The following is a 144179-nucleotide window of genomic DNA, read 5'->3' on the forward strand; positions in this document are numbered from 1 at the left end:
TCCTTCTTCAAGTCTTCTCGACATCTTTGTTATCCACCCAAGAGGTAAATTTGTCTAGCCAACTGATCCATTTCACCAGCACTTTATTTCCGCTTCATTTCAAGACTTTTTGGATGTCACATAAGGCATCGTCGGGCACTTGCACTTTTTGTAAGTCTTGTCCGTAAAAGGTATCATTTCCTTGACTTTGTTCACGAGTTCCGGTACCATTCGCGAAATGATGAACAGTTCATCCGTCCTACCTGATAGGTACCCTTTTTGGAACGTCCTAGCCTTTTCATTCAAACCGACTTTGAAAGGCGGTCTTGTCGGATCCTTTTCCTTTCAACGGTGTCGTTTCGCATACGTGTCCCACACATATTCTCAGTATTGACTTGAGAGGGCTTCATTACAGTACTACGGTTATACGATTGATTGTACCCGTCTACCAAAGCTTGCAAGATGTTCAAATACTTCAAGGAATTAGATTTGGTGACATAACGATAAAGCCTATCTTTCAAGGTACGGTTGAATCTTTCTGCCATGCTGGCTTTGGTATTTCCTCTGGGTTGAAAGGTGTAGAATGCCTTTATCTTTCTCAAATTCTGAAAAGTGCCATTGGAAAATTCTTTGCTATCATCCGTCTGAGGTTTTGGGGGTTTCTGTCCTTTTGGCGCATTTTACAATAAAAGACACCAATGATGACTAATAGAACGCGATTTCTTCCATCGTATCGGGCTATAGATTGCGCTTCGACCAGATCAGTCACCCATTGTTTAACATTTATTTCAACTAGCTGTTTTGGATAGTTTTTTTAGCAAAAGTAAAAAACTATGACATGGTCAGGTAAATACACAAATTGAACAATTTTGCATCTGTTGGTTCCCGTAGTTGAAATGTTCAAACTACCTTAGAAAGTCCAACAGCGCAAAATACATAACAAGGTTTGTTAGTCCAAATGGTAAAATAGTCAAACCATTGCAAACACTATAACTGCACTGACTAAAGAATCTATGTCAACTGGTTAGACTAGTTCAATTGGTCAATCAAGCTTAAATGATTAGAGTGGAAAAAATTCAAAACTAGCTTAATGGGATCAACTGCACAAACCGCACAATCTGGCTTAATTGGTCGAAGTACATCACATGGTTTGAATGCTTCAAGTGAACAAAGTTCTCAACCAGCGTGATCAGTTCAACTGCACAATTTGAACAATCTAGCCCATACACTTCAACTGGATTTAAGAAAAATGGCACAACCTATCTTAACTGGTTAAAAAAATAATAGCTTAAATGCTTGAAAACTATTTTGATTGTTTCGACTGGCTAAACAGTGAAACCAGCCAAGACAGGTAAGCTGCACAGATTTCAATATCGTTGTTAATTGGTTGAAGTAGTTTAAATAGTCAAAGTAGCTGATATGGCTCAGATAGACAAAAAGCATCATTACCTTAATCGATTTAACCGCACAAACTGCACAATCTAGCTTCAGTGGTTCAACTGCCAAGTAGCTAAGATGGTTAAACTTAACTTAGGGTCAGAGTTTCATGGGACAAAAATCATAACCAGCTCAAATAGCTCAAGTGGTTAAATGGTCAAACTAGCAAGGAAACAGTTAATTTTAAAAAAAAATTACATACAGCAGAAAACAGTCAAACAGCACAAAATTCAGAAAGTAGCTGAGTTGGCTCAATTGCCTCGTATGGACAAAATCCACCAAAAAGCAGAGCAATGTTTTGAGTGAGATAAAGCTTAAAATAGTGTCATTAGCTCCAAACAGGAAGCAAACTTTCTGCACTTTTGTGCAACTACCTTAAAAACAGATTTATTCAGTGGCAAGCAAGTGCAAAAATGTTATGTGCGCGAGAAAGCTCAGAAGAGCCTAATTTCGTTGCAAACGAACGAAGATCTCTTTTCCTGTGCTATGAAGCTGAAAACAGGGCAAACTAGCGTGAAGGAAGCAAAAATGTTTTTGTGAGTAAGACATACCTACAAATTACTGCAAATAGGGAAAAATCCTCTTCTTAGTGCGATAAAGCCATAAATAGCGTGAACAAGCTGTTAACAGGCGGAACATCATTTTTCGGTGAGAAAGTACTAAAGACAGGTTTCCTGTCTTATTGCAGCTTATTTCACGGTCTTTTTCAGCTTTTTTGTTTGCTTGTTTGCTGTTGTTACGCTGTTTTTAGTGTTTTTTGCACTAAAGCTGGCTTTTTTAATTTTTTGCGGTTAACTGAGTGAATTTAGCTTTGTCTCACTCGAAACAACGTTTTTGGTGTTTTGTTGGTAAATGACGCTGTTTTCAGCTTTTTTTGGCGCTCGAAAAAGGTTTTTGCCTTATTGCAGCTGATCACACTGTTTTTAGCTTTATAGCAAGGTAAAAACGCTTTTTCGCTTGTTTGCTTTTTTTATGTTATTTTTAGCTTTCTTGGTCTGAAATTGGCTTTTTGGCCTGTTTGCAGCTAGCTGGGTCATCTTAGCTTTATCTCACTCGAAACAACGTTTTTGCTGTTTTGTTGCTAACTTTCTGTTTTCAGCTGTTTTTGCACTTAAGAAAAAGGTTTTAACCTTATTGCAGCTAATCACACTCTTCTCGCTAATTCTTCATCGTATCATGTGTATGAAACACTTTGAATAAATTGAAATCTGGTTTACCCTTGTTCATCTCATTCAGAAAACACCAACCGAAGTGTTCCCAAATTGTTGTATTGATATTATGAATCTCACTATGTTCTTGTTCTTTTTTTTTTTAGAGGGCACGGTAACGAATCCTGCAATCTGCAATTGGTTCTTTACCCGGCCAGTACTTTCCTATCTCTGCCCAAGGGCCACGGTGAGGCTTTCGTGAGTCGCCGAGTACATCTCAACTTTCGTTGCCTTTTTTCATAAATACATATCTCGTTTTTCCGGCCGGGTAGTATTTTTAAGCAAACACATCGGTCACTACCTCAAGCCGACTTATGAATCCTCTCTTTTCTCTCTCTCAAATCACCTTGGTTGACAAAATATATTGGTTTCAGAATGAATTTGTATAAGCAATAGTGTCATTACGTTGGTTGACTAGCGGCCTAAAAACCGTCTGCAATTGATTTTAATCATTCTCAAAAAGTACCTAGAAAGTTAAAACGTGAGGTATTTGGTTACAGGTAAACTGAACAATGGAACTTTCGTGCATCTAATATCGGAATTTTCTCAAACAAATTGTTCGTAGTGAAAGAGCGAGCGAAGTTTTAATTTCAGTTCGACAATAAATATACGCTCTCGGTGAGTCTTTCCAAGTCCGTTCAATTTGGACATTGGAACCATAAATTGCACAACAGAAACTGAAGGAATTTATTGAGAAAAGGCCGCATTTGATGCCCTTGTGTCTCGTACGAGTGTGCCGTTCAAATTAAGTTTTTGTGGAGGAAGGACCAGATCTACACACGCCGTTGCAGCAAACAAACGTGCAAACTCTCACAACTTCAAAATAAAAAATTTGAATTTACTCACGATTACTTTCCTGGCCGTTTACTTAATGATCAGAGGTAAATCTTCGTACATGAATGAATCGTCGATTAGAGTGAATAATACTTTCCGCTAGATCATTGACTGTTTTTTAAGAAAATTTTTGTCGTGACAGACCTTGCCAAACTAGTTCGGTTGTTTTTCAAATCTTCTTGCGCTTTTTTTTTCTTACGCGCTCTCTAATTGTTAGGTGTCAGATTGTGACAGATACTTGTAAAAATGATGTTCCAAACTTTGTTTGGAAGCCTTTTAAATCACCTTTATCATTACGCAAGTGAAATGTTTCAGTGAAGCATCTCTCTTTAATTTGTATCACTTCTACTTTAACCTACCATTTACTCGCTCAAAAATTGTTCAGTTTATGGAAGAGCTTGCCGTATTTAAAGCCCTAAATTATTCGGGTTCTTTCGGAATGTATTTCGTTAAGTTTAAAAAAAAAATAAATACGTTACTTACTGGCTAAGGGTCGATCCGTATGGTGAAAAACTGTGACCTCGGCCTTCAAAATGCTGTTTCAAGACCTCGGTCACAGTTTTTCACCATACGGACCTCCCAGCCGGCAAATAACATATATGTAATAATGTGGAATTGCCACCCAATGTACTCCCCTTATATATGAAAGTTCAAGATTTTAAATAAAGAGTGCTTGGTTGTGCTGATGAGGAATAGATCCATCTCTTCATAATGCATAATTTATCGGTACATTTTTTTACATCAATTCACAAGCTCATCTGCTCAATGGTTTGCTTTTATGAAGTTTTGGTTTTAAAGTATGGCTCTTAACAGTTGCATGCCATTGAGTGAGCTGTTTCTCCTTAGTAATAGCCTACTGCCCTTTTTCTGTTTTTTGTTTTGTTTTGTTTTGTTTTTTCCATGGCAATAGTGTGTTTTGGGCATGAAAACCGTGAAATGGTAGAAGTGCTCGATAAACACCTAATCTTGGGTGCCTCCTTCAGATTTTGTGCTTGTGCTGTTCATTATATGTTTTGTTGTGCTTCTCGGAATTCTTCTTGTGAATATACCAATGCTTCCAAATGCCCCCACTCTAGGTGAACCTCAACCAAACTTTTTTATTACATCAAGAGTAATTGGGATTCCAACACTTGCTCATAAGGATCCCGAAAATCCACCTAATTGTGTCTTAGATGGTTTCATCACTAAGGCCCCCCCTGTCTAAAGACTGTTCGGTATGTCTTACTTGTGTTTATTTGTCAATAAATGCTTATATGCTATCAACTGATTATTTTTGTTTGTTTTGAACGATAAACTCAACATTTTGTATTCCATTTTCAGAAATATTTTTAACTGTTTAAGAAGCACTTCCAGAAACCATTCTGGCTAAAGTAGAAAGGCCAGGTATTTTACCAGTAGTCGCAGCTCATGTTCTTCCAGTGATAGTAAACCACAAACTTGTTTTTCTGGCTTGTTTCTGCGAGTGGAATATTCATTCCTCTATTAATCTGGTTCTTTTTAAGTCTATTGACAATATTTTTTGACACATACAGCTTATCAATTGCAATGAATGCGCCGCTATTCAGTCTCAATACAATTGGTTTTTTTCTTCTGATATGTACTACCGAGATTCTGTTTTTGGTTTTCTGATCTTCACATTAATGTCACGTTTGCTAATAGTTTGTATCTGAAAATCAGGTGTTTTTGATCTCTTGTTATCTTATGTGCTTGGCAAGACAGATCAAAATGTGTCAAATACTTGTTTGGTAATTTGGTCAATAGGCTCAGAAATTTGGAAAAATTCTGAAGTTCACTTATCTGATATGCAACTACACTCTTCTCCCTCATATATGTCCAGTTTGACTTTAAAAAAAAAAAAAGGATAGAACTATCATACAGACTGTCTTTTGGAGTGATTCTTCGAGCCTATGAACCAAAAAAATTAAAAACTACTCTTCCAAAATCTCTACCTTGCGCCATATGACTCAATTCATAATCGTGTTGTAGTTTAACGTGGATTTGTAACTGCATTGGAGGTAGCATTTTGTTTTCAAGTTCTTCAAAGAAGCTGTAGCAGTTCAGTGGGATGATTCCTGAAACATCTTTGCTATCACCCGTGCCGTCATTATTCGCGGTCTGAATCAGGAGTGTTCGAGCTTCAAACCCTATGTTTGTGTTTCCAGTTGTTTTATTGGTGTCCAAATACCAAAGCCTGTTTTTTTGCTACACTTCTCCAACTGTCGTCACCATACTCAAGCAGGTTCTTGACGTTTGTAACTACGTCGAGGTTGTCCGTATCATAAGCAGTCTTACTAGCAGATTTGATTGTCATATGTCTTATTAAACTATGCAGACCGGACCAGCAGCAGCATATCTTAATCCATCTGCATGTTTATGTAATGAAACTGAACCTCCGAAAATGCATTATACCAAGCATAAAATGACGAATGGTTGATTATTGTGAACGATAATTATTTATCTGTTGATTTTGGTTGTCATCGGGCAATTTGATAACATCATTAAGTTGAAATCTCACAGCATTTTGTCTCATTGAACCATTCAAACAGTTTGATTGTTTGTATTACTTCAATCAGTTAAGACTGATTGTGCAAGTTTCGAGGTTAAAATGTCCTTGCCAGTTTGAGTATTTAACCATTAAGCCTGTGATTTTTGTGCAGTTCAAACGATGAAGCTGGTTATGCCTTTATGCAGTTGGGTCATTTAAGCTAATTTGACCATGTGAACTACTTCGACCAATTAAGATAGATTGCGCAATTTATGCAGTTTAGCTGTCCTTGCTGGGTTAACATCTGACTAGTTGAACTAATTAAGTTAGTTTGACCATTCTACTCTCTTAAAATAATTGAGCTAGATCATGCAGTTCGTGTAATTGGAAACATTTAATCAAGTGCGGCCGATTCAACTAGTTATACATTTTGTCATTTAAGCTAGCCTGATCTTGTGAACTTTTTCACATGGTCAAGAGAATGTGCAGTTTGTGCATTTCAACTCTTTTCGCGTATTTGAGAATTTTTGCCAGTGAACCAGATAAGCTGTTTAAAACTGCTTCAACCAATTTAACTAGATTTTGCAGTTTTTGCAGTTGAACTTATAAATCTGGTTATGCATTTTGTACAGTTGAACCATCTAAGCAAGTTTGACCATATGATTAACTTTGACCGACTAAGATAGATTTTGCGATTTTTGCAATTTTTACTGAATTGCTCCAAATGGTTTTAATCACTGGTTGTGAAGCCAATAATTCATAAGTATGGCAAACAAACAAAAAAAAGGTATTGAAAGTCACGCAAATCTCAACTAAAAATAGCGTTTGTTACACTCAAACTAGCTCAGTTTTATCAACCGGTGAAAATGGTCGTTACCTTAAAAAAGTATGTCAGTTGGGTGAAGTAGCTGACATGGTCAAAGTAGCTTAAATGATTGAACTCTAAAGAATGGAAAACTAGCATAGTAGGATCAATTGCACAATCTAGCGAAATTGGTTTAACTGGGTATAGTCCAACTAGGGAAGACAGTTAAACTGCACAAATTGCAAAATAAAAAAATTTGGTTGAAGTAGTTCAGTTGGTCAAACCACCTTCAATTGGCGAACTGAACAAACTGCACCATCTGGCTGAATTGGTTCAAGTCGTTAAAATATGTCAGAGTAGCCATATAGTTTAACCAGTTGAGTGCGCAAACGAGCAAAGACAGTTAAATGCGAAAATTGCACGAGCTACCTTAGTTCGTTGCCATAAATCAAATGGTCAATAAGCTAAAATGACTCAACTAAACAAAATGTATAACTAGCCTGGATGGTTCAACTATGCACAATTTAACTTAATGATTCAAGTAGACAAAATGGATAGTTAGCTTACATAGTTTTCATAGTTGACATTAAATTACATAGATCAATATTAACATTTAACACTTACTCGTGAAAACCTCGTCCTTTAACACGGTACATTATCTATCTGCAGATCTTTCAGTTAATAGCGTGATGCTTAAGTTAAAGGCGAAGGAACTTAGCTCCGATCCAGACTTCAAGGCATCTCTAAGGTAGTACAACAACAGGAAACGTTACTTGACCGTGTGAGAGCGAAAACCACTTTGGCCCAGTGTCTACCAATAGACATAGAGGAGAGGGTCGTCGAATTCCATTGGCTTGTGCTAATGGCCCGGAAACGTAATGACTACCGGTTAAGCCACATCATAAACATGAACGAGACTCCCATGTGATATGAGCTGCCAGCCACAAGAACCTTCCAACTCACGGGCAACCAACCAATTGGTGCTGATTTTGTCGTGCGTGGAAAGAAGTAGAGTTTCACAGTTTTAACAGTTTTTCTAACAGTTAAAGCCAACGGAGAAAAACTACCGCCGAAACTCATTTTCAAAGGTGCCAAGCAAAGAACTGGTGTTGACCTAGACCAATCGTGCCTGGATTGGAAACCCTCAAGATTTAATTATGAAGTCGTTCAAATACTGCGAAATCGCAAATGCATCGGACGGCTCAGAAGACAATTTCTCCTAAATTGACAATTTTAACGAATTGCACCAATTCTCGAATTTGTACATTTTGTCCCTTCGCACGATTTTCATCTAGTTTGACCATTTGGTGTAGTTGAACAGTATTAGCTTTCTTTGGTCATTTTGACGAAATGAACCAATTCCGCCGAGTCAATGCATTTTGTTGAGTTGAATCCTTTGAGATATGGTAACTATTTTGATCCTCTCGACCCATTCAGTTTATATGCTCATCTGAACAAATGAGACAATTCCGCTAGTTTTTTCATTTCTCCAGTCGAACAATTTTAGCGAGTTGGTTAGTTAAACCAATTTCGCTAGTTTGTGCATTTTCTCCAGTTCGACCGATCCAGGTGGGTTGACTATTTTAACTAGTCCAACAAATTTAGCTAGATGGTACAGTTTTGTGCAGGTTAACCGTTATGCTACTTTTACCATTTTTACCAGTCCAACAAATTTCGCTCGTTAGTACATTCTGTCCACTTGAATAGTTTCAGCTAGTTTTGAACCATTTGACCAATAGAACAATTCAGCTAGTTTTTGCATTTTGTCCAATTGAACGAATTTAGCCAATTTGAAAATTTTAACCTGTGCAACTCACTCGGCTTGTTTGAGCATCTTATCCCATTTGACCACTGTAGCTAGTTTGACCACTCTAACTAGTTCAAAAAAATCCATTTGACCAATAGAACCAATGTTAGTATACTAGATTGACCGTTTTTACCACTTAAACCAACTCCGCTTATTTGTGTATTCGGTCCTGTCGAACTATTTTAACCAGTTTGACCATTTCGTCCAGTTTAACACTTTCAGATAGTTTTCGTCATTTTTACTAAATGAACCAACTCATCTAGCTTGTGCATTTTTTCGAGTTGAACAAATTTTAGATATGGCGGAGATTTTAATCTTCTTGACCATTTCTGCTATTTCGCAGTTGAAAAATTCAGCCACTTTGTGCGTCTTGTCCAGTGTAAGGATTTCTGTCAGTTTGACTATTTCGCCCAGTTGAACCGATTCGGTTATACTGTGCAGCTTTGTGAAGCTGTGCCGTTTTTGCAAGTTTAACCATCTTAAGCAGGGGAACTAATTTAGCTACTTTTTGTATTTTTTTCTGTTGAACCACTTCTGGTTGTTTGACTATTTAAACCAGTTAAACCAATTCAGAACATTTTTTGAGCATTTTCTGTCCAGCTTATGCGTTTCTGCAAATTTTATCTCTTAGACCATTGAGACCAATCTTTTTTAACAGCTCAACTAACTCGGCTGATTTTTGTGCATTCTAACCAGTTGAGCCTTCTGAGCTAGTTTGCGCATTTTGTCCATTTAAACTGCCTTAGCTTACATTACCGTTTTAACCAGGTGAATCAGTTCAGCTAAATTGTGCAGCTTTTCCAGTGGAACCGTTTTACCCAGTTTGACGATTAATCAGGCAAGTTTCTGCAATTTGTCCTCTTGAATCGTTCCCTCTTTTTTGACCAGTTAAACTCGTCGAACCAATTTACTTAGTATGTGCAGTTTGTTCAATTTAACTGATTTTGCTCATTGGACCATTTTCACTATTTTAATTCAACTAGTTTGTGCATTTCTCATTTTATGCCTGCTAGCCTTTTTTGCCATTTTCACCACTTTTACCAATTCTTCTGGTTTATGTACTTTCTGGGGACAGATGTCCCCTTACGAAGGAAGGTGATGCACTTCTTAGAGCTTCTCCCTTGTAGGCGTAGGGGCATGTCCACGTGACCACTTACTACGCAGTAGATCATTGCATGAGGGGTCTCCTACATTGGTGTGGCCATAACTCCACTTTCTTGTGGTGTTTCTGTTTCCAGAGAGTCTGCTTAGTTGGCGTGACAAGGTGCTAAGCAGTACAGCTTGGAACCCACGAAGTGTCTCTGTTCTGCTGGAGAGTCCCAGCTTGGAAAGAACCTCCGTCCATGGACGTGGCTTGAGCATCCAGCGAGTGTGGCCCAGCTACGGGATAAATGCCCCACTGCCTTCTGGAAAAAAGGAGACGGAGGAGTGAACCCAAAAGTAAACCGGGGCAGAAGCCCCTGAGGCAGTTTCCTGCCAAACTCTTTCATTACTCTAATAGCTCTTGGGACGTTGTTGGTGCCAAGTAGTATCAGCTTTGCTCGTTCGCTTGGGTTCATCGGTTACCAAATATGACCTTTTCCATCTTCTTCTTCTTCTTCTTCTTTGACCTTACAGATGATGTCGTACAACACGGCCTGATTGGAATCGACCTCTAGCAAGTTTGTTTGGGACTTCTGTGGGGACATTCCATGCATCCGCTTGCCACCTTGTCTTTGGTAAAGGGGACAGTTTCCATCTTTGACAGTCGCACCTTCCAAATGTTGACTTCGTTCTGTGGGTTTGACCATGTCGGGCCCGCTTTTGGTCGAGCATCCCGCGGCTTGTAAGAACGTGTAATAGCCTATAAACTATTTTTTCCATTCAGCTCTATACAATTTGTTGAAATAAAATTTAGTGAGCAGCGCACAGAAACAAGTCTTTCAACTTATTCTATTATCCGACTGGCTTCGTCTGATCACACAGACTTCATCAGGGATTTAACAAGATGAACAAAATTAACCACTAATATACTGGACGTTTACGGTACAAATCACGTTCAAATTGGGGTATGAACAGCCAAAAACACACACGAACAGGAAATGTTACATAAATACAGGGCAACAAATTGAAAATGTTACAAATCCCGCGTAAAAATTAAGAAATGTTTATTTTTATTTTGGGGGCTCACGATTTAACGGTAAATCCGACGAAACCGGTCGGATAATAAGCTAAGTTGTAGACGGTTGAACTGGTACCATCCGGTAAGAAGAGGTGTTCATTTCTGTCGGCGGAGCTCTGAACCATTCCAATTTCCTATTCACCACAGAACCCGTGTAAGCTGGATTCACTTTTGTCATGTCGAATTATCTTTTTCTTTGACTTCGTTTTCATTCGGCAGTTTGTCAAGTCAAACACTTTATCAAGTCGGGTTGAAAGCCATGCGTGACTGGTGGCGATGAGAGGAGTCTTCCCCCCTTTTGTACTCTGCGTCGACTTTTCTTCTTCCTCTCCTTTAGGGCTGTGCCATCAAAGCACATCTGGCCACATTATTTATTATCTATTAATTAGCCACTTAAGATTTAATATTTATACAGGTTTAACAGTATGGTAAGGCGAGGAGATCTCCAACAAACCACCAGGCTTAGGGGGGAGGCCACCTCGGTTGTCAATATGTTTGTAATTAAGTTGTGAATGTGAATGTGCGGCTCGGCCTATTCGGACTCATTTCACTAAAAGATCAATTACCTTTCTTTTAAAAGAAAAAAAGCTAGTCAAACCCGTAATCGATTTTGGGAGAGAATTCCAAATTGTAGGACCTTGGTTAGGACCTTGAAGATTAGTACGACGGTTATGTGGTCAGTAGCAATTGGCTTTTCTTGTATCATAACTGTGTACTTGCCTATTTTCAGGGAACGAGCTGAGAAACATCGGGGGTGATAATTGATTATGATAATAAAACTTGTATTTAGCTATTTGTAATGCATCGACTTGGAGAATATCTAAAATGCCCAATTTAGCAAATATGGGGGCAGTATGCTCTCGATAGTCTGAGTTGGTAATAGGTCGCACAGCACGTTTTGAAACGTTTTGTGTTGAATCACGGTAAATGATACGTAGGTAAATAACGTATAATACAGAGTAAACTTAGTCTTAGATGATAAATAGTATTTGGCGCTAAATAATTTACGGACTGTCTCAGAGATCTGTTTAGCTACGAAGCTAACGTGAGGTTTCAAGGTTAAATGCTCATCAATTAAACACCCAAGAATTTTGTTTCATTTACTTTTCTCAATGTTTGATTTCCAAAGGTAAGGGAAAAAGATTTACCAAGTTTCGTCTGCCTCGATTAAAAATAATATAACTAGTTTTCTAAATATTATTTAGATATTTAAATATCAATTCAGATGCATCGGGAAAATTATTTATACATCATATAAATAACAAAAGACCTAAAATAGAGCCTTAGGGGGCACCACACCTACTAATTTGCTTGCATGAGCGTTTTGTCGAAATGAACAACATTTGGTGGTCAAGAGCATCAAAGGCTTTAGAAAGGTCCAAGAAGACAGCTTCGCTGATTTCGCAAACTGACAACTTTGTAACATATTAAACGAACTAGGAAACTCATTAAGTCTGTTGTACATAAAATTTTGAAAAAGCGGGTACTAAAGAAATTAACGAACGGACCGGTATCCTCTCGTCTGTATACAGGGGTCACTTTAGCAACTTTTAATTTATCCCGAAAAATACCTTTTTGTAAAGAAAGATTAATAGTGCTCCCTAGAGGAGTAGAGATAAGGTGAAAGGAAGTTTTGATAACATGTGCCGGGATGTTATCATAACCGGGGGCCTTTCTAAATGAGAACTCACTGCAAATATCTTCCAATTTGTCAATATCGGTAGGTCCTAGAGTTATAGGTGTATCACTGTTGTCAAAAAGGAATGAACGGAAAGAATAGTTTACCTTAGGTAAAGCTTTTGCCAGGTTGGGACCAAGATTGGAAAAGTATTTACAGAACCTGTCAGCGATCTCTTTGGGATCCGTAACAGTCCTGCCTTCCGTACGAAATGCCGAGGGTAAAGAGGGCTTTAGCGATCGTCTGGTAAGTTCGTGTATAAAGTCATAAGATTCATTGGGGTCTTCCTCATCAGGAAACGTAGACCAGTTCTTTCGGGAGAGAAGTTCAGTAGATTTATTGAAGTTGCGTTCGTTAAATGAACGCTTAAAAACTGTTTTTCCTCCGGCCGGAGGCATATGTTCATCGTGAAAATATGCAAAGACCGGAAAGTGATCTGATCGATAATTTAGAATAATACCGCTGTAGACATCTTTTGGAAGATGAGTAGTGAATATATTGTCTAGAAGTGTTGTTGAGTAAGAAGTCAGGCGTGTTGGATTAAAAAATTGGTGGAAGGAACGCGTGAGAGAACAAGCTAACAATGAATTCCTGCGTAGGCATGTGATGATTGTAGATCGAGGGTGGATCGAGATTAAAATCGCCCATCACGTAAAATTGCTTGTTGTCTTTAGAAATTTTGGAAAAGATGTCATTAAATTTCTTGAGGAACATAGAAAAGTTTCGATACGGGGGTCTATGGACAGTCCCTACCATGATGTTTTTCCCATGGGGAGTGTAATTTATGTCTTTCAATCACTTCAAGGTCTGAGAAATTAAAATCCGGTGGAAATTTATGTTCGAGATCATTATCAATCAAAGCGAAAGTTCTACCTGTTTGTCTACCCACTCCCAAACCTCTTCTCGAACATACCTAAGACACAAGTCTAGAATACACGGGCTCGATGCGACTCATTGTGCACCGAATATAATTTGAGTCATTTGGCCGATTGCTGTTTCAATTTGCTTATCAACCCTTTTTTTAATCCTCTCCTGAATCCCCTTTGGACACACAACTGATGACATTATATGGTTTCTTTCAAAAGGACGGCCCGGATCACTCATCCATTCTTGAAGGAGTTTGCACCTGCGGGAAACTTCGGAGTAAGGTGTCCCGTGGTCTCCCATCTTGCATGGATGGTTGAATGAATCAACCATTTCATTTCTACAGCCATTCTTCCGTGGAATTTGATGGTGGGACGTCCTCGCATGGCCCTTCCTGACGCATTCGTTTCCTCTTTGAAAGTCTCTTTGTTATCTGTAATCAAATCTTCTCCTTCCCATCGAAAAGTCACTTAACCATTTCCTTCTGTCAAGACTCTGGAATAATCTAACGATGGATCGTCTTTCTTGGTAAACTTGCGTGTATGTGTATTGAGTCCCTGGGTCGAAAAACCAATTCTTGTCAGTATTGTATTTGTTGACGATGAATTTCATGAGATCCACGCAACAAGACGTACGTTTTTTATATGTGCATCTCACTGTGCAGTGACCGATATTTCCTCTTGGCATCAGGACTATGCGATTTGAAAAAATATGTGGGAATAATATTTCGTCCTCGTCGTTCGTCTTAAGGTGATAAAATGGGTCCAGGTTTAGGAAAAGAGATCTGGGATAATCCCACTTTCCATCCGCGTTCTTAAGGACGTATCTGATAAGGTAATCGATTGCTGAACGATTGAGGTCTACTCCCGGCAAATTCATCCGTACTGGCGTAAGTTCTCGATTGCTCGTAAAATCCCCTAGCAACGGATCCAGACGAATTTGTCCTTCTTCAAGTCTTCTCGACATCTTTGTTATCCACCCAAGAGGTAAATTTGTCTAGCCAACTGATCCATTTCACCAGCACTTTATTTCCGCTTCATTTCAAGACTTTTTGGATGTCACATAAGGCATCGTCGGGCACTTGCACTTTTTGTAAGTCTTGTCCGTAAAAGGTATCATTTCCTTGACTTTGTTCACGAGTTCCGGTACCATTCGCGAAATGATGAACAGTTCATCCGTCCTACCTGATAGGTACCCTTTTTGGAACGTCCTAGCCTTTTCATTCAAACCGACTTTGAAAGGCGGTCTTGTAGGATCCTTTTCCTTTCAACGGTGTCGTTTCGCATACGTGTCCCACACATATTCTCAGTATTGACTTGAGAGGGCTTCATTACAGTACTACGGTTATACGATTGATTGTACCCGTCTACCAAAGCTTGCAAGATGTTCAAATACTTCAAGGAATTAGATTTGGTGACATAACGATAAAGCCTATCTTTCAAGGTACGGTTGAATCTTTCTGCCATGCTGGCTTTGGTATTTCCTCTGGGTTGAAAGGTGTAGAATGCCTTTATCTTTCTCAAATTCTGAAAAGTGCCATTGGAAAATTCTTTGCTATCATCCGTCTGAGGTTTTGGGGGTTTCTGTCCTTTTGGCGCATTTTACAATAAAAGACACCAATGATGACTAATAGAACGCGATTTCTTCCATCGTATCGGGCTATAGATTGCGCTTCGACCAGATCAGTCACCCATTGTTTAACATTTATTTCAACTAGCTGTTTTGGATAGTTTTTTTAGCAAAAGTAAAAAACTATGACATGGTCAGGTAAATACACAAAGTGCCATTGTAAAATTCTTCTCTATCATCCATCTGAGGTTTTTGGGGTTTCTGTCCTTTGGTGCATTTTAAAATTTTTTTAAGGGCTTCTGCAACGTTTTCACCTTCTTTTAGATTTGGTGGGTTGAATCTGTGTAAATTTCGAAAAGACATCAATGATGACTAATAGAAAACGATTTCTTCCATCGTATTGGGCTATAGGTTGCACTTCGACCAGATCAGTTACCCATTGTTTATCTATACCAAAGACCACGACTGGTAAAGTAGGAAATCTTCGTCGTCTTCCTCGACGATGGAAGGCGTAAGTCAAATATTTTTTTCCCAAAATTTCCAAAGCTTTGTCAGGTTTGAGACCGTATTGACGCGCGAACGCGAGACACCACCTAAGCTTCCGGGTTCCACGAGATTTACGTAAGCTTCCAATAATTTTCTTTCTTTCTTAATCTTTTTCTTTTTCTACTGGTTCGGTGCCATGACAATGACGACAGCAATGAAGACGCGTTACTAGTTGGTTCAAATGGAATATGGAAGTGTACCGATACGTATATATATTTTTGATTTCTTTGAAATAACTCCAGACCTCCTTTAGAAATTTGTGATTTAAACTTGAGACAATTATGATTAAACGAAAGGGAGTGGTCACGACTACGGAAAATAATCCCATGGGTGATAAGCCATCCTTATCATCTTCTATGAACATTTCTATGGTATCCTGGACATCATAAAAATAGTCGTGTCGAGAACTATGAGTCTTTTTGGGTGAAATCCTGAGACAGTTTAAAAAAAAACGATTTTCCATGTTAATCGATCAATTCCCTCGACCCAGAGAGTCGACAAACAAGCGAAGACACTCATGGTGACAATGTCTTCTACAAAATGATATTTCATTGTTTCATGCACTCTTTATTTCAGGTCTCATTAGTTCTCTCTATTCTTTCTTTTTAAGAATCAACTTTACAAAAGGTATTTTTACCCATCTCAATTTACTTATTGAACTATTCAAAGTAGTGTTGTTATTCATGCGACGTCGTGGTGGTCCTCTCAGAATCTTCTTCACAAAGTTTTCTTTAGCAAACGTTTTCTTTTTATTCTTCTTCAGTAGTCTTCTTTTGGAAGAAGACTTCTTGAACCGTGTCTCTAATTCGTTCACTTTGTTGGAAAAAGTTTGAACTCGTGGACTAGCTTCTGTGGCATCAAAACCAAACGCGGGTGAAGTTGAAGGTACATTGGACGTCAAAGTCATCGTTGTCAAAGGAACTCTTCTCGATACCATGGTGAAGAATACACTGAAAGTTTTTTGGCAGGAATGTCTCGTATACTTGTCAGATTGTTTCGCGTGCAAATGATGAATGGAATACACATTACTTAAAAGTTCATGTTTGTCCTCAGGTCTGTAGATAAGTCCATACGCATCTTGTTGATGCACGATTTGGTTGGTTCCATCATCAGCTCTGTGGAAATCTGTGGCTTTGACTTGTTTCCACAATGGGTAATCAAAAGATTTGCTGATAATGAAGGGGCGGTTATTTGCTTTTTCCCATCATCGTTGATCTCGATTGCCGGAATCTTCATCATTCCATTGAAAGATGACACACCGGTTTTTCTGACAGCGGAGGAAAATACGGTTGGGACTGCTGGTAGACTGACATTCAAAGTTGCATGGGTCTCTCGTATTTGTGTTTTAACCCCTTTTTTTGGAGGACAAGGTCATGACAGATAGGTGCTAAATCATTGGTATAATAACCACCATTCGATAATTGTAAGCACGATCGAACCCCAGTAACACAGGACATTCTTTTTGGGTACAGTAGAGATATTCCTAACCAGCTTTGGAGGTGGCCTTTTTCTGGGGTTGAAGTTTGTGAATGCAGCATGAGAATTCATCATTGTCCGGGGAACTCCTGAGTTCTTCTACTTCTTCTGGTTAACGATAAAGCGTATGTGTCATGAGGTAGACAGGCATTCCACCATCTTCGGGTATGCTATAGGGCAATTGAATCTTGCGGAGTCAGTTAAATCCCATTTCTTTCAAGAGAACATTCAGATCATTATCTTCTTTCTTCCACTTAGGCAGAGGTGGAATAGCGTCGACAGGCAAAGTTTTTACACTTCTCTTAGTTCTCTTTACCACAGTTTTAGGAATGGAAGTGGAAGTAGGAACTATTTCGGCCACGCTTTCTTCTTCTTCCTCCTCGACCACCACGACAAAATCTTTTCCAAATTTTTTTCCTGAGTTGGATAAAATCGATGCCAAACAATAATCTCCTCTCCCGTGTCAGGATCTCGTGACCAGTATATGAAACTTGTCCTTCCTATTTACCATGAAAATGACGTAAGCAGACAAACTAAAATAAAAAATTGTTTTTAAAGGAATTTTGCACTATTTCGTTTTAACCTTGTTTCAAACCAAAAATGGGCTGACGTCAGTATAAAACCGATTTTTTTGTCCATCTTCTCATATAAACCATTTCATTATTTATTATATCCACTTTCGTCACCATGCAAACTCAAATTGAAGTGATCACCTAGACACTGCGAGAATTATCCTTGAAGTATTCACAAAACGATATAAAAGTAGCGAAACTCGAAGATCTGACAGATGTAATCGGAGGATTACCTAAAGGAGGTAGACAGAGCTTTGGATTATTACGTGTCGTTGAAGAAAAGAATATCATGAAACCCATGGAAGGTTTTCAAATTCACTATGGAAGAAGAGGACCCATGACTCCACATATTCAACGACATTTTTTTATTCAACACAAATATTTTGAAAATTAAATGCGTTCTTTCCAAGAACAAGAATTTCACATCAGTCGAGAGAAAGCAACTACCAAACTTCTTCGTTCTACACCTCCATTAACTTTACAAAGACATGAGAAAATAGTAGACCCCTTTACTTCATGGTAAAAGATGCCAACCTACTCAAAGCTTTTGGACATTTAAAGTATGCTAAAGATCCAGTTCAAGGTGACGTAGGATGGACTGTTCAGTCTGCCACAGATCAAGGTTCCAAAGTCATTTAAGTATTCACCAATCGATGGTATTTACATCAAGGCACAAAATTTGTACCTTGTGACACTCCTCAACTTTTAGGTGACATTATATGTATCATAGGATGTTAAGAACCATCTCCATGCATCGTGCTTTAGATTCACTTTTCAATAAATTTTTCTTATACGCTCTCTAATCTCATATGTTGTAAATGAACTTCATCTTTTTTAGACTTAGCTATTTTTATTTAAGAACGACCATTTTTGCCAGTGCCGTACATTTTGCTACTTATCCAAGCATTCTAAATTCTATGTCTGTCGGTAGAACTCGAATGAATCGGAAACTTTTGTGTATAGATGCCAGATCATCATGGGTGCTCTCCACCAGGGAGAGTACACGTCCTGATTGTAACGAGAATTTTTTGTAATACAATAAAAATTTTGCTATCGTAGCAGTTTTATGACTGACCGTAATCTCTATAAAGAGATACGTGCGTGTGAACCCATTTAAACTTGACATTCCCTCTTGTGCTATCACGAAGAATCACGAAGAGAAAACGAACCCAAAGACAAAAAGGGGTGTCATTTCCTTCTAGAAGCTCTTATTCCTGCTCTCATAGCCAATGGAAAATCCACAGCAGTCGGAGCCCTGTCAGGAGCCGCCGGTTATGGTTCCGAAAAAGCCCTAGAAGCTACCAACCGTAGAAGACGAAGATAAAGAAAAAAAATCATCGTTAGTAATAAAAATCAAGTAATGGAAAAAGTTATTATACCGAAAAATCGTTAAAAATAATTGTGTAAATTATAAGTTCCGAGTGCGTGTGCGCCGAACCCCTCCAACCTCCCTTCCCCTTCCCAAAAAAAAAACAAAAAAATTTAAAAACCGTTTACACTTCCCTCTCATTTCTTTTATTGAAAGTAGTCATTTCATGACGCCATTTCCCCTGATTCGTGTGTGACGTCATTACCGCTGGATGGGGATAGGGGCCATGGCCACTCCGTATCGATGTTTGGCAAACACGGATCTTCGATCTCCTCTTGTCGTGTACCTTGCAACACCTTGCACCTTGCAACATTCAGGACATTTCTTGTACGTTTCGCAAACCGACTTCACGCGGGGACTGGGGCAAGTCGAATGGTACAGAAAACAATCTTCTCCATAAAAGAACGGAGAAAGAACGGATAAATTTGAACCTTTTCCAATTCGCGTACACCGTATGGACCTTCCTCCACACCCACCATTCGATGTAATTCGCGCGCTCGAGTTTCTTACACCGGCAGGTGTTTACGTAAATTCCCGTACATCCGTTTCCCATCCACATTTTCGTCTTTGTGTAATCTAGCTCGCATGGTCACGATGGCACGCGTGCAACAGAGTTGATCTTTATTCTCGATACGCACAATACTATTGGGATCACGTGTACTATAGGTGGCCTCGGTCGATATATCGGCCGACAGTCGACCGATATATCGGTCGACTATCGGTCGATAATCGACCGACTATCGACCGACAGTCGACCGACAGTCGACCGATCTATCGACCGACTGACGGCCGATGCATCGACCGATATGTAGCGATCAACTGCCGGTCAAGTATCGGTCAAGTATCGGTCAAGTATCGACCAAGTATCGGTCAAGTATCGGCTCACTTACTGACCATATCGCTCAGAAGGAAATTGGCTAACAAAGAGTGCGAGGCGTTTTCGATATTCCGATTTGGTAATGGAAAAATACATTGTAAAGTTGGTCGCTCTTGTGTAATTAATGTTGTACCTTAACGTATTTCCATTATTCCTGAAACTACCCGGCTTATGCTTTATCCCTGACGTCATGCTGCCCTTTATCCAACATACCTAAAATAGTTATTATTCCTTAGCTCTAATAGCTCTAACAGGGCCTCAACGTAATATTTTTGTACAACGTTACCGATATTGATTGTCCAGTTTATATCGGTAATGGGATCCACCTAAATTGTATCAGCAAAAATTGCAGTGTGTAAATGCCCAGCTTAACGAAAAGCAAATGATCTTTTAAAACTGAGCTAGGCGGTTAAACTCATGAGCAAAGCGATTTCATAAAGACCTTTTTTTCCAGTGTGAAGTCAGCCGTTATTTGTTTGTTTATTTTAATTATTATTATTTTACATAGAATAGGGCGTCTTTTTTGGGGGTTTGGGTCTTAACGACGGTATCAATTTTTGTTTGGCATTCTTAAATTAAGGGAACTCCACAGCACCCACTTATCCAAAATACAGTACTTACCCGCTTATAAGAACCTAGAATTTAAGAACCCATTTAGCCTAAATTTGAAACAGATTCTTTTTTTAGAAAATAAACCTTTAAGATATTCAGGCAAAGATAAAAGACATGACTCTCAAAAGTAGTGAACTTAAACATGTAAATCTCTAATATGGTATAAATAATGTATGAAAAACAGTAGTATTTACATGTTGGTTTTGAATTAGAATTCACATGAGTACACCCTACAAGTACATTTAGAACTGAGAATTATGAATGCAGTTTCAATTTGAATTCTTGATTTTACAGTAGGATTCATAGTAGGATACAGTTCTTGATTTTATGGAGGACAGACTGTACACGGGTGGAGGGTGGGGGGGGGGGGGTATTGGTATGGAATACCAATACTTCTCAGTTGGCATGGCGTAAACTCTTCAGCAAATTATGTAGAGTACAGTCTTAGGTAAAATTTCCGCACAGCCCCACACTATATTATACATTCAGTTCTTGGATAGAGAAAATAATGACAAAAACAATACATTGCCATTAAGAAAACAGATTTGTTTTACAATAGTATGGGGCTGTGCAGAAATTTTACCCAGTCCCATTGTGTTTGGGAGAAAAAAGGATAAAAGGTTTGGAATGTGAAGTGATACCCAAATCGTTAGTGATATGGGTATCCCTTGTCATTTAGGACTACGATGTTCATGGTGGATACAGGGGTATTTCCTTAACGCTATGATGAACTCTTCATGATCGGTGCCAAACTCAGCAACTACAGTAAATCGAAGTATGCTAACTGAACGCGGCAGCCCACCGCGTTTCAAAACAAAGCCAAGCGCTGATTGGTGTCGCTTAATTATTCAGAGACTTTTTCATACCTCAGAGATTTCGGTCACTTTCCCAACAAGAGAAACAATTCTCCTTCTTAGCGTGTCTCAAATCGATTGGCTGAACTGTTTACATGCGAAGCAACTAACTTGTGACAACTCCTGACTGATCGCTCTTCCGATTCCAAGATACTTCACAACAAATACACCCTTTTCGTCTCTAACTACAATGTCAAATGCGTGAATTATCTTTGATTCATTATTTTAACCTCGACAAATTTTCATGTTACCTGCCTCAGACCTTAATTTAATCAGCATGATCTCGAGACCGAAATAATGATTATCGTTACTTCTTAATTGGCATGGCCCTGAAATAACGAATAGCATTATTTCAGTGCATGTGTGAGACCTTCGGGTTCGAAGCTTGGGAACTAGTATTCAGGGAAAGATAAAATGGCGGCTTACGGCGGCGAAGGAAATCTCAGTAGTTTAATATTTTAGCGTGAAAAGGCTTGGGTGTTCTGATCTGGTTCTCAAGTAAAAAAAAATCACGGTCTGCAATGGCCCTACCACCTTTTGAACAACAAGAAAACATTGAAACGGTGGTAAAAAGCAGCAAGTTTCGAAGTCGAAACGAAAGATGGGTGAGCTGAGTTTCAGTCAAATATCATGACATTTGGGATGTAATTTCGATACCAAATAAATAGTTTAACATGGTTATACACGTATTCTGAAGTTTAGCCAAATATGCATACTTGTTTCGTATTGAAGCCCTGTGAAATCACAAATTTGATTTATTCTTCTTTGTTTTAGTTGGTCATTATCCATTATTTTTGGAAGTCGATGCTGATGAGAAAGAAAAAATGTTTACGATTATTTCTTCTCTCGAACATTTTACTATTTAGGTACCAAATAATCTTGATACTGAAGATCATTGCATCCTATTATGAGAAAATTACCCTTGATTGCTTTGTCAACTGGAATGTATAATGTATTATATACCTTGTGATTTGTGGGATTTTCACAAGTAAACTAGAAATACTTGAAGAGGGTAATGATGTACTTAATGCAGAGCATTTGGTACAAAGGCTGCTTTGCTGTAATCTACCTGAAGGTGCTTTTTATATGCTAGTAAGACTTGCACAGCCCAGTCAAAATGTTTTTGAGTAGTAGACAAGCTGGCTGTAGTAATTATAGGCAGCAGAGGCCAAACCTCTTCCTGAAAAGTAGTCTGAAAAGTGTGAAGTTAGCGGAAGGTACTTCATTGTAGGCGGCCAAATTCTAAGCTGCCAGCCCATTTTGAGTGAGCAGTAAAACTCAAGATTGGCTGTTTTAGCTAATTTTATTGAGAACCAAATTCCCAGCAACGGGCACATTTTTACTGGGCTATTTGTTATTTAACTACTTAGTAATATTCTTATTAAAATTTACTGCATTCCTTTCTAATAATTTGCTGCTGATTGTGTGCTGTATATAGCTTATGATTTGTGTGATTTTCACCAGTAAATTAGAAATACCTGAAGATGGTAATGATGTACTAGATAATGTACTTGATGCAAAGCTTTGGCTGTTTAGCTAATTTTATTGAGAACCAAATTCCCAGCAACTGGCACATTTTTACTGGGCTATTTGTTATTTAACTACTTAGTAATATTCTTATTAAAATTTACTGCATTCCTTTCTAATAATTTGCTGCTGATTGTGTGCTGTATATAGCTTATGATTTGTGTGATTTTCACCAGTAAATTAGAAATACCTGAAGATGGTAATGATGTACTAGATAATGTACTTGATGCAAAGCTATTTTGGTTTCAAAGTGTGTGCCTTGTCCATAGGTGATTTAACATGCTAGTAAGACTTGTAATTCAAATAATATACATCAGCTGGAGTGGGAATATTAAAAGAAAAATAATAATATTTAGCTATACCAAGTTCTGGTTTTATGTCCAAATTAAGCACTTACTCGAAGATCACTGCACTACTCAGGTCCAGAAGGCTTAAAGAGTTGTCTGTTGTCTGCTGGTAGTTTGATTTTTGTCATTTCTATTGATTTATTTTATTTATCGTTGCTTTGTATTATAATTCATTGATCTCTTTCAATAGTGCAGGTTCGCTCATGTAACCTAATCTCCCACATTAATGTATGTATGTATGTATGTATGAGCTCAGTCAAAATGTTTTTGAGTGGAAGGCAAGCTGGTGATAGTAATAGGCAGCAGAGGCTGAACCTTGTCTCGAATGGAAGTGTGACAAGTGTGAAGTTAGTGGCAGCTATATTGTGGCAGGCAGCCAAATTGTCGGCTGTGGCACATTTTGACTGGGCTGATGGTGTGTAGTATATATGTGCACTTCTTTTAGGGTGTTAAACAGGTTAAAGTACCAAGAAATCCTCTGTGATAACTTGATAATTCAAGATGTAAAAATTTTTAATAATAAGGTAAAGCTTGATCATTCTTAAGAGTTTCCATTTGTTCTGGAAATTTGGGGGAGAGTCAGGGGAGCATTATTTATACATAAATAATATACATAAAAAGTAAAAAAAAGGACCAAGGTAAAATCCCAATTTTTTTTAAGAGTTGATTTTATTAAGAGAAAACCCTGGATATAGCTTGGGATTTGTGTGATTTTCACAAATTGTTTGGTTATCATGTAAACTTAATTTACAGGAACCTTGTTAATTTTCAGCTTCAAGAACACAAGAACACAAGTACATAATCTTTCGTGCAGCCCTCTTTTCTCCCCGCCATTATTCTAATTTTTTTTATCAAGTTTCCTTTTTCTCGTGTTCAATTAATTTATTGTCTTCACAGGTGAAATCTAAATATCTGCTAGCACAATTATCTCTGCTAAGAGTGTCTACCATCACTCTTGCCGGTCTCAAGCCCAAAACGCTGCAAACTAGCTGAAACTACATGTATTTCGTAAAATTGCACACCAAACACCAAAATCCGGCAGAACGCACGAGTTTTTGCCAAATTTCACGCAAAAGTTGACAAAAGCGCTCAATTCGAACTGAAAAACACGGGTTTTTTTTTTTGCAAAAATCAGCCAATTTCACATTCAAAAACACGATGTCTTTAACAAAATAGGGATACAATCCATGTGAAAACACTTATTCCAGCTAAAACGCAGTGTTCTCAGTAAAATGTGGGGAAAAAAACGCGTAAAAACCGTCAGAAACACAACAAATTGGGCTGATTTTACCCACTTTTTGTGTAAATAGCTGCCAAAACCCTCAAAACTAGCTGGAACTACATGTTTTTCACTAGATCGCCATAAAATCTTGAAACGTTGCTTTAGAGGCCTTTATGCCTCCAAAACGAGTTTTTACTTTAAAAAAAATGGAATGAACAAAGATGTTAAAGGGGAAAAAGCTGTGAGAAAGGAGAAGTTTAGTGTTGCTGTTTGATATGCCGCCCAGATATATCAATTTATTAATTTAACGCCTTTAGCCATGGGGCAGAAGTTTTTCTCTAGACTAAAAGGACCCTCCCTATGTTGACGAACCTCGATAATTCGTTGATTTTACTGTTTTTACACAGATTTGATTTTAACCATATTCGCCGAAATAACTGCCAAAACACGGCAAACCAGTATCTCAGCCAAGAGCGATACTGGCCATTTCACACATCCTTATTAGATATGAATTTTATTGAAGATTGCCATTCTAGCATATGTTGGCTAGTTTCCACAGCTTTCTTGATTTTCATGGGAAAGTGGCATTGGTTGGTACCATGACCAATCTTGTCGACTTTCCCATTATTTTCATAGGATGTCAGCATCGACCCATACTTCGAACCTCAGTTGTTGTTGTTTTTTTTTACATTGGCGCGAGTTTCACAACTTTCTTGTGGTTTGGCATTGACTCAGAGTTGGATTTATTTTTATGGCTATCCATCGGCGACTTTCTCATGATTTTCTTGGGTTCTCAACAGTGACACGCACTTTGGAACCATAATTTTATAAATATGTCAACACTGGCAAATACTGCTAAAATCTACACTCTACTAAACTCCATATACCACAATATCCACACAACTGCGTGTGCCTACTTGAAAATCCTAACCCTAACCCTAAAACTATCCAGTTAGCCAAGTATTGTATTGCTGGTCTGAGTGACTAAACTGGCTCAAATTGATCCAGCTGCTTAAAAATCTAAGCACAGAGTAAGTTTAAAAGATTCAATTTTGTAAGGTTTCGAAACAGTTCCAAAATTAACATGCACATAGCTCAGTGTAAAACACCGAAGCTTCTAGGACTTCTTATGATTCCTACGAGCGTACACATCTAATGCACGTCAATTTGCCTTTGTTGTCCTCGAAAGATCACGTCTTCATGGTAACGTGGTGTAAGAACTATACAGCACTTTATATATATATGTTTTACTTGACGGTAAAAGTTTGAATCCGTACAAGGAAACGTAACGGAAACAGGCGACGATAATATTCCGTTGAGAGAAATGCAACGGAAACGTGTCGTCATATTTCCGTTCAGGAATCATAACGGAAACATAACAGGTCCAAGGAAGAAGTGAATGACGTGGAAACATAGAGTTTCATTTTTCCGAATTACGGGATCATGCTATTTCGTCCTGTGCTCGCTCTAACTCTATGCTATCCTAAACCTAACCCAAACCCCAAACCAATCCTATGCTATGGTAAAGGGTTTAAGTCAGGGTTGAGGATAGAGTTAGGGCAGGAGCCCATTACCTGGCTAGGGTTAGAGTTTGGGTTTCTTCGGGTCAGAGGGGTTTAGTGTTACAATCACGGTTAGGGCTAGGGTAAAATTATGCTTAGGGTTAGCGGGGTTTAGTGTTAGAATTAGAGTTAAGGCTAGGGTGAGGCTATGCTTAGGGTGGGCGTTAAAATTTTTCTACAAGCATTCAATTGCAGGTTTTTTGGTATTGTTTTTGTAAATTTCAGTAACTACTTGAAAGTTTACTGAAAAACAAACGATAGGCCGACCGGTACACTTACAGGATAGATAGAGAAGGTTAGGGTAAGGTTAGGGTTAGGGTTAGGGTTAGGGTTAGGGTTAGGGTTAGGGTTAGGGTTAGGATAGCTCGCAGCTAGAGTTAGAGTTGGGGCTTGGGTAGGGTGGGATTATGATTAGGCTGAGGGTTACAATTTTTTCTGAAAATATCCAATTTTTTTTTTGGTATTGTGTTGGGCTTTAAACTTTAATAAGTAATTCAAAGTTTGCTTGAAATCAAAACACCATTTTTTGCCAAAATAACTGCCAAAATGCGCAATTCAGACCTTTTTATCAATTTACACTGGGTTTAAGCTTGGTTTTTGTTTTTTCCCATGGACTCTTGCACTATTTCGCTGAGAACATTGTTTTAGCTTTTTTTGCAGTGTTTTTAAAACTGAAATAAGCTTATTATTAATTCAGAAAAATACCTTTTTATATTTTTTAAGGACTGCTGGATATAACCTGTACAACCAAGATGAATTTACATTCATTATTTGTCATAACTTATACTAAATTAGAAATTCAAGCATGAAATGAGGGTACTAGCCCTTTAATAGTGTTCAAAATTTCCATATGCAGGGGTACTTGTGGCTACTGGAGAAGAATCAGTCTTTAACCCTTCACCCCCCCGTAAGGGAGATAATAAGTACAGATATCCTCTTCCCTAGGGGCAACTAGCAGCCAACAATTTGGTCACCTACAATGAAATAGCTGCCAATTTCACACATGTCAGACTTCTATTCAGGACAAGATTTGGCCTCTGCTGCCTATTACTATTGCCAGCTTGCCTGCCACTCAAAATTTCAACTGAGATTGTACATACATACATGTGGGATTAGGTTACATGAGCGAAACTGCACTATTGAAAGAGATCAATGAATTATAACTCAAACAAACATTGATAAATGAAATAAATCAATAGAAATGACAAAAATCAAACTAACAGCAGACAGCACTTTTTTGGCCTTCGGGGCCTGATCAGTGCAGTGATCTTCAACTAAGTGCTTAATTTGGACATAAAACCAAAACTTGTTATGGTTAAATATTATTATTTTTCTTTCAATATTCCCATTCCAGCTGATGTATATTATTTGAATAACAAATCTTATTAGCATGTTAAATCACCTGAGGACATGGCATACACTTTGTGCCAAAATTGCTTTGCATCAAGTACATTATCTAGTACATCATTACCATCTTCAGGTATTTCTAATTTACTCTTGAAAATCACACAAATCATAAGCTATATACAGCATACAATTGGCAGCAAATTATTAAAAAAGAATGCAGTAATCTTTAATAATAAGATTACTTAGTAGCTAAATAACAAATAGCCTAGTCAAAATGTGCCGGTAACCAGGGATTTGGCTGTCCACACAGAACATTTGTTAGGCGTCTAGTCTGGACAAGGTTTGGCCTCTACCTCCTATTACTATAGCCAGCTTGCCTACTTCTTAAAAAACATTTTGACTAGGCTGAAAAAAATGTTTGAGAGAAAAATGGCCACAACAAGCCCACTTACTGCAAAATAAGAAATATAAAAGTAACACTTCAAATTAATACAGAATATACGCCTTGCAGGATTTGGCTCTCAATAAAATTAGTTAAAATAGCCGATCTTGAGTTTAACTACTCACTCAAAATGGGCTGACAGCCTGCAATTTGGCCGCCTACGATGAAGTATCTTTCACTGACTTCACACCTTTCAGACTGCTTTTCAGGATGAGGTTTGGCCTCTGCTGCCTATAATTACTACAGCCAGCTTGTCTACTACTAAAGAACATTTTGACTGGACTGTGCAATTGTTACTAGCATATAAAAAGCACCTCCAGGTAGATTACAGCAAAGCAGCCTTTGTACCAAATGCTCTGCATTAAGTACATTATTACCCTCTACAGGTATTTCTAGTTTACTTGAGAAAATCCCACAAATCACAAGGTATATTACATCATACATGTTGACAAAGCAATCAGGCGTACATTTTTCATAATAGGATGCAATGGTCTTCAGTATCAAGATTATTTGGTACCTAAATAGTAAAATGTTCGAGAGAAGAAATAATCGTAAACATTTTTTCTTTCTCATCAGCATCGACTTCCAAAAATAATGGATGATGACCACCTAAAACAAAGAAGAAATAAATCAAATTTGTGATTTCACAGGGCTTCAATACGAAACAAGTATGCATATTTTTTATTTCCTACCACTTACAAGTGGCAGGAATGGCTGAAATGGCCTTCACGTGAACACAACAGAATCCTATGCGTGTATAACCATGTAGAACTATTTATTCGGTATCGAAATTACATCCCAAATGTCATGGTATTTGACTGAAACTCAGCTTACCCATCTTTCGTTTAGACTTCGAAACTTGCTGCTTTTTACCACCGTTTCAATGTTTTCTTGTTGTTCAAAAGGTGGTAGGGCCATTGCTGACCGTAATTTTTTTTACTTGAGAACCAGATCACAACACCCAAGCCTTTTCACGCTAAAATATTAAACTACTGAGATTTCCTTCGCCACCGTAAGCCGCCATTTTATCTTTCCCTGAATACTAGTTCCCAAGCTTCGAGCCCGAAGGTCTCACACATGCACTGAAATGCTATTCGTTATTTCAGGGCCGATTAAGAAGTAACGATAATCATTATTTCGGTCTCGAGATCATGTTGAATTTAATTCACTTACAGTGTTTTGGTATCCCTAGAGGGGATATGTTTTAGGGATGTCTGGGCTGATTCAAAAGAACTGGGAACTAGTTTATACCTTACTTCAAAAGGAATTAGCCTTGATCAGTCCCGATCATATAATATGTGCTGACTGACGGCGGTTAGTGAACTACTATTGGGCAAGTTTATGATGCCTCTTTTTAAGAAAGGGGGAGCAAATATTTCCGACTCTCGCAAAACTGATGGAGATAAAAAACTATCGAATAATCGCTCCGGAAGCGCTGGAACAGAAAATACCTCACAAATGCATCCGTCTGTTCAAATCCCGGAACCTCCGCGTTCTTCCAAATCTAATGATATGGCTTCTAGAACACCTCATCCACCAAGAACAGACTCAGGACCATCACTGCCAATTCCTCCGCCAAAGTTTGTTTTCTATTGTCAGTTAGCTCATGGAAGCGCCACTGGAAAAGTGGAAGGATTTACAAACGTGAAAGAACTCTACCAAAAAATCGCAGAGGTCTTTAAAATGCAGTCAAAGGAGGTTAGTGGAAACTATTAGTAAAAGCCGATCTAATTAAGACTAAAGCTAATGGATTCGGTAGAAATGTGTACAACTGTATGCTTATTAATTTGTTGATACGACTTTGTATGAAATGGTTGTGGTATCAAGTAAGTGTCCTTGAAACATCACTAATTAAAGTTGAAGGCAACTTGTTGTGCACTTACGATTTACTAAATAATAAATATATACATGGTACATGTGCTTACTTTAGATTTAATTATTTTTCACCACTTTGGATCTGTGTATAGGTCTGTGAAAGCTTACTAGTTCATAATTCAATAAGTTTGGTCGAAGCTTAGCTTGAACTTGTGTAAATAGCTCAAGCAACTTGCATATTGGCAGGGCGTTCTCAATGCTGAAAATAAAACTAAAATCATAGGTAATGGTGAGATACCAAGAATGACCGTGAATGATCACAGCCATCTTGGGACTTTAAATTAAGATAAGTGAAATGTATTTCATTCATTAATTGATTCTGTTGTACTGCACTGTGCATCCTTACTATGCATAAATTTTATATGAGAACACCTGTGTGAAAATGTCTGGACAAGAGTGTGAATTTGGCCAGAAATTTTAACCTGACATTAGACAGTATAGCATCAACCACACAAGAGCCAAATGTGACAGAAAAGTAAAGATTACCTACGATTTTAGGTCCTGGCTCTCAAACTAAAAAGAGGGGTAATTAGCATGACAAGAGCTAAAGAAATCATACACAACAAGAAAAAAAATCTGACACAATAGTCAGACAATGGCCTGACAGCACAGAAATAATTAGTGACATAGTTGTCCAAATACCTTGTCCTTACTTAAATCTAACTTTGGCCATAGAGCTCAAATAAACACATATAAATAACAAGGAAATAGTTTATTGATAAACTTATCAAATTCAGTTAAACATCAAAATAGACCAAATGCACTGATGTTTACATGTTTAAAATATGAACCTTTCCTTTTTATATGTAGAAGATGTGCTAAAGCTACAAATATTTTTTCTCAAAATTTAACACATTTTCAGGGACCAGTTAGTTGTATCCTTCATTGAGATAAACTATTGTATTAAAAACTATCACTCATTACACCAATCAGGTTAAGTGTATGTAACGTTTTTTGATAAATGAAATATTCAAGTGAAACAAACCTAAAAGGAAAATTTATCTCTTAACAAGATGGCTATTTCTTATGTGAAAATAAGGCATATGGAGGCATATATGGCTGCATGTCCTCTGCAAGCCACAGAAGTTTCCTCAATCTTGCATTTGACTTAAGGTTATGATATTGGCTTTTTATGCTGAAGTTTGAAGCAAAGTAGTCATGTAGCCAGTAAAAAAAGGGAACAAAGTTTACATGATTGCAAATTGATTTAATGCTGCTCTATGTTATGGCATCTTGGTCTCACCTTGATCCATTCCAATAATGGAAAGCCAATTATTGCTCTCAAGGCATTGGGACCAAAAAAAGAGAACTGTTATGAAAAATTAGCTTACCTATCTGTTAATCGTAAGGATGGTTGGTAACTTAATGGGCTTCTCCTCTTTATAAGGGCCTTTGACCCTGTCTGGCCCGTTATGGCCCAGATGAGAGCTTATCATTTGTGTGGCTCTTTAGCTGGGAGCCAGACAATTTATTTGTCCAGCTTTGGTCACACCAATGTCTAGTTCATTTAATGGTATTCACGCCAAAGTCATACCACATTCTAGCTCTGTTAGGCTTGATATATTTATACAGTTACTGTTCACACAAGAGACCAAAGTGGCCACTTTTATTTTGTTCAGAGCCCATGGGTAAGGTAAATCACAAAATTGGTCATAAAAGTGCAGTTATCCCCCATTTTTATTGGAAAAAAATCAGATAGTGGAAAATAGAGTACATGTGTTTTATTGAAATGTAAATCTCTTTGTTCCTAATGATCATGAAGAACAGCTCCCTGAAAACACCTGTTGACTGACACATAACCAACAGGCCTCTAACAGGCTACCCCCCAGTTATCAATTGCTGAATGATATACTAGAGAATTAAGGTCCAAAACAAAACTTTTGGTAATGACTGGACAACATGCCCAGTAAGCCTAAGATTTTGTCCCACAATACATTGTAAGCTTTTTTTTTCACCAAAAGTATGGGAAACAACTTTCATGTTGTTGGGATTTTCAAGAAATGAAGAAAATTCAAATTACAGGCATAGGAATTAAATTAAATTAAACATGGCTCTCCAGGGAGGAATTGTTTTTCAAACCCTGCTGCTCAATCACTTCTTGACTTGAGGATTCCTAAGTGTTGACCTGAAAAATTTACATTTCTTTCCAGATCTTGTTTTGTACACTAAATACATATAGAATTGACATGGAAAGGTTACTTGGAGGGCAAATTGGACTTGATGACTTTATATTTGCACATGTCAAAGGACAATGCAAAACTGTGACAGTGTTAAAAACAAGCCCAGCCTTGGGTCTTACCATAACAGATAATGGAGCGGGTTGCGCATTTATCAAACGCATCAAAGAAGGAAGCATTGCAGATGGAGTGGCTCAGATTTGCATTGGAGATCATATAGAAGCTATAAACAACACAACTGTTGTTGGTACTAGGCACTATGATGTAGCTCGTATGTTAAGAGAGCTTCCAGTTGGAGAGGAAATCATTTTTCAGTTGATTGAGCCTGTGAGGAGCTTTGGTAAGTCAGCACTAAGGAAGAATGAGGAAGGAAATATTAAAATTTTTTCCCCAAACATGGTATTTATTGTCCTCAGACAGGGTTTTCTCTAAGGTTTTTAAGTAGCTGGAGCTTTTTTTTTTTTTTTAAGGTAAACAGTTGTAGGTCTCAAAATCCAATATGGTGGACAAAACATCATATTGTTCGTACTTTCCTGCCACCACAGCAAGATTTGTCAAAAAGATAGTCCCCATCAGAACATTTTTAAACAAACCTTGAGTCAGAAGTCTTTTTATGTTTTCAGAAAAGATAGGCAGTGCAATTTTATATTTTTATTGAGCCCAAGTTTAGACCTGATAAACATCATCTCTGTACAGGCTCTCAGGACCTCTCTGGCATAACCTTTTCTACAATAGAAAACATATGGTCTGTAAAGTTGGATCTGGTATAGAACCTCTATTTCCAGAGAGAAAGCTGAAAACACTCACATATTGTTACAACTAGTAATATCATCAACTTGGGACATGTTTTTGTTGGTGCAAACATTGGCTTGATTTTTGAAAAATTCCTAGTTGGAGATGCTAATTTGAATTACTTTGTATGCCTTTTATTTATTTACCAAGTTCAAGAGGTTCAGAAGTCTAGGGCTTTCCCTCCCATGGCCACCACCACAATTGCTATACTGTAATGACATTATTACTGCAAGGACACTTGACAAGTTGTTGCTTGATAAGCATCAAAATATCTGCATCACAATAATAGTAATAGGAGAGGGGCAATGGGTTCTATTAGAAACTGCAAAACAGTAGGAAAAAACCATACAAAGAAACAACTCAAAACTGCAAAAAAATCAACCAAAACCAAAAACTGTGCAAAACCATCAAAGCTGATTGACTGGAACAACTGCAAACCTTAATGAGCACCAAAATATGACTTAGAAAATCTTTGTAGCATATCACATGCTAGCCACCCAATGGGTGCAATAGGCAGGGCAAAGTTCTTGCAACAGAGAGGAATGTATGATGGTTGCAAATAAAGGATGGGGAAGGGGGGTGTAGAAGGGGAGCATGGCATAAAGGGGTCCCCTTTGTCTGAATCTTACATAGATTAAGTTTGCAAGTTTTGAGTAGCAATGGTGAGAATTGAAAACATCATTGCTTGTTCTTACCTGATGCAAAGGCCAACCTTGAATTGTAACTTGATGAAATTAAGTTCTTTTTCATTTTGCAGAGGGTATTGGTCCAAGGACAGGAAGTCGTGGAGCCAGTTCATCTTCAGCTGCTAATGCAGTAGGAAGTGGGAAGACAACTCTGCGATTACGATCCAAGGGTCCCCCTGTTGTGGAAACAGAAGAGGTGATAGTCACTATTAGGTCTATAAAAATGATGTATAGCACTGTAATATAAATATTTGCACATTGTAATTAAGTGAACTCTTTCCATGGTTAGCTGGTTAGATCATTGCTTTTTTCTGAAATCATAATTTGGTAAGAGAGTCAGATTGGACAGACTGACTCGTTGTGAAGCAGTGTATATACCCTAAGCTGTCTCCTGCAACAGAGTTGTGATAGTGGAGAAATTTTTCAAAGCTACACTCATAAGATATTTTAGGCATAGTTATCATGGTATGATATCATAACATCTGGAAATTTTATTTTAAACAAGTTACAATGGATATGAAGTGATATCACATGTTGGGGTACTTAGGGCTGGTGCCTTTGTTACTAAACTGAGCTCAACTCAACAATAGGTCAATTTAAATGTTGGCTTTTGAATTTCTGGTCCCATTTCACTAAAAAGTTTTGGAAAACTACCTTTCATCACCATCTGTTTAGCTTGCAAGTAGGCACTTGTGTTTGGCTTAGTTTCCTTTGAGTGTCCCTTTTCTGGGTAAAGCCACTTGTTATGCCATTTGCAGCAGCTTATGGAAAAAGTTATTGAAACCCACTAATATAGACCACAACATTTTACTTAATGCTTCGTTGCCAAATGTTAGGGTGCACATCAGGCCTGGTATGCATAAATGTATACTCTTCATCAAAGCATCCTTCGTTTTCCATTTTATGAGTCTTGCATAGAGTAATTTTTGCCTGTTCTTTTTTTTGCTACATACTTTCCGTTACAACTTTCTGATCCAAATTGTTCAGATAGCCTTCTGGTTAAAAACTCAGGGACTGGATGGCCATATTTATTTTGCACTTGATTCTATATTACAATCACTTAATTTTTATCAAATGCTGGTACCACTCATTATCATCTACCCATTAGTTTTACAGAATTCTTATCTTCTTTGCATCTTGTGATGCAAAGTCACCTGACAGTTATCATACAATAGGCCCTGTTTACATTGATAAGTTCTCCGATGATTTCTGTTGAAATGACACAAAGTCAGTAGAAAAAAGCTAGCTCAAGAGTTTCACTCTTTGTCTCTGAAGTCCAGTGATGGTGATATTAAAACCTGATCTCAAATGCTGGTCTGAAAAGTATGAAACAGTCAACAATATTTGCTGTTAATGCATGAAAAAAAATTAAAGGAAGAGTTATGGAATAAGTAAACCCCTTTCTTGCCTGCTGGTATGTTGGCTGATGATGTCCTTGACTGAGAAATTGTCCCCAAAATTTCCCATTTGTCTTTGAAGCCTCACTTCCCCACCAAATAAATTATTTATTTGTTGGAAAATATCTTAGCTGTGGACATTATTAGCTAACATGCCAGCCAACTGAAGGAGTTTATTTTATTACTAAATATTCTTTAAAGGAAATGAAACTCACATGGTACAAGTTCTCTAGAGACTATCAGCAAAAATCCGTAGACCCAAACTTTTTTCATGAATATATACTAATTAAGGATTTTGTGTCATTCAAAAAAGCTCTCTCTATTGAGGGTATCACTTGACGATGGTATTGTGAAACCCAATGCCCAAATTGAATCATTTTGACTGACAATTTAAATCAAATGTAACATATTAGGAAAAAACTATCTGGCCAGAGGCATGCCAGGTGGCTATTTACAGCAAGGCTAGATTTCTTGAACTAAGTACTACTGAGAAACTTTAGATTGTGATGCTTTCACTTCTTGTTTATGTTGCCCTAGTTTACTCAAAAGCAAATGAAGGAAAATGTGATTGGTACAATTTATTACTTTTTCCTCTAAAGGGACACAGAAAAACAACATGAAACAGTAACAGTCTGGCTTAAGCAGCCTTATAAGAGGGGTGGGGCTGTTCAGTGTATTTCAACCCAAAGCAATGGCCACAAGGGGAAACATATGTACTGTCTGGCACATGACTTAATTCCTAAATGTTATTCTATTAAATTGCAGGCACCTGCATGGGAACTGAAAGCTGCTCAGAGAATAGATGACCTGTTGGAAAGCTTTATTGGAATAAGGGATCCTGATCTGGGTGAGCTATTATGATAGAGTTACAATTTGCCATGCCATATATTCTAACTGCTAATAAGTAAAATGCTCTTACTGTAAATGGAACATTGACACAGCATCCAAAGAGACCTTTTTTGTGATAAATATAAGATCACGGTAACAGGTAAAAAACAATTTCCATTTTGGTTGCTGAATAAAGTAATGCCAATGCCACTCTGGCCTTATTTATGAGGTGGATTATGTTTGAAGCCTTTGCAGATGATTTAACTTTCTCACTGTAGTGAGAAGTAATATGGCTCTCTGATCCTTTTTTTCCCCTCAGCTGAGACACTGGTATTGAAGAGTAAGACAGTCTCCAATCCAAGTGATTTTGCTATGGCTGTAGATGAAGAATTTGCAGATTTCCAGTTCCCAGACGATTTTATATTTGACATTTGGGGTGCAGTGTCAGATGGTAGAAGTGGAAGGTTATAATTGTTGTCAAATTGAAAATATGTTACTCTTTGATAAAAATCCAAAGTGTTTCATTGACACAGGTTAAAGTTGTCTGAATGAGCATGAAAATGCAAATGCAATTAACCTTTTTTTTTTTCATTTGGCCACCTTGAAATTTCTAAATTCTTTACAAGTATAAATTGAAGAGGCTAGCTAGCTGCGTGGGCTGCTAACTAGATGTAGAAATCTGGGAAGGTTTTTCATTGGACAATTCTGAGACTTTAGAGCAAGAGATTTAAGACTTGTAAGAATGTCCTCAGAGTTTTGTGTTAGAACTTCTGATCATAGTTTAGGAGTCACACTTTATGTGTTGTTTTTTCTTCATTAGACAATGCAACACTCCCATGTCAGTTGATCTCACTTGACATGCAGCTTTTTTATTTAATGGTTATTATCTGTTTGTTAAATAGATTAATTGAATAAATGTATCATATAAATACCTTATAGATATTGTACTGATGTCTGTATTTATCTTTACACAACTTTTTTAAATTTGTGAGAAACAACTTTAATCTATTGATTAATTAAGCTGGTCAGTCGAAAATACACAAAGAGATCCAGGTCTTAAGATGGTTATTCATTTCCTAGGATATAAGAGAAGTACATTTCAGAGTAGAAACATTTCTCCTCTCACTTCACAGTTGAAGCACCAATTGGTCCAACATAAGTAAGGAACAGCTTTTAATAGTTTCATTTTGCCCCCAGTTCAGTAAACAAGCTTCAACCACAGAAGGCAATAATTACATTTTTCTTCATTCAGATTTGGCACGCAGTAATGTTTTTACTGGGATTAAAAACACTTAAAACTCTGAAGTTTAAAGCAAACATATGATCAGTTTGTTTCATACACCACTGTCAGTCATTGTAATTCAGAAGCAAGCAGAGTAGATTGAAATCCACCATTCAGAACATAGGAAGGCAACTTTCACACCTTTCCGTCAAGTTTGTTTTAGAGTCTAGTGTAGAGTAAAAAGGATTCTTACACTTAACGGTGTGCCTGATGATACAAAATGTATGGTGCTTTTTGCCTGGTGGAACACATGTCACTTAATCCAAAACGATGCAGAAAGTTGAAAATGAATTAATGTTAGCAATTCACTGATGTAGTAAGTAATTCTAGTTGCATCATTGACCACAACAAACTTTTCTTGTTGCATCGATGGTAGTACAGTATTTATTCAGTGTCTTTTGGTATTGTACTACCACCTGATAGACTGGACATATCGACCTCTCTCTTGGAAGGTACGATCTTTAAACTTAAATTAAGGAGACACTTACTGTACATGCCTGGGTCTAGTACTTTGCTTTAGATTTTTCTCTTGTGGCGCATTTTGGCCTTTAGACACATATAATTTAAAAGTATAAACATTATGGAACTAATATAAGCTCTGCCAGTTGGAAGGCCCGAACTCCTTGGTTGGCTTAAGTCAAATTTATGTCTTAAAGTAAATAGTAGGAATTCAGTTTGGTGAACTAGTGAAAGTGTCTGCTATCTATGTTGCATCTGGTTGAATCAATATGTAAAATAGATCTTTTCCCACATATCAAGTAAATAGGTACCAATTCTGTTTGAATGTTGTTTGTTTTTTCTATTTTCTGTAGCTGAATATGTAATCTGTTGAAACTTTGGACATGTAAGATGTTATTTATTTTATGGTCTCACCGCTGAACTTCCAAGTAGATGTTGTGGTTCAATTTCATCCTTGGTTCAGATTTTGTTTTCTTTTGTTTTTGGGTATTGTAATGTATCACAATGAGTTTGAAACAGAAGAAAATAAAATTTGAACCAAGGATAAAATTGAACCACAACAAAGACACCATAAATAAGTGTTTCCATATTATTTCAGGCCTATAGTTTGGTTTAGAGATCTTCAGTCAGTTTTTCTTACTCTCATATGCATGCAAATTGAAATTGTGGACTTGTGGAGTTGTATAATCAAATTTTAAATAAAACTCAGCAGGTTATGTAGTGAAAAGTAGATTATCAGTGGAAACCGATAGTGGGTATCATGTAGTCTGATCATCTGGGTGAAAGTAGTTCTGCTAAGGTATGATGGGCATAGCTCGTTGTTTAACCTTCTACACCCTTACATCAGTATTCATATTCTCCGTACTGTTCCCCATACACCACAAGGAGAATTTGTTTAAAAATCCCGAGCTACTTCAGTTGGTGATCATTTCCTTTATTCTTATGACCTTAATGTTTAGTTCAGGGATGATATTGTGATAAGAAATTAGATTCTAGTTGCTCTTCAGGGTTGAAGGGTTAGCGATCATTGTTGGATTGTTACCATTCTTATACTATTAAACTATTAACGTTGCAGTAGTATTTTGCCAACTGTTGGCAAATTTCATTCTCAAAGTCAACCTGAACATTAGTACTTCAACTAAGTTTTCCACACACCAAAAACAAATGTAATTTGCAAACACCCAGGCAAACACTGAAGTATACGAGGAAGCAGATTGAAGAATTCCTTGTTGCTTTGGCTCTTATTTCTTATTTCCTCTTTATGGATGGCAATGTCAGAAGGACTCCAGAGCCAACTACACCTGTTTTTACCATGGTATTGTGATGCATTACCTCTTTACATTTGTCAATGAATATCCTATCCTTCATCTCCCTACGACGCACTTGAAGGTTTTGTGGTATCCATTTGTGGCGGTTTGTAGAAATAACATGTAGTTAGAATAACTAGTAATTCTTTCGGGAGGATTTACACTGTGCCTTCAAATGTAGGTCATATATTATTTCTAAAGCATCCTTTGGTGTAAGTAACTCTGGATTAAGCTCAAGAAGCACTCTGGTGATTTCATTTTCAGCCTGCAAATCATTTGTTGTGATGAAAGGAGATGTATTTGAGCTTTCTTTGCCTTTCTGTGTTTTCCAAGATTCTGAAACCAGTTTGTCCTCTTCCAAAGTGACCTCCAAACTGTTTCCTTTGTCCTCTAAAACCTGGAGAATTTCCCTCGCACGAGCCTCAACTGTTATGGGGACCCCTGCAAGTTTTGCTACATCGATACCAAAGGATTTTTGATCACACCCGTGCTAAAGGAAACAAATTCATATGAAAATACAAGTAAATAAATAAATGAATGAAAAATAAACAATTAATAAAAGTCCAACAAAAATGATGAGAAACTAAACTGTTAACAGTGATGAATTCAACAAGGCTCAAGCCTGGTCCTCACAGATACTGTTTACAGCGTATGACCAGGTGAAGATAAAATACATAAACCACTAAATCACTGTTCAGTAAAATTAGCACTCTGAATCAGCATGGTAAACCTACCAATCAAAACTATAATAGCAACTGCAAGGTCAAGGCTAATGGGCCTCTGCCATCATCACATCATGCTGAGGAAGACCTTCATGTGCTATAAGTTTGTTTTGCATTCCCCTAGTTACAGTAATTTTATAAAGTAAATCAAACTGATTTGTGCTCTCTGTATCTACAACTGTTAAATAATGTTATTTTGGATTATAAAAATTGCTGATTGTGGAATGTAAATAGCATTATACAAATGATTTATTAATCAAAACATCATTGATGTTATCACGGCTACTTACATTAACTTTATATGTGAAACTTAACCTATCTTTGGAGTGCAAAGCAGTAACATGGTAACAGTCAACATGCGGCAGAATGTGGGCCAGTTTACCCAGTTGATGGTAATGGGTCGAGGCTAGTGTTCTGCACCTAATGGAGCTGTGAAGATGTTCAATTACAGCCCAGGCTATTGACACGCCATCTAGCACTGATGTACCACGACCTGAAGGTAACACAAAGACCCACAGCACAACTTTTTCAAGATATTCAAACTGTCTCTAGGGATTATTACCAAAACCACAGAAGTATTGTTGTTTGCTTCTTGTTTCCTTTTACTTCTAAAACAGGCCCACTTAAGTTAATCCTCTCACTTAAAGGAGAACTGCACTTGACTTGTTCATATAATAATAACAAACAGACAAAAAAAACAGTAATCATGTTTCTATGGAACAGTTCTGGAATACATAACAACACATGTATCACTTGGTAACTTGTCCCGGGTAATGGTCATTCTTACAAGAAATCAGGATATGGTGTTCACTCTAACAATTTTTGACTCTGTATCACAGCAAAGAACATTAAAAGAAGCAGAATTCCTACCAATTTCATCAACAACAACTAAGGACTTCTCAGTGGCTTGTGCGAGGATGAAAGCTGTTTCAAGCATCTCAGACATAAAGGTAGATTGATGTTGCACTAGATTATCAGTAGCCCCAATGCGTGCAAATAGTCGATCAATAACACCTTGAAAAATAAAATAAAAATTAAAAAAAAAACCAAACACTTTATATTCTGGTTGTAAATTAAGTGGAAAGGGTCACCATGCAGCTTGATGGCTGTTATCTTCTAACCTTAAGGACCCCCCAGCTAATCACTCTTGTTACAAAGTGGAAAATGTGCAAGACAGGACACAAACTCATAGAGTCACCCCTTAAAGAGGTTTCAACATTAAAAGCAAGAAGTTTAAAACTTGAAGTGGATGACTGGTCAGCTGTGGGTCTACGTAGTTTAGAGGTTTGGTCAGTAGCTCATTTGGGGGAAGCCTTTTACTGCTAGTGTTCCTCTAAGCAACCTTGCTTGATTTATCAGATGGACAACGTCCTGCTCTTTAAAATAGCTGTGTGTAGTGAAATTTACAATCAAATTGATTTAAAGGGTGAAGACCAAGAAAAACATCTTTGTTCTCCAACTTACCTATCTTTGCGGTCTGTGCTGGAACAAAGGAGCCTGCCTGTGCAAGAATGGCTATCAATGCATTTTGACGAAGAAATGTACTCTTACCTATAAGATCGTAAGATTATTTTTCACTCAAAATTATATATTTATATTTAATTATATATTAATATTCTATTAATAATTTCAAGAAGTACAATGGACCAAGGTAAGTGGTATTACAACCTCTGGTCGAGTAGACACAAGGTACGGAAGTTAGCCTTCCAAGCTTCACATAATAACAAAAATTATGTACCACACCTTAAAAAAGAGCAATCAATCATACACATAAATTTAACTTTCTTTCCACTAATGGATATACATTAGACACGATTTGATAAAAAGGCTAAGTGTAACTATGGGAAAATATCCATTATCTAAATATGAAGGATAAATTTCGCCCAACTAGTACAATTTTTTTTCGACAGTTCAGTGGCTAACTTAAAAAAGTGATTACTAATGAAGGGGCACTTACCACCCATATTTGGACCTGTGATAATCCAGAGGTTCTTTTTGCCCAGGTCACAATCATTACAAACAAAACTGTTAGGCTGAAGTATGTCTACAACCGGATGTCGACCCCCTTTCACAAGAAATTCGTTTTGATTTCCAATGATGGGTTTAACATAACCTCGTTTAACAGCGAGAACTGCCAGAGAAGAGGACACATCCAACTCCGCCAATGCAACAGCCAATTTCTTTAAACTTTCAGCATGTGAAGTTACCTTGAAAGTCCAAATACAACAGTTATCAACTGAGCTATCTTTTTTTTCACAGGTATGGAAAAAAAGGAGAATATTTAATATGCAGCTGCCAGCAAAACAGATATTAACCAAAGAATGCTGCAACTGCTTTCCAATGGGTTGCTCAAGTTTTCCATCAGATTATTTTTTGCAAAAATCTTTCTACCTGAAGAGATGTGCCACTACCTGCCTTTTCTGGGATGTCATCTTGTTTACTCAATTGGTTTATTCCAAAACCTATGAACAACCCATGTCTTCTGCTAACCTATGCTTTGTCAGTATGGGTCATAAATCAAGTTTAGCTCAGTGGCACTAAAGAGATACATTTTACGAATATAAGAGATCCTCAAAGCTATAAACACTACTGTACTAGTGATGAATAATGATTGTAGATATATGAAAATCATATGTGTATATCATATATGTGCACTGGACCCAACTTAATGACCAGCTTCCAGTTGGCTTGTTAGCTCAGTTGGTAGAGCACTGCACTGGTATTGCAGAGGTCATGGGTTCAAATCCCATATGGGCCTGAATTTTTTCCAGGTCTTATTTCAACTACTAGTTCAGTGGTGTTTATAGCTGCGAGGATCTCTTATACTCGTTTCTTCACCGCAGTGCACATATATGATTTTCATATATCTACAATCATTATTCATCACTTGGATGGTTTATTTGGACCCAAGTTAATGACCAGCTCCCAGTTGGCTTGTTAGTTCAGTTGGTCGAGCGCTGCACCTGTCTCCCAAAGGTCATGGGTTCAAAATCCCATACGGGCCTGAATTCTTTCCAGGTCTTATTTCAACTACTAGTTTAGTAGTGTTTATAGCTGCAAGGATCTCTTATATTTGTTTCTTCACCACAGTGCACATATATGATTTTCATATATCTACAATCATTACACTTATTTTACTTCCTTTATTGCTTTTTCTATTAACTGGACCTTTCTGTTCAGCCAGGAACAGTTTTTGTTTCTCAACAGTTGATAACAGCTTCAACCTACATTTGCTCAGTTCATAACAGAGTTATGTTAATAACATCAGTTGTAGAAGGTATTGTGAGTGTGTGACTGACAAATTTACATTTTTCAGAGCCTTCAAACTCGTTTCTATGCTTCACTACGATTTGTAACTTTCAGGATTATTCCCTTCTGTGAAATTGTGCTATGATGGTACAGAGGCAGAGGACCAAAACAAGCCTGTCAAAGAAAGACCGTTAATCAATTGTGAGGGGATTAGGGTAAATAAATGAACACTGAACATCTCTACATATGCTGGAAATAATAGTTCCTAAGATTATGTTATATACCTGATTGCAGAGGTCATCAGACAATGCCCGCTGAATAATCTCATTTTCTTCTTGTAAAGCTTTCCATTTTGCATTCAGCTCTTGGAGTTTTAAAGTAATATAGCGTGCTTTGTCTTTGGTACTTTCCAAAAAAACAAAATCTTGGTTCCACCCTAGAGAGTTTTTCTGACTTAAAGGTATTTCTACAACTCGTATGAAGGACTTGTGGTTGCTGATAGTCAGGCGAGGAATCTTTAGGCTCACTCTGTAATGAGGAATCAACCAAAAAAAGTGCTACTAAAGATTACTACAGAGGGTTCTCAAATTTTCTGTTGAATGGGAAAACAGGACATTGGAAACTTGTATGATAGGGTAAAAATCCTCATGATACATTTAATTCAAATTGTGGGAAAAGTACATGTATATGCATTAGTGGTTACCCTGAGGTAAAGATAGCTGGATAATGACAGTCTGTTTTTGTTTTTGTATTTTTTTTGGCACATTTAGTTAAGAGTTTAAGACCTTTTGTGGGCTAAAATAATTATTTCCAGGCAAATATGTTCATACATTAAATTCAGAAAAGTACCTGTAAACATCTCTTAACTTGTCAACTTGTTTCATATTTTTGCACAGTTTCTCCTTGATCTCATCTGCCTTGTTGGAGTAGCCTTTCATGACAGTATGATCTGATTCAACTTTACCAACTGCTGTATCCAACTCTCTGTACAAGTCATCAAGCAAACTGAAGTCCTTCATCAGCAACTCCTCAATAGCTTGTAGGTTAACATTAAAGTATGTATCGTGGAGCAGCAAGAGAATATACTTGTAGAGAGCTATTGCACTGTATATGGCATGAAGGTCACTCAGACTAGCAGCCCCTGTTGCAACCTTTTAAGCAAATATGAATAAGACTAACTTGTTGGGTAGGTAATAAAAAGTGTAGGTATTAAAGTGGTACCCACAACAGCTATGGTATGTTGGAGAGGGCAAAATATCAAGGGTATATTGAAAATCACTATATTCTGTGTATGGCTTCAACACAAGCTATACCCTGACAAATTGTGATAAATAATTTGTAAGGACCCCATTTTTGATCTAGGACAGATAATATATTTCAGTACATCCATTAAATTACCACTGACAGTATTGGATATCACTAAAATGCAAACTTCAGTGACATAAAACTGTTCATTCAACATTGCATGGGATGGAGAGGGGCAGTACTCAAGGAGAGCACAATTTTCCAAGCCTTACAAACAAGGTTACAATTACATATGTATCCAATCCCTTTCTGCAATTGTGCCAGTAAAAAAGGCATCCTCCAGCCTACTAAAATCAAGGAGCAGAAATTAATAATTTAAATTCATATTCATAATGTTCATTTTTAAGAAGGTGTTGCAATCATTGCTTTGCCTCATTTTGGGTGAATAAATGTATATTACAAGACTAACGACTTGCCTTTTGCATCTTACGCTCTACATCTGGACATGATTTCAAGGCCTTCTGAATGTCCTCAGCAAGATGCCTGTTCATACAAAAGAAGTCAACTACATTCAATCTCTTTTGTACCACATCAACATCATTTGAGGGTGCACAAAGGCGGGAATAAAGCAGTCTTTGCCCTGATGCAGTTGCAGTGTTATTCATGACTCCAAAAAGCGTAGCTTTTGAGTCTGTACCCACCAAGGATTTTGTCAGTTCCAGAGCTCGTCTTGTATTTGAATCTATTGCCATATGGGTTTGAAGTGAAAACTTGGATGGTTGATTGAGAAGGGGAGCAATGTCTCTCTGAGTATAAGATACAAATTTTAGAAGGGAATATCCAGCAGCCATCTCTAAGGATGAAAACTGTGAAAAGTTTACAGACTTCAACAATCTTGCCAATGCACCATCTTGATGTGATGAATCCACTGTGAACCAGTCTGAAGGGACAATGGTGAGGTGATAATCCCTCACATTCTCTAAGGAGGACTTTTTGATATTTATCCCTGTTTTATGATTGTGCTTTGTACCTAAACTTGTCAGGTGTTCTTCAGCCATTAAAATCTGTTCCAGTGAGGACATTGAAAAAGAAAAGATTAAGAATTCTGACTTTCTCATTACCAACATAATGTATGTCCCTGATAATGGATTTAAGTACATGGAACCCTTGAAAAATATTTTTTCAGTTCTGAGTAGATCATTGTCCAGGTTAAGGATAAGATTCCCCTTGAACTGATCTGAATTTTAGTTGTACTGGCAATGGTGGTGAAACCACACTTAAACACATTGAAATGTTATGTCACAGATGAGATACATTCATTAATTCTCTGGTCTTTTGGGTCTCTTAAAGGACAAGATAGAGGTGGACAACCCAATAAGAGTTCCATTGTGTACATGATTCTTTAAAGAGCCTTATTTAGGAGTGCTAATAGTATTATAGAACAGAACATAACCCATACCCAATCAGAATTTTAAGCTTATGCTAATTAGATAACATGCCTGAACATTATTGGTAATATCCTATAAGGATGTGGTAAGGATGAATGCTATAGTAATGATGTATTATCATTTGACCTGTGACATATTCACTTCTCATAAGGATCACAACCTTTATGTGCAAACTGCTGGTCATCTTAAGGTGTTGAGGTTCACTTGCTAAAGAGTTGCTTTGTGTTGAGCCTCTGACTGATTTAAATCCATTGCTGTTGTATCATAAAAATGTGTCCAAACAACTGTTCCACTACCTCAAATAGCTAGAAACAGTCACAACTATATTAAGTGGTCACCCACCGCAAACAGCTTTTGGTGGGAGCTTAATACAGGTTCTAAAGAATAGAGTATTATAAAGAAACAATATAAAATGTCATTTTATGCCATAATTGACCACAAAATGTGCTCACTAATACAATTAACACTGATTTTGGCAAATATATATGGATTACATGTAATATTACATGAAAGATTATTCTTAGTTTTATTTGAGTGGGTTTGCTTTCAGTGACCATTCAGTACAGGTGGAAAACAGTACAAAAAGGCTGTTGGGACTTGGTCAAAGGTTACCACAACTGCTTACTAGAGATGACTATACAATAGAGGTGAAAAATGACACTAGATAGGGGGTAAAAATTTCAGGACTTTGACAACTGAACTCCTTAGACAGGGTGACTGCTTGATACAGTGCCACTTGATACAGGTTCAACTGTATGTAACCTGTTATCAAATCAGAGACTACTTTACAATCACACTTAGGGCTAACCGTAACCCTAAAGCCAAAAGAATGTAGAACACTGCCTACTTTGATAAATTTCAAGTTAATTGATGTGATATCTATCAAATATTAATGCTAGAGCAACAGATCTTCCAAATGCTGAATCACAGAAGAGCATAATACTTCATATGTTGGCAAGCAACCAGTTGACCTCATCTCCTGAAGAAGACTAGCTGTATGTAGTTATGAAGAAAGGTTGTGATATATATTAGAATTGACTGTATTGCATGATACAATGCCCACCTCTGCTGGATTAATTCTTGACAAGTCTTCCTCCAAATTCTCTAGGAGCGAGAGACCATGGTGAAATTCACCAGTTGACAAATCAAGCCAGGCAAGGCCAAGTGAGCAGTCTGGTCCACAAGCAATGCTCATAAGGTAGTTTGCATCAGGTTTGAGAGGATCAAGCAGTGTTCCTGGTGTAACAAGTCTTACAACCTCACGATGAAGTAGTTTAGATGTAGACGGTGTCCTGTGAGAGACATATTTATGATAAAGCAATAATAATTTCCTTGACCTAGTAGTTGTTATGGCATGATTCTCCTCATAATCCTTATAAGTTGTACCTGACATACTGAGATATTTTACATTCAAGTCCAGATTATCATTTTACCCACTTTTCTGGAAACTGTGGACAGATTGCCAGTTGAAACCCCTGCTGAACAAGAGTTGAGAGCCAACTATCCAAAGACCTAACAGGAAAGCCAGCCATTAATTTGTTAACATTTGGATTTCTCGAAATTCGCAGAGAAGTTTTCTCTGCAACTTTCACAGCATCACCACTGTAGATTTCATAAAAATCCCCGACTTGGAAGAGTACAATGAATTCAGGATATTTGTTCTTTATTGAGAGATACTGCTTTGACAGACCAGTCATCCTAGCAGTTTTGTCTGATGTTGTACAAGAGCTGGTTGCTGTAGACTTAACAGCATCAAAGAAAATTCCCTTCCTAGAAATAAGGGAGAAAATTACTGCATTAATAAATCCACCTTGAACTATGTTTAAAGTGGGGAAAGGCAATGATTCTAATCCAACTTAAGCTGTAATTGACAATTGGCCAACATGTTTTTTGTCAGGCCTTTGAAATACTTAATAGTGTTCACAGGTGATGTGTTTGTAGAGTGTTGCTGATAATTTTTTCAGTTACAATTGGTTTTGAACTTGGTAAAGAAATAAAGAAAGATGTCTTTTAGTCTTGTCATGAGCATGGGACAAAGAAAAATTCTGAGTCCCACTAGGAATTGAACCTAGACTTTTTTGATTTGGTGCTGTGATGCTCTACCTCTGCATGACAGATATCACAAAGTTCATATATGACATGAGTCCCAAATGCTGCCAGGATCAGCAATGTATGCAGCAGTATCAGCAGTATATATAAATTTTGTAATGGACCTTGCTCATCATAGAGTCTCTGTGCTCAATGGTAGAGTACCACAGCATGGAATCCAAAGGTTTGAGGTTGGATTCTTCATGAAGATCCAGAATATTTTCTTTGTCCTACGCTTGTGAAAAGACCAAAAGACATCTTTTTATATTTTGTTACTGAGCTAAAAACTTGCCATCTTTTTCATTCTTTTAACAAAACATGACACTAACGACATTGCTGATCCGAGCAGTATGCACATTGTGTGTAAACTTGGTAATGGGCTTGTTTACCATAGAGCATTAGAGCATAGAATCCAAAGGTCTGAGGTTCTATTCCTTATATTCAGACCAAGATGTAATATAGATATGCATTTTTTAGAGCTTTATTCATAATCCTCATAGATTTTGTTTATCTCATATCAACAATCATTAACCACGGACACATAGTATGGTCTGCGTGTGCTCCTTGTATACAAATATCAATATCTGGCTGGAGACCATTATATAGTTTACGTCCACAAATTTTGTGAGAAGTTGACCTTGAATCCCCGTCAGTTTGGCTCTGATGAGGGGCTAACGCTCGAAACGTCAGCTTTGAAACTCTTAATGGTGGCCAATTCACGTTATCAACTCAGGAGATGAATTTTGTTCGTTTGTCTCATGATAGCGTCACTTATGATGTAGATCGCGACGTTTCGACTGCAATACTGTTAGTCTTCATCATCTGATGAAGACTAGCAGTATTGTAGTCGAAACGTCGCAGTCTACATTATAAGTGACTCTATCGTGAGACAAACGAACAAAGCTCGTCTCCTGTCTAACACCACAATGAACAATAAGCACATACTTTATTACGTTATCTACTCAGTTAATAACACCAAATCACCTTAAATGATACACAGAAAGTGTAATCAAGTTAAAAAGTCGGGGTTAAGCAAATTCTGACTTCGGGATGCTTTAACACTGTGCTATTACAGGTATTAGCTGTAAGCCTACCTGTAAAAGATATTAATACTTCTGCCGACAAACAGTTTGGCACACATTCCTGTCATTACTGTTGTAATTCCCGCCAACACTCCCGCCATGTTAAAATTTGAGAGCCAGCAATATAAATTCTTAGCGGATAATAATTCAACCTCTCTTGTCCATGTACTGTAATGTGAGGTGTCCAAACACGTGGATGAGCGTAAACACTGAGATGTTTGGGCCTAATGCGGTTCCTTTTCATTATTTGGAAGGTCTAAGACTAGCTTTGTATACACCTGATGAAAGCGAAAAAATCAGTGTTAAAAAGTTAACGAATCCTGAAACGTTTGATGCGTTGTTACATCCGAATTTTGGAGGTCTTTATGACCCAGCATTAGGTCCTACAGATAAAGATGACTTGTGTGGAACATGTGCACAGAACTACATTTACTGTCCTGGACATTTTGGTCATGTCGAGCTTCCATTACCAGTGTATCATCCATTATTTTTCAAAGAGTTATTAGCGATTTTGCGGTCGTCATGTTTCAGGTGCGGAGATCTTTTTTTTTCGAGAGCTGTCATGCACGTCTTCTTAAGGTAGGTCAGATGGAGTCTATACTCATTAGCTTTGTGGGTAAAAGTTTCCTTTAGGCATTGTTTTCATTTATGTTTCAACGTGATGCCATTTGATTTTTTTTTTCTGGCATCAAATTTAGGGCAAAGATGAGGTTTCCAGTACATGAATTACAACACAGTATTGACATTATTATGCAGTCAAGTCCTCTTTGCACAAATCATTAGGGTATGAAAACCCAATGGATTGCCCTGAAGACTCAAAAATGCCTCTTTCTTTTCAAGTTACCCAAAAACATATGCCATGTGTAAGATTTCCATTTTCTCTTGAATGTTTTCAGGCAATATGGCTTCCCAGTAACTGATCAGTTTGTTGTTTGTAGAGAAATTCAAAAGAGAAGTAACAGGAAAGCAATCAACATATGCAATGACTAAATGCCTGGCAGCCAGGCATGGTCTCAGATAGACTAAATGCCCAGCAGTAAAAAGTTTTCACACAATTTTCATGAAAAGGTTCTTTCAAACTTCTCAAGAGTATTAGATGTTTGATAAGAAATGTCAAGTGATTCCAAAAATTAATATGGTTTTTTAGTGGACAAATTCTCCTAGCTTGTACAATTACTACAATATCGCTCGGTTGTCAATGTTCCATGAAACCAGCCAGACCTTCCAAGCTTTATAACATGTTTATGTGGTTCAAGCTTGATTGCTGAAAAACCAATGCAATTTTTTACATTGCTTGACATTTCTAAGCAAATATCTGATACTCTTCAGAACTTTGAGGGAACCTTTCAGTGGCATTATGGTGAATATTTCTAACTGGTGGGCATTTAGTCCATTTGAGAACATGCCTGGCAGTCTGATCAGAAGTATAGAATTTCCAAGTTGTCAACAACCAAGTGATATTATAGTATGCACAAGCCTGGAGAATTTGTCCACTAAAAAACCAAATAAATTTTTGGAATCGCTTAACATTCCTTAATAAACGTTTGATATTCTTAAGAAATTTGAAAGATTCTTTTGGCGGAAATTGCATGAAAAATTTTGACTGCTGGGCATTTAGTCTATTTAAGACTGTGCCTGGCTGCTGGGTATTTAGTCAGCCATCAACATAAACATTACAAAATCCCTACATGATGAAGATTAACTCATTGTGAAAGTTGTACAGGGTGATTGTTAGTGCAGTCAAACTTGATGCTCAATTTTATTGTTTGAAGAGAAATCCACTGTTTCAGACTTTTGGGCACATAAATTTTATCTGGATAAGATAAAGCTAGCACATAAATTTTATCTGGATAAGATAAAGCTAGAGCCAAAAAATTTTGGTCCTTAAGATAATTTGTTTCTTAACCTTTCCAATGATTTTACTTATTCAAGTTGGTTCTTCTCAAAATAGCACCTCAAATTTTTGTTTTTACTAATTTAAAACACTGATAAAGGTCTACCCTAACCATAAGTTTGATGCTTTCTGCAAAGAAAAAGTCTCATAATGACATGTTCCCCTAATCTGATGAAGCAGTCTATCAACATTAGAAGTGAATTATTATGGCTTCCTATATCACTGGTGTCATTCCAAAAAGTTATAAGGGGGAGAAAAATTGTGGCAATATCACAACTTCACTTTATACCAACAAATGTTGATATTCACTTTAAGCACTTACTAAAATAAAAACTCTGATTGTGAATGATCTTTGATGATCAGCAAGCTAGAAACCCTTAATTTTGCAGGATCAGTTTAACTGTCACCATATTTTGTTGTGTCTTGCAGCCAGATGAAAGTGTTAGATTATGGGTTAATCACAGTTGCTGAAGAGCTTCAACAAATTGCCTTTGGTACTCTGAATTGTCCGGACCCCCTTGATAATGAGCAGCAAAGTCAGCCTGAATATATGTGCATAACAGCTGTGGATGAATATTTAAGAAAGGAGTTAAAAAATATAGACAGGAAAGAAGCCAGAAGAGAATCGACTGCTAAAAATGTCACAGATTGCAGACATCGAATTAGCAAAGAGTTTATGTATACTCACATGGTTAACAAAAGACGCTGTTGTCCAGGATGTCAAGCGCCATCTCGGGATGTTAGAAGTGAATACAACAGTCGTGTATTTTTAAAGGGTTTATCCTTGCGAGATGCAAATAAGTGGGTTAACACTCAATTGGCTAATGCACACTTGGCTAAACATGATTCACTTTCAGTGACTAATGACGCAAATGAAAATAGGGATGAGAGAGGTAATGGAGTTAAATTATTTTTTTGTTTTTTTTTAGTTGTTGATATTATTTCATGATCACACTTCCCAGAAATTTTGATTAAAGAGGCTTTTCTTTACCAGTATTTCAACTCTCAATTTTCCTTTCTTCTCTGTGATAGTTTGGTTTGAAAAGGGCAATGTACTTTTTTAATAACCATGTCTCTGTGTTTGCTTTTATGTAAACTTGTATTCAATGATTTAATAGTGTATTATACATTCATAGCATCCAGTGTTTTTTGAATTGTTAGACTGTATGATCAATGATGCTGATAGTGAACAAAGTGTTTTTCAGTCAGATGTTTTCCAGTGAAAGAAAATTACAATAACCTTAGTCTGCTCCTTATCGTCAGTCTACCAGCCATTATGTTTTTTTCCTGTTCTTTAGAGAACACAAACAATTCAGTTGAAGATGCAGCTAAAGGAAGTGATGCTGATATTAAGAAACTGTTGGCACAAACTTACCTAACTCCACTTGAAGTGCAAAAACAAATTTTTCAAATTTGGGAGAAACATGGTGGATTTCTTAGCATTCTTTATGGAGCATATCCATCTCCAACAGCAAAACGGAGGTGCTGTTCTGCAGATATGTTCTTTATAGAGATCCTTCCAGTCGCACCATCAAGGTTTAGACCTGTAAGTATGTTCTCCTAGTTTCTTATTCTAATTGATTATTAATCCTTCAAAGGACTGATCAATTGATGTCTAAGTGTATCCAAGAAGTGTCTGTTGAAGGTCAATTATGTGTTTTTACTAAGGGAAGTGCATTGTGAAACTTACCAACTACAGGGTAATGTATTCCCCTTTGCTTTCCAGTGTTACAATAAGCCATGTTCATTTGATTTATAGCATGGTATCTGCTGTTACACAAGAATTTTTTTTACTTTATGATATGTAGCTTTCAAAGGTTGGGGGAAAACAGTTTGAGAATCCACAAACAAGAAACTTAAAGAAAATCATGGAAGACTGTGTACTTGTCAGAAGCTGCCTTCAGGATTTAAACAAACCTCTACCTGATGATCAAGATGCACAAATAGAAAAGAGAAAGAAATCTTTTGTATGTAAATTATTTTTTCAATATTTCTAGACATCCCTATAAAAAGATTTTTTTTGAATTTATTTTTATTACTAGCATTGTGAAGCCACACATAATGAAACATTACATTTGAAATACTAACAGTACTTACATTACTATTTTACATTATTCAAAATACAAATGATGATAATGATAATGGCATAACACAGAGCACATTAATTTACTATTAATGCATGGTTGACACACACCAAAAAAACTATTGAATCACAAACACAATTGAATTTTAAAATATTTAAATGCATTATTTATATGTGTGTGAGTTCAAGGAGAAATTATTAGAGAAAGTACAAACAATAAAAAAAAATGACAAAATTAAATAAAGAAAATAAATAAGTAAGGGAAGGTTTGGAAATGTCAGCCCTGGCAGGACTAGAAGTAATGCAATCTGCTTTAATGATATTCCCTGGAACAATCCACTATGTAATGATGTGGTTATTTGTCAACCATTGGTTTTACAATCTGACTTAGAATATTGGTATTATTAAATCTTAATTCTAAGAGAAAGAATGCTCCAGTTACTGTACCTGGTAAGACTGCCACTGAAAGACTTCACAATGCTTGGCTCAAACTACAAACTGATGTCAACTGCTATATTGACAGTGATTTGGATAGAGTATCAGTCCTCAAATTCCCAGGAATCAGACAGGTAAGCTTCAGTAATCTATCTGTGATATTGTACACTTAAAGTCTGCTCCTAAGAGAAACACTTAGATTTGTTTTCTTAGAGGTCTCAATATTTCCCTTGACTTGTGTTTGTAAATATTGAGACTTGCAGAATAACAAAACCAACTGTTTCTCAAGGAACCAAACATTGAGTACCAGTACTTTGTTATACATCCAGAGGACAAACGTGGTAGACAAGAAAAAAAAATGAAAATTATAACAGTGATAATCATGGCTGTAATAGAGGGTACTACTCAGTACAGGTGAAAATAACAGTAAATAAGGGGTAATAAACATGGGACTTTCGGGACAGACTGCTTAAGGTAGGATGATCAAACATGTAATAAGTTGTTGCATAATACAGGTTTGACTATATGCTCAATCAAGTTAAGAGTAGCTGAATGCTTAAGAGAGATGCTCAACTAAGCGATATCAATGTTAAAGGGTAGGACTTAAATTCAAGAACATTTAATTGTGAAGATAATGGGAATGGGCTTTGTGCTGACAGTGATGAAGAAGACAACATTGAACTTGTTGATGACAATGAGAATGACGATATAATGATGATGATGATGATGAAGAGGAAGAAGAAAGTGAGCAGGGTGATGGTTAGGATGCCTTTGCCAAGGCTTAAATAATGTGGTGTTGACCATATTTATCACCTAAAAGTTACCAATATGAGTCAGGTGAACTTAAACACAAAGAAGAAGTAATTTTGGAGCAGATTTGTTGCCATTAACAACCATTTTAAGGCGTTTTAAGGTTCAGCCTTGTTTCCTTGGTGAGACACGAGTATCACATTCTACACCCATTGTAGCAATTTTTGTGCAAAAAGTTACTCAGATTATACCAAATATGAAAAATTTTGGTAATGACCTGTTTCAATTAAGGATGGTTTAAGGGAATGTTAAGGTCTAGCCTGGTTTCCATGCTTGGGTAAAAACATCGTGTTTTAAGGCAATCACAGCAGCTGTAGGTGCATGTAACCAAACTGCTGAAAACAATTTTCATGTTCCTCAGTGTCCACTTAACACATCTCGGTAAGTGGCTTTCTTTTTTAACAAGATTCCCACAGGATTATAAATGCTCCCAGGCTATTAAATGAATGATTGGATTATGGTAATAGTCTTAAATGTTGTTACAGATACTGGAAAAGAAAGAGGGACTGTTTAGAAAGCACATGATGGGAAAGAGGGTGGACTATGCTTGCAGATCTGTGATTTCACCTGATCCATTCCTGAATGTGGATGAGATTGGAATCCCAGAGGTAATAAAAAGTAGTCTAAGTGACTGATTAGTTGTATTTTTTCTCCTGTCTTGTGATTTTTCCTGTGTAGAACTTTGTAAAAAAGCAGAAACCTAAACCATTCAAAATTCCCTTGTTCACGATTTATTTTCTGTCCTTTAGAAAATAACAGTTGTAAGACTTACCTGTAGAAATAAGCAACAACTCAAAAACTAATTAACCAACGACATTTTTTGATATTTCAACAGCAGCTAAAAGAGGAAGGGAACTAATTTTGACATTCTTTGAAATCAAAGTATAAACTGGAAAGTGTTTTTCTTAGTATATACCAAACAGAGTAGTTGAAGTCTATTTTGTAAACACCAAGAATAAAATTTCTCAACTTCTGGTTCTTGTGGTACTTAAGCTCCCTAATGACTGAAAGAGTCATGTTTAAACTGACTGAGAATTTTGTATGAAATCAAGGGATATTGCAAAAAGGAATTCATTTTTGGTTACTCCAGGGAGTGAAAAGACCAATTTGTAAAGGTGTTAATTATCTAGTTTTCCATAGATGACTAGGGATAAGGCATACATTCAGACAGCCACTAAAATAAACATTTTTTTCCAAGAAATTTCTCCAAGAAATTTGCCACTGAAGTTTTACTGTATTTTTGCCCTTGCTAGGTGTTTGCTCTGAAGTTGACATACCCACAACCTGTAACTCACTGGAATGTCAAACAGCTAAGACAGGCTGTCATTAATGGTCCACTTCAACATCCTGGGTTAGGATCTTGATTGTATGCCTCCAAAAATTCACTGTGTACACTTATGTAAAATTAACTTTAAGAATTAATAATTGTTGAGTTAAATACACTATTTATGTTGTTCAAGAACAGTGCTACAAAATAACTTACTTTATGGCAATAGTTGTCCTTATTGTATAAAAGGTAATTGTGCATAAATTAATTTAGTTCATATATGCATGTGCTGTATCTTTTAGGTAGGTCTCACTTTGTCAAGGAAGCACCTTGTTTTGAACTCTGCTGCCTTTTTCCTGTTTAACAGGGCGACCTTTGTTGAAAATGAAGATGGCAAAGTAACTCTTCTCAGTAAAACTGATCCCAACCAAAGACAGGCGATTGCAAAGCGCTTGCTTACACCATCAACTGACATAAGAACTTTGGTTAGCCCTTGTAAGAAGGTAGAGTTATGCACCTTTCTCATTTTCAAAACACCTTGAACAAGCTGAAAATTATGAGCAAAAAAAATTTCTTAATCCTAAATGGGATATTGGTCCAAGTCTAGTCTAGACTGCTCTTCTGCCTGTGGTTTTCATGTCAGTGGAGTTTAATTTCACACTAAAGACAATGTTCAATTTGGACCCATGGTGTACTTTGATGGAAAGTGGCTCGATGTTCTCATTTAGCTGCAAACTGTAACTGAGCTTTACTCTTTTTGGAATGACACTAACCCCAAGAATTATACTTAATTTTGATTGTCAAAAAAAAGAGGATTTTAAGCTGACTATGAACCCATACAATGTAGAAAAGGAACTTTGATTGTTAATGACTGTTAATTTAATGTGAGACTTTCATGAAACCTTACAACTTAATCCTACTCTCAGATGTAAGCCTTTTCCATAAGATAGTGTAAACTTATTTTTTTAAATCTAAGTGGATATAGGTTATCTTTCATGAAAGGGCTGTTACTTGTAAAGAACTATTGAAACATTTGGTGCTAAAATGCAATGCTACAGAAATGAAAAGAAACTCCAAATCTAGGTGGAAAGAAAAGATTGATGGGAATTTAAGTGGTTGCTTTGCAAAAGCTAGAACGTTCAAAAGGAGAACCCTTCAGATTTAGGATTAGGATTTATAATTAGTGTAAAGGAATACATAAAATTTAATCTGGTTTTTGTGACTAAATTTTCAGTGAAATTCACCAAACTGATGACTTGGTTTGGTGGTTAGGGGGTAAGCTGCAGCATATATTTTTTTTAATTTTTATGATCCTAAGTTGACATAGACAGTACAGGTTACTTGGTGGCTTTGCTAAACAAGAGGGCAGTTTGTGGTGAGGAGAGAAGAATTTAAGATGATCACAATGAAATAGAGAGAATCCTCCAGAGTTTTACAAAGATGATAGTATTTATAAAAATTATTGTGGTCATTTACAGGTCTATCGACACCTTCAGAATGGAGATGTGTTGTTGCTTAACAGACAGCCGTCACTTCATAGGCCAAGTATGATGGCACACAAGGTGAGAAAATGAAACCCTTCTTTACTAAAAGCAAATAGTAATTACAAAGAAGTTAAATATAACTATCAGTAATTATTGATAATTCTTTAAGGTTTAAAACAGAAATGAAAATTAAATCATGCATCTTTTCTGAACCACTAGTAGACTTTATTCACTTGTGCTACCTGTCATTAAATCCTTCTCAGGGCACAAAGACCCTACTGAATATATTCCTCAATCTCAATGGATGGTTTTGTGGCTCAGTTAGTAGTAGTTCCCAACATGTATATAAAAAGCACAGGGTTAATCGCCATCAAAGCCCAATGGCAGTTTATATGCAAGTAAGGCTAACGATTTTTTTTTGGTTTTGTTTTTGCTTTGAGGCTCGTGTACTTCCTGGGGAAAAGACCATTCGCCTTCATTATGCCAACTGCAAGTCTTATAATGCTGATTTTGATGGTGATGAAATGAATGCTCATTTTCCTCAAAATGAATTGGCTAGGGCTGAAGCCTACCACATAGGTTTGTGATCAACACCCCAACTTTATAGCCTGTATCCATTTGACCTTTTTGGATAGTCTCAAGTGCTAGTGTGCATGTAACTGCACGAAGTAGAATACAACTAGCATTAAACTCAAGTACTGCAATATTGAACTGTTGGTTATTTTGCACTATAAAACAACCTGATTGACAGGTCAGCTATGCTTGTGTTTGAATTGTGTCAGTCAAAGGAGAAAAGAAAATGGACTGTACCATTGTTCTTGGTTCTTCACAGCCTTCTGCTTCTTAAGTACTGGTAGTATTTTCACCTATTTCTTATACTTTGACTTGACCTGTGGGTCATTCAAAACACTGCACAACTTATTAAAACACTCAGAAATTCTACATATTTGAGTCTGTAGTTTGCATGTTGGAATAAGAGGGTCAGTTATCGATCATCTTATAATAGTTACACCATTTTAACTGGTTGAACCATTTTATTTTGGTAGACTTTTTTAGCCAACTGTAAGACTTTATGTAGTTACACCATGTTAACCAGCTAGATCATTTAATCTACTTACACCATTTTAACTGCTTGTAACATTTTATCAAGTTAGACCATTTTAACCGGTTGGACCATTTGATTTAGTTAGATCATTTGATAAAGGCCATTGTATTTAGCTAGATTATTTTTGCCAGGTGGACTGATTTATCTAATTAAACACTTTACACCTGTTGGATCATTTCATCTAGCAGTAATGTTTTAACAGGATAGGCCATTTTATCGAGTAAGACCAATTTTCTACTTTTGACAGTTTTATCTATGTAGATCATTTTAGCCAGTTAGACCTTTTGACCAGTGGGCCATTTTCTGTAGTTATACCATTTCTAAAAGTTGGACAATTTATTCTTGTTAGGTAATTTTCTCTGGTTATACATTTAATCCATAAGATCATTTTTATTGGTTGAGGCATTTATGTTAGTAGGAACATTTTATTAAGTTAGACCATTTTAATTGAGCAGACCATTGTATCTTAATACACCATAACTGGTTGGACAATTTTAGCAAATTAGAGCATTTCATCTAGTAAGACCATTTGAACCATTTGGATCATTTAATGCAGTTACTCTATTTTAAACAGCTGGATCATTTAGCTAGTTTGATCATTTTCCATCAGGAACATTTTGTCCAGCATGACTTGTTGACTAGTTCTACCTAGTTACACCATTTTGACTAGATGGACAATTTTATCTAGTCAGACCATTTTAACTGGTAGCATCAATTTATCAAATTAGACTATTTTAATATGTCGGAAAATTTTATCTAGTTAAACCATTTTCACAGCATTGACCATTTTAGCTAGTTACACCGCTAAGACCTCTTAAACCATTGTATCTTGTTAGACCTTTCAAGCCAATGAGGAATTTTGTATAGTTAAGCTATTACAACCTTTCAAGTTAATTTTCTGGTCAAGCCATTTTAAACATTTAGGTTATTTCATCTACATAGACTCTTTATTCAGTAAAAGCATTTTATCTAGTTAGACAATGTTAACCAAAACCATAACCAAACAGAGTAGTTGAACGTCTATTTGTAAACACCAAGAATACGATTTCTCAATTTATATGATTTATCTACTTAGACTATTTTAACCATTTAGATCATTATAACTTAAATACTGTTTTAACAGGATGGACCATTTTAGCTGGTTTGGTAATTTTATATAGATATACCATTTTAAGAGGATAGGTCAAGTTAATCAGTTGGAACATTATCTAATTAAACCATTCTAACCAGCTGAACCATTTATCTAGTAAATTATTCAAGCCATTTAGATCATTTTGTTGGTTAGACCATTTTAACAGGATAAACTACTATTAATAGCTAGTCAAACCATCCTAGCTGGTTAGACCATTTTGTCTAGCCAGACCATTTTAAAGGGTTGGTTCATTTTAAACTGTTGAAATGTTGTGTTTAGTAAGGCCATTTAGACATGTCAGACCATTTTATCTAGCTAGACCAGTTTAACTGGTGAGATCAAAAAGAAGTAAAGCATGCCAAAACTTTTGCCACTTATTGAAAGGTGATCCAAGAAAAAGTTTCTTGAACACCCTAATAATGTTGGAAATTTTTTTTCTGATGTAATTCTAAGCAGACAGGAAAATTTGTGTAAATCCTGCAAAAGGGTGTTATTAAACAGTGTGGTTGGCTGGGTACCTGATGTGAATAGTTCTTACCATGATTTAGTTGGTACCTTTTAATTTGATTTGTTCAGCCAGCACAAATTTTCAGTACTTGGTTCCGAAAGATGGCACACCACTTAATGGACTAATTCAGGACCACATGGTGGCCGGAGTGAGGATGACCATCCGAGGACGCATGTTTAAGAGGTGACTGAGTCATGGGGTGCTTCTAAGACATAAATCAGAGTGTATGAAGACAGAAAAAGCACCTGACCCAAAGCCCCTCCCATATCCCTCCCACAGCCTGTAGTTTGGTTGTTAGAGCAACTTAAAACAATGAAAGCTGATGCAGGTGTAGTCAGTACTCTTTTGAGAAAAAATTTCAACAACTAGCTCCTGTCTAAAATGTTTTGAGACAGAAACTTAGTCCAGTATGTAAGGTCAAAGACTATTGTATATAAACTTTCAATGGGTAGCAAATAGATATGCAAACAACATTTTTACTTACTTATTGGCTTGCTTCTTTCAGTTGTAACCAGGAAAGGGTTTTAGTTGTGGGATGGGACTCCATTCAAACAGCTCATAGTTATTTTGTCATTTCACAATTTTTCTTCTCTGAAGTCTATATTTTTGCCAGGTTTCTTGGCTTGTATCCAAACTTAGAATGTGGGCCACTGAGTCTTGAATGTTCTTCAGTTTTGTTTTGTTATGCTGCGTAAAGTTGGTCTAGAAAATATGTGACCCTTTTAACCAATTAGTCACCAAACTTGGTTTTCACTTGGTCTTTTGCACTTCCCACACTTCAGGTTGTTTAATTGACTTTATTTGCAGTTCTGATTGTTTTCTTGTGAGTTTTATTTCGATTTACTGGTAGATTTGGTTTTGCTGGATACACTCAAAAAGTGTTTTATATGAAGAATTGCAACACAATTATATATCTAACTTTACTGATGATATTATGCTACTCTCTGTATGTATATTCTAATCAAAAGTCATCTTACGTGAATCAATTAAATACTTCACATATATTTATAATTTTTTTAGGTCAGATTATCAGCAGCTTGTTTATAGTGCTGTTAGTTTCAAGAACAGGAAGATAAAGATGCTAAGGCCTTGCATTGTCAAACCTTGTGAGCTGTGGTCAGGAAAGCAGGTCAGTGTTTCAATTGATTGTGTAAACTCTATGTGTTTCATTATTTAAATAGACCTCTTAAATTGCTAAAGTGGCAAGAGGTGTTTTAGGTCATACCACAGTCAGTAGATGCATACAAGACAGAGTGTATTGATCAATATAATTCTTCTTCAAGCCTTCAAGTTGAACTGTGGTGTATTGCAGGGATCATGGGATTTACTGTCTTTCTTCTTCCATGGTCCCCTTTGGTTTATGTAATAGTGATCTAGTATGTTGTTGAACTACATGTTGAGCATCATCTCATGATTGTAAGTTGTTTATGAGGTTAAATTGATTGAATAGTAAATTTGAGCTTATTGATGTCACATTACAAGGAAAGAAAATATACCTATGCTCTCTGTCTGGAGAAATTTCATTATGAAAAAAAGAGCAGACTTGAAAAAAGGAAAGGAAAATTACATTGTAAGCCTCATAGGAGCACAATGGATTTAAGAATATGGGGAGTCCACAATCATCAAATGAATTGTTATGAGAACGAGAATTCATATTCTTAGAAACATAATGGTTGTTAGACACAAAGAGCTTCAATTGTGTTATTTTTGGCTGTTTCACAGGTCATATCCACAGTCTTGCTTAACCTCATTCCAGAGGAAGCAAAGCTACTGAGCATGCAAGGGAAAGCCAAGATTGTTGGAAAAGTAATTATTTGCTTTAAAGTGTTTTTAAGAGTATTAGTCTACAGAGTCTACAAAGATTTCTCTTTTAACCTCATTACCATGAATAACTTTGAATAGATAAAGTTAACTATTAGTAAAGAAAATTGATTATGTGATGATTATATGCTTTTTTTTTTTTTCTTTTTTTTTTTTTTTTTCGGATACTGTGAAATGAAGAATTGGATCACTGGTAAACCCAAAGAGCACTTTCTTGGATTATTTTCATTGAAGGGAGATATGATGTCGGAGGCAGAGGTAAAATAAAGAAATGAGTTAAACAAATTTAGTTGGTAATGTCACCATGACATTTTATATTCCTAAGGACTCTCATTCTTTATTGTTGATGCTTAGCATCCTGTATGATTCTTGTAATGACATAGGAATTGGCTGTTAATGTTAGATTGTTAGAAATTTTGGAAGTGAAAAATTTAGTATTAATTGAAAAATTAGTGAAAAAAGAAATAGACTCAAGCTGAATGTGACATACATTTTTTCAAAAGCCAAAAGTTTTTAGTGTAGGTACAGCTGATTAGAAGATGCTCAAGAGTTTCTTTGTGATCTCCACAAAAGGTACACATCGGAGAAGGAACCAAATTCATTTTATATAGGATTTTATTGGTGTAGAGAATACGATTTAAGATTTTGTATTGAAAGGCTCTCGTTCTGGTGTCAAGAGTGACTCGACCCGGCAATAGATAAATATTTTTCCAGTCTATATTACCTGAAATATTATATACGGAATTAACCTTATACAAAGTGTACAGAAGACAAAAACAACATAAAGTGTTCCTTGTGGCCACAAAAAAATCTGATGCACTTAAAATTTTTTTGCTAAAAAACACAAGCCACCAAGGCCATTTTATTGCTTTGCTTTTTACTGTATTTTTGCATTGTTTTACCATGCAATGGGGGAGATGCGGTGGCCTAATGGTTGCTACGCTGGACTCCTGGTCAGTAAGTCCAGGGTTTGAGACCTGACCTGGTTGTTGTGTTTGGTTTTTGGGGAAACCACCTTGCTTTCACATTTTCTCCCTCATCCAGAAAATGGGCAAATTGTCTAGGATGCTTGATGAAATGCTGGGGATAACCTTGTAATATTCTGACATCCCATCCAGGGGGTAGTAGCAATATTCCCAGTTACTTCATGTCATGGAAACCAGGATAAGTTGCAGCTGGATGTGCCACTTGGCTTGAGCACAGACTTTACCTATAGTGTAATACTGTCATATTTTGCGCATTCTATTGCCCTAAAATGGCTAAATGGTGTGATGATAGAACAAGAATGTTTAATATCCTATCTTATTCAATGGTGACATAACATATTATCACATATTAAGTGTGTATCATTTGTATTCACACATATGAATATAGGTGGTGGTTCGTCAAGGGCATTTACTCAGCGGAGTGTTGGACAAAGCGCATTATGGGCCTACTTCTTTTGGTTTGGTGCACTGCTGTCATGAGGTATTTACATAAAAGCTCTGAGGAAGCGGTATAATTAAATTTAATGAAATACAGAGGTTTTGAGGATATAGGTAGAGGTATGTATTTCAAATCTATTAGTCTCTTTGAGATGTGAGCTTAAAGAAGAAAGGACAAAAGAGAAAGAGTGAAAAGTCATATAATAAAATGCTTAATATTGACTGAGTTACTTGTTGTTTATAAGTATGTATGTTATATTCCATATGTATATAAATCATCTTTAGACTATGTCTTAGTGCCTTAAGTATTAGTCTTGATTGAGGTATACCAATATTCACAAATGTTGTCACCAATCACCACATAAATGGCATTTTTTCAACGAGTTTAGCTCTTAACTTATTAGGGATGACCAGCCACTGTCTCTATTTTTATCCAGGAAATTAACATATGGCCTATGTTTAAAAACAACTTGCCATCAGTGTGGGATGTTTTTTCTTTTGTATGGTTCTACAAACAAACAGTTTTATGGCTTTGTTTGTAAAAATAACAAAACTTTCTACCACCTTGAATAATTTTTCAAACAAAGACTGTCATTGTAACAAGCATAAGGTTTTGCAAAGTGGGGAACAGCATTGGATGATTCAAGCTAGATACCAGATACACACAACTTGTTGTAATTTTTATGGTTGAGTTACCTTATATATGCACTTAAAAAATTTCAACGAGATGTTCTTATTGTTAATAAATTTATGAAAAGGTTTGCTAGGCCTGTTGTCTACTCATTGAAATTACTCTTAAATGTTTACTTTCTCAGTTGTATGGTGGAGTAGTAGCTGGATATCTACTTACTGCTCTGGCCAGAGTGTTCACAACTTTCCTTCAATATCAAGGATTCACCCTAGGTGTAGAGGACATCCTAGTCAAGGAGAAGGCGGACAACAAAAGGCACAAATTTATAAAGAAAGGGAGAGCATCTGGAGTTGAAGCTACAAAAGAGGCTCTTGGTTTGTTTGGTGACTGTGAAAGGTAAATGGTATTCACTAGGTGTGGACTGGGTATGGACCGGGTGTGCTCATGTTGACTACTTACTTGACATAGTCTCTGCATGCCAATTGTGACACAACCTAACTTTGAAAGGGTAGATAACTCAATAATGGAAAGTCACAATTTTCCTCGCTGGTCTTCACACATTTTCTTACAACAACAACAGTGAGTCTAAACACCACAACAGACAGAGGTTTGTTTTGGGACCAGACAGTTTATCGAGTGTGTATCCTACGTACATAAAACACTTGACTATTACATCAAAGGTATTCAACAGAAACACTGAAACAATGGTGTAGTAATCAGGAAGAAATTACAAAGACTAACGAAATATAGAAACAATCAAAACTTTCTGTGAGTGGGAGGGAAACTAAGACGTTCTTAGAGGCTAGAAATAAAGTTGTTGCTTGCTTGCTTGACTACTATCAAAACTGCACAGATACCTAAGCGGTGATATACTAGAGTAATTTTGAAATTAAAACGCATTAGTGTGGTGCATGGCAATTGGCTCTATCCAATTACTATCACTTGCATGCTGAAGAGAATGGTATAGAAACCATGTGATTTTGTCCCTGTTCTTAAAAACCATGTGCAACAATTTACAAATTACTGTATTTGAGATTTCAAAGAGTAACCTAATAATTAACAGCCTGTCTTTGTATAAGCTTAGAATGTAACTACGGACTCTGCTCTCTTGAAATCACTCAATGATCTGGCCTCATTCCTATCACAAACAACTACTGCTCTTGTTATCACTGTAAAGTTACAGGTTTCCAAAGTCTCCTTTAAAGATCTGGCAATCATTCTTTGATTATCTTGGCCTTTTCTTGCAATAGTGTACTGCTATTTTGTGCTTTTCCAGTAATTAACATTACCCTACTGTCAACCCAAACCATAACCCCAGTGCTTAGGAGTTGGCCTGTAGAGTGTTACACCAGCTATTTAAAACATAAGTATTTGTCCGTTGTGACCTACATGGACAAACAGGGCATATTTCTCTCCAACTGCTTCGTTTGCTATTGATGGAGATCCAGTTTAATGATACTTATTTTTCAGATATGAATTACATGAATACCTATCGTATCATTTTGTTGAAACTTAAGTTGCAATGAAATATGACATACTTCTCGCAGGCAATTAAGTTTTTCTAGTTTTGTGATCACTTTTTGTTATGGATGGTCCTAGTTCAACTCTGGAACAAAAGCTACAGGAGGCCCACCATAACAAGGATGGAAGTGATATGAAACAGCTTGACCTAAGCATAAAAAGAAGACAGACCATTACCAAGACATGATCAACAGGGCTTGCATTCCCTTGGGTCTTCTCAAGAGGTTTCCTGAAAACAATCTTCAGCTGATGGTTCAGTCTGGGGCTAAGGGCTCCTCAGTCAACTGCATGCAGATTTCCTGCCTCTTGGGGCAGATAGAGCTGGAGGGGCGCCGACCACCCCTTATGGTCAGTGGAAGGTCTTTGCCCTCATTCCTGCCATATGATAGCAGTCCGAGGGCTGGGGGATTTGTTGATGGGCGTTTCTTGACAGGAATCAGGCCACAGGAGTATTTCTTTCATTGTATGGCAGGAAGAGAGGTACATTCGCAGATTGATATTAATTCATCCTGAATATTGGATATCTCTTAAAATTTTTCAAAAATTTGGTCTTGGTAATAGAGCTTAAGGCACAAGTTAAAGTCATGTTTCAGTCTTCGATATTCATAATTGTTGCTTCAATTGCAGATTTTTCAGTGTGAGTCGATTCGTCAGCCATCATCCATTCTTCAAATATGATTATTTCTTCTTAACGTGTCGTGTACAATGTCCAGCTTCGCATCATGTTGGAAGTGATGAATGAATATACCACATTACCTATATACTCCATTGCATGAAGTAAATGAAGCTGCGTTGTTGGTTTTGTTATTTTTAGGGTCTTGTGGATACAGCTGTGAAAACAAGTCGTAGTGGCTACCTTCAGCGCTGTCTCATTAAACACCTGGAAGGTCTCCTAGTCAATTATGATCTTACTGTGCGAGATAGTGACAGCTCTCTTGTGCAGTTTTATTATGGTGAAGATGGCTTGGATGTCATGAAAACTTCCTTTCTTTCGGAGAAGCAGTTTCCCTTTATGGCAAGCAACTACAAGGTTCTTTACATTTTTGTTTACATTTTGATCAGTGTCACACCTGTACATTTCTGACTGACAGAGAGCTTAGCTATACGTTTGACATTTTTGTGTAATCGCCAAACTGACTAACGGTTGTCAGCGATCTGATTTGTCGAAGAGAGTCGAGTCCCACCTCAGGTGGTGTAATTTTAGTAGGAGATGACGTAAGCCTTGGCCAATTAGAGATCGAACGCACGTTTTCTGAGAGTTTTCATAAATTTTAAGGTTTTCCCTCACAATGAAATCACGATATGAAGGGTATGTTCTGCTTGCTTAAAAAGAGAAATAAGATTAAAAGCTAGCTCTTTCGTAAGTTATCGGCTAATCGATGAAAAAAATGACAATTTTATACGGTGACAACTTTTTTTAGTTAAAATGACTCCAGAAATACATGCAAAATACAGCGCCCTCATGGTTCCATGCAATCTAGAAATTGTATCCTTGGTGCTTAAAAAGATAAAACTGGCTATGTCGATGAAGAATTTAAACACGTTGTTGAGTTGACATATTTCAATTACTTGCATCCTGTAAAACATGACGGAAAAATTTTTAAGCATAAAAGTTAAAGTTCCCATAATGAATTTGTTTCTAGGTGTTGCACCTCTTTCGCTCTAATTATCCAAAACTGTATTGTAGAAATTCTCTATCGTCCTTTCGAGCCTGCAACACTGGTCCAAGTGTTTGCTCTATATAAAGGCGTAACAGCACTTGAATGAGCTTTTTAATGAAACAAATAACGTTTAATGGAATTTCTATACAAATGGTCGAAGCATTTTCTGAAACAGCTTTTGATTTAACTTTGTTCACATTTTTTTTTTTGGATGAACACAGGCTTTTCTACAGCAAATGAATCCCAAAGCTCTTCTTCCCCATCTTCAGTCAGAAGAAGCACTCAAGCTTGAAAATAAGGTGTGTTGGAACTTTCATAATGAAATAGAACTTGAGAATCGATCTTTGTTGGTAAAACTTTGTGTGATTGGCGCCAGAATCAAGATTATTTGGATTTTACACAGTAATCGACAAGCTCAGTCTATCTCTTTCATAGTTTTGGTTCCATTAAATGAGTTCACCGTGTTCACCGTATGAATTTTCTTTCTTCGCCATTTTTCTTGATGTACCTCTACCTGTCAGATTAAATCCCAGTACGAGTACCGACCAATTGCTGCCCTAACCAGTTAATGACATAAAAAAATGCATTCATCGACAAAACAGGAATTGCAGATCGTTAGATATACTTCGTTCCCCCCCCCCCCCATTTTTTTGGTATCACCCACCTCAAATGCTGACTATTACTGATGTGTAAAAATGGGGCTAAAAATAAATATATTCAAAGAAGAACATTGTCTGGACACCAAAATGAGTTTGACATGATCTAAGGGTTTTCTTTCTTAATTTGCAATGTTTCCTTTTTAGATCAACAAAAAGATGAGGAAACAAAAAGAGAGTCACATTAAAAGAACCTCACCGTACCATTATTTTGCTGCAGACAAGTGTAAAGAAATACAAAATAGAAAATCAAGTGCTAGTCAGATTACGTTTGGGCGATCTGAGGTATGGGGGTGAATTACCTTGTAACTACCTTCGAAAAATATTTTTAGCTCCAAAAAGAATAATTATAGTAATGAAAATAGCAAAAGGGCATAATTAAGTTTAAAAAACGTTCCCAACATACTAAAGGTAATGAATGTCTATTCAAATTTGTTATTTTGTTTTTTTATTTTCTTCTTTTCCATTTAGTTTATAGATCGCGTAGGCAATGTTATTCAAGTGTGTCCAAAGTAAACAAAAATCAAGATTAGCATGAATAAGGTTATCTGATTTTTGTAGAGCAAAATAAGAATTGCAATGAGAAACCGAGAGGGGTAATAACTTTCAGGTACCACGTCACTGATCATCTTAAAGTGTTTGGCGGTCGATATTTACTGTAGCGGACAGAGTAATAGTAAGGAAAGGTTCAGTTGAATTTATTGATAAGATGAACCACCAACTTTTCTTTCCCCTTCAGACAGATCTCAAGATGATTGAACGATGGAATGAAGCACCCTTGGCTGTGCGCAAAAGGTGGGCTTTATCCCGTGACTCATGTTTCTTTTATTTTATCGACAATTCTTGCATTTTAGCAAGAGAATATAAACAGTTCATAATCTGTTGATTTTAGTTAATTAAAACTTGTACGCAGGGATATCACTTGAATAGATGAGACCCTAGCAGACTGAAACCCAGAAACTTTTGAGGTATTCAAATGAGTAAATTTCCCTCGGACTTCTGCTCAGTCCCTTAAGGACATATAGCCTTGAAGGTGACTGGTGGCTTAGCCGCTTTGTGGTTTTCCTTTGGCGGGTTCCTTGAAATGCCTGAGATTCACTTTCTTTCCTCGAGGTGTCATTGAAGGCTTTGAAATCTTCCTCTATGTCGTGGTATAATTTTTTCCAACACATTCTCTTGTTACTGTACCATAATCATCAGAAGGATCAAGGAAGTTTCTTAGACGATCAAAATGAGGAATGTATGTCCAAAGATCCATCGTAGCAGAGGACTTCAGTGTATTCCTCTTGTGTAACATTGCCATCAGGGGACCCTTTAAGCGTGAGGGTGTGTTTTGTCACTTCAGTTGCACATTTTGTTACTTGCGGTCACTGACTTTCACTAAAGTGAGAGATACCTGAAGATGATTGTCTTTTAACTCTTCCATTGTAACATCTGTGTTACTGTTGACCAATGGAAAATAGTTGCTAACAGAGAGATCTTTTGGTAATTGGCGTCTAAGAATATTTGAGATGCTGGTTTGATTATTTCAAGGATGTGCCTCTATTTAAAGCATCATCCTTTGCATACGCATTGGCGTGTGAACAATTTATGGTCTGATTTTTCTGTCACTCCTCTTCCTTCTGGGTATGTAATGAAAACCTTTACAATTTCGAGCAATTTAGGAATCGGGAAGGTTTCAAACATTTATGCATTGCGCCCTTTTTATAATCTCAAATGTTTGGCTATGAATATGATCCTATTTCAAATTCCCTGTCATGGACCAATTATCCTCTGAGGTGAATGAGCTCGTTTAGCTTTTTGACCTCTTAAAGAGGTTGTCAAATAATGTTGTTTGTCTCTCTCAGTTGACTTGTTAATGAGTTAAGCAAAAATAACTTAAAGGAACTTTTTTTTCATTAACTCTTCAGCCATTCAGTCAAAGAACGCACCTTTGCATACTTAAACAGAGTGTTTTGTTGTTCAGGTATCATAAGGAATCCGCACGTTTTCCTGACCCTGTTTTGTCCAAGTTACAGCCCGACAGACACTTTGGAGCTGTTTCTGAGAGAATTTTCATGTCTGTCAAGAACTATATGGAAGGAAACCCTGACAAGTGCTTGACTGAGTACGAGTCGGAAGAAAGGTTAACATTGAATTCAGTCATTACAAATAGTTTTTAAAGCATTTTGCTGGGTAAATCTCAAGCGTATAGCTCTTAAAGTGTTCTTCAAATTGATTAATTTAAAAGAATTGTCCTCTCTCTAGCTTGAAGAACCCTTTTGACTGCAGCACAGAGTGGTTGTGATGACAGAAGTTTCCTACCAACCAACGCCTATTTTTTCCATTGTATCGTAACAGAATGTTTAGAGTCCAGTTATTAATAAATTTATCTTAACTTGAAAAAAAAGGAATACGTTATTTCAAAGCAAAATACTTGAAATTGTTTTGGCTCTTTTTAATGAGCTTCAAAAAGAATAAATATTGGCTAAAAACTATTGTATACGTCCTTTGCTCAGTATTCAACAATATCAAAAGGAAATACTGGAAAATTGAGCTCAAAGTGAGTGCAGTTGTTTTTTTCAGTTTGAAATTACCATCCAGTAAGTTCAAAAACCTGATATACCTGAAAGCGTTCCGTGCCTTAGCTGAGCCAGGAGAAGCTGTAGGACTGTTGGCAGCTCAGGTGATGGGTTGCCGATTTTTTCCTTTTACCTGTTTAACTTAACTTTGAATGTTTGGACAGCTGCTCTTCTTTGTTTGAAAGACAAAAAAATGATGCCCAAACTAAGCTCGAAATGTATGGTTCATTAAATTGAAGTTGTTCATTTTCATACATGTCATGTCTCCTACAAGAAGAATTCCATTTTAAAGAAATATAATCAATTCTTCCCAAAGCAACAATGGTTGCAAAACTCAAAAACATTACAAAAGATCTTGTTTCGTAAACTGTATTTTGAGCACAAGGTCATTGTTGTTGTTGTTGTTGTTGTTGTTTTATCAGTCTATTGGTGAACCCTCTACTCAAATGACACTTAATACGTTTCACTTTGCCGGCCGGGGTGAGATGAATGTGACTCTTGGAATTCCAAGATTAAGGTAATTGTTTAAATTTGTTTATGAAATTTAACATAACATGTGCCTTTTCGTAAATACTAGCTTTGCAATCTTGTCTCGTTAAAGCGAATACCTTTATTTTTTGTGGATGGAGCAGTTTTCAATTGAATTTTGAAGAATCATAACCAACCTGAAGTAACCACAACTAATAGTCAGGGCAAAAGTTAACATCATCATTTACCAATGAGAACTCGAAGTAAAAACAGGCAACCTGCTTGAAGCGCGGGAAAACGCGAGTGACCAAGTTGGAATTTGTGTAAAATTTGCGTTTTAATGATTGAGATGGCGGGTGAGTTTTCTAGAGCAATCACAGAGTGAGATAAAGCCTAACCAAAGCAATCCAGGATCACTTTCCATTCGCATCTGAAAACTTCGCTAGGCTAAAAGCTATAAACGTTTTGATGATAGAAACATTCGATAGAGTATATTTCATGCCGCACAACAGCAACGAATCTGTTGTGTTTTTGAGGTCAGTCAGTCTCCAGTTGATGTGTGATGACGGTGATAGTTTTCTAGTTCTTGTCGCGAAATGTGAATTAGACTTACTGAGATGAACTTAACAAACGCTTAGAATCCCAACCATATTCTTCTTCACTTTAACAGAATTTGCGTTTGACGAAATCGTTGAATTCTTTTGTCATTTGAATTTGGTACTTTTTCATATTGTAGTTGAATTTCATACCCACCACATTTACAGAGCGCTGTAGTGAATGTTATTTTATTCAAAAATACGCTCGCAGGGAGATTTTGATGACTGCTAGTGCAAATATCAAAACCCCCACCATGGACCTCCCTCTTAAACCAAGGAAGAGGTCACAGAAGCTTGCTAAACAGCTGCAAAGGCAATTAACCAAAGTTACTTTGGCGCAGGTACGACACTATATTATTTTTTGTCCCAAATGACGTCCTTTTCATATCATGACTACTTTATTGCGCTTTGTCTGATAGACCCTACTCCAAAATGACAACCAAAATCGAAACTTTATCAGCATGTACTGAAAAGTTATTTATTTGGTGTATAAAATATATAAATGAAACTCGAACTGATTTTTTCTGGGCTAAAACAATACCTAGCCCCACAAAACTTTGTAACATACACTCTCAACCTCATTAATAATTCATTAGATCAACTACCAATCACCGGATGTATACCACATCACGTTTGTGTGTTTCGATACCCAATGAAAAACAATACATCATTCTCCAGTGAGAGTTTGCACATCGACAACTTGCACAAAGTCATTGAATACTTATTAGTCATAAGTAACCTTACTTAGTCCAGGCCATTTCCGATCCAAAGTCTTACTACTGCGGCACGAAGACAATTGTTGGGAGAAATGGGCAAAAGGGTAGGGACGATACATCGCACACAAGTCAAATTAGAACTCTTTATTTATTATTTGTTTAAAAGTGAGAATTTATTTTCGACTCGAGCTCGTTTTTCATCGGGGTATCCAAACATCTTGTTTCTCGGTGTTTAGATACGTCAATGTTACACTCACTCTCGATTTGGAATTAGTACAAAACAGAAGGTGATTATTTGGTAGCCCATGAAAAAGTCTGTTACTGATTGTGTAATGCTCAGGTTATTGGTTAAATACCTGAGGTATTGTCTAAGCGCTCTCTAACCTGTCTTGAAATTGGCATAACAAAAATAGCGTTCCTTAATAACACTGCTTCTGGTGGGGCCAATTACGACTCCAAATGTCTATTGTCTTCAGCGTGAAAGTAGCTAGTCGACTTTATGCTTACTCTACCCATTACATCTTGTACTAATGAAGGGACTGTTCTTCTGTCGTAATGTTGTTTTTCTACCAGATTAGCTGAATGTGCATATAAGTAATTGATTGTCTGCGCTTTCCTTTTTCTTTCTTGTTTTCTTGTTAAGCTGTACCATAAGTACCGGGAGTCTGGTAGTTGACGAGTACAATAACTCCACGATAGTGGACTGACTCTGAACACACTGATTGATTTTTCTTTTAACTTTGGTTGCCTATAAATATTGCTGAACATGTTCGTACGTTTCATCATTATGACGTAATGATCTATCCATATCAAAACTTGCCGTAGGCTCGATGACGAGTTGCTGAATTTAAAAAGAAGCACACTTCCGCCAGGCTTATATATAACACTGATTGAATTTTTTTTTTCCTCTAGGTATTACAATCTGTGGATGTGTGGGAGTCATTGCCATCCAAAACTTCTACTGGAACACGGTGAGAAACTCTAAACTGGCAAGTAAGGTGCAATAAAGCATGTAAATTTCAGCATATTAGGTGTACACTGTACGGCACGAGTAAATACACCTTACTCGGTTGTTTAACGTATAATACGCGTGGACATGTTGCGAGTTGCGTCCTACGTTTCCAAGCCCTGTACCAGAAAAGGAGCACTTGATCGCTAATTGAGAGAGAAAGGTTTACTTTCGCCATAAAATAAACTTTTAGAAAGAAGCCATACTTCAAAACAAAGACAAAAATTTTAATTTCCTATCATGTGACAGTTGCCGTAACTTTTAGGAGCATTTTCTAAACAGCAAAAGGAATTGGAATGTGCTTTTTGTCAGAAAATTTTGAAACTTGTAAACCTAAGCCAAACCGTATGCTTCAAACTTCATACTCTTCAGTGCTCTGAGTTTTTTTAAGCCTCCCCCCTTAAAGAAATCTGTAGTCAGATTTAGCTGGCAGTTTATAATTTTATGTATATTATTTATTATGATGTTATGTATGTTTCTGTTATACAGAAATCTTGCTGTTGTACTGTGAGACTTATCAACGCAAGTTCTTAAAGTAAAGTTCAAGTTCTTTTTGTTTTTCTTTAGAGAAAGGTGGTACCGCATCAGATTTCAATTTCTTAGCGAGTTGTCATTCAAGGTGAGACTATCTAAAATGGCCTTAAACGTGTACGTTATCAAATTATCACACTAGTGGTACTTTGCGTTTTTAAAACATTTCCAATATAACAAATTCAGTTCTTGCTTTGGAATAACGCTAGCTTCTCTTATCTTCTCTTCCGTGAGACAAAGCCACAGTAATATTCATTTTGTTTTTGAAATTTTTTGAAATTTTTAGGTTTTTGTAGCACAATTAACTCACAAAAATCGTTTCTGTTTTCTTTGATTTGACTGTCTTCTACCGCTTTTTGCGACTACATTGCCGAAATTGTCCAAAAATTATGAACCTAAGTCCGCTCCACTTCCTTTGGCTTGCGCAGGATCATCTCGCCCGCTCGGATACCCAATCAGATCTTAGGACTCACTTAATATTGCCTCGTTACTCAGCGTCAGAAATTCCTTAAGCAAAGTAGCATTTCTGCCTAGTTTTCTTTTTTTTAGTTAAATGGACGATTTTATCGTATTTTTTTTATTCAAAGCTTTCGCCCGCTTACGGCATCCTTGGTGAATTTAACGATATATGTTTTTTACGTTCCCTGACAATGCCGTAGATCGGCGGAAGCTTGGAGTTAATAAGAGAGACAGTAGCTCAAGGCCTCAATGGAATCGTTCATTTAATCAACTTGCTACTAACGGACAACTTCAAACGTTCTCTTTTTTCCTGTTTTCGTTTTATTGATCCTCTTTATATCGTCCGGCTTATTTAATGTCTGCGAACCTAGAAGCCGTGATTCTGGGCAAGCAGCAAAACATTCAATTTCATTCACCTTTGCGATTCGCGGCGACCTCAAAGGCAGGTAAAACTGAGAGGATGAAAACTTTCGTATGCGGCCTTTGATTGGTCATAAGTTGTTCTCCCTGGAGAGAAAAATCTTATGGCCCATCACATAGTTTCTAGTCTTTAACAGCCTTGTTTAGATTAAATCTCAGTATTCGTATTGCAAATGTTATTGCTTGTTCCGTTTGCTCATAATGATCCAGCGTTTACGTGGAATTTAGATTTCTAGTCGTTCCTTATCTTGCAGGATGAGTTGATTGTGAGATCAGAAGACGTTCTTCACCACATGGAAACAGTTTTTATTAAAAGAGTCATTGGGGCCGTCATTAAAGCCGCTAAAGTTAAACGTGGTGAAAGGTCAGTTTAATAGCCACCCTTGGTGGTTCGAGGGAATCAGTGGCGTGAGAGTTCAATTTACTTTGAGTGGACAAGAACAAGAATGAACCAAACTAAACGATATGTGAATGAAAGAAACATTTCCTTTCTCTCCTTCAGGACTTCAATTTGCAAGCAATCGTGTATTTCTCCAGATCACCAGATAACAGTTACTTGTCAGTTTTAGAACTTTCTAAGCATCCTTGTTCAGCACGAAGCAAAAGAAATGGCATCTTTTCTTTTTTGAGCAAGTAAATGAAGAGTTTCCATTTTGAAGCTCACACTATGCTATTTGTAGTCAAGGCACCTACTCATTTTATTTTTGTAAACTTTAGAACTATCGAGTCTGTGAATAACACAGAGCAGCAGAGAAATGATAGGGACGAAGAAAGAAGTACCCAGCCTGGTAAGAGTATTATACGTACCGTTTTATTATAGATACAGTCAAAGTGTCAGTGATTTTAAGTGCTTTCCCCCCTAAATTACCTCCTATGAATCCCAATAGCTTTCCTTGAAAATCTCCCTGAGCCCCGGGAACTTAAAAGGAGAATGACAATTACAGGGCTATTGACACCAATCGATATGACTTAGCTAATTATAAGTGATTGATCGAATGGATGCTTGTGTTTGCGCAAAGGTTCATGGAATCGCCAAGGGCTAAACATCGTATTTTGACAGAAGGAAATATTTGGGGAAAGATTATTTCAATATCCCTAAAAAACGATTGAGAAGAGAGATCATCGCTTATTTCTTCGCTCTCAGGAACAACAGCTCTCGGGAGGAATGAAATTTTCCCTATCCGCAACGACTTCTCTCCTTTAAGGAGGTAAATTCTCAGATTTTGCCATAACTTGATTATTGAAGATGGCTGTACACACGTCAATACTACTGAAAATGCGTTTTTGGGTTATTTTCCTCGCGATCTATAGTTATTTTTGTAATAGTGTGAAAATCGTGTGTAATCGTGAAAAAACGATCATCCCCTCCTAATTGGTTTTTTTCTGACGTCATAACAACCTTTTTTCATGTTGATCCTTCCATCAACTCGCAATATATGCCCCCTGGCGATACCATAAACGTTTGCCCATAACACAAGGATCCAATTACTGGCAACTCATTCATTGCCATCTGGTAGTCTCGCTGAGTCTTTTATTGGAAAGGAATAGCTTGCGTTGACATTGTTTGCTAGATGATGACGATGATGATGACAATGCTGATCTTTCCGATGAAGAAGCTGCTGATGGTGATGCTAATGAAGCAAAACAGAGGCAGAGACGTCAGCAGGTGAAATGACTAAATGGCTCAATTTACATTGCGACTGAGCTGTAAAAATAAGGAAGTGTTGGTAATAGTTTTGCCGTTTATTTTAAAGAAACATGATAATTGCCACACTAATAAGGCAATGAGTGATACTTTTAATCGTCCTGCTTGCCGAATTAGTTCTCTCATTTTCACGAATGAAGCTCTTTCATATGAACGCTGCCCAAAGTAACCTTCTTGCATTGAACCTTTGATTGTATAAGTATAGGAAATCGTATGAACGCGAGTGCATTTCGTGATTTATGGGCACGAGTGATGTTTGGCTGCTTGCCTGCGGCTCGTGCAATTTTGAGAACTTTCAAAACATCACGAGTGACCATAAATCACGAAATGCACGAGCAGGTTCATACGATTTTTTATTTATTATATTCTCGGCCATTTTTTTATAATTTGGTGTTCAAATTTGGCGCTTCCCCGGTGTTTCCATGGCAACTTCTCCGTATTGCACTCTATAACCTCTATTGCACTCTATAACCTATTTATGCATTCATCATTGACCAATCAGAAACGCGATATTTTGTTGAGTATATAATAATCCTTAATATGGCATTATCCATCATGCAGCATGCCAGCTATGAAGCCCCGGATGAGGATGAACAGATGGTTGAACGTGAACTTGATGATTCCTCTGAAGGTAAACCGAAAAAAACAACGACAACATCACTGTTCTTACATAATTACACTCAGCAAACTGTTCCTAAATAATAACACTCAGCGAAGTTTTAAGTAACGGTTGTCTGAGGTAAAAACTGAACACAGTCTGGTATTCAGCGTTGTTTTCTGTTAGTCGAATTTTGCTTGTACTTCGTGATTGTTAATCATTGAACTTGCTTTTAAAATTATTGCACTCTTTAACAAAAATTTCACCAATATTTTTGAAAATTTTGGTAAGTTGGTCCCTTATGTTTTACTCTTTTATTGTGTGTGGATGTCGCTTGAGTAGTACGTGGTCTTCTTTTTGTTGTTAATTTTATTGCAAATAGCGATCCTGGACATAATTCTACATGTAAAGTCACTGCTTGTAGCTTGCTACAGCTGATGTTTTTTTACATATTTAACTTAATTTCTTTTATTGAACAGATGGAGATAGCAGTGAAGCAACAATCAGCTCAAGAATGGACGCAACTATACAGGGTACACACTATTTGTACTATCTTTCGATGCAGCTTTCCTTCCTTTTCACTGGCTAAGAACACACCTCTTCACCACGCGACCTACCAATGATGGTCTTCTTGTGTGCAATGTCATCTGCTCTACTCATGCGTAATTGTGCCCATGCTCTCCCGTTGAAAATTAATTATCGTTTCTTCTAAGCCGTCAGGTAGAGATTGTTGAAATAATTGTGAAAAACAAACCCGATATTCCAATGATTGAACAATAGTTGAAATCGGTCGTAATAAAATATTATGATTTGTGAGTGTCTGGTAGATCTACCCGCCGTTGACAAGTCAACATTTTTTTCCTTGAACACTGTCACTGGTTTAGTTTTGGTTGCGGTGGTTGTGATTGAAATAAGAACGACTTATTTATTTTATTCATTATCGATATGTATTTGCGTTTTTATATGTGTTCATTACACTCTACTTTTTTAGTTACCATGTAAACAATAAGTTCCATTCGGGCAATGTCTGTTCCGAGAAGTTGTGAGCCTCAAGAAAGAGTCAATGTCAAAGTACAAATATGCGAGCACAGTTTCGCTCCAGATGGAGGTTACTGTGTTTATAATTCATTAATTTTTTTTCAGCGGGCGGAAAAATAGAATTTATAAACATTATACTATCAAAAGCGTTTACAGAGTAGATTTTGACTCCTAAAATTTTTGATATCACCTTTACTTTGTTACAACTGCAAAATTCAATTTTGTCTTCAATCAACTTTTAAGATATTCATCTTATTGGACGGACTTGTTTATATACAGGGGAATATCATTTGAAGAATGTCACTGTATTATCCACAGTTTTAGCTAGGTTAATATCCATTCACTTTATGTCGTTAAACCAAATGCGAGGGAGCGAAAATATTTGGTAGATTGAATATTCATCAGGTAAACTGCTTTGTTTTACAAGGAGGTCCAGGCCTGAGGAAAGCGGTAACTACACACATGCAAAATAGCAGCCAACTCTTACGTTTGTTTGATATCTGGCAAAGTTTAGAAGTAATATTATGGACTGTTCGCGAAAATGGAGGTTGTAGTCATTCGTCTATCTCTGTTTTCCAAATAGATGACGAAGATTTGAAATACAATGAAAGTAAAGGCAAACGGAAATCAAGGAAGACCGATGATGCGCGAATACAGGTAATCTGCTATGAAAAATATCGTTGTGACTAGTGTAGACTTACAAGGCTCTCAAACCAGGATTCTGTTTAATGCAAGTCCACAATTTTGCTACCCAGTCCGAAACCAAAACAAAAATGAGTCAATCATGATATATTGACATTTGGAGGTACGTTTAACAAATTTAGACAGGATGACTAGAGTAATAATTATTTTAAAATTTTGCCAATATCTCACATCCGCGCACTGCAAACGTTCACACTCGATTCAAGAGCGCGGAACGTACAGCCAAAGCGACTGCAGAATGGACACAGCTTACTTCAACAATCAGTTATGAGCACTTATTGTGTTATAGTCAATGTTAAACAATCATTCTGATTTGGAGTCTCAATTGGCTACAAACCCGTGTCTTTTGAATAATATTAATTACTTGAAAAAGCAAATATTCTCATGGAGAACTACTATACCGAAGCTCTTAATGTTTGTCAGTTGCTAAGTTGCATTCGTCGTGATAGCTGAATATGTTGAAATGCAAGCCCACAAGACTAAAAGTGCAAGAGACGCTTTCGTGATTGTCATATGAATCAGAGCTAACCACCATCTCTTCTATATCTCTTCAGCGTGTTTTGGAAAGTGACATTCGCATTGGAGGCTATTCTTACGATGTCAAGAAAGAAGAATGGTGTGAAGTGTCCTTGATGGTATGTTAGCCTTGTCTTGTGTTTTTACTTTATTCACTGAATATTCAGATATCCATACGTAGTCTCTCTCGCTTAAACCAGTGAACGTTTTGAAAAGCGAACGTTACATTTAAGGAAAAAAGATTTCTTTTCAAAAGATAACTTGAGTATGATCGCCAATTATCTTGAGTTTATTCGTCGTGCCATGAATTCCAAAGAGAACGACTTCATCAGGGTGCTTTCATGGTACTGATATATAGAATCTTATTTTTGCAGTTTCCTGCTGATAGTTTTAAGATACAACTGTCATCTCTGATTGAGAAACTCGCCTATAAGGTAAGTTTAAAAAAATCGGGAAACTTGTATTCACACGGGTGCGTTACCTTGAAATCACAGCTTGGGTTATTTTGGGAATTGTTTAGTTTGTAGCGGACGTTGAAGGCTGAGGCTGTAAGTGACGTTTTCTTGCTCCAAGTGCACTGATATGACACAATGTAGCTCACCCAAGAGTACTCTGATATCTGTTGTACTTTATCTCTCAACAGAGTGTTGTCTATGAAACGCCGCACATAAATCGATGTTTTTTAATTGAAAATAACGATACCGTCGTGCTGAAAACAGAAGGAGTTAATATTCAAGTAAGTAGTGGTCGATGTCACCGAATTATATTTATTCCTTCCTTACTTTTAAGTTGGTAAATATCATGTCAAGTTGCGTATTGCCATCTGAACAGCTTATTGTTATCAACAAAAGTTGAATCCTTGGTTAAAACTACAATGAAATGACTTTAAACAACTCCCACTGTTTTGAAATTGCGGACAATTTTTGCGATCCCAGATCGAAAATTTTTTTGGTGTCCTCTCATTTGATAATTAATTTAGAGAATGGTAGAAAAAGAATTCTCATCATAAATAGCTGACTACTGACTGATCAACTGCATCTTACTCGTCCGCCTCTTCATCATCTTAGCCTTCAGAATCGTTCAGACTGCTTGACTAACTTGCTGGTATACAAAGTGACTAATTTGGTTAATAACAGTGAGGCACGTGCTTGACCATTCAGACATTGCTAGACTATTATGGATTATTGGGGACTGATTGGTGTACTTATAAATCTTCTAAATGCTTTTTATGTACAGTGTGCTAATTGACGTATAGTATTAATTGTTGTTAAAATATTGTCTGGGTTTTCACTTGAAGTTCACAAAGCGAAGGTTTTGCAAGTGTTCTTCGTTTTTGTTGAAGCTTTGTGTCTTCATCATGTGATTAACGTAATATGTCTGTGCATGATGGTTTTTTGCTTTTCACTGATTTCCTAACATATAAGTATTGATTAAGTTTTCCACGTGCTATTTTATCAGGAAACGTGGCAATATGAAGACGTATTAGACTTGACAAAGGTGTATACTAACGATATTCATGCTATGGCAAGGGTTTATGGAATTGAAGCTGCAGCAAAAGTTATAAAAAAGGTATTTTTCCTTACTTTGTTTATTTACAAAGAAACAGTTTGTCAATAAAGTGGCTAACAGCAACAGAATAGTCAGATGGTAAAAAGGAATTGGAATGTATTCCTTTTGCTCAGTAAACCAGTTTCAACATGTCCAAAAGTCAACATTAGACAATGGACATCACTACAAGGCTCTGGTGTAAGAGCCCATCAAACACTGCGATTTATTTCCCAAAGCGTTTGGTGATGTCTGAAATATTATTTTACGCTCATTTTAAGTATCGAAATGATGAGATACTCTTTCGTCCGTTCATTGCTAGTCTAAGTTTACCTCACTGTAGCATGCTCGTGCTAATTCTGAATGTCAGAATGTCTGACTTTCTCGCAATGAGCATGCTGCCAAGAATTCTCACCGAATAATGGATGGTGTTTTCCTTTAATGCTCGCGAACTCTAAGTAAGTGATACATTTTGGATTCCAGTGATTTTGTTTGCTAGAGCACATCCATTTTAAGTCAACGTTGAAGCCTACTCAAAACTTATTATCAACTCACAGAGTGAAATCCTACGGCACCGGGTCCGGCACCGGTCAGAGTCGGGTTTTTTTAGCTATAGATTGCATCCTATATTATTGCAGTATGTTCAATCCTTATCCCCACAACAGTTCTTTATCTGTTTTCGCAAAAAACACCACATTAGTGTTCCAATAAGTGACTTATTGTTCCACGGTGAGTCCGAAAGTCTAATTTTTTTTTTCATTCTCAACGTTTCGTTTTTACTTCATTTGTTCTGTTCTAGTTGACCTTGAAAGCGCCACACTAATGAATCACTAGCCAATTTCCTCTATCGCTCACAATTCTCAGTTGGCAGTCTTATGATATCATTGAACATGAAGCCAATCAATTATCTCATGTTATCCTACTTTCACTTCCTATGTCCACCTCTCTCCCCTCCGTTTTTACTCTGGTCAGATTTTAAGTTGTTTCACGGTTTTCTTGTTTCTCAAGGAAATAAAGAACGTATTCAATGCCTATGGAATCAACGTAGATCCACGTCACCTTAGTCTCATATCGGACTACATGACTTACGAAGGGACAATCAAGCCATTTAATCGCCTTGGACTTGAATCAAACGCTTCTCCTTTTCAAAAAATGAGTTTTGAAACGACGACACACTTTCTTCGTGGAGCGGTTCTTTCAGGGGACACAGAACGTTTGGTTTCTCCATCTTCTAGACTGGTCGTTGGCCGGGTCGTTGAGAGTGGTACAGGATGTTTTGAGCTGCTGCAGCCGCTCTGCTAAATATTTGGCTTAAGTCCTTTGATCTTGTCACCTTTGGATGATTCGCAAATTTAAAGTCAAACCGCGATCGCAGGAAACGATTTCACCTTTTTGTTATAGCTAACTAACCCTAAGCAAATCCTTAAATAATACTCCAGGTAATTCTTTTTGGTGACTCGTGACTTATATGATACCGTATCCTCGGTTGGAACAATAATTGGCGAACTGCAGCGCTCAGACGCACGTAATGATAAGGCCAATCTCTTGAGATTTTACAAATGTTTGAGTTATGCAGAGATGAGCTACAGGTATAGTGAGTTAAAGATGGATTTTTCCAGTGAGGTAGATGGAGAAACTCGCATGTACAATTCTGATTTCACTGATAGGAGTGAGTTTCTGAGGCATTTTATTTTGCGGGAATGTATTATTGTTATTATTATTATTGATGGGAACTTACTTTTTGTGGATCGAGGAAAATCAGTTAAATGTTGTTGCTACATCTTGCTTTCAAGATGAGATCGAAAAACTAAAAAAGATTGACCGGTCTCACTGGTCGTTTTCGAGAACCATAACAGTCCGTACTCCACTGCTTCTGGTTTTTCGAGAATTCCTTAAAGTCAAGGCTAGTCTTTATCCCTCTGCTTTTCCTCAATATATTCGTTGTGATTCACTTTTTCCGTGATTGCAACAGATATATGAATTATCTCTCGTGTCTACGACCGGGAGGACCTGTTTGCTCGTACGTGGGTCCTTCATTGTCTAGTTTACCCTGAAATGTACTTATAAATTATTAACTTGTCAATAGTGCACAGATATGATAGTATAGTCTGATCGTCCGGGTGAGTGTGATCCTGAGAAGGACTGTTGTCGGTAGTGGAGGCTGACGTTTCGACTACCTGAGCGGAAGTCATCAGAATCAAGTGAATAGTAGTTGTCAGTCGAATGTTCTAAGTCCGATTCGTATAAACTGATTGATCAGTTTTGCTGTGATGTTTTTGGCTTTAAGGCTCAAGTGGCGTAGGTCGGTTTCGATTCGTCGGCAAAGTTAAATCGTTCTGTTTTGTTCGTTTGTAACGTTAAAGAGTCGTTTGTATGGTGCCGGAGTAGTTGACACCTGTTGAGGAGAGTAGGTGAGTCTGTTCTAAGTTACTAAACCAGCTTTCCAGAGTCAGTCGTTGAAAGTAGTTGGTTTTGTAGGTTAGGCCTAACCAACGAGTGACCTACTGACAATGGAAAGCTTGTTTACTAACGTAGAACAGACTTCTTCCACTCAACAGGTCTCGGCTACTACAGGCACCATAGAAACGACTCACGCTTACCCGGACGATCAGACTGTTACCTCCGGGATCAAACCATTTATTGTAGTGCACAGATAATTATCTTCTAAGCTAAATGTCCGAGAGGGCCATTTAGCATGCTTTTGGGTGCCCAATAGGAGGACGATAGTTATGTTATAGGTATATTAACAGTATGTGTGGCTTTTTCATTTCTTGTCGTAACCAGTTGAGTTTGAAAAAGTTCAGGGCCTAAACGTACTACGCTATCCAACGGATCGCGATTTATCTAGTGGTTAGTGTTATCCACCCTTCGAACAACTGAAGCCAGGTTAGTTTCTGTAAGATAAACCACGATCCGTGGATCCATGCTTGTAGCTGTCGTTGGAAAGAGATGAGAATAGAAGCCATAGAACGCCATAGAACTCTCAACTGCGTAATCAGAAAACTGAAACAAGACTAACATCGTAGTGTTTATAGTAAATCAACTGTTAACCGATGTCGTATCTCAACTGCAACAGTCTGTAGTGTAACCACAGATTATGTTGACTTATGGATATGGAGGAAAGGTTATGTATTTTGACCTGTTCCAGGTCAAAATATAAGATGTATACTGAGAAAAGGTCCTGCACATTGGTTTTACTGCCAGCGTTACGTGGATGCTCCCACGATGGTTTCCTACGTAGATATTTCAAATACTTGGACGTTTACATTCATTAATCATAACCATTAAAATTTCCTCAAATGTGATTGGTGTATTAGCTGCTTTATTATTCACTAATCGTTTTGTAGAGGTGTAATGGAACAGTTGGCTGTAATCGGACACCTGCAATCGGACAATTGAAGCAGCCAATCGTAGTCCTTTCGGTCAAATCCGCTAATCACAGAATTTGTCACAATCACCATAGCAACAACCACTTATCTTAATAAAATTGTAGGATTTCCAAAGTTGAGGAATTTCTTTCTTAGACATTTTTTCTACAGCACATATTTGTCCCAAAAGTATTTGTTGTTTTCGGAAATTGTAACATTGTGATTAATTGGTAACAGGACTTTGTGTCGCCCAATTCTGTTTGTAATCATACTCGCGATTGACATTTCGGACTCCCGCGATTTTGTTAATCACTCGTATGATTACAGACCTGATTGGACTACACTCGGTCCTATTACCTTTATAAATATACGTGTGGGATATATTCTGGGAACTGTTTAAATGGATATGGGGGACCCCAGGTAGGTGAGGTAACCCCCGGTTACATACAACCTTTCAAACCAGGGATGCTGGTGTGAAGTTTTTCGAGATTGTTATCGCACTTGTAATTAAGGAGTTTAAAATATCACGACGGCGACGTGTGGTAAAACGTTGCCGAAGAAAAGTAATTTATTTTCCTCTAAGATTTTCGCTAAAAGCTCGATGTAGAGTTCAGTTCAAAGTAAAAACGTGACTGAATCGCTGGTGAGGTTTCATTGCTAAGATAACAGGAAAAAATTGGGGTTTAACGTTTTAGGTCTACATGGGACGGTCAGGAAATGTATTAACTTTTAACCACTCGTGTTTCGCTATTATTTTGTTCATTTAATCTTATTGTGACATGAACGCCACCCCGGTTCGGCGGGTTATCTTACCTTGAGACGTTTACGTGGTAAATTGTCACCCCGGCTGACAAGGTAACCCTACCAGGGTAACCCGCCAGGGTGGATCACCCCGCCTATTATAAAAACGTGATCAAGATGAAATAAGAGATTATATGAACAGGCGGGTTACGTCACCTGCCTAGGGTCCCGCACCTCCATGTAAAGAGGTCCTTAATATGTAGGGGCTTTCTCCTCTTTGGTTCTTAGTAGTTGCGCTCGAAACAGTTAAGTTTTCTCTTTTTTTAATGAACGGCAGATTGCAGTATTCATGCCTGTCTCCCTACTCTTGTTGGAAAGAGCTCTGATTAGAAGCTACTGAATTCTCAATTGCGTCATCAGAAAATTCAAATAAGAGTAAGATCGCAGCGTTTAGGGGATGACAGCTATTAGCCGAGGCCACTTTTTGTTCATGTTCCGGGAGATGATCATTCAATCGAGAAATTAAAACATTCTTTTACTATCGCACGAAGTTGAACCTGTGTTGAGCGGTCGGTTTTCAAAGTCGGTAAATTTTTACTTATTAATTACTATAGTTTTCACCTCTATCAAGCGGTTACTTCTATTGAGCGCCCGTGGTCACCCTTTACTGAGTCTCAACGGCCTGTTTGTATTGTCACCCACCTGTACTGAACGGTAAGACTACTCAAATAAAACTAAGAATAATCTTTCAAGTAAATTTAATCCTTATTCATCTCCCGAAATCAATATTAAGAGTAATTTTGAGCTAGTTTTTGTACATTAAAAGGTCATCTATGACATAATATTACATTCTTTTATTGTTGTTGTTTTTTTAATATCCTATTATGCGGTCAACCTGTATTGAGCGGCCTCCGAGCCATTTCCCGACGGTGGCCGCTTAATGCAGGTATGACCGTATGAATGAAGTAATCTGGTACACTCCAATCAAGGATTCACCTTTGTACATGAGTAGATAGGTAAACCAAACTTGAGACTCAACTAAATATCTTTATTTGACTAATCTCTGAGGATATTTCTACAACACTATAACATCATCTGTTTACCAAAGTGGCCATAAATTTTTTTTCGGATCTCTTTTGTCCTCAAAAACAACAAAAAAGAATGTCAAATTTTGTGTTAAATTTTTAGCCTTGATGGTTTCACGATCTACGGTCAACTGTTTACAAAATCTTTTTCTTATCTAACTTGAAATAATTTCAAAACATAAACGCCCGAACCATGTAAATATGATTCGAACCTGGAAGTACAAAATGTGTCGACTTACATACAAAAAAATTATCCGAAATCCCTGGTGCAGTGTCAAAGCCAGCCTAAAATTCTTGAGATAAGTCAGCAATGTTCTTCAGTTTTGAAGTCCCTCATAGTCTCGTGATTTCTCCCCACTCAGTTAATTCTCTCTTTCGTTTTCCCAAGTGCTGTCCAGCTCCGCCTGCTCCACCAGGAGCGCCAACTGCTCCCATGTCTCCAGGGGGTCCTTGGCCACCGGCCGGTCCGGGAGGTCCAGGAGGCCCTGGTCTGCCTGGGGGTCCCGCGGGATTTCCGGGATATCCTGGTATCCCCGGTGGTCCTGGTAGCCCTGGGGGCCCTGGAGGCCCTTTTGGTCCGTCTGGTCCTTGAGGTCCCGGGGGTCCCATGGGTCCATCTGACCCTGGGGGGCCAGGAGGTGGTGGTGGTGGTGGAGGTGGGGGTGGTGGTGGAGGAGGATACCACATCTGTCTTTTTCCACCTGGCCGTTAGAATGAAATAAAAAGAAAAAAGACTTCATTCAGTGAAGAAAAATTATCTTGTAAATCACTTAAGTCACGCCAAAGGCCCAAGAACGCGCATGTAAAGAATTGAATTAAAGTAATCATTTCAGATAATAAAATATCGAATTCATCGAAACACGGATTGTTATTATGGAAGAAGCAGCGCCATTAGTGCTCCAATAATATTTCTCAGCAAGAATTGTTGTCAAGCTTTTATTTCTCCAAAATTTATTCATATAACTAGCCATAAATGAGCGTTCCACTCGAGTATAATTTACATTTTAAATGCGTCTGATTTCTATACTTTTCATTGCAGTTTTTTATGAGGAGAAACTGATTACGATTGATTAAGATTTTGCTGTGTTATGGTCAGCAGGCGAGTGCAGTCTTGAACAGCTACCACTCACTTGACGACAAGTGACAGAAAAGTGTAAATCAGTGAACTAACGCTAGCTTTCCTCGATGAATAGATGGTTGATCAACTATGTCATTCCCTTTTTTTAACCATACCCCTTACATAGTTGTCTGCATTTATCATCTATATATCTGCGGAAATTAGAAAAGGAAACTCGCTTTATTAAATTACGACAAGTAGGCAGGTGTAACTACATTGCAGATCCCAGCAGTATGCAGGACTCTTGTCAAACATGAGACAAGTCATGACCAAGCTTTAGATCGGTGGTGGAGCATCACGCCGCGGAATCCGAAGGTCTCAGTTCAACTTATCACGCTCGTGACAAAGCCATAAACATCTTTCTTTAGACAGGTATAGGTCAGTCAGCCACCTAGCGAAACGCAGCTCGTATAAGTAATGTTTTGCTGTTGTGGCAATGAAAGCCGCCGAGCAACCTGAATTTCGCGACCGACGCAGATGTCTTTAGTTCATCAGTTTACCAATGCTACAAGTCAACAGGTAAACGAATCTGCAATATTCTTACTAGATTCAAAACCCGTTTTAATATTTCTTAAACTCAGTTTTCTAACAGGGGCTAAATTGCAGGTGCTTGTGGACGACACTACCAACGGGAACAATGAAATTTTATCAGGTTCGTTATTGAATATTCACGACACGTGTGGTGCAGTCCGGCACCAGCCCACACGCGTTAATGAAGTCCCTCACACAATAGCGAAATGTTCCCTCTTTTGGGAGCAACTAACTAAGGGAAGGCAGCGTAAACTTTGTTACTTTAATCGTTTGCCATAATTTGAAGCTTCGTCATCAACTCATAACGATTTTCTTTTCGCAGCCGATTTTGTCAGTTACTCCAAGCTTACTCTGTTATGGATTGATCGTGAAGAATTCCTTGCTGAGTGTTACCCATATCTCCAAAAATGAGGAGGAATAGTTACATAAACATCACTCTCATATTCATTTATTAATCCGCAGTTCACATAGATGATTTGATATATTCGCAGCCGTATAGTGGATACTAGCGTACAAAAATCGTTCAAAAAGTATTTCACAGTCATTTCACTGCAACATCTAACTTTCAAGCCTCGCCCGCATAAACGGCCAACATATGTTTATATGACTGAATACTTTATACTTATCCATTTCGGTCAACTTTTTTCTAATTTTCAGCATAAGAAAATTAATTTTCAATGGAAATTTTCCATTTTCCCTGGAGGTTTATTTCTAATAACATGCGATATCGAAGTTCAGTGTAGCAGGGACGATGGAGGAAATTACTCTAACTTGCCTTATGGAAACAATGGAACAAGGAATACTCTTAGATATATTTGAGATAAAGGAATAGTTCTGGTTAAGGTAAAATAACATTTAGTTCAGTTTTAGCAGAGCCTTTTTTTCTTACAAATCAACTGGAAAAAAAGGGCAGTCTTGAAGTCGTTTATGATTACCACAATTTTGATCCATTCCAATGGAGTAAGGTAACAAAAGAAAACAACATCCAACTGACCTGATTCTTGCTTTGCAGCAACTCGTATTTCTGTCGGCCATGATTTGACGAGGAGAATTATAGACGTAAAAACAACACAGAAAGTTAATCTGCCGTCCATGGTTCCTGCAAAGAACAACGCAAATGATTTAGCGGATTGGAAATGTACTTAGTGGTTAGAGAGTCTTTGTTGGCGACATACGTACCAAGCTCGTATTCCTCGGTCAAGGCGGCTTATCACAAAGGATCATCATGGTTACTTTTATATTGTGTGCGGGCTTTTAATTATTGACACTTTCACGTGAAGTTGAATTTTAATGACTCACCATTCTTTTGTCTTGTTGGGACAAAGTTGGAAGCCTGGTTGTTCGCTTTGAGTTTCTGGTGGACATTCACAGTTACAAATATTTTGCAACTAGAACATTTTGTTAAGGGTGTAATTTTAAGTGTTTTGAGAATAAAAAGGAAAAAAAATTCCTTAACTTGGGAGTAAGGGAGACACTGCCTATCGTCTTTCATAATTCTACAAAGCTCTCATTTTTTTAGCATCCGTTCAAACGGTGGTTGTAGTGCTGGTGCTAGCATCATGGTGGTATATGGTTTGCCTCTTAGTGTTGATTGCAAAATATCAAGGAACTAAAAGAAAAGCATCAGCAGTCTTTTTGACGAATTCATGAATTAAGTGCTACTCGTAAAATGGGGTATAGATTTGATCTTTGTTTTAGCTCAGAGCTGAAATCGAAAACGATAAATTATTGCGTACTGGACGACTCTTTTGTATCCAATAGAAAATAGTTGTTTTTTTTAACGAGAAATTACTGGCGAGAATAAACCTGATAAAACGTTGTCCGGAAAGGATATCCTGAAGCAAACAACGTTAATTAGGGAAAAAAGTAATCTCGAAAATCGCATCCAATATTTACCATAGCTGTAAACACAAGAAAAGAAAGGTTCCCAGAAGACCGCACTGTCCAATCATCGCTCAGCTATCGCCCAACCTCTCTCCTCCTTTTAGTCACCAGTCGTTAAGCGGACTGCAGATCAACAGGTGAATTATCATTGCTATTATATTATAATCATTACTTTCTTATTATTAACATATTATTGCTATTTCATTCTTCAGTTACAATCATATATTTTTTTTACATTCTGTTAGATAACTTCTCCTTTATCTCCCTTATACCTGTTTACTCTTGTGTTTCAACATAAGCTAAGTTTCAAGGAACAATGATCAGAGAAATTTGTGCGATAACAATTAAAACTACTAGTGAAAATGGAAACAGAACTGACGCATTACGATACAGAAATTCATACTTAGAGACGGAAAAGAGCCAAAATATTTTCTTCGTTTAACTCCCCACTTCCTTTATGGTTCGAGCTCAGCCACTATAGACTTATTCACAAGAGATTATAAACTGTGTTTTTTAAACGGTACCTGGTCCTTGTTGGCTGACAGTATATTTCCAAAAGAATTTGTGTCAAGCATGGTTTTTCTAAATTCAGCATTCTTTATCTCTATAGTATTGAATAATTTTGTTGACAACTGCCTTCACAATTATCTTTTGTGTTTTTGCTAAGAGATTAGGTTACATTCTATTGTCTTTTTTTTCTTATTTGCTCAATTAATCTGGGTTAATATTTCACGATCCCATGGTTTTTGTCTTGGAAAATCATTTTTCCTTCAAACGGTACTGTTTTGTCTAAAATTTAATGCTGAAATATAGACGAGGGAAGCGGATCTTTCTACTGCATACTGTGAGTATTTTTGTATTGAAATGGTTGAAAACGATCCACTCGAAACCTTTAAAACCAGCCATTTAAATTCACCTTTTTTCTTACATAAACTAGAAATTTCGATGTGAAAGTGAGTGCTGGCGATGAGAAAAGAGTTTAGGTGCGTACAAATTCACATTAGTTGAAGAATTCCAAACTACTTTGTTTTATATCCTGGAAGGGACTTTGAAGGGGAAAAATTCCTAGAGCAGCAATTATTTTGGCAAGTTATTCCAGTAAGTCTTAATGGTTCACAAGGGATTACTTGAATGAGTTTAAAATAATTCCAGGAGCAACAGGTGTCATCAGATTTCCTTTGCAGTTTTTGAGCTTACTGGCTTATGGCCGGTAAAGCTCTATGTCAACGGGTTTGTTAGTAAGTAAGGAAGACTTCACGAATCATGCCAGTCAAGTTTGCATATCAGAAGTGGTTGGGCTGGGCATTTACTCAGGAAGCCTGGTAATAAAGTATTACCCATCCTGCCTTCGAAAAGGTCAATAGAAGCTCTCTAAGAGGAACATCAAGTGGAAAAAGGGAAAGAGAGCTGCCAAAATTAGAGTCCAGTGGGAAGGCCAATGGTTAATGCCCTATGCTCCCCTGCAGGAGCGACGATGGCCTCATTTCCTTGATTCAGTTATTTTTATTGGGACAAGATTGATGATGACAGTTTTTGTCTCTTTCTACCGGCTGATTTATGAAAAATGCTGTGTACGTTAATTTTAATACCATGTGTGAAAACTGGACGAATGGTTTCGATGATTTACGTGGAATCATTCAAATTTTAAACGCAAACGGCATTGTCAGTAGATCAGAAGGAAAAACAGCAGCTGTCAACGTCAAGCGATTCTCTAAACTGTGACCGTCCACTTGAAAAACAAATATGGCCGGAACACTTCGCCAGTAGCATGTTTGTTGAATAACAAGCCTTGCAGGTCCGAACAAAACATTTCTGGTTGTTTGGATCAGACACGCTCCCTGGAACGTGATTGTAGTGAAGTTACTGGTCGCATGGGAATCACGTGTTCCTCAATCGAAAGGCCTTTTGACGTCAAGATAAACACGCGTTCGATCACGAGTGTTTTGATAACTAACTGTGATTGGCCTACTAAATTCCCGGGTCTCAAATATAAACTGAATGAACGCACCTAGGAACCGGCGTCTACTGGCACTAAAGACGACTGTCTGCGCCACCAAGAAGCTTTTTTCTAAGAGTAACACGATGGATGAGAGAAGTAATAACCCTACGCTCGCCAAGTACATGTCTCTTGATCAAGGTGACAGCATTCAAGCCATGTACATCTGGGTAGACGGAACCGGCGAGCATCTCCGCTGCAAAACGAGAACTGTCAGCGAGGAACCAACTAAACCAGAAGATCTTCCCATTTGGAATTTCGATGGCTCCAGTACAAACCAGGCGGAAGGTTCAAACAGTGATGTGTATCTCCATCCTGTAGCTTTGTTTAGAGATCCGTTCAGGAGGGGAAAGAACAAGTTAGTTCTGTGTGAGACGCATCGATTTGACCACAAGCCAACCACAACAAATACGAGAAAAAGCTGCTTTGATGCTATGAATGTCGACCTTGCAAAGGTAAGGAAAATGTATCATCAAAAGCCTTCAGTTATCGGATGAATCTGTAAGAATTACGAAAAATTAAAAAAGGAAAAATTTTGGTGTTAAGGAAACACTTTAAAATCTAAATATAAAAGGAAATGAAATATAGCTGACCCCATTATTAAGATTTACAGCACACTCGAAATAAAACAAGTTTCGGTTGGAGAGTGTCGAGAAAGGCCGAGATAATGAGAACAACTCGCATTTTCATTTCATAAATCCTGTATCGAATTTCCAATGCCCTAGTAACCTAGAATAGTGTAGAACAAACTACACCGTAATCTTTTCACCTCTGCCTGACTCCGTCCAATCTGTGTGAAGGAGGCACTCCAAACACACGACCTCGTGACTTGACGATTGTTCTAACGTAAAATCTACGTTTTCTTTCCCTTTGTTTCTTAGAAAGCCGCTCCGTGGTTTGGTATTGAACAAGAATACACACTGTTAGACACGGACGGCCACCCTTTAGGCTGGCCAAAGGGAGGTTTTCCAGGACCACAGGGACCCTATTATTGTGCTGTTGGTACAGGAAAGGTTTTTGGCCGAGATGTTGTGGAAGCTCACTACCGAGCTTGTCTGTATGCTGGTGTAAAGATTGCTGGAACTAATGCTGAAGTCATGCCTGCACAGGTGAGAAAACATGTAATTCTCATTGCTTAAAATATTTTACAGTAACGGTGAAAGTAAATAAATAAATGACCAAGTAATACGCCATGAATGGAGCAACATAATTCCTCATGAAAATATATTTAACACACCCCGTTACATGTACTGTGGGTGAGGAAATTGGTCTTCAAAATTGAGTGTTTATAATGTCACATTGTTGCTTGCCTTATAGTGGGAATACCAGGTGGGTCCATGTGAAGGAATTCAAATGGGTGACCACCTTTGGATGTCAAGATTTCTGTTACATCGTGTTGCAGAAGATTTTGGAATCACAGTCAGTTTTGACCCCAAACCAGTACCAGGGGACTGGAATGGGGCAGGAGCTCACACAAACTACAGGTAAAAGACTTAACAGAAAATAATTCAAGCAGTAAAAGCTGTTTTAAGCATAACAGTGAAAATTTTCTTCACTGCTACAACTTCTACTGCTTCTTAATACTGTAACAGTAACAGTTACAACAATGTTGCAGTTACAACAGTGACTGAGCCAAAGTTTCACTGAGGATGAATTCTTCCTTTGGTAAAAGGCAAGGACAGTATACAAATAATAGTAGTAATCTATTGAATATTTATACAGTGCAAATTAACATACTGGAGGATATGATCAAATGCACTTTACACATTAAAATTGACTACAAATTACTGTTACCTATTTAAAATTTTGAATTTACAATAGAACGCAAAGATGTATACGATATGAAACACTTAAAAGAAATTATAAAGTAAATGCTTCCCTACAATAGTGAGTTTTAAGCAATTTCTTAAAGGTGTTGAAATTTTGCAATGACTTTAATGATTGTGGGAGACTGTACCAAATCTTGGAAAAGGCTTGATTGCCAAGTGTTTTTTTCAATCGTCACAAATGGTCTTCCAACTGGATACTGGTACTTGAGCAGAGGTTGTCTGTCAAAGTCTCCTTGATGGCAACCATGCTTTTTAAATAATTGGGGGTGTGTCCATGAATGCACTTAAAACAGAGCACAGCAATCTTGAAATTGATTATAAACTTAATAAGCAGCTAGTGAAGACATTAATGACGATGAAACTCTAGTTACCGGTAATGAAAAAATGGAATCATTAGTGAGGCACCTGTCTGAGGTAAATCTTATTTTTTCCATGAACTGCTTTCTAGTACCAAGCCAATGAGAGAAGAAGGAGGAATAAAGTACATCTATGAGGCCATTGAAAAGCTATCAAGCAGACATGATTACCACATTCAGATGTATGACCCCAATGAAGGTGAAGATAACAAAAGACGTTTGACTGGGCTGCACGAGACATCATCAATTGAGAACTTCTCTCATGGAGTGGCTAATCGAGGTGCTAGTGTGCGTATCCCTCGTCAGTGTGCTGAAGATGGTAAAGGCTATCTTGAAGACAGGAGACCTTCATCAAACTGTGATCCATACCAGGTCACTGAAGCCATTGTTAGAACAACAATCTTGCTAGCAAAGGTGTAATGAGGAAAAAATCCTTGGTATGAAATAAGTTTATTACAGCTATCGTAATGATACATTTTTAAATTGTTAAATGAGAAAGAGTCAGTTATTTACACTGCAAATTGTATAAGCATGCAACTATTTAATTAACTTTAAGATTCCTGGTAGCTCACAATATTAAATAAATAAAAATGTGAATCAGATGAACTGAAGTCGACATGTTGAAACCTTGTGCTTTCAGTTTGTAGTTCTGTTGATTGCGGTTTTGATTGGTTATCAATTTCACACTTTCCATGTATGAAATGAAGTTTTAAAACACATGCTACAATGATTTGCATACTTAAACTGTTCATGATTATTTAACCTTATTACAAACAATGTTTATTTAATTGAGAACTTAATATAAAGTGTCCAATAACTTTTTTATATTGACATGTTACAGTTAAATCTAGTAGTATTATGGTAGTTACCAGAAGGCAATTTTTCACCATCAAACTAAAAAAAAAACCAAATATTTCTAGTATTGTTGCAGTTACAAGAGACAAGCCAATCATCTCGATAGAAATTTTAAAAATGTAAACAATCATGGTAATTAATTTGTGGCTTGGTTGGGTGTCATGATCTCTAGTGCCATTGTTTGTATATCAATATTGGTTTTATGAGTTAAACAGTAGTTATTGAATTGATTCTTTCAAAAAGTTCTACAGTATCAATAGCTGTTTAACTTCTAAATCACCAAGAGACATTTTGCTTATTTAGAATTTAGCTGAAAACTATGTATTTTCAGTCTGTTATAATTTTTATTCATAATTGTTTTGAAAATAAAGGTGGTTAATCTTTGCAGCTACTCAAGTTGTGCTTATATACAAAACTTTACACAGCCTTGCATATATGTCATGTGGGTGTAAGGAATCTTTTCCCCTTGTTAATTCCCTGGTATCCTAGGAGAATGCTTAATTACTAATTTTTTTCAGGCAGGGGTTGCACTTGAGAAAAGTTTTCCAAAATGTGTTCACTTTGGGGTTAAAATATTTCATCAGGGGACATTTACAAGTGCAACACTAATTTTTGAAGAAAATTTCCAATTAATGAAAACATCAAATGCACTTTAGTGCCTGGGTGAGGCTGGCAGATTTTGGAAAAATTTAGCTCAACTAAAGAAATCACAGCAGTGACTGTCAACACTTGTCAGATAACTTGATAATTAGAAACATGATCACCTTGGAAAACACTTGAGGACTTCTTACATCTTTGTGCTTTCCATAGGGATAGTTGTCAATTTGTAAGGTGCCTCACAATTTGATGATTTTGTTCTTGACAAACTATGGAAACTCTTTCCTTCCAAGCAGTAACCATACATTCTAGTTTCTGGTCTACTTCAGTTCTCAAAGTGTCCAAAGGCTGATTGTTAAACTAGTGCAACTAAAAAGTTATCCTTTCCAGTTGCAGTTACGCATTTTCTGGGGTCTCTCTACAACCCATGCCTAAACAAGATGCTACTCTGAACCAACTAGCTTTGAAGCTTGTTCACTGTTTATCTTAACCAAATGTCAAATCCACAAACTTGTAATTTACATTTTCAAGTTAATTGCTGAAAGCAGATCCATTTTATAAACACTAAACACCCTTGCAAGTTGACACTTCAGTTACACTAAGAGAGACTCTTCAGAAAGCTCCTTAGGACTATGTAGTTACCTAACAATCACAAATTTAATGAATGGCTGTCACATTGATTTTTCTTGAAGATCATCAGCAAAACTATTTTACCCTCTAAGACTAATGATGAGAAGAGAAAATTACTGGGCCAAGGAGGAGGGGAGGGAGGGTAAATATGGTAGGCAAAGTACTTGCATATCATGATTAGTCATTCACCTCTTGTTACAAAAAAAATATCTATAAACTAGCACACTCTTTCTTGTGAAACACAATGTTGTTTTAAAAAACAGTTACTTTGCATGCCAGTCCTTCAAGTTATAGTATGTTGCCCAGTCATCAGCCAAAAATTACTGCCTTTTTCATTTATGTGTATTTGTCCCAAACCCTCGCCCTTTGCAATGAAAACCCTTTAGATAGTACAGTTGAAATAAAAAATAAAGAATCATGCAAAAAGCATTGGCTCACTGATTTTCTGCAAACAACAAAAACACAAAGTGTATGCATAATGAAGGTGAAAGTCTGAATCACTGTAGTTTGCTGAAAACTAGGAATCTTAAATTCAAATTTTTGCAAAAATTAGACATTATATTCGGGATATGCCATGCTTTGAATATTTTTAACCAAGGAAACTAAATGAACCATCTGTTGGTGAAAATTTAGAAGTTTTAATGTACAGACCAGAAGTAAAAGTGACTGCGATCTGAGCTGACTGGAAACAGCAACAGACTGCATCACTAGTGTGAGTCTTGTGTCCACCACAACAACTAGTTACTTGAATTTGGTCTTGCAGCTAAAATGTACAGAGCCTGCTCTCTTAAATACTCATCCCAGGAAACCAGTCTGTGAATACAAATAAAAAAATTAATATAATGCAATATATTGCCAACAATTATGAAATGGGGGCAATCCAAATGGTAAACCACTGATTTATGGATTAATTCCCTAACAATCCACTAACTCTAGTTGCAATTTAATTTTTTCAACTTATGGAATCCATGGATTTGTCATCTGTGTTTAACAAACATTTCTATTGTTCTATCAATAAAGTAAAAATTGATATATTAAGGTTCACAAGGTAATCAGGTGGACAATCAGATAGGGTGTGATGCTACTCTGGTTTAAAGATTTAATGAATGTAACGGAGAAGTTACAATTGATAGATCCATGAATTGTAATGTAGGTCTATGAATTGTAACTTCTCTGTTACTTTTGTTAAATCTTTAAACCATGTCTGAAAGTAAAAATTTGTACACAACATTTGACACAAGCTTTCCATGCACAAAAAAGCAACCTTTAGAGGTACTTCCTTTCCACTGGTTCAAGCAGAAATTACAGAGCCAATTATTGCAAAGAATACATTTCCAAATTTTTTCAATATTATTTGGGTCTTCTCAGTTGCATTTTAGTAAATATTGATAAGTGGCCGCTCTAAATAACACTGTTAAAGGGAGGAATCAGGACACTCAGAATATGAAATATTATCACATCCACTAATGCTATCCAATTTCAGCATTGTTGTGAAATTTTAAAAGTTTCCATCCTAAAAAGCTGACAACACCACTTACCCTCATCTGTAATGAAAAAGGAGTTAACAGAATATTCAGTACCTGTTATTATCAGTATCAGCATCCATGAATATTCTTGAGTGACGATCAATGTGCCCAGAAACATCCTTTGGATCGAGAGGTCTTCCAAATGAACTGCTTCCATCTCTGCTTAGCAACAAACATACCTTACAAGTACATCTGCTCATTAACAGTTTTTTTTTTCAGGAACAAAGCTTCCAGAAAGGATTAAAAACTAAGGCACAAATTAACCTAACTAGCCACAAGGAATTTACTCAATGCAGAACCTAGGTGCAACATAGCATTGCCAACAGGTTTCAAATAATTAATCTTCTTTTAAATAAGTAACTGTCTTACCCTGTTCCTGTACTGCTGTGGTCACGTAGCCTCAAGTTGCCAAACCATCTGGTAAACCCAACAGCAACCTCATGGGAATTGATGTAGCCATCTTCATCCTTATCAAATGCATGAAAAATATCTCTGGCCTTTTGTATCTCAAGAGGTGATAACATCCTTACTAACTGAAACTGAAAACATGATCACAAAATCTCATCACACCTGAAACAATATCATATGATGAACAAACAGTAAATGATGACAAGGAAGACATAATTCTTGCATCAAACATAGAAACTTAATTAATCTAAGTATCATAACTGACACAAATTGTTGTCTTTTAACTCCATCACAAGCTTTAATGTCAAATTCCAAGAACTGTGTGGTCAGAGGACAATTTGTAACATGGCTACCAATTGAAATGTTTTCCAGTCTTCTCACCTTACTCCTGTTTGTTGCAATACTTTTAAGAGCCTGATGGTTAAGGAATTCCCACCAGTCAATAGTACCAGTATGATCCTTGTCTATTTGTTTAAACTTAAACAAAAAATTTACTGATTAGTTTAGGACTATGATAATTAAACTTTTTTGTTATGCAAACTCTGACTACATGACCCACATGGAAAGACAACTAGTACTCTGTTTGTAAATTTTTAGAATATAAGAACATTTGGTGGGCAAAAGTTTATTTCCTTTACTTTGCATAAACCTTTCATCCAGTCCTGCTTGTAAAAAAAGAGGGCAGTATTTTTCATTTTATGATTCAAACACAATGACAAAATTAGTTTTGAAGGATATCTTGTGACACCCTTCATTAATTCTTGCAGTTCTGATAAGAATCATGTTGATATTAGATTGATGCAAAGATAAAAGTTTTTCATGCAATAATTATCATCATGATTGAGACAAAAAAAAAAGATCTTTGCTCAAGATAATTTTTGTTGCATTTCTGCTGCTTCCTTTACCTCATTGTGTGTCTCCTCTTCCATGCAGCTTGGCATTTTTTCATTATGAATGTCTTTGTACTGGGCTGTATGGTATCGAACATACTCATCCTCATTTATTTGTGTATCTGAAAATAATTCATTAGATTATTGGTCAGCTGGAAGCTCAATTTACATTATATTAATCATAAAATATGATATATCCTGAGAAGCCTGAAAAGCAGAACTGGCAACTTAAAATTGAAATTGGCTTTGTATCTCAATCCTGGTGTTACAGTAGTGAGTAAAACTACAAACAATAAAATTTGTGCTTGATTGGCATTTCAGTCCTTCCTATTAATTGATTGTATCCATGGTAACAACACCTCAGGTACATGATTTTGTAATGAGCATAAAAAATTTCTTTGGAGTATCTTCTGGCATTTACATCAAAAATTATCCAACCTGAAGACCGAAAAATCACTGCAAATGGGTACCTGAGTACATATTTTCATAAATAAGGCAATAATGATTGGTCAGATCATTACCTAGCTTGGTAATCATTTCCCATTACATGAATTATTGTCATGTAATAGTATGTAATGCAAAACTTATTAACTGTCTGTAATAGCAGAGCTCATACAAAGTTTTGTTTACATGCAAATTGATTTTCAGACTTCTCACCAAAGTTGTTTTTTTTCCATTACCCAAACTTGATAACTGGTATGTAACATTGTGTCAGCAAAAGCAAGCAACAATACACAATGTACAGAATACAAGAAGCTAATAGAATTCATAATGGCTGGAATAAAAAACCCAGTGAGACTTTTTCCATTTTCCCAGGTTCTACATTGTATTTCATGTTCGAAATAAATTTTGTCAGTCAGAGATGCTGAGTTGGTTAACTCCACACATAACAATAAAATGATGAACCTTGCAAAAATTCTCATGATCACCACGAAATTAGGTTTTTGAAATTACACATCATTGTATTTACCTTGATTGACATCTAACCTATCAAAATTCTCTATCAATTGTTGCATTTCTTCATCAGTTAATAGAGATGTTAAACTTTCCTGGTGAAAAGAAGAATTATTTTAGTTACAAATATATAATGTCATGATGACTGTAGGTTCACATTGAGGTATATGTTAGTATTAATTATCTGCAATATGATAGGCATTAGCCTGTTCCATTATAAAAGAAAAGATGCCAAATTGTACTAAACCTCTCAACCCCAAATAACTAATTGACTCAAGTCACCCAATAACCTAATTGAAATTTTGAGACACAACCACAAAGTACTTCTGGCTAGTAGGGAGACAATATCTTCTTGTACTTGGAGAAGTTATTATGGGATGAAGTCCATTATGAGACTGTTTTTTCTCCCTATTCTGCCAATATTGGTGTCTCAAAATAACAATCAACTTTGAATAGCAATCCATCCATTTTGAAGTAATAAAACAGTAAACAAATTAGCTAGTACCTGATCAAAATGTAAATTCCTTATTTCTGCCAAACATATCCAGGGCAACAGAAGTTTAATAAAGCACAAAGTTTGTTCATGAATATTTGAAAGTCTTATCGCATTGAATGACAAAAGTGAGCTTATCTGGCAGCAAAAGATCCATCAAAATTTCTTCATAGAGAGCTTGAGGTCCTAAGACCAACTACATGTAAATCATGTAGCATCCAACTAGGATGTTTCCAGTTTTCTGTTTAAAGAGTTACCTCAGGGTGTCAAGGTAGTAGATGTACAAATTTGGTCCTTCAATGAATAAAAGCAAAGTTCATCAAGTTTCCTTGAATGATGTATGCCTTTATTTCAGTGGTAGGAAATCAGGCTCGATCTTTTTCTGAGGGGATATGTTGCATGAAAACTGTGCCAGAATTGAGTCATTTGCCTTCCTAATTTTTGTTTGACTAGGTAACAGAAGGTAAGAGAAAGACTGTCAAGGTTTAACATAACACCTTGCAAGATCTACAATGATATCTTGAAAATTGTGTTGTTTGCAATAATTAAGAGGAAAACACTCAGAAGTACAACAGAAGGTATTTAAAATTTTAATTTCCATCTTAATCTGTTTTGCTTTTTCATTGTTATTTCTGGCTGTCAGGAGTTTCTTAAGTCTTCTGATAACTTGCTACAGTTGATTAGGACACTTGTTCCAGTTTCCAATTATAGTGAAAATAATTCAATTATATTTTCCATTGTCTATATGCTATGATTGTAAAGAAATCACATAAAATTGCACAAAATTTACCATGAAAGCACTATTTTGGAGTTTGAGGGATCCATTTCAGTGACCTATCATCAACTTTAATTTTCATCAAAATACAGGTCGTAAAAGTGAGACAACAATAGTGCAAAAGATTGTCATCTCTCCTGTTGGAAAAACTATTGGAGAATCCTGATACTAAATGTCTTGGTGAAGACAACTATGAATATACTGATTAAAATTTAAGTGTTCATGTAAAAATGTGAGAACAACCCACAGTAAAGAATTGACCAGTGAGGAGCATCACAAATAATAATCAGAGCCATCCTGTAAGTTTTGTCTTTATGTTAGCTGGGTTCATATCTACTTATTACTTTGTACACAGTCATTGCAAAATATAAATGGAGGCTCACACATTCATGGCAACTCCATCCTTTGTCTGTGTTTGCTTTCCTGAAGGCTTCTAATTCTGTCTTCCCATACAGTTTACCTTTCTTCTTTAAGCAGAGCTCATGAAATACTTTACAACAGACATGGCAAGGATGGACTTCAACACCAGTATAAACACCACATAGGGAGCAGAGTTCTTCATTCTCCACCTAGTGTAATTGAAAATACAAGAGGCATTTTTAATTGCATTGGAAAATCAATTGTACTGAGCTTATGAAATGAATGTTGTAAAATCAGGAAATACATTGTCACTTAATTTAAAGCTAAGCTGTAATTTAAGTTCACCTTTGGTTCAAATTTAATTTCCTTTGTTTAACTCTTATCAGTATATTAGAGGTATAGTATCATTCTTTTAAAAATAAGAATTACTGTAACAAAAAGGAAAGGATTCAAATTAAAATTTACTTTACATTCACATCAGTCTATGGATTATAAAATTCAAGGAAGTCAATTTTACCTTAAGAAACTGAACTTGATAATCCTCTGGACAATGTTTACAAACAGCCTTTAAACTATACCTGGTGATGAATTACACCCTGGAGATAGAAATGCACCATGACAAAATTTCCTATTTTTGTAACAAGTCCACTTGCTAAGAAAAGCCAGTTAAAAAGTAGTTAGTAAAACTATCACTGTCCTAACACTACGTGATGGTCAACAAGAAACCATAGTCATTGTTCAGTTACACACCTGATTTTTGTAATTGACAACACATTCATGAAATCATAATACTTTGTCTTTCCTTTACGCACTTCTTCCCTTTCAAGATCAGAATTAATTCCAATAAGTTTATGATTCAGCTAAGAGTAAATTTTCGTCATGTGTACTTTTATTTAATAGTGAAAAATAGATAAGGTATGTTTCAGTCCTTACCATTCATTTATATTGTATTTAAAAGTAGGATTGGTGGATATGAAATAGTTAAGTATGTTCCTTCTGGTTGAAATTTCATTGCTTACATTAAAAACAAGGCAAAGTATTATCTGGGGGGTTGCATGTTTAGGTATATAATTAGATGAACTGACAAAATGAAGAGGATGTTGATGGTACTATCATTTAAAAACAAAATAAAAAGAGCAGATCAGTGAGTGTGATCAGACAGATGAGAGTAGTTATGACAACAACTATTGTGTAAGACAATGAGGCTGACCCTCTGACAAAGGCCTAATGCTTAAAAAGTCAGCTTTGGACGCTCTTTACAGAGGCCAATTCATATTAGCAATACAGTTGATAAAATCAAATTATCTTGATCTACTGACAGCTTGGGAGAGGTCAACCTTTGGAACTCTCAGTGTAAACAGCTTCTAGCTTGATTGGTTTAATGTAAGTCACCATCATCGACAACAATCCTTTTCAAGAACTACCCTCATTTTTTTTATTTGGCAATAGAATTCTTTTCTCCAAAGCTCCTTTCTTCTTTTTAATGAGTAGAATATTCAGAAGAAAACCCTTTTCCTGCATGCTGCCCACCCTGGTCTTCTCATGGACTGAGAAGAGAAGAGAGGAACTCCACTCTTTTAAGGGGGGCCGTTCCTTGTCACACCTCTGGTGGCTACACCTCTGGTGACCTTGTGGCCAAATAGGTTTTTTAATAAGAACAGGCAACCTGTGTTGCCCAGTAGGTTTATTGGTGGTCACTCTCTCCTAGTAAATGTTGAAAATCTTTGGTGAAATCATGTAGCTACTGTAAAAAAATTGCTTCTCTCATGCAGGACACATTTTCAACAAATAACTGTCAAATCACTGATGGACTTCACAGCCAATTTTTTTTTTATAAGGAATTCTCCTTACGATTTGCCGATAAAATCCGTACTCAGCAACAGACACATAATGTAGAGGGATCCCGCCCCTGCCCCCTCCCCCTCCTTTCTCTTGCAATCTGGCTGCTACATACCCTGTGTTTCCAGGCGCCAAAGTATGGAATACCGATAACAGCCTTGTTACTTTTGTCCCAGTATCCTGTAGTTCCACTGCTGTAAGCAAGATGGTCTGCCGCGTCTAACTCAGGGAGACCATATGTAATAGAAGACTTATCGTTATTCAAGTTCGCTGTGTGCTCCCTGTCGAAATCTAGATGTTCATCAGTCGCCTTATGATTTTTCGTTTCTTGCAAAATCTGACTCGTTTGACCTGCCTGTGCTTGGCCGGTGGTAGGGCTGTCTTTTTCTGTAGACTCTTTAGACGCTAACTTTAAAGCTGTCATGACAGCTGCAGTTTGCTGAACTTTCTTAGTTCGATTTCGACTCTCTTTGGATACAATAATCCCCATTTCAAAAATTTCTTATTAACAAAGAGTAGGATCAATTAAGCCCCTCCATTCAAGTGAAGGAAAATTCTCCCGAGTTTAAAGGTTAAGGGACTAACAAAAGTTTACTTCACTTTGTTTGTTTAATATCTGCACCTTGGTAAAGTTGGAATCTTGTTCCAGTTTCCCTTTGAGCGGATCCTGACCGATGGGGACAGGGCCTTTCCATGGTTATATCCCATAATAATCCTGCAAGTCGAAGGAAAGCGAGGACTCCTTAATCATACGTGGAGTGCATTTCTTTCTGTCTTGAGGCTTTTTGATTGAATTATTTTGTCTCTTTTGCGGAAGAAAACTAGAAGGGAAAGTTTGAATTGTTTATATGGCCGAAGAAGGAGAACTTTCATCTCCAGACGAGTTGGAAACCAGTAAGTTGTTTATTTTCTAAGTCAATGTAAAGAAAAATGTATACCATGCACACGATATCATATCCTGTTTTCTTGGCCTGGATTTCATGCATTTATTTCCTTTTCACAGACTCTTTTACCTATGTTAGTATATTGTTAAAAAAGGTGTTTTAAGTTATGGTTTCTGCCTGGATTGTTGTGGCTTGTCATACAGCGATCGCCATGTGGAATGACTGGCGTCTGAGGTTATTACTAGACAGAATTCGCGCTGAGACTAGTGCCAGTGAGTCTTTCCTATTTCGGTTGTTAGTCTCAAAAGAACTTAACTTTTAAAAAGAAGAGGAGAGTGTTCTCATTGAAATAGAAGGTGTAGCACTTTGTTAATTAACTCCTTGATTTAAAACATGATTAATGATTCTTAACTGACGAGAACTGACTAAATTTAATTTTTCGGCTTTTCTTTTCGTTTTCTTTTTTTCTACTCTAGGAATTGGTTTTTTATTTGTATGTTTATGTAGGCTTTCAAAGGAAGACAAAATTTTTCAATAAAGCATGTTTTCTAACAAAGTGTCATGATTTGCAAAATTGCTCTCTTTTAAGGATGAATAAGAATTCTGGTTGATAAAGTATGGGTTTATCTTTTAACTCACGATTTTCTTATTTGATGTATTTTTGATTTTTAAAGTTATAGACCTGTATCAAAGTTGCTGGGTTGCTCCCACCCCTTCATGTCAGTCCTGTAAGGTTTTCCATTATTTCTTGATCAGTGAAAGATAGATCCATGTCAAGCCAGGGCCTAGACAAACATTTTTAGCAGATAGATGTAGTTCTTTACATCACACTCAAGGCTAGAGTTAGGGCAGAGAATAATCTAGCTGAACAATTTTTTGGACCAGAGAAATTGAATTTATTCACAATAGCCTGATTCTGGTTGGTTCAATGATCCTTTTGGAATGTTTGAGGTTGGGGACTAACTTTATGTTGCAAAGGAAGGAACCACAAACCACCCATGCTGTTGGTATTGCATAGGTGGTCATGGGTGTTCTATTAAGTTTCAGTTTGTTACCATTGTAATAACAATGCATTTATATAATCTGCAATTTGAAAAAAGGTTTGGATGGAGTGGAGCTTAATGTTCTGGATGATATACTTGGGGAACCAGCAAATGACGAGTTTGCTGCTGAACTGGACACTCCAGCAAAGACAAGTGGTAAGACAAGATTTTCCACTGTCCTTATATTACTTGTCCCTCTCCTGAACTTTCAGTTTCAGAGGATGTAAATAGTTTCATTCAAGTTTTTTTGAGCTTTGATATTTCTTGGACCAGTTTAAGTCTTGTGTTTCTTTGTCCTTTAAATTAATTATTACGAGATTCAAACTAGAACCATAATATATATTTAGAAAGCAGTAATTGCCCAAAGGCTATTTAGAGCAATTTTTCAGTTGATTGTCAAAAGTAATCCTGATAGCTTTGATTTTGATTAAATCCATTATATGATTTCTGAAGAAAACTTGTGCCTTTTTTGTTTTCTTTGTTCAGTACCAAGCAGAAAGCGAAGAGCCAACACTGATGACAAGGCTGATACATCTAAAAAGAGACACTTGGACAGTCCAAAGATTCAAACCAAAGAAAACAACAGTTCCTCTCCTCAAACCATGAAAATCTCCAGCCAGACTCCAACTAAAAACAGCAAGGCTTCTAAAACCATTGCATCTGGGCTAGAATCTCCCAAGACAGGTGAGAGTGACAAGGAAAAGCTTCCAGTGAAAGAAAAGGAAGAAAAACAACGTCCAAGAAAAGATGCTCCTAAGGAAATTAAAGTAAAACTGAAAGAGAAGGACAAAGCTGCAGGTCAGCTTGAAAATGAAAATCCAAGCAAAGAAAAGGGAAAGGAAAAAGACACAACAAAGAACAAACAGAAGGATATGAAGGGTTCCAAAACTGAGGGTGATAGTAAAACTGGAGACAAAGAGACTAAGAAAAAAGAAGAACAGAATGCAGCAACTACCGAAACTAAAGGAGTTGCTGAAAAAGAGACAGAAATGAAAAAAAATGATAATTTATCAAAGAGGGTAATGAGCTCAAAAGCCAAAGGTGCTTCAAAGGTTGTGAAGAGGGAGGGTCCAAAAAAGGAAGTAGTGAAAAAAGAGGCAAAGAAGGAAAATGTTAAGAAAGCAGCTGAGAGCAATAAAGGACAGAGTAAGGTGTCTAAAGAGAAAGTAAAAGCTGTATCAGAAGAGAAGAAGGCCAGCACAGCAAGTCCAGCCAAGAAAGTAGCAAAACAGAGTGTCCACAGCACTCCCTCTGAAACTAAAAGCCGAAAAGTTCGGGAACCATCAAATAATCTTAGTGAAAAGAGCAGCCAGAGGCAGATTAATGATGGAGTGAAAGGAAACAGAAGAGGCAGTGTTGAAGTCAAGAGCAAATCAACACAGAAGAAGTCTACTACACAAATCAAGGAGAAGAAGAGTAAAGTCAATAGAGGTGTCAAGTATTCAGAGAAAATACCAACAATCCAAACAGAAGAAGAAGAACTTGGAAACAAAGTTCAGGTTTGCAACATTATGTTTAAACAAGTCTTCAATTCATGTGGATTAAGTAGATTTTTAAATTTTTAGACATCAAGTCTGGCAAAAGCCAGAAAACTATTAATTGAAGAAAATGGATGGCAGCAGACACATGTTTTATCCATTACAGCAGTAATTCATGAAGCCTCTCTTGATCTTTTTAAAGCTGTTTGTTCTCTTCAAAACAAAGGAAATCATGATCCCTATTAGCAAGCACCATCCACCATGCTGATGAAAGTAGGATAAGCTTTGCCAGGCTTGGTCACTCACTCCCCTTACTTTTGCTCTCAATGTTGATGTTTATTGTCACTACAGAAAGATAGCATTTTTAGCTCTCTGTGATAGTCACTTGATATTCCCTGTTTATAGAGTAAGAACTGGGATTAAATGCAGAGTTTTTGCTGGTGTTGAGATAGGTTTTGGTTACTAAGGCACAAAATGCCCTTTGTGTGGATTTTTTTGGGGGAAAAAGACAGGTTTTGAAAGTATTGCACTATTAACCATTTTCCCATGAACCAAAAAAAAAGGAATGAAATGTATGGTTTGTTGCAAAAAGTAATCCACAAGTATGAACAGATTTGCAATTAATGTTTTGAAAATCCTCTAATGTACTTATTTTGGGATGAGTTACATATATTTTCCTGGCTGTTTTTAAGGGATAATTTTAATTGCTGTTTGGAATGGCCACAATATTTCACCTTGCTCACACCTGAGGTTGTGATGTCAAAGCCAGTATCAGTCATTAAACATGTAAAGATCAGACCTTGTTATTTTAGGATCCAGATAGCATTGATGAACCCATGAGGGGAAATAAGGGAGAGGCAGAGGAGAGTGAAATAACTGAGTTTGGACCTGATGATGATCCAGAGGCAACACAAGGTATGAAACTCCACAAAGCCTGCATTTGTCACTCGCACTCTTATCAGACATTACGCTTTATATGTAGCTGGATGTGACGGCTCAGCTCCATGTGTGTTTGTTTTTGCCTTTCTGGGTCACTGTCAATACCAAGGGAAATAGTTTCAAAATCAAACCAGTTATTTACATTCGGTTCTTCTTGTAGAACTGAACCATTGGAGTTTTCAAACGTAGGTGCCAATGATTCTTCAAAATTAGGAATGTCCATGAATACTTCCTGGATCACTTCTAGTATTTTTAATGCATTTGTCATTGAAAATACAGGGTAGCCAGTAAGTAAATCAGCCAAAGTGAAAATCTTCTCACAGTCCCTTACCACATCCTTTATTAAATGCCTTGAGCAGCCATGACAAGAGCTTTCATCCAATACTAGTTCTTTGCTTCTCATCTCATCTAGTACCTCGATCAGTGCTTCTTTTAATGCCTTTCTATCCTGGCATGAGACCTGTCTGCATTTAGCTTTAGTGTCCTCCACTGCTGACTCTTTTGCCTCCTTGAATGGGACATGGGTTGCAAACACGATCTGAAAATCTTGAGCTATCTTGAATCAAGGAAAATCCAACTTGACAAACAACTTTGCTCAAAACAACTCCAAAGCACTCCTTCCATTTCCTACAGTTGTCACTCGCACTCTTATGGGACATTATGCACTATATGTAGCTGGATATGATGGCTCAGCTCCACATGTTTGTTTTTGCTGGAAGTCATTGTCCAAGACTTTTAAATAAACTCATTTTTATTGGTTACCTTCTTATTTCTGGAAATGCAGTGAAGCGCAACTAATCAGGGGGCATAGGGCATTTTAACAGCCTCTTCAGGCAGGTGTCTTTTCTCCCCTCTCCCACCCCCTACCCCCATCTTCCACTCTAACTGCAAATAAAAAATGGCCGGTCGGACAAATGCTCGCAAGCTTTTAGCGTTAGCTTGCACTAACAAGACGTCTACATAGCAGGCTACACTGAAGTTGAAATTAAGAGAGGCCTTTTTTGCTATATTGCTTGTTGACAGCAGTCATAGGTACAGATTCAGTAAATTCAGAGTCATTGGTGGAAAGCAAAGTGGCTCTAGCTGAAGATACAGATGCAGTTAGTAAATATGAGGCGAGTGAAGATATGGAAGTTATTGATGACTTGGAGGAGGCCAGTGAAGGTGCAGGTGGAAGTGATGACAGTGGGGAAGAAGATTTTAGTGAAGGAGAGGGAGGTTCAGTGTCACCTTCCTCTTCAGCTTCTTCAAAATCAGAATCAGGTTGTTATTGTTGTTTGATTTTTATTAAGTGTCAATTTAATATTTAACACAATTGAGCAGTTTGTTGCTTCACTGCAATATACAAGACTGCACTTAGGTAATGATAGAAAGCATACTTGAGGTATGTGGTAGGTGGAGTATGGCTTGTACATGTACTGTCACAGTCTTTTACTAACCTTTTATTTGTCTCTTTCTCTCTAAATATCCATTTTTTAGTGTGAGATCTTGTTTGGAAAAAGAGGTTATTTGCTATTAATATAATTACAATTGGTAAATCAGTCACAAAGCTTGATTACAAGAAAATGTTAAGTAGTCTTAAATCCATTCATAAATTCTCAATCCATCAAAGAAATTTTTTGTGGGGTATATTTATACAATTTATATTGCAAAAAAGATGTCAAAAGTAAAGAAATGATCCTCACAGTGAGCTGAAATGAAATAAATTGCTGAAAAGAATTGTTGGGATGATTTACCTCATTTTAGTGTGCCCTTAAACAAAGGTGCAATCATCACCACTTCTAATCGTGATGATCGCATTAGTTTTTGCCATAAACAAGATTGGTTCAGTGCCAGTGAAATGTAGGTGGGTTATTATTTTATTTTTATTTTCTTCTACTCTATGGGGTAAGGTCTGGTAAAAGCTGCAGCATAGGAATTTTAAACATATATTTACAGTAAAAAAAATTTTATTCCATTGTGATCATGTATCATTATGCTTACAAACTCTAATTATTGGAGTTTTCAGTGGAAAAATTCTTCAACTATGTTAACAATGGGCATTTTAGGAGCTTTTGGAACTTTTCGCTTTTTTCTTTTGTACATGGTAATTTTTTAGGAGGTTGACACTGGTAATTACCCAAGTAATGCATCACCATTACTAGTCAGTGGCAGCAGTTGAATGTTTAGTTTTAGTCAAATAGTTTTAATGAAGTCTTGTATTTGTTTAGAAAATCCAAGTAATGAAGAACAAAATGAACAAGAAGGAAAGAAAGTAAAAAGAAGGAAAAGAAGAGCATCATCTCCTGTGGAAGGAACTAGATCAAGTGGTGAAAGTGATAACTCCTTAGCTGATAGTCAGCTTCACATCAAGAGTAAAGTGGCAAAGGCATCATCATCGAAATCAAAGAAAACATCCAATTTGGATGAGTTCTTTGAAGAAGCTCGATACTTTGTGATGAAAAGTAACAATCATGAGAATGTAGCTTTGTCTAAAGCCAAGGTAAGTCTACCTTAAGGCTGGTTTTCACCAAGACTCAATTGAAGATAGATTTTTATTGTTGGATTTAAAATTAGTTAGACTTGAAATAGGCATTTTAAACTTAGATGATTCCAAAGAACTTATATGTTTCTAGGGAAAAGACTACCTTAGAAATAGGGGGAAAAATGACACAAAAACAATGCTGTGTGTATTACAACCAGGTTTACTTTGGAAAAGTTCTGCACACTTCGTGCATTTTCTATGTACAAAATATGAGGCTAAAGACATTGCTGATCCTAGCAGTATGTTTGATGCGTGTCTGATATGAACTTCATAATGGGTTTCTCTCAGTGATAGAGAATTTAGTCTTTTTCCTAGACTTGTGACAAGACAAAAAACATCTTTATCTTATAAGATGCTTGATTTCAACAATTGTAACACATTATTCTTATCAGGGTGTGTGGTCAACTCCAAAGGCTAATGAGAAGAAACTAAATGCTCATTTTAAGGTGAGGTCTGTTTCTTCATGAAACGTTATCTTGAAAGCATATGTCCTAAAGTGATGAATCATGAATCTTGACTTTCCGGAGGAAAAAAGCTTTCCTCTTACTGGTGATTGAAGTGTGGATCCACAGCAAGTTACAGCAATGCTTACATTATAATTCTGCCATTCTTGTAGAAAATTCTGGAAAATATTAGGCCTATGAAATTTAGTGTTTCCATTGGTTTGGTTGACCCTATATGTTGATTGGCTATTTCCATCTCAGAACTCTGATGTTTTGCAGTTCTATTTTTGGATGTATTTTCCTTATTTCTTTAAGGAGCCTTTCTTTTGGTTATGATATTTCTATTCTTCTCAACTTAAAAATAGAACAATCAGCAGCTTACCAGTGTCTGAGTTAGGTAACTGTTTAGAAAGAAATGTTAGTGTGTAGTGTTTAGTATGAAAACAAAATTAATTATGATTGTTACCTTCAAATTGTGGTCTTAAATTAGCTAACAGAAACAGAAGGGTACTGTTGTTCAGTTTTACTTTCTATTGAATGTATAGAAAGATAAAGGAGAAGTTTTAAAGGTTATGAAGAACCTTACAAGTCTTGGAATTCTGGAGCAACAGTGAACTCAGTTCTGGATATCTTTTAGGGCACCAATGAGATAAATCTATGAACTTGTTAATGACAAGATTTTACGGCCACAAATTGTAACCAACCCTTTCTGTCTATGTGGACAGTTAAGTCTTAGTAGCCCTTAGGTACTTGGGTTTGGGTTTGTTCGTTATAAATGCCTTGGCTATTATGAAACACGTGTCAGCCTTCCAGTGGTCATTTCAGATAAATTTGCCACAAAATGCAACAAGGAGATCCTGTCCTTGAACACACACAACTACATTTAAACTCTGAATGAGTATTACATTGGAACCCCTCTAAACTGAACCCTCATTAAACTGGAATCCTCTCTTTACCAGACCTTTTTATTGGCCCCAAAATCTGTCATATATTTTCTATATTTTTAACCTCAGTAAACTGGAACCCCTCACTTCCGGAAACTGGACACTTCTTTCAGTTCATAATCACTCAATTTAAAAAGAAATTGACCCAGTTAAACTGGATGTGAAAGTTTTAAGCTTGCTGCCAAAATCAAATCGCACCTTTGTAAACATGATTAAAATTAAAATTGTAATCATGCAGCTGTGAAATCACAATCAGAAGTGAGAAATGCCCATCGGCTAATTACTCATTGTTCTATTGGTACTGAAGCAAAAAATCTAAAAATTTAACTGAAAGAAAAATAGTTGAACAATGTTGTAATCAGATGCAGTTAACAATGGATTCCTTTTTCCAAAAGCATCTTGGACACCCCTCTAAACCGGACATTACCCTCGGTCACAGGGGTGTCCAGTTTAGAGGGGTTCCACTGTACCAGTATACAAAACCATCCTTGCTTTTCTTGCTAATTTTTGTCCCAAAGATAATTATTTGGTGGTTAGCTATTCTATCAGCTGTATATACACTAATCAGTTGGCTAAATTTCTCTCTCCTTTGAACAACTTGGCCCAGCACCTTAGTTCCTCTGCCTTTGTTTCTCAAAGTTCGGAGAGAGTAGTGATTATAAGTACATAAAGTACTTAGATTTCTGAGTTATAAAGTTTTTTAAGGCAATTATATTTTATTGATAATGTGTAGTTTTACTCAGATATTTTATGGTGGACCTTTTCAAGATGTATGCAACTTTCCTTTTCTTTTCTACATCACGAAGAATCTAGTATGTATTGTATTTTATTGTATTTGTAAAAAAAACATTGACATGAAGCAAGAAAGGAGGAGCTTCTTTTATGACTACTCATCAGCCGTTTTTGTACTTGATTTTCTTTCAGAGGTATAAAAATGTAATTTTAATATTTTCTGTAAAAGAGAGTGGAAAGTTCCAGGGGTTTGCCAGACTGGCATCAGAAGCCAAACATGGAGGCCAGCCAATGCCTTGGGTGTTGCCACCTGGAATGAATGCCAAAGCACTAGGAGGAGTATTTAAATTGGAGTGGCTCAATAGGTAATGATTCATCAAAAAAATTAACTCCATTTTACTCCATTATAATAATAGTAAGACACACATGATAGTTTGAACTGTATTTCTTCTCTAAATGCAACACCATTTACATCCATAATGTCATTTAAGTATTGAAAGTCCTACTCTGATGAAATTACTGGCTGAATATGAGGAAATTTCCAGCAGAGGCCCTTTTCAGACTAGGTGCCTGTTATGCAGCTTTGAGCCCAGGCATTAACCCTTTACACCCTAACATTAGCACACATATTCTCCATACTGTTCTCTATACATTTCCTTGGGGGCTGTAAGGAAGAATTTGTTCAAAAACCAAGAGCTTATTTATTTGAATGTTATTTTATTTATGATTTGTGCTCCAATGCTCTACCACTAAGCCACAAAGACTCTTTGGTGAGTGGGGTCTATTACAAAGTTCTTATGACTAACCATCTCTACTTTTCTGCAAATGCGAAGGTCTGAGGTTCGATTCCCCACGGGGACTCAGAATTTTTCTTTGTCCCACGCTTGTGACAAGGCAAAAAAACATCTTTCTTAATTCTTCACCGAGCTTAAAACTTACCATCTCTACTTTTTTGTCAAAGACTTTATCTTCTATTGCAAAAAGTAGGTTAGCTGACAAAAGCATGCCTGAAAATGGTGAGCAAATTCGTCCCTTGGTGGTAGCGCCTGTGTTGAGACCATGCTCAGACAAGTACCCTGCTCCTGAAAAACAAGCGGGGACACCCATTCCCCACACTGCCATAGATGTTTTAATAGCTTAAAAAGTAGTTTGCACAAGAAGAGAAATGCCATTGATTCTTTTCAGTTATCTGAAATGTTTGATTTTTTTGCATCAAGGCTTTACCACTTAATTATGTTTGATGATTTGGTAACCATAGCAACACACAAAACTCCAGATTTCACCAATCTGGAGCTGTTTTAATCATACGTGTATTTCAATCTAACATTTGCCTATTAAACTCCTGTGCGATTTGGCAAGCAGATAACAATAGTTCAGCACTTTGTTCTTGTGTAAGTGTCATGCAGAGTCATGCAGTTTGCATTCCCATAACTATGTAGAAGCAAATATTTTCTTTGTGTGTCACTTGTACAACAATTAGTGGACCAAGTTTCATTGATTGCTTCAAATTTCTTGTTTATTTGTGTCTGTTTACTGCATCTTACAAAGGGTGAAGTAATTTAGGTCATCAGCATACTCATTTGCTTATTTTATTAATTTTTCATCCCAAACCTTTCTACAATAAACTTTGAAAATGTCTTTTGTGTAAATCTCTAAATTTCTATGACTTAACTGGCTGATCATAGTAGGACCTTGAATACAAATTAAAATGTAAAAGATTACATGTATTTTTCACAGAATGTTTTTTGTCTTTGCTATAATAATTCTTCTCATAGTTTGATTTTATGATTAACACAGTGGATTTTTTGTTTGTAGGAGGGAGCTTTGGTTCAGTAAGTGCCTGCATTTAAGAAATCCTTGGAACGACAACAAAGAGGTGAAAATTTGCCGTGATGGACAGGTAACTGGCCTCTTAAATACTCATAAGGAGTGAGATGAATTTTTATGCATTGAGATGTTTGTCATGCTTGTAATGCTTTTGTTTTCCACCACCCCACCTTGTTCACTAAATGGGAAATGAATTTTACTTGATTCAAAATAAAACAAAAGAAAGTTACTGTGAATGACAAGCAGATGGTAAGATAATTGCAGTGTTGCAGCTGTCAGATTTATTTATTTATTTAATTAATATTTAAACAGGGACATCGCATTTAGCATAGCTAGTTTAAAGAGAGCCCTGCAAAAACAAAATTTGACAATACAAAGTTACACATAAAATTGACAGACAAAAGTAAAACTCATTAGAGAAAATACATATAAAGTCTACATAACTAATTAAATCTGTTTAAAAAACCACTTACACTCAGTTTTAAAAGTTTTAAGGCTTTCCGGCAATCTTATTGCTTTGGGCAGATTATTAAAAGTGCACCCACAATTATATCTAAAACTGCCTTGATATTTAGTGCTTTTAGCCAAAGGAGCTAACATTCCTGGAACTATCTTAAATACTCAGGATACAGTTGCTATTTTTTAATCATCTTTTCCCAAAAACAAGCTCTAATGAAAGTAGAACATTTTAATGACTTATTTTCAAAGGAAAGAAAATTGTTTCATGGAGAAATCAAGATATAAGATAAAATATGCAAACATGCTTGCACATGGGATTTCAAAATGAGGGCACATATTTGTCGGGTGTATGGAGTGACCACTTGTTACCTGCAAACTGTAAATAGGAAGAAAGATGAAAATGACTAACTTCGTTATAATGAGTTCTTGATTTTACTTAAAATCATAGGAACACCTCATGTGTTTAAAAAAACCCATGCAGACAAATTCACCATGCTTAGAATATTGTTTACTTGACTTCTTGGTCAGAAAATTACATAGCATTGAATTTAAAATTCCTAAAGTTATATCTTTTGACACAGAATCTTCTATGAGGTAAAACTTCTCAGACATGTCAATACTTAAAAGTAATAATATATTTACTGGGCCATGGAGTTATGAAATCAAAGGGTTTGATACATCATCTAATGAGTATTTTCACAAAACTTTCTAGTTGGGAACTCTCTCAAGTTGGGGGTGCATCTTATAAACAAGTGCATATTATAAACAACGGTTATTCTCAGGATTTCATGAAAAAGTTATGATCAGTTTGAATACTGGAGAGTATGTTCTTGCTGTTTAAATCATTAGGAAGTGGAACCAGCTGTGGGTGAAGCTCTTTGCCGATTGTTCCCAGAAGATGAGACAGTGGAGCTCAATCCAACTCACCACTCATCAACAGAAAGACGACGAAGGAAGGAAAGGGATGCTGCTAGGTTAGCAACAATCATCATATCCTGCAGGCAGGCGGACATGCATGTGATACCCTACTCATGCCTTCATTGAGATGTGATTTTGTCTAATTCCATAAAGGACCATCATTGTTTCGCAGGAAACAAAGAGTCACAGATGATCTCTGTCATCATAACAGGGCACACAATGGATATGTAATCAACAGATTTATCCTGCTCTGCCCCACCAAGTGCTTCATTGCTATCTCCTCTGGAATCTTGTTCTCATATCTTATATTTTGCTGTGCTTTTTAGGAATTGTGGAAATGTTGTGATCAAGCTTTACTTCCACTATGAAATGGACTTAAGGCCATTGGCCCGCCTAGGACATTACCTCAATGGATTTACTTCAAAAAAAAGACTATTCAGTTACATATCAAGATCTTATGTTGAAAATGAACTGACTTCCTTTGGACTGAAAATTTTATTTGCAACTCTGGCATTTTTGCTGCTTAGCAGGAGAACTTACCAAATTACGGATGCCTTCAAAACTTGTTTAAAAAAAGAGATCTTTCTTTAGGCTTGAGAGAAGTTTTCTTGTGCCATGTGTATTTTTGAAGGTGGTGATTAATGCAGATGCAGTTGCAGAAGATAACTGCCATTAATCACCCTTTTGTTCTATTATTTTGCACAACTATCCAGGATTTTCCACAGCCTTTGGTTTGTCCATGGATCTACTTTAAAAAAAAAAACATTTATAATGTCCAACCAAATGACACTAGTAGGGGACTGAAGTTCTGGTGTGGGGAATGCTTCAAGGGACCTGCAATAGTTTACCCTTTTGTCATGTACAAACTTGACTGAACTTTAGCTTTTGTGTAGTCACAGTTCTTTAAAATGTGTTCCTGCAACTACAGTTCAAATCAGTTGCATTATCAAGTGAATGAGTCTGTGACACTCATGTGGCATATTAAGATGTTGACACTTGTGGATCTCTGAATATTTTCATCCTTGGGACTTGAAAGATTAGTCATTGGGACTAAGTTACTTCAACACCCAGGACAATATCAGTCCATATTCAGAAACAGAGTCTGCCCAGGAGAGCAAGTGGTAGTTGCTGTTTGGAGGTGACAGCACTGTGCTTCCATGAAAATTAACTTGATATTAGCATGCCTTTAGATCTTTATTGGTACATGATCACAGCCATTATTATCACAGGCCTGGTTCTTAAAATTCATGCTGTCATCCCTGGCACAACAGGCTGGCTGTTCTGACGGGTAAGGGTCCACAACTTCTGGCAATACTTAATTTTGAAATATTTTTATCATTAGGCATCGTCCGAGACACTCTGAGGAACTGCGCAAGACAAAAAGAAAGCACAGAGGTATTTAGTTTTCTTCATCATTCTCTATGCTACTGATTTGGATGGTCAAAGGTGGGGTATTCTCCAGAACCCATAGAATTTTATCCTCATCTACCATTAAATGTTTATGTAAAACTTTACCACTAACTGGGTTTTGAGAGAAACCAAATGTTTTCAAATGTGTTTAAAATTTCACTTTAGACACCTCCATTTTAGAGCAATTCACCGACCAGGTTTTATATGCTAAACTATGAGATGTTTTCCATGCTGCTTTAGTTGTTGCATGGAAATCACAATTTTAGTCAAGAGTTCTTATTTGTGTAGCCCTGACTGTTCAGACAGATTGCTAAAAGAAGGGGAAAAGAAGGTCTCAGATGTAATTACAATGTACCTAGGCAGCCATTTTACTAAGCAGTATTTCAAATGGTGCTATCCAAAGTGAAAGTGTAACCCACTCAAAGCAATTTTTCTAGAGATTGAATACTTTTTGAGATGTTAAGACAATTGGTAAGTGTCATAATTTCATATTTACTTTTTGATGGTGGGGATACAACTGCTTTGGTTTCTGAAGGATACTTCTCCTTTAAGTGAAGAGAAACTGTTGTACCAATTCCCTCTGACAATGAGCTAACATTCAAGACATTAGATTCAAAACTCTTAATAGTGGCTAAGTTTTGTTATCAACGTAGTTGGTAATACCAAATTACCTTGTCGTTCTCTCCCACCAATGCAGTACCACGGTTTTGTTAGAAACCTACCTGCATTATTCATGTTGTAGTAATTGGCTTGGCTGAAACTATTTTGGTGACTAAAACTGCAGCAAAAGTCAAGTATATATATTAAATTGTGTTCATGGTCTCCCTAAGTTTACAGTGAGAGAATGGTAGCATGAAATTTGATTTTGATTCCATTTTCTATTTACTGAGATTTCACATTAGTTGTCTTTGTGTTTTGAATTGAAATTTAGAATTAACTTTGATTGTTGTGGGTAGCCAATTTTGACTTGTGGGTAGCCAGTTTTGATCCTTTCAAAGCCAAGTCAAAAGTTAGCTACCAGGAAGTCCCCAATAGGTTCTATTGGGATGCTACAAGAGGGTTTTTGAGAACTAGTGAAAACTGGAGCACAGTTATTGAATTTCTGACCTTCTGATTGGCTAGATGGAACCAGGTTATAGGCTTGTAACCTAGCTTCAAGGTCATAAATCTAGGTCCAATAAATATGGTCAATGAATTAGCTAGTGAAGTCAAAGAAAGATTTTCTGTTTTTTTGTTTACACAAGTAAAGAGAGAACAGAGCTAACAAAGAAAATGCAAGTCCCTTATCACCTAAAAAGGGAATAAATTAAGTTTGAAAATATTTCAACCTATGTAACGGAAAATTGAGCAGTTTTTATTTCCTAAATACACAATACTGGTAGGATTTGTTTACATTTTGCAGTAACATTTGCAACAAGCTGAATTTAAGGTATTTGTTTTACTGACTGAGTGGAGTGGCTTAACAATCTGAATGGGGCAAATTCAAAACAACATGATAAACAAAATAACTGATTCGTGCCTGAAATCTTTTTAATACATTTATAAATTATAATTTTTTCTTTTAAAAATCTTTTAAGATAAAGACAGTTCTTTTAAAAATCTTTTAAGATTGTGTTATTAGGTTCTCTTTTTTTAAATATTTTAGCATGTAGTTAGGTGGTCCACATCAGCAAATGCTGCCCTTATCATGACCTTATTCAAATAAATTTGTATGTATGTATGTATTTATGTACGTACGTACAATAAATACAAGATGGCAAATTCTACAAAATGGCCTTACTCAAATCGATCTAAGCAGCCATTGATTGCTTTCTTTGCATGCTTCCCCCTATGAAACTTCAAAGCACAATAATTTGGGCCGATCTGCTTGAAAAAGTTTCAGGTTGGGCTTATTCAGAGGGTGTAAAGCTCTGTAAACTTTCCGTATATCCACTTTTCCTTGGAAGAACATTCACAAATGTGCATAGTTTTAAATTCACTCACTGGCATGTGTGCTCATGAAGTTGTCAATCATGTCATCGTTATTTTTGGAACGGAAGTTGCTTTTTTCATGCAGTGGTTGTCAAACAAAATAACAGCTGGGTTTACTAAAACAATTATCCTACTTGCTGAATATGAGATGATTATAACCAACTCGCTGCAACGCGCCAGATTGGGAACCCTCAGAATAGCACCACTAATTAGTGTTAGGTTTGGAGCACTGTATGTTATTTTACCCTAAGCACTTGTCAAATGGTTTTACGTTTTGTAATTGGCTGTCTCACCTTTTCGTTCATTTTCCACTGTTGGTCAACCTGAAATATTTTGTTATGATTTGATTACTATTTTTTATGGGAATGTATAAGCCTTCTTTTTACATTTGGAATGTGGTTTGAACAAAGTATTTTTTTAATTTACTAATTTTTTCTTCTTAATATTCATTTTTGATTGATATTTTCTGTAATTCGTTCCCTTGGTTTTCAAGGGAAGTTACTCCTACTTAATGTCAAGTGTTTTACATTTGAACCTTTGGCTTTCATTTGGAAGTTAACCTCACCTCATACTTGCACATTAATAAATTGATTGATTGATTGATTGATTGCATTTAGTAGCCGAGCTGCTTGTGGTCAACGGTGTGTTTCAGCTTTGAGGAGTTGAATATTACTTTTTGTGAAACTAGTTATTTCTGAAAATTAACATTTTAACTTGAACTCAAAAATAAATTTTGCCTTTGATGTATTGTTTCAAAGTTTTTATGGTATTGATTACCTTCTAGTTTCAGCGTCAAGGCATCATGCGCGAGATCACCATGAACCAACATCGCGATATGACGACAGGTAACTTTTTTATATAGCGTTTTCATGATAACTTTGGAAGGTTTTCTTATAGGAGAAATCGCCATGGAAGAATCAAGGGTTCTTTTTTTTCTTTTTTCTTGTTTTAATTAAGCAGGCTACCATAGTTTCTATCGTACTCACAGCAGTTCCAGCAATACTTTTTTTTTGCTTGATAAAACAACAGGTTATTTGAGAATTGTCTCAATTCTTGTCCAATTTGGCCAGTTTTCACCGAAAGTAAGGAGAAATAGCAACTTCTTGTTTAAGCTTTCAAGAGAAAGGAAACGTAATTTACTGAATAATGCTAAACTTTTTTTATATACTTACAGAGCATTTATTCATCTGTTATTATTTACTTTTGTCTAGATCTCGTTATGGTGGTGTGAGGCGTGAGACTCTTCTCCACGGAGTAAGTAATTTGTAAAATTTAGGAGGAATACAAAGCAGTGAAGGAAACAAAAGACTAGAGTAGTCACTGGGAGTGGGAGATGGGAGTGGGCAGATGGGGTTATAAGTGGACTGTTAAGCCCACATTGTACAACGCCAGACTGCCGTGTGTGAGGTCAAGGGTTAAAGTCCCACACTGAACCAAACTCAGGGTAAAAATAACTGAGGAAAATATGCTTCCTTTGCAACAACATCTGCAAATGGCGAGACGAGGATGAGGGCAAGTACCTGTAGGTCCTGCCTCTTACGTTTTCTCTTTAGTGGTTGGCAGGGGACGTAAAAGAACCGGTATTGTGATCTGGACTTGTGTCCAAAATTGGAGGTACCTGCAAAATTTCCTCTCAAAAAACTGTAAATTGCGCAATGCAGTATGGCCAAAGTCCCCCGCGAAGGGTTGTGAAGTGCGTTAGAATATATTAGTGTGGATAAATTGCTATATTAATGCCATAGTTGTGAACTTTTTCCAGCAAAGGAGCCACAGATTATCGGCATTCTTGTTTGTTTGCTTAAATACAGAGCAACCAGTTGTCTTATTACAGTACTATTCACATCAAGAAGGCCCTGAAAGGTCCTTAAACTAGCTCTATCTCCCACTTTTTTTGTATCTTGTTCTGTTATAACTTATGAATGCGTCATTTTTCAGTCCTATTCAGACTACATGCGGGAGTATCAGCGGTCAAGACACTCTTCTTCTTTACCTCCACTACGAGTAAGGACGAAGATATTGGCTGTTTTTGAACTTATTTACAGACAAGCTAAAATTGAGGTTGAACCTGTGTGTTTGGGTAACAGAAATGCTTGTTGTAACTGGGGAAGATCACTACTGATTACAAAAAAAACTGGGATTTATTTTACTTTTTCGTAGGAAATGTCCGGGTAACTAAAAGCTCAACCAGATAGAAAGGATTAAATGGAGATAATTGGGCAAATCTTGAGTTTGGCAAATCAACAGTCTCATTACTTCTTAGCTAAAGTATATCAAACAGTAGACGTAACCGCTGTTTACATAATGTGATGAAACAAGCAACATGTCACTAAGTTAGGAAGGTTCTTCTCTCTAAGAATCAACCAACGTGGGAAATGAGAGTTTTCAACGCCTTTCACATTTAGCCTGCTGTTAGGCACGTAAGGGGGATTGACAAAAACAACCGTTTTAAAGGCTTTAATTCTGTTATGCAATAAGTGTGCCTGTGACAAATTCCTGTGACGACATACCGTGTTACTGTCTACCTTTTTTAGTCACATTTCTCGACTCGAACAGTAGACGTGCCATCGTATTACCCACCACTGCACATAAGTCATAGCAGTTCACGAAGTGGAGGTTACCACCGACCAGTAAGTATTTGCATGCTCTTCTACTCTGTGCTGGAAACAGGGCTGCTTTACTTAGACATCCTGTTGAAAGGAATTCTGCTTTCAAACTGCAACTGAGACTAAATGACAACAAACGTCAAACATAGGCATGCTAAGCGTGCGAGAATTATTTTTTTGGGCGAGTAGGGTCTAAATGGTACAATGTGAAACGGATGTTTTCATTTTTTAAAGAGAAAGAGCATTGAAAGATGAATACCTTAATACAGATATTTGCCTTAGAACGGCGATCTGATTGGTGCGAGTTACATACCATAATGTAACGATCTGATTGGTGAGAGATACATACCCTAATAAGACGATCTGATTGGTGAGAGATACACCCAAATGTGGGAGCTGATTTGTGCGAGTTGCTGTTGTTGTTGTACTTTTCCTGAAATGGCACCTGTATAAAACAGAGAATTGGCATCAAATGGAATGTTGTGGCTACTGCCTCCAACAGGAGGTGAAGTCATATACGTCGTCGAGATGACTAAGAGAGTGTAACAATAGCTGTCCTTTGTTACATTTCCTTTACCATCTACTGCCTGTAAAATTCTGCTGTGGTTACTTCAGTGAGGCTGATCTTTCTCTAGTGATGATTAAAACGTACAGTTTTGGAAACGGTTAATTGCAGAAAATTTATAAAAGCGTTTCTGTTTTTCAAAGCTTTTAGGCTGGTAGCAATGCTGGTTTTTTTTCTTTTGTTTTTGTTTTTGTTTTCTGGAGGCAATATCTGTGGAACTTCTATTCAAGATGTTTGACGGCCACCTAACACCGACTATTCCTCAACATACAAGACGAGCAAACATTTTTTTGCCATCTTATGATATCATTATTCAATGTCCCTTTCCTGCATAGTAGGACACACTTCTGTGTAGAAGGCTATTATTCTTCCATAACAGGTGACATGATATTTATCAATAATATTGTGGTTTTCCTTTTGTAAGGTTGATCAATATGCAGCAGCCTGTGATGAATTCCTCAGAAGAACACAGTCTGATCGTGGAAGTAGCAGTCGATACCGTAGTAGGCGCAGATAGCGCTTCAGGAATCTTATTTGTAAAATATTTTCAGTGACTCAAATTGTTCTATTGTTTATTTCTTCCACTTAATATTACGCAGACTTTTCAGATTTGGTTTAGAACTGTATTAATTTTTCAATCATTTGTAGAACTTTTTATTGGAACGGAAAGCAAGAATTCCCTCAGCAATCTTTCGTTATAATATGTTCTTAATATGCTTTCTCAAATGTTATAGTATCACAATGAAATTAAATTATAACAAGAAATATGCCATGTTTCCTTTATCTAAGACTGTCATCCTCTCTTGAGGTGTTGAGCGTCAATCTAACGGAGATCAACAAAAGGATAAATGGAGTATGCGGGAAGAGCCGGGAATTTACCGAAATTCAAGTTCATAATGACTTCTGAATATGAGAAGAATAGCAGAGAGTTTGTATAACTCGGCTCACTGATCAAACAGGGTGCCTCACTAAAGAACGGAAATCAATTTAAGGGGGGAGTGGGATTAGCATAATGAATGCTATACACGGCCTTTTGTGCTCTCCACTTTTGATCTATTTTCTCATCTCAAGCTCTACGTTATGCAAACAGACTGAGCTTAACACCTATGGGAACATCGTAGGACGTCGTGGACTGGAGTTTTCTAGAGGCTTTGCGCAGTATATTCAAGAAAGAATTGTTATTTCGATCTACTCTTCGCTTACCAGACATGCTTTTGGAGGTTTTTGCAATTCAGATGAGTTATGGATTAGCTTCGCCCGTGGAAATCTGCCTTGTGAACGGCCATTCTTTGTAGATTTGTAAGGGTTCTTTGTAAGGGTTCAAAATACCACTCCTGAGCCTTTTGTTTCTCTTTGGCGGTGCGGTCGCTCAACGTGCCGGTTCACTGATCCGCGGCGAAAATATTTTAAACAAAGAATTTCATATTATCCTAACTCTTGTGCTGGTTTTAACTTTATGAAACTGTGTATTTCACTAAGTGGCGACATCCACCCATTACCAGGTCCAGATACCACTAGCAGTAGGATTGCTGTTATTCATGGGAATCGACAGACTCGTCGCATCCCTGACTCAGTTGAACACGTGAGCGCAAATTGTAATAGAATACAATTGACAAAGAATACACAATCAACGATGCATAAAAACCAAAACAAGCTCTTGGAGATAGCCCATCTTAGCGCAGAGTTTCTCAAATGTAGACAACACTTCACTGAAACAAAGGAGTTAGCCTTGGAACGTGATTTTGATATTTTAACCATCTCGGAGACCTGGTTTAACTCTTCCGTGACCAACAGTGTTGTCGAAATCCCGGGATACAAGGTCTTTAGACTTGATCGCCTTGGAAAAGCAGGTGCCTGTGTATGTGCTAACGTAACATCTACTCTGAAGGTAAAAGTCCTGAAGAATCTCACGGAAATATCCGAATCCGGCCTACACCAGTTGTGGATTCAAGTTCAAAATAAGAAGATTCGTTCCTTGCTGGTTAGTATTGTTTACAGACCCCCGGAAATTGGAACTGCATACCTAGAGAATGAACTGCTCCCAAAGTACATCGAAGCGTTATCACGCAACAAGGACAATGTGCTAACAGGCGACTTAAACTGTGACCTTCTTTCAAACAATCCGAGGGGAGAAGCATTGCTGTCGTTTTGTGCAACTGTAAATGCGACACAGCTTACAGACAAGCCAACTCGCGTGACTGAGAACTCACGCTCCTTATTGGATGTCATCTTGGTCTCTGACCCTGTCCTTGTCAAGTCGAGCGGTGTTCTTGAAATAACTATAAGTGATCATTTTCTGGTTCATGCTGTTATTAACTTAAGATCACCCAAGCAAGCCCCAACCTACATCGTCACACGTAGTTTTCGGAATTATAAAGCCGATCAGTTTGCAAATGACATCGCGCACATCCCATGGGATACTATGAACCTGATAGACGAACCCGTTGATAACAGACTCGATGCATTTAATGACTTGCTGTTAACGTGTCTGGACGACCATGCTCCGGTTAAAACTGTGAAAATATGACATAAACCAAACCCATTCATCACGGAGGACATAAGGGATTTGATGAAGGCGAGAGACCACCTTCACAAAAGAGCGAGAAGGACTGGGACGAGGGAAGATTGGGAGGCTTTTAAGGAGCTGCGAAATAGAGTTAAATTTGTTTTAAGGAAGGCGGAACGAGAGCACTAAAATCATCAAATCTGTGAAAATAAGAACAACAGTGGGGCAATGTGGAAAACTATTCGCAGTGCCCTCCCAAATAAATCAGGCCGCCCACGCTTTAGCAAGGACACAGATGCACTCGCTGATGAATTCAATCGCTTCTTTATATCTGTGGGACAGAAGGCCGCCGATGACTCTGCGGAGCTCGCTCGCCTTCACGGCCAACCAACTACTCCTGTTTATCTCGGTTCAACTCATTGTGATGAACTGTTTGACTACAAAGCAATAACCAGTGAAGATGTGCGAAAAGTGATATGGCTATGCCTTCTACTAAAGCTCCAGGCTATGAAAGAATTCCAGTGTTTGTGATAAAGGACTGTTTACCGTATATATTACCAACTCTAACTGCATTGATAAACTCTTCTTTTAGCTACTCTGTTTTCCCTAAGGCCTGGAAGAAGTCGGAAGTAGTGCCACATCTTAAAGATGGTGATCACGAGATTCCTAGTAACAATCGCCCTATTTCATTATTGCTTGTACTTTCTAGAGTGACCGAAAAGATCGCCCTGAATCAGTTCACTGATTATTTGACTCAACAAGGCAACCTCACCTGTCATCAAAGCGGAAACCGTAAACACCATTCTACTGAAACACTGAGTTTGCTTGTCACCGGTCACATATATAAAGCGATGGATAAAAGGAGATCACGGCTATGGTCCTAATCGACTTGAGCAAAGCTTTTGACAGCATATGTCATAGAACTCTCCTCACCAAGCTGAAAGGGCTCGGTGCGTCAAATGAAGCGTCAAAGTGGTTTGAGAGCTATCTTACAAACCGAATGCAGTGAACACGAGTCGGTACATCTCGCTCTAGTGAGTTAACTGTCACACATGGCGTACCACAGGGGTCCATTCTAGGGCCTCTTATGTTCAGCCTTTGCATGAACGACCTACCGTCCGTTGTTAAGTTTTCAAGCGTAGAGTCATATGTTGATGACACAAAGGTTTATATTTCGTGTTCATCGAATAATATTGACTCCTGCCTTGCAAAAGTCTCGGAAGATCTCCGACTTATTGCCTCCTGGTGATGTACGAATAAGTTGCTTATTAATCCAGACAAAACTAAACTTGTTCTTTTTGGAACGAAATAGCTTTTAAGTGGGGTTCCTGATATCAGAGTCCCCTTTCTTGGGCAACACTTAATTCCTGTGTCCTCAGTCAAAGACCTGGGTATAGTATTGGACTCGAACCTTACTTTTAATGAACACGTTAACACCCTGACCTCGTCTCTTATTTCTACCCTATGGCAGATAAGCAGAGCTAGGCACTTGTTTTCCAAATCAGTACTTACCATCATTCTGAATTGTATAGTTTTTTGTAAACTCTTTTATTGCTCGACAGTTTGGTCTGGAACGTTTGCGCACAACATAAACAAGTTGCAACTTGTACAAAACTTTGCTGCCCGTGTGTTGACAAACAGCAAGTAGTTTGATCACATCTCACCAGTGCTGCGGGCACTGTGTTGACCTTCTATTAAGAACCAGTTATTAGTGCCTGATGTTACGATGCTATACAAAATAGTCAATGGCCTTGCACCACCATATTTAGAGTGTTACGTCAACAAAAGATCAGCTATCCACAGCTACAATACTAGATCTAGAGACAACTTAGTTGTACCCATTTGTAGGACAGCCACAGCACAGAGGTCTTTTAGTTATAGAGCAATCACTGCCTGGAATTCTCTTATAAGTGAAGAAACGAAAAATAGCGCAACACTCTCAGTTTTCAAGCGTGCAGTAAAGCACGAAATATATGACAGTCCGTAGGAATCTTTTTTAGGTATAGAATTTTAAGAATATGTTAGTTATTTATTTGTATTTGTTTCTTTATCATGATATTATTGTAACTTTTATAGGTAGTTTTATTCGATTTCCAATTGTTGTAAATTAAATCGAAAGAGCCACTGGGTGAAATTTAATAATCTTACTCCTCCTCCTCCTCCTCCTCCTCTTCTACACTAAATTAAATCCTCTGAATGTTTGTCTTTTGAGATAATGTTTGATAGGTGATTGGCTATCGTTTTATCATTCTTTTAGTTTTGCAGTACTAATGTCCTGGTCTACATGTATTTTTACACCACCCCAAACGTTAGTGTACAGGTAACTGTACCCAAGGTAGGTTACAGCTATGCGAAGGCTACTAATACCCCCCATGCATGCCTTTTAAGTACGTGCATGAACCCGAGGCATGGAATTTAGTGGTACTTAGACAGTGGTCCAGCCTAAGATTTTTAAAACGTATTGTACGGTAGTATCGGCTATGACTACCGAGATAATTTTTACACAATTTTCCTTCAAAGCTGGTGATATGGTTGATTGATGTCACCTTTTTTCAATGGTGTAATCCACCTAATCTGCAGTGAGGCCCTTGGTGAATAGTTTGAACACATTACAGTGTAGCCCTGATGTGACAGTTTCAGGACCCAAAATGTTTGGCAAAAATTAGGGTATACACTGGATTGATGAACTTGTTCATTATACTCCAATCACACCGAAGCGAGTATAAAATGTTTTGTAATAAATCTCCAGCAACAGAACACAGTTCCAGAGACAAGCTTCTCGTTAATTGATGCTCGCGTTCGGGCCGAGCATATATTGGTTACAATATGTCTGAGAATGTAAATACTCCTAGAGTTTGCATCAAAGTTCGCACGCAAAAAGAGAAAAGCAAATGTAAGAGATGCCATAACTTACAATCTCTGAACTAGCTAAACGAATCCCACAGGACTTCCTACAGCGAAAACCACTAACATATCATTCATGCATAAATTCCTTGCTTATATACCACACAAAACACACGTGATAAACATTCCGAAACACAACAAAATGGGTTTTGTGCAGTATCACTAATGCTGAAGTCCAGCTAGAGAGGTGTGATAACGAGCTTTGGTCAGGGTTGCTGTGGTTCATAGTTTGGTGCGCTACTCAGGTTTACAGTCAACTCGCCACCGCAACAAAACTCGCCATCACCACTGATGGTTAACTCGCTACCAGAGATAAATGATTCATTGACAATCATCGTGAAAGGCTCTTTTTCTAGATTTCATTGTGTTTGTGTGCACTTTTAATTTTGTATCAACGAAATTAGAAAATATTAAGATACGAGATGTAAGCTTTCTCCTGACGAAAGTTTCATTAGATTTGGTTGCGAAGTACGTTCATAAGAACGAAACTCGCGTCGTGGGTCACTTCGGTATTCGTGGCGCTTAACTCAAAAGAGGGACGCTAAGTCCCTTTCCGTAAAGAGGGGAGGATTGTTATTCGCCATTTTTATCGTCGATAGCCACGCGAGAATTTTACGACATTCTTAATCAAAAATCTGAGTGAGAATTTCTACAGTTATTTAAAAGAACCTTAGTGACGATGGTTCTCGACATCTGAGCGCGCGTGAATTCCTACAGACATTGTTAAAAAAAACCTTGATTATAGATGAATAAAGGGGTAAGTTTCTAAAGAAACTGTGGTGCTGCGTCGGTGGGAGAGTATAGCAGGTAATTTAGTGTTAACAACTGGGTTGAAAACGTAAATTAGCCACCGTAAAGGGTAAAAAAGCTGACGTTTCGAGCGTTAGCCCTTCCCTTCTTAATCGCTCTGACGAAGGGCTAACGCTCGAAACGTCAGCTTTTGTATCCTTTACGGTGGCTAATTTACGCTTTCAACCCAGTTGTTAACACTAAATTACCTTCTTGATTATAGTTCGCGACCAATGAGCGCGTGAGAATTTCTTCAGTTGATGTAACAAAAAAAAATACGGTAAAATTTCTGCACAGCCCCATACTACATTATGCATTCAGTTCTTGAATAAAGAAAACAATGACAAAAACAACACATTTCCATTGGGAAAACAGATTTGTTTTACAATAGTATGGGGCTGTGCGGAAACTTTACCAAAAATACATTTTAATATAAAGTCACATCGTAGGCTAAGGCCTGGTTGCTTAGTGGAAGAACCTTCCCGCCGATTCTCGCTAGATGACTAAAGTACTCTTTCGTCGCTGTATCTCTGACCTTCCGCACCATTGAGAATCTTGAAAAGGATGAAATCGATCCAAACGGCTCGTTAACTCGTTCTGGGGCGGGGCTATCGCTTGAAGAGTATCTGCAATCGAGTGGATCCGCCAGCGATTTTAGCGATGTGTGGAAACCTATAAGACCTGTAGGGAACAAATTGGAATCCACTTTACTAAGGTGAACTCGCAAATATTTAACAAAGGTTGTCTTTTTTCCTAGTCAAGTAATGACCAATAATTTTGCAGCAACTGTAGGAGATGTAAGCTAAAGTTCAAAACAAGAAAGTCACCTGGTTCCATACTGTCTGCTGCCACAGATCTCTGAAAAGCAAAAAGAGGTGAGCGAGGAGGCAGTTAAGAAAGGAAATAGCAATATTGGTTTGACAGCACAAGAGTTTCTGTGAGAAGGTAAATAATGTTAAGAAACCCTATCTATGTGGACTTTTTGAAGCAAAAGATAAGTTTTAGTCTCCAAACTTGTGTCATTAAAGGTGGAAGTGCACCCAAGTGACTTTTCATGCTTGTGATTTTGTTTTGATAGGACTTATTTTATGAGGAAAATATTTTGATTTGCTGGCACTTCCCATTAGGCAGTTTTTGACAATGTGTGAGGAAATTTAGGTAACACTGAGCCTCCAAGTAGTTTAGAGAATCAAAGAAAGGTATCAGGCCTAAATTGTGAATATTTCCAAATAATTTAGTCCTGTAAGTATGTTGTATTATCTTGGTTTGAGTACAGATGACATATCACACAAGTCTCCTGGCCCAAGCATTGTGTTAGTAGATTCTTACTGTTCACAAGAGACTTGTAAGTAAGTTTATTCAATTAAACTATTAATTTGTTTGATTTATTTAAGTATGCATCTGATAATTGTGAGTCCTCAAGAGAAAAACAAATTAAATTTACCAAATGAATATGAGAATGATTATCACAGTAGTGAACACCACTTAAGCAGTAGTAAAAGCAAAGCCTGATCAATATTCAGGCTTTGTCGCTATGTGAACCTACAGTACAGCTCAGAGGTACTTGGCCCTTAATTCATGCAAAAAGGGTGTTAAAAAAAAGACGTGCATAGGCATGCAATTTTTTCATATGTACATTAAAAAAGGCAAGCGATAGGAGCTCATTAGTATGTATGAAACAGTCTTGTTTTCCTCTTCGTTTAACTTTGAATAGTGTGTTAGAATTATAACAAAGGTGGGATTCAGATGTGGTGACTGTTATGAGTAATTTTTGTTGAAAGTATAAGCTTCTGGAAATCTCCAGGCTATTACATCATGCTAACATTTGTACCATAGAACTTCTCGAACATCTCATCAGATATTCCATAATACTACTAAAATAGTTCTTTTGCAAGCTTCTGGAATATTCCAGAACACTTTGTAAATGTAAATATGGACTCAGTGATGTAGTAGTAGTTGTTGTTTTCATGAGTGACCGACTGTTTGGAAAACTATACTGTTAGAGAGAGCTATGGTGGAAGATTTCTAATTTCAAGAAATGTTGGAGGAAACTGTGAGTTCAGCTCAGTGGTGAGCTAAGATATAGACTGTACTGAGCTTAAGGAAGTTTATTGAGCATAAGTACTGTACTGCCAATAGGAGTTTTTTGTTATTAAGAATATCACTAGTTGTTTAATAAATAACAGAAGTTGAGTTTGTAGGATTGTAGTGTTTCTCTGTGGGTTAGATTATACCATAACAGAAATTGGGGGCCTGTCAGGGAGCAAATTTTGTCATGGAGTTTTTTTGTAGATTATTTTGAGGAGAAGTTACTATTTGTAAAAGTTTTAATAGAGTATAGCAAGATGTCACAGTTTGATCCAGTGGTTTTTATGTCAAAGCCTACCAAAGATGTGTTCTTACCCTCTAGAGCTAGAGGGTAAGAAAGCAATGAGAAAACATCAGATACAGCATATTGTAGTGAAACATTTAGTAAATATTGAGGCTTTCAAAAAAACAATGTTGGAAACATTGTCAGAAACATATGGGCCATACAACATAGAAATGAAGAAGCTGCAACTGGAGTAAGAACTGAAAAAAGTTTGAGGCTGGAGAGAGAGGAAAAGGAACAACAAGAAAGGATGGAAAAAAGGATGGAGAGAGAGAGAGACTGGCATTGCAGCATGAACCAGAGATGAAAAAGTTAGAGGTACATATGAAATTAGGGTTAGACCCGACCAGTGAAAAAGTCCAGTGAGAAATTTGATGTTGCAAAGTATATAAAGTTTGTACCTCCATTTCAGGAAGCAGATTTTGACAAGTATTTTTTGCACTTTGAGAAAATAGCTAGCAACCATAAGTGGTCCAAGGTTTACTGTGTAATGTTATTACAAAGTGTACTATTTGGTAAAGGAAGGGAAATTTCTACACAGTTAAGTGTAGAACAAGTTGCAAGTAAGAGGCGCATTCACAGTGGTGTCCAAACATTCATTGATGAGCAAAAAGCAGAAATGTGGAAGACACTGCACAATTTGCAGAAGATTTTTCATTGAGATACAAAGTGAATTTCATGGAAAAAGCCTGTCAGTTTCACACTCCACTAGGTAGAGTTCTGCCTCCTCCAAACCGGAGAAGTCAAGATAGTGATGGAGGAGATCCAAACAGAATCCCATTAACAACTATGTAAATTGCTTCAGCTCCTCATGGTAAGGACAGAACAAGATTGATCCAGGTAAACTCATTAAGCCACCAACATGTTACCATTGCAGGAAAGGTCACCGGATTTCTAGCTGCCCAGAAAAGTGGACAGTGGTGCAAAAACAAAGTAGCGTGGAGCCTAAGCCTAATGGCTTTGTTGCTAGGCCATTGTCTTTATCTGCTGTAAGTAAAGATACACCTTCCTGAGTTCCAAGAAAGAAGACTCAGGCAAGTCCTATGAGTGAAGTCAGTGGCCTGTCCAAATCCGTCATGGATATTTTTTAGCCCTTGATTCACAACAGTTGAGTGTCATTGTCAAGTTATATGTCCAACTCCATACCAATCAAGATTTTGAGTGACACTGGAGCCTTGCAGTCTTTACTATTGAGTGACACTTTGGTGTTTTCTGAGAAGTCATCCACTGGTACAAGTGTTCTAATCAGAGGAATCAGACTTTGTAAAACCAGAAGGATTGTACCAAGACAGAGTCATGCCCTTTGGTATGAAAAATTCACCAGCTACTTTCCAGCACCTTATCAAAAAAGTCATCACAGATCTTGAGGATTGTAAAGTATATATTGATGATGTGATTATCTTCAGTGACACTTAGGAAAAACACTTAAGAACTACCTACTTGTGAGTTCCTTAAGAGATTGAGTGGAGCTAAGCTGACCATAAATCTTTCCAAAAGTGAGTTTGGTTAAGTGCAAGCCACTTATTTGGGGCATGTTGTAGGACAAGGTCAAATAAAACCAGTTTGTGCCAGGGTTAAAGCGATAGCTAACTTTTTGCATTTGCTAAAGGCATTTGAGGAATTGAGAGCCATGTTACAGAGTGCCTTGGTATTGACAACACCTGATTTCAGCTCCATGTTCAAGGTGGCTGTTGATGCAAGTGATGTCACTGCAGGTGCCGTGTTGTTACATGAGGATAATGAAGGTGTGGAACATCCAGTTTGTTGTTTTTCTAAGAAGTTCAACAAAAGTGAAAGAACTACTCCACCATTGAAAGAGAATGTTTGGCATGAGTATTGGCAATACAACATTTTGAAGTTTATGTTAGTCTTCCAAGTTTGCCTGTTGTTGTTTATAGTGATCATAACCCCTTTGTCATTATTCATAAGTGGAAGGCCAAAAATCAGCGATTAGTGAGGTGGAGTTTAACATTACAAGAGTGTGTTTTGGACATCAGACACACAAAAGGAAATGGCATTGTTATTCCAGACTGCCTCTCTAGAGTATAAATTTTTGCAAGAAAGTTTGCAAACTTTCTTTTCTTGAGGGGAGAGGGTGTTTTGAGTTATTATTGTTGTAAATATAAGCTTCTAGAAATATCCAGATTGCTTAGTCATGCTGACATGCATACCACAGAACTTTCTTGAACATTTCATGAAGTCTTGCAGATATTATGTAATACTGCTAAAATAGTTCTTTTGCAAGCTTCTGGAGTATTCCAGAACACTTTGTAGACATAGACTGTAGTGGGCTTAAGTAAGTTTATTGAGCACAAGTACTGTACTGCCTTTAGGAGTTGCTCCTTATTAAGAATATCACCCATTGTGTACTAAAGTAGTTGAGTTTGCAGGATTGTAGTGTTTTTCTGTTGGTCAGGTTATACTGTAACAGACTTTACATGGCTTGTACCAAAGTGTTTGGCAATAGTTCATCTTTGAAATGGCTTGCCTGCATTGTGAAATATCATAAATCTAACACACATTTAAAGTTACAAAGGGTGAAACAAAAGACTGCTACATACATACTAATGAGCCTCTTTCGCGTGCATTTTTTGTGTTTAAAAAACTTACATGTGTGTGTACCTCTGACCTGTACTGTACTGTGGAACTAATAAACATTATCAAAAGTGACCTCCGTAAAAAAATACCCATATGTCTCTTCTTGCAGCCCACCCCATCACTGCAATGGCCCATTCTATTCAGAAATGGCCCATAACTTTTTGAAGGCCAGGGGTCATAGGCCTATATACCTGTTTTGCCTTCCCAATTCCTGTTTTCCCAGGAAAACTTTCAGAAAACCATGGGGTTTCATGCAGAAAAGGACTACTCTAAAATCTAAAGGTAGCACACTTAAGTTTCCCAAGGATCTTAAAATCAAAAAACTTTACTGAGGATCGACAGCTTCAAAAAAAAAACCTTTGTCAATTTGTTCTCAAGTTATGAGATCTGGTATTGAGGATTTATAATGTAAATATGTGACCTTCCATATGATATTAGGGACAAAGGGGATAGCACTCTCACAATACACTTTCACTTGAAGACAAAAGAAACTGAGTATATCACACTTACTGAGCACACTAGAGCATGCGTTAATAAACTTAATATGCTTTTGTGTAATGTAACACCCTACAAACAATGAAACATGTGCCATTGAACAATGAAGCATGAGTAGGCATACATGCAAAGCATGTAAACCTTCAAACACAAAAGCTAACACGCAAGCAGACACAGCACACCAGGCTGTAACCTTGTGTGCAGCATGCACATTAACTGATTGCAAAGCTAGTGTAATCATTACACAGTCAGTGAATTTTCATTCTTGGATTGATACTACAAGCTCAATTAAACTGAAGCTTGTATTGGTGTACTATAGTTATCAACTTCGTGATCAGAATTGTGACAATCATGTAACAACTCAACATGTCCAAGATATTCATAAATCACTGTGAGTAGTTAGTAAAAGCTGGCTCTGACACTTTGAAATTACCTTGATTTTAAGGGCAAATCATGAATTTGACCTGAAATCAAGGTTGACTTGAAATCAACCTTGATTAAAAAAAAAACAGGTTTTACACATTTCTAAATCAACCTTGATTTCAAAGGCAACTCATGAATTTAACCTTGAAATCAAGGTCAATTTCTAAAAAACAATTTTTTGCACATTTTGAAATCAACCTTGATTTTAAGTTTTTTGTGGGTGAGTAATTTCACACCTTCGCAATGTCTCACTCATGAGTTCTGAAGAGGGTGTAAATATTTTCATTGTTTGTGTGAAGATTTCATGCATGTGGCCTCTTATATGTTTTCTTCAGATTGAAGATACAATATTGATTGGCATCAACATTTTATCTGATTAAGAAGTCGTGGTGTGCCTTGATTTGTTCTTCTGTCTCTCAGAGTGTCTATGTAAATGAGGAAAGTATGACAGTCTGAGTTTAAACCTTCAGGAAAATCATCTCTTTTTTGAAAAATTCCCCCACACATAAATATTACAACAAATTCCTTTTGCAGTAAAGTTGAGAAGCTTTTTCCCATAACACTAGAAAGAAGAAGGATTCTTTACAGCATCTCCATTACAATTAATATTCCAGTGACAGCGAACAATTTTCCTCTTTCCTTCTTCTGTTGGGTTTGCTTTTATCTATAGATGCAAATTTGCAATCTGGCTCTAACAACAGTGAATGATACATCTGCTCCTGATTTTGGTATTGTTCCACCAATGACAACTTCTCTATCTTTTTCAAGAGAAAGGAAAAAAGTTTTGGATGAATCCATTTCCAATCAAGCAATTTCTTGTGTATATTGTTGTTCCATTTGAACTTCTCTTGTGTCTTAAAAATGAAGATGTTGAAGATTTTGAGATTATTGATATGGAGGAAGATCAAAATGCCTATTTTCATTAAAAAAGGAAAGGTGTCTTCCATTGTTTATTGAAGTTGATATTTTTGTCTGCATGAATTTTATTTTTTTAGTTGCATGGTTGTTCCAACATGATTAATTGAAAGCAGTGATGCAAAATTTATTTTAATAAAATATTTCACTGCTTGATTTGTGGTCTTTGATACCAGCACATTGATTTTTCTCTTATCAATGTCTCAATAAAGAGATTTCTAAGGGCATATTTTGATGGAAAGGTGAATAAATTGATTGTTGTGTTTCATCAACATCTTGTTTGCTGCATCTTCGTTATCGGTTGGATTGGCATGATTGACAATCTTTTTACTATTCATATCTTCATCAGTTTCTTGAATCCATTCACAGGGATTTCTTGGGTCTATTGAGAAACTCTTTTCTAACAGTATTTTCAAATTTAGTTCCTTCAGGAGGCAGCTCAGTTCTAGGAGGAACAATCTGAAGTTCTTCTCTGATGAAACCAAGCTTTGGTCCATCTTTCAGATAGTAGAGAACAGGCTCATTCTTGTTCATGAGTAATCTCTCCATACCATAGACTTTCAGAGACCACACAGGATCTGTTGCTCTTCTTTGACCACCTTCCAGCTCACCAAGGGCATTGAGATAACTTACATTTTTTGATGAGTCAAGTCTCTTTTCCTTCAGGCCAACTGGTCTTGAATAAGTCATTGAACTCTTTGCCTCAACCAACTTGTCTTTGATTCCATCAACAAGTTTCTTTCCAGTCAACCTGATCACTTCACTATTCAAAGCTAAAACAACTTCTGGAAGCCGCTTCGCCTATTCTGCCAGTCCCCCTGAAGATTTGAACTCCATCTCCTGGACTGTATTGGAAAGTGAAGAGATGCTCACCCAAAGTTTGGTTGAATTTCTCCACAATTTCCTTATCTCTGTGAACATTCACATTTCCTCTTCTTATCCTCAAATCATACTTTGCCATCTCTCTTGTCACATCACATGAATATGAATTCATGCTCAGAATCAACCTGAAGAACTTTTGGCCATGTCAATGGTCCTCGCCTCTAGATTGTGTGAAAAGCTCTTGAGACCTCAGAAGAATCTTTTGAGGTGAGAGGTTCAACAGCCTTGAATCTGCTTGCAACATCAACAACTGTCAATGCATACTTATAGACTTTCTGTGACCTTGCAGTCGCTATTTCTTTAGGAAGGAGATTTGGATTGCACATCAAATGTTGGTCTTGAAATATGCTTTGGGGCAGGTAAATAAATCTGCCAGATGGCTTTCTTCATCAGCTAAAGCTGCTTTGCATCATCCTCAGACACCAGGTTCTTTAGCCAATGCCAACTACTTGTTATAGTTCACAAGAAACGACTGGCAGCTAATCCTTAAGTCGAGGCACCAGCAACAATGTAGATCATTTCATCTTACTTTTGCCTACAACTCAGCTTGTAGATGTTGGAAAGTTGTGGTTTCCCCAGATCAAGCTCTTGATTATGCACCTTGTTGTACAACTTAAAAGCATAATTTGTGTCCAACAAATTCTGTTTCACCTGCTCCTTGACTCTGTCATTAGTTGCAATCCAATCAAGGAGTTTTGTTCAATTTCTTGATGCTTTTCATAGGCTGCCTGGTAGTTCTCCACTGCAAGATCTTGTCTCTTCTTCTCTTCAACCCTATTCTGGTCTCCACTCAAATACTTTGCAAGATAGCTTCCACCAACAAATGCAGTTGCATTAATGATCACTCCAGTTATTATTGCTTTGCTTGCCATTTTATTCATCTTCAACATTATTTTTGAAAATCAATAACAAGTATTCATCATGAAACTCTTGTTGAATTTCTTCTGTCTTGTTAATCTAGAATATTCGAGCAGTCTCAATGATTGGGTAGACTGCTGCTAACTTAAATGCAGTCATTGTAAATTTGCTGAACGTTTTTAAGATGGTAAAATCTTTTGTTCTTTAAGATATCTTTTTGTTGCAATTGATGCAGTGATCATGAAAGAGAACTTTCAGATTGCTGCTGAAAGAATTTGAGAGAGTGAGAATGATGATGATGGTTCTCGTTTTGATTCTGGTTCTGGTTATACTCCTTTGGATTGCTTCGAACCACCTTTTTCCTTTTCTTCTCTCACTCTTCTGTTGTATACCTACACATAACTGATAATCTTGAGCCAGTCAACAATCTGGTTCTGAAGTGGAGTCAAGATAAGTATATGTATCTTATCTCTCTTATTATTTTCTTGTCATCGTGATAAGAATACATGAAAGTCATATATTTGTACTGCGGAAAATACATTTTAAGCAAATGAAGATCATCGCAGTATATACTCAACTTAAGCAGTTGAGAAATAAGGCCTGAAAAAAATTCAGGCCTGAACGGGAATCGAACCCATGACCTCTGCGATACCGGTGCAGCGCTCTAACCAACTGAGCTATCAAGCCAACTGGGAGCTGGTCAATTGTGAGTTCGTTATATACCCGTAGATGGAGAAGGTGTGATAAGAATACATGAAAGTCATATATTTGTACTGCGGAAAATACATTTTAAGCAAATGAAGATCATCGCAGTATATACTCAACTTAAGCAGTTGAGAAATAAGGCCTGAAAAAAATTCAGGCCTGAATGGGAATCGAACCCATGACCTCTGCGATACCGGTGCAGCGCTCTAACCAACTGAGCTATCAAGCCAACTGGGAGCTGGTCAATTGTGAGTTCGTTATATACCCGTAGATGGAGAAGGTGTGATAAGAATACATGAAAGTCATATATTTGTACTGCGGAAAATACATTTTAAGCAAATGAAGATCATCGCAGTATATACTCAACTTAAGCAGTTGAGAAATAAGGCCTGAAAAAAATTCAGGCCTGAACGGGAATCGAACCCATGACCTCTGCGATACCGGTGCAGCGCTCTAACCAACTGAGCTATCAAGCCAACTGGGAGCTGGTCAATTGTGAGTTCGTTATATACCCGTAGATGGAGAAGGTGTGATAAGAATACATGAAAGTCATATATTTGTACTGCGGACCAGCTTATAGACTTTCTGTGACCTTGCAGTCGCTATTTCTTTAGGAAGGAGATTTGGATTGAGTATATACTGCGATGATCTTCATTTGCTTAAAATGTATTTTCCGCAGTACAAATATATGACTTTCATGTATTCTTATCACACCTTCTCCATCTACGGGTATATAACGAACTCACAATTGACCAGCTCCCAGTTGGCTTGATAGCTCAGTTGGTTAGAGCGCTGCACCGGTATCGCAGAGGTCATGGGTTCGATTCCCGTTCAGGCCTGAATTTTTTTCAGGCCTTATTTCTCAACTGCTTAAGTTGAGTATATACTGCGATGATCTTCATTTGCTTAAAATTTCTTGTCATCATTAGTGTTCAAAGCTATCTTGTTGATGGTCTCAGTGAAGACCTCATGCTTATTTGTTCTGATTACATTCATTTTGCTCATTTGCATGTTTCCACTGAACAAGCACTCATAGTTGTTGTGGGCTATATTCTTAATTACAGCCTTAATTCCTTTAATCTTATTTCCTCTTTTCCCTCAAGTATCTTGTAGTTGTAGAGTTTTGCACTAAATCCAACAAACTCTTCAATGATATTTCCACCAGCTTCATCTTTTATCATTCCTGTGACCTTGTTGCCGCCAGTTGTGATCCCTGACTGGTGATCTTCAGGGTAATTACTTCTGTTGAACAATCTCTATACTTCTCTTTGATGTAGTTATAGTGGAAGTCGTCCACCAGGGTCTTACTGATATCAAGGATACTCATTCCACAACATACCAGTTTATCAAACACAGCTTAGTTTGCTCCATATGGATTGCAATGAGATTTTCATCGAATATGGTCAATTGCTTGAATTTTGATGTTGCTGCAAGTTTCAATGCTTTCCTGTGGTTTTTGACTAATCTCAGATCCACACAATTCCTGATGTTTTTCATAGTTTTTTTTTAGGACCACGTTCATCAACTTAGAAAACTCTTTCTCAAATTCATTCTTTGCATTTAATGCTTAATGTATTTCTCCAGCCAAGGTTCTTCTTTGAAGGTTATTCCCCTATGAATCTTTTTGATCCCCAAACCAAGGTCTAAATACTCTGTGAGGTTCTTGTGATGAATGACATACTTCTCCTTATCATTAGTAATCAGGTTCTCGACTTTATTGATCATAAGCCTCTCAGGAGCAAGTGGATAGTCATTATGCAAGTCATGAAGCTCTTTTGGATACTCAAGATCTACCTCAAGAATGCAAGGAATAATTTTCCAGTTGTCAAAGTCACTCATCCACTTGAAACCACTAACAGGAAGAGGCTTTACACATCGCCCATCCATAGAGATTGTTTGCATCAAGATAGTTGGTGTATTTATTTGGCTTTGTTTTATTATAGGCTTCATCCATATATTTTTTGTTTGCCTTTGGAAAGCGATTTGAGATTGTTGAAATTCCTCCACGAATTCCTTTTTCAATAATCAGCAGCATGTCTGGATCTCTCAATAGCTCAAGCTCAACATTTGTCACCTTCAGTACAGCATCCTAAGCCAATCCAGGAGCAGTGTAATACCATGCAGGCATATAATTTGCAAGACAGACATTTCTGAACTCTTCAAACACATCTACAAGCAGGAGAACCTCCATTTGAGATAATGGTCATGATAATCACCTATCCACTTCATTTTGAACTAATTCCAGAGATTTTGTGTGTGCTCATAATCTTCATTAGATATATCACAGTCATTCAGCTTTGAGTAAAACTTATCTTTTGGAAGTAGTTCTGTTACATAGTGATACTATCCGTGTAGTCATAAGGGTACACACCCTTTCTTGAGACCAACTTGATTTTGTCCATGAAGACCTTTTCAGTTCCTTTTGAGAAAAGAAGCCATGAACTCGAAGCTTTAATTAAAGTGAAACTCATTCTTGATGTCAACTTCTTTACCTTTGTTGATGAAAGAGTCAACAATGACATCTTTGCTGAAGCTGATGTAATTTTCCTCATTTTATTGGGAATGCATTTTATGTTTCCTTCAGTCTTACTAAAATTGTTAACAAAAAGATGATAGTCGTAACCAGCCAGGTTGAGAGATAAGAGGAGTAAACTTTGCCTTCTTGAATTGAAGGTTGCATATGTAGTGAGGTGCTCCTCTATACTTCCCTGTGAAATGGCCATGGTCTCTCACCATATCATTAAGTGAACCCTTGCAGATCCAGCAGTGTGTTGGGTCAAATTCCCTATGAATCCTCTTGATATTGTCTTCAAGCATTTCAACAAATATCTGAGCAACATCTTTTTCATCCTTGCTGTTTGCCCTAGAGATGATTGGCTCTTGTGAATAAAGCTTATTGTCATCACAAATGATATGCTTCTATTATTTATTTGTGAAACTCTTATCACTCCTTCGCTCACAGCCACTTATTGGTTTTACCACAAGGGATACCCTTAATGAGTGGTTATGATTCTTGAATTTGATCACACCACCTTCATCTGGCATCTTGATCCTTACTACCACATTTCTTAAGCAATACTTTTTATGGAGTGCAAGCTTTTCTTTGCTTGAGAAATAGTTCAAACACCCGAGACAATACCCTTGCTTTCTCATCCTTGGAGGTTTGACTTGATAGCAGCCTGCTCATATTGTTTATCAGGCAGTAGTGTTCATCTGATATGAGAAGAAGATTGATATGTGTCCTATTTTTCTCTTTGCTGATCCTCCAAGGATAAAAATCACATTTATAGCCAAGCATGTTTAGTGCAATATTTTCATTCTTTTCAAACTTGCTTATATCAGTCAGCTTCATAATGAAGTTGATATTGCTCCAATAAAGCTGCTCAGATTGTGCTCTATGGAGTTTTGTAATCCTTTGAGGGTCTTTGTCAACAGGATTAAGTGCTCTTGTTATGCACCTCTTGAAACACTGATTATCTGCATTTTTAATGTTCACAACTGCCTTCCTTTTTTGCAATGAATTCTGGGAGTTTGATGTAAGAGCTGCCATTTAACATTCTGTGTTCTGTAAGATGTCATGAGGTATTACTCTGAAATCTCCAGTTGCCTCCTATTTGATTAAAATTCTGAAATCCTTCTTGAATAGTATCCATAGAACTGTCAAATTCTTCAGATTCATCTGTTGCTTCAAAATTTTTGATTATGTAGCTTTGGAAATAAGGATTCAGAAGTTCAACATTCTATTTGAAAATTTTTTTTCTAACCATCTCAGTATTAAAAAAAATCACGACTCTTCTCCTATGATTCTCTCTCTTGTTAGCCTCAAGACTCCAGGTTTAGCCATTTGAATAAATTGGTCCAAAACCTTTAACACCTTTGCTGGCCTCAGAAAAATTTTGAGTGAGAGAAATAAAAATTATTTTGTAAATTAGTCTTAAAAGAATCAACTGCTTGGACTGCTTTGTGGCCGTGGCAAGAAGTAATCATTTTTTAAAATATATTTCCAGTTCAAACCTTCAAAGAAAGGCTATTGAAATTGATAAACTCGTTATTCTCATCAGTCACAAAAATTTTCATAGAGTGGATGTAATTCCTTGGTGATATTTTTTGTTGGGTTGGGATTTCAGAATGATAGTTCATCCTGTCGAAGGGCTGCCCAACAAGTGGAAGCATTCAACAATGCTTCCTGGCTCTCCACTGAATATGTTTTCACTCTCGTCCAAAAGATCACAGTGGACAAGGTAGTTGGAAAATGATGTAAAACTTTTTGATGAAGTTGATGGTTTGCAAACATCATTTAATTGTGAGAAGATTAAACAGATCATTGTCAGTAAGGATATGCTTATTTTGAGGATTTTGGATTTCCAAAACTCCTTTTGCAGTATTTAATTCAACTTTCACTCCTACATTCTTCAATTATCATGAAGAGCTTGGATAAAGCTGTAGAGTGAATAATTACCTTCTGAAATTCTCTTTACAGTTGCAGTGCCTTGCAGTGATTTCTCCACTTCACTTCAAATTCCCTGTAATTAATTCAAGTGTTGAAAAGAGAACAGCTCACTAGCATGATATTTTAATATTTTTTGCTGCTGCTCCCAAGAGGGTCTTTGAAGCGGTGTGATTATTTGAATCTGCAATAATTTTCAACACAACCATTTTGATTATAAAAGCAATGAAACTGTTTGTGTGGTTAAGATGAGGTGAAGAGAATCATTATAGATACAGCAATGAAAAAGCCTGGAATGATTTAAAAGCGTGATTTCCAAATGCAGACCTGAGCTAGTTCAGTGTGCAAGTGTTGTTTAGATGATAAAAGACAGGCAACAGGTGAGGTTTACTTCAGTCGATCAGTTGGAGTTCAGTTGAGCATCTCAGGATCAAACAAGATATTGGGATGATGATGTGTGGAAGGAACTTGGAATTGGAGGTTTTTCCCTTGACCTCACTGAATCGAAGAGGAAAGATGGTTCATTGGTTTGAAATGAAAGAATCCTGTCAGCTGCTTGAATGAAAAGATTGAGATCTTTGTTACACCATCTTATTACTTACATGCAAAATTCAGAGGAATGTTCGCAAGAATGAAACTCAATATTCTTCAGTTGCAAAATCAAAGAGAAGGCTTGTTGGGCAGAATATGGGCTACTGCCTCAACAGCTCAACTTTGCAGTATGGTGTACAATGACAGGCTGTGGAATATCTTGAGTATCAAGAAGTGATTGATAGGGTTCCAGAACAGATCAAGTTGTTTCTGATGTTTCACACATCTACTTCACCGTCAGAAGGATTCTCTTTGAGATGGGTGGAATTCAGAGTGAATTGGCTCTTCCATGACCTAACTTTCAGCCAGGTAAATAATAAGGAGTAATCTGTGATCTTAATGGATCTTGTGGGTCATGACATTTTCTCTACATTATGAATGAAAGGACAGGTTTTGCATTGTGAGCAAGCACATTTGAAAGTTCCAGGTGGTTTGTTGGTTTGAAATGAACTTCCCATCAAAAATTGCCAATGCTTTTGTCACATTTGAATCAAATTAGTGAAGGTTGTGAAAAGATAGTCCTAGCCTTTGAATTGTTTGAAGTAATTTAAAGTTTTAAAATATTATAGATTTAACTGTGTGGTTGTGAGTGTGAAATTTGGGAGTGAATGGAATGTGAACAGTGTTTTCCTTCTCAGCCATTTGTAGTGCTGACTGTCTATCAATTTGTTGGGTACAATGATGGCCCACTTAAAGGATAGAAACAGGATAGCCACGTTTATTGAAAAACTGGCACATTGCATATGATTTTTTGGAAAAATCAGAGTCATCACTACATAAAGGACAAAGTCTGAGATACTGAAAAAGGTATGGAATTCTTGACTTGTGATGAATGGGAAGATGAATACAACAGCTAGGTAACTATGTGAATCTGTAGGTTTGTAGTAAAGACTGGTGCTTAAACCATTGCTTCAATTTAAATTTTGATGTTTAGAAAAGGCAAAAAGTGAAGTTTCAAGAATGGTAGAAGTCAAACGATTGCTAAGATTATTGACCCAAACTCCAACTCCAAGGCACACTTCACTTTTAGTCGTGGTTTTTATGAAGTGGTATCTTGAAGTTTGGAGCTGTGTTTGATGTTTGTTGAGAAAATCAGTATAGTCAGTAAGTGTTGGGATGCCTGTTTGAAAAAACTAAGGCTTTTCTTTTAAGGAAAGGGGACAACCAAGAACCCACTGTCACCACAAGAATGCAACTACAAGATACACAAACAGCCAACAACATTCAAAGGTACAGGTAAAACGTCATCTTAAGGACTTGCACTTCCTCTTCTACTCCCAAATGAACTTTCCTGAATAACATAGAAAAAAACATCTCCCAGAAGTTGCACTGTGATTGGAAGTGGCCTTCATAAAGCCCTGAAAACCACATGATTTTTTCCCTTTCACCTGTAAACATGACTCTCTTGTGAAAGCTGACAAATCAAATCCTCTGCCTCTGTTGGGCCAATTGGTCAAAATGCTAATTTTCTCCAGAACATAAAGGCCATCCACTGGAATCTAAAAACTCTGACAATTTCTGCTTAATGGTATTTTAAAGCTTGTTTTTTTTTGTTTTTCTTCAGGGTAAAATACACAAGCCCAGGTTTCTCCGCTCTGTCATGTGATAGGAAGTCACATTCAGGTGAGATGCAGAAATTGCAAAAATATCAAAAAGCAAAGCTCAAGTTCTGTTTTACCATGTCTTACTAAAAACAAATAGAAATTTGAATTCCATTTTTCAAACTCAAAAAAGCAGTAAACAGAATGGAAGTTCAAATTCTGTTTTTCGATGTGATAGGAAAAGGGAATACAAAAATGAAAGTTTGATTTCCATTATCCCCATGTTGTAGGGTATGAAAGCTGTTGGCACTAAGATGCATGCATTATTTTGTTGGTTTCATGTATCAACAGTTCATTATATCCTGTAAAAGGTATCCAGTTGCTGCTTTTCTGATTTTATTGGGAAAATAGTTACCTAGTTTGTTGTGCAAGTCTAGATTTAGCTCCAAATTTTTTTCCAACCTGTATGCAAACTTCAAAAGAATAGCATAACTGGTTATTAACAGTAATGTACGAAAGGTACATTATTCTAACAAAAAAAATTGCTTGTAACCCTTTATTCCTATAGTTCTGACAAAGGGCTAACACTCAAAATGTCAGCTTTGAAACTCAACTGATAATACCAAATTACCTTGTACTCTTCCACTGATGCAGCACCATAGGTTTTTTGGAAACTTACCCCCTTTATATGTTTTAATAATGTCATATAAATTATGCAAAGGTCATCCCCTGTATGTAAGTGTTTTACAGATTATTTATTGACCTGACTGTGCCACTTTATGTTTGGGTGCAAAAGCAGCTTAGCCTAGGCATTTCCTCTTCATTCATTTATTGCAAGGAGACTGAAACTGATCCTCCATCCCAGAATTTAAAAACTTCAAACGCACAAAACACTGTTTGATATCCATTAAGATAAACTACAAACTGAAAAATGTCTACCCTCTGTGTCTTGCTCTGTCTTCCTTTGACAAAACACTTTTGAGAAAACACTGAACCAATGGTCCAAATGTCTGATCATATTAAAAAAATTAATGATAGGAAAGATAGCAGGAATAATGAAAATAATACTTATAATTAAATATATAATGAAAATAGACTTAGGCTTTCATCCAAGATCTTTCATTCTCAATGGAAGAGAGATATTGTGGAACTCTCCTCCTTATTGCCAGGCTGCCTTTCAAACAACAAATGAAAAATTTTCAAGTTTGATTTTATATTCAACCGTAATGAAAAGATGCCTTCCTCTTCTCTATCTTGTGGCAAATGTGACCAGGTGTGACAACCCAAGCACTTTTGGGTAAGGTTTAGTATTGGCATCAATATTATTCTCAGGGACAAAAGTTGTGGAAGGCTTGAAAATTGGGATTAATGGAAAACAAGAGAGGTTGGTGGTGTGGTGTTGATTGAAGACAAACACTCATTCTTGTCTCGAAACTCAAACTTTTCATAAATGCACTTCTACCTCAAAACAGATATTCAACAGAATCTCATGAGATATATCTAAACACCAATACTACCTATTTACAAAGTTACCCTTAAATCTGTAAAGATTTGAACTTAAAAAAAATGTAATACACATTCTAGAATGTTTGGAGGCATATTTTAAGCTTACCAGTATCATTGATCAGCTGTTTTAAGTCATGTTTTCTGATAGCATTTTAAAATAG

General features: G+C 37.0%; 7 protein-coding genes and 2 non-coding genes across 15 annotated transcripts; 5 read left to right on the forward strand and 4 right to left on the reverse strand.

The window, feature by feature from the left end:
* Positions 1–28743: 28743 nt before the first annotated feature.
* On the forward strand, positions 28744–36271 carry LOC131776424 (PDZ domain-containing protein GIPC3-like). Its single transcript, XM_059092594.2, has 5 exons — positions 28744–29278; positions 31606–31972; positions 33182–33306; positions 35273–35354; positions 35655–36271. Exons 1-5 carry the CDS (start codon positions 28922–28924, stop codon positions 35804–35806), a joined length of 1083 nt encoding a protein of 360 aa, XP_058948577.2. The 5' UTR covers positions 28744–28921; the 3' UTR covers positions 35807–36271.
* A 503-nt stretch (positions 36272–36774) lies between these two features.
* On the reverse strand, positions 36775–48323 carry LOC131776423 (DNA mismatch repair protein MutS-like). 2 transcript variants are annotated; one of them, XM_059092592.2, is made up of 11 exons: positions 48230–48323; positions 46485–46817; positions 46111–46339; positions 44076–44663; positions 43204–43505; positions 42639–42882; positions 41063–41312; positions 40570–40656; positions 39976–40119; positions 39396–39598; positions 36775–38873 (listed from the first exon to the last, which is right to left on the reverse strand). In XM_059092592.2, exons 1-11 carry the CDS (start codon positions 48316–48318, stop codon positions 38520–38522), a joined length of 2823 nt encoding a protein of 940 aa, XP_058948575.2. In that variant the 5' UTR covers positions 48319–48323; the 3' UTR covers positions 36775–38519. The 2 variants fall into 2 exon arrangements, with proteins under 2 accessions (XP_058948575.2, XP_058948576.2); XM_059092593.2 differs by lacking the exons at positions 46485–46817; positions 48230–48323 and having other exon boundaries at positions 44076–45301; positions 46111–46130.
* Positions 41791–41863, forward strand: Trnat-ggu (transfer RNA threonine (anticodon GGU)). Its single transcript has one exon. It is a non-coding gene; the product is annotated as a tRNA-Thr (tRNA).
* Positions 48324–48412: 89 nt separating the features above from the next.
* Positions 48413–83016, forward strand: LOC131776417 (DNA-directed RNA polymerase I subunit RPA1). The gene is given in 39 exon segments (XM_059092578.2): positions 48413–48796; positions 50541–51004; positions 51410–51657; positions 51920–52078; positions 52617–52763; positions 53925–54047; positions 54693–54790; positions 55074–55209; positions 56185–56268; positions 56631–56769; positions 59004–59118; positions 59956–60064; positions 60658–60741; positions 60937–61014; positions 62131–62223; positions 62996–63207; positions 64411–64478; positions 64481–64812; positions 65147–65362; positions 66215–66292; positions 66797–66934; positions 67389–67444; positions 68616–68774; positions 69215–69314; positions 69633–69727; positions 70486–70615; positions 71903–71961; positions 72567–72618; positions 73664–73773; positions 74127–74197; positions 74981–75075; positions 75676–75745; positions 76192–76245; positions 77334–77407; positions 78007–78087; positions 78343–78402; positions 78612–78704; positions 79427–79537; positions 80522–83016. Coding segments are annotated over 39 exon segments (5268 nt in total). The 5' UTR covers position 48413; the 3' UTR covers positions 80816–83016.
* Positions 83017–84656: 1640 nt separating this feature from the next.
* On the reverse strand, positions 84657–90214 carry LOC131776421 (cuticle collagen 34-like). 4 transcript variants are annotated; one of them, XM_059092586.2, is made up of 4 exons: positions 88252–90214; positions 87655–87964; positions 87350–87454; positions 84657–85408 (listed from the first exon to the last, which is right to left on the reverse strand). In XM_059092586.2, the coding sequence occupies exons 2-4, from the start codon at positions 87845–87847 to the stop codon at positions 85041–85043; spliced, it is 666 nt and encodes a 221-aa protein (XP_058948569.2). In that variant the 5' UTR covers positions 87848–87964; positions 88252–90214; the 3' UTR covers positions 84657–85040. The 4 variants fall into 4 exon arrangements, with proteins under 4 accessions (XP_058948569.2, XP_058948570.1, XP_058948572.1 ...); XM_059092587.2 differs by having other exon boundaries at positions 87655–87709; positions 88252–88452; XM_059092589.2 differs by lacking the exon at positions 87655–87964 and having other exon boundaries at positions 88252–88436.
* Positions 90215–90234: 20 nt separating this feature from the next.
* Positions 90235–93347, forward strand: LOC131776418 (glutamine synthetase-like). Its single transcript, XM_059092579.2, has 4 exons — positions 90235–90690; positions 91117–91344; positions 91553–91719; positions 92513–93347. The coding sequence occupies exons 1-4, from the start codon at positions 90238–90240 to the stop codon at positions 92838–92840; spliced, it is 1176 nt and encodes a 391-aa protein (XP_058948562.2). The 5' UTR covers positions 90235–90237; the 3' UTR covers positions 92841–93347.
* A 286-nt stretch (positions 93348–93633) lies between these two features.
* Positions 93634–102382, reverse strand: LOC131776420 (PHD finger protein 24). Its single transcript, XM_059092583.2, has 8 exons — positions 101863–102382; positions 99932–100117; positions 98297–98375; positions 97342–97448; positions 96818–96913; positions 96398–96567; positions 96083–96187; positions 93634–95315 (listed from the first exon to the last, which is right to left on the reverse strand). The coding sequence occupies exons 1-8, from the start codon at positions 102235–102237 to the stop codon at positions 95240–95242; spliced, it is 1194 nt and encodes a 397-aa protein (XP_058948566.2). The 5' UTR covers positions 102238–102382; the 3' UTR covers positions 93634–95239.
* A 69-nt stretch (positions 102383–102451) lies between these two features.
* LOC131776419 (YTH domain-containing protein 1) lies at positions 102452–121270 on the forward strand. 3 transcript variants are annotated; one of them, XM_059092581.2, is made up of 16 exons: positions 102453–102641; positions 103732–103830; positions 104161–105173; positions 105965–106067; positions 107115–107354; positions 108302–108573; positions 109008–109061; positions 110927–111099; positions 112550–112634; positions 113870–113994; positions 115281–115333; positions 118104–118164; positions 118531–118573; positions 119255–119320; positions 119851–119946; positions 120912–121270. In XM_059092581.2, the coding sequence occupies exons 1-16, from the start codon at positions 102596–102598 to the stop codon at positions 121002–121004; spliced, it is 2622 nt and encodes an 873-aa protein (XP_058948564.1). In that variant the 5' UTR covers positions 102453–102595; the 3' UTR covers positions 121005–121270. The 3 variants fall into 3 exon arrangements, with proteins under 3 accessions (XP_058948565.1, XP_058948564.1, XP_066015235.1); XM_066159138.1 differs by having other exon boundaries at positions 107118–107354; XM_059092582.2 differs by lacking the exons at positions 115281–115333; positions 118104–118164; positions 118531–118573; ... (1 more) ...; positions 119851–119946; positions 120912–121270 and adding an exon at positions 114265–114761 and having other exon boundaries at positions 102452–102641.
* A 14818-nt stretch (positions 121271–136088) lies between these two features.
* On the reverse strand, positions 136089–136162 carry Trnat-ggu (transfer RNA threonine (anticodon GGU)). Its single transcript has one exon. It is a non-coding gene; the product is annotated as a tRNA-Thr (tRNA).
* Positions 136163–144179: the final 8017 nt, after the last annotated feature.

This window comes from Pocillopora verrucosa, chromosome 12 (assembly GCF_036669915.1).
Source record: "Pocillopora verrucosa isolate sample1 chromosome 12, ASM3666991v2, whole genome shotgun sequence".
NCBI classification, from domain to species: Eukaryota; Metazoa; Cnidaria; class Anthozoa; order Scleractinia; family Pocilloporidae; genus Pocillopora; species Pocillopora verrucosa.

Excerpts from the sequence above, each read along its gene's own strand:
- LOC131776424 (XM_059092594.2), top strand. The coding sequence starts at position 28,922 with ATGATGCCTCTTTTTAAGAAAGGGGGAGCAAATATTTCCGACTCTCGC. Across the intron at positions 31,973-33,181 it reads TGAGCCTGTGAGGAGCTTTG|AGGGTATTGGTCCAAGGACA; the intron begins GTAAGTCAGCAC and ends TTCATTTTGCAG. Across the intron at positions 33,307-35,272 it reads CTGTTGTGGAAACAGAAGAG|GCACCTGCATGGGAACTGAA; the intron begins GTGATAGTCACT and ends ATTAAATTGCAG.
- LOC131776423 (XM_059092592.2), bottom strand. The coding sequence starts at position 48,318 with ATGGCGGGAGTGTTGGCGGGAATTACAACAGTAATGACAGGAATGTGT. Across the intron at positions 43,506-44,075 it reads TAGAGCGTAAGATGCAAAAG|GTTGCAACAGGGGCTGCTAG; the intron begins GCAAGTCGTTAG and ends TTTGCTTAAAAG. Across the intron at positions 40,120-40,569 it reads AGCACAGACCGCAAAGATAG|GTGTTATTGATCGACTATTT; the intron begins GTAAGTTGGAGA and ends TTATTTTTCAAG.
- LOC131776421 (XM_059092586.2), bottom strand. The coding sequence starts at position 87,847 with ATGAAAGACGATAGGCAGTGTCTCCCTTACTCCCAAGTTAAGGAATTT. Across the intron at positions 87,455-87,654 it reads CCCAACAAGACAAAAGAATG|GAACCATGGACGGCAGATTA; the intron begins GTGAGTCATTAA and ends TGTTCTTTGCAG. Across the intron at positions 85,409-87,349 it reads TGCTGCAAAGCAAGAATCAG|GTGGAAAAAGACAGATGTGG; the intron begins GTCAGTTGGATG and ends TCTAACGGCCAG.
- LOC131776418 (XM_059092579.2), top strand. The coding sequence starts at position 90,238 with ATGAACGCACCTAGGAACCGGCGTCTACTGGCACTAAAGACGACTGTC. Across the intron at positions 90,691-91,116 it reads TGAATGTCGACCTTGCAAAG|AAAGCCGCTCCGTGGTTTGG; the intron begins GTAAGGAAAATG and ends TTTGTTTCTTAG. Across the intron at positions 91,345-91,552 it reads CTGAAGTCATGCCTGCACAG|TGGGAATACCAGGTGGGTCC; the intron begins GTGAGAAAACAT and ends CTTGCCTTATAG.
- LOC131776420 (XM_059092583.2), bottom strand. The coding sequence starts at position 102,237 with ATGGGGATTATTGTATCCAAAGAGAGTCGAAATCGAACTAAGAAAGTT. Across the intron at positions 98,376-99,931 it reads GATGGAGTTGCCATGAATGT|GAAAGTTTAACATCTCTATT; the intron begins GTGAGCCTCCAT and ends TCTTTTCACCAG. Across the intron at positions 96,914-97,341 it reads AAGAGGAGACACACAATGAG|TTTAAACAAATAGACAAGGA; the intron begins GTAAAGGAAGCA and ends TTTTTGTTTAAG.
- LOC131776419 (XM_059092581.2), top strand. The coding sequence starts at position 102,596 with ATGGCCGAAGAAGGAGAACTTTCATCTCCAGACGAGTTGGAAACCA. Across the intron at positions 115,334-118,103 it reads GACAAAAAGAAAGCACAGAG|TTTCAGCGTCAAGGCATCAT; the intron begins GTATTTAGTTTT and ends ATTACCTTCTAG. Across the intron at positions 118,574-119,254 it reads GTGAGACTCTTCTCCACGGA|TCCTATTCAGACTACATGCG; the intron begins GTAAGTAATTTG and ends GTCATTTTTCAG.